Source organism: Psammomys obesus, unplaced genomic scaffold (assembly GCF_907164565.1).
Source record: "Psammomys obesus unplaced genomic scaffold, mPsaObe1.curated_primary_1811, whole genome shotgun sequence".
Classification (NCBI taxonomy): domain Eukaryota; kingdom Metazoa; phylum Chordata; class Mammalia; order Rodentia; family Muridae; genus Psammomys; species Psammomys obesus.
In genome coordinates this window covers 6,955,318-7,099,496 of record NW_026595981.1, presented here as the reverse complement: position 1 = coordinate 7,099,496, position 144,179 = coordinate 6,955,318, and positions in this window count along the sequence as shown.

The window sequence follows — 144,179 nt, the reverse complement described above, 5'->3', positions numbered from 1 at the left end:
CTAGTCTCTGCACATAGGTTTTCTCATCCACAAAGTGAGGCATGAGGTGACACGGCTGTATCTTCTGGTTCTGGTGCCAGCCAGAGGCAGGACCAGATTTATCCTCATGATTACCAGAGCCATAGCAACAACGATGTTATTTATATTCATTCTAAAACTCTCTAGTTTGTTAAACTTGCTTATGCTCGTTATCCCACTTGGTTCTTATGGAGAAGACAAAGGCAGGCGGGACTCCAGAAGGGCGGGGCCGTTTCACAGAGCAGGGATATGTGCTCTGTTTAGGGGATCAGAACAGCCCATGTGTTCAGGTGATTAGTCCCAAACACCTGTTGGGGGCTTGAAGCATATGAGCTAACATGGTTTGGGGCTTTCGGAGTAAATGCAGTAAATAACACAAACTCTTGGGCAACCCATAGAGGTGTTTTCCTAAACCAGCCTGGAAGTTTCCAGAGTTCATCCTGGATCTTCTATAGACTTTGATTATGCTCCTTTGAACTTTATTTCTTTGTCTGTCAAATGGGCTGGCCCTGGAGGGAACTGTACACTCCTCTGAGATGATCTCTGGCTATAAAGACTCCCAAGAGCATAACCCCTCTATTCACATAAAAGATGACTCATGACTGTGTATTTCATGTGGATATTGAGGAGAAGGAAGAGAAGAGGAAGAAAAAGGGATGAAGTGGAGGAGGGAGAAAAAAAGAAAATGGGAAGGAGAGCTACTATCTAGCTCTTTAACATCTACTCCCTTGAGTCTAGGAGTGTACTAATTGTCTGAGGAAGACACTGCAGGGGACTTTGGAGCTTTTGCATTGTACATGACAATGATGGAGGTTCCTGACTGAATGAATACAAATCAGGAAGGAAGGGCAGGTACCTCAGAGGGAGTGGATCATAAAAACAGAAAGCAAATCTCTGTGCTCACATTCCCACCTGCTTTCCTTTCCACTTCCCCCTCCCATGTTATTTTGAATTACTGTTTTCTCTGTGCAGTTTCCAGAAACCAACAGGCATCTGTGCGTGTAAATGAATCCCCCCTTTAATCCTCTCCCATCGATTCCCTGAAATTTTAAATAAGAAAAAAAAAATGTTTCCTAACTGAATCCAAACCTGCACTATGCAAACAAAATAAATCATGTCAACAAATCGTTTCTTGCCTCCATCTTGATGATTAGGTGAAGAAAGAAGAGCAGAATGGAGGGAGAGGGATGAGAAGGCACCCCCCCCCCCAATTAAAAACACAACCATTCAATCAGACTCATGGCTGGCTTAAAGTGGGCGGGGGGGGGGGCGGGACTCAGAGCTCCAAGGTTCGGTGCTTGGGTCTAAATTTAGAACCTATTTGTAGACAAGTTGGAGGGAGTTCAGAGAAAAGCCACCAAAACAATTAGAGGAATGCAGCTTAATTGGCCCAGCTTGGCTAAGCAACTGCTGAGCAGGGAGCCTCACAGAGTCTGGAGCCAGAGGGAAGACAGGCAGGGAGAAAGCAATGGCTTAGTTTGCAGCAGAAGGGGGCCCAGAACATAAACTGATCTCACAATAAATTGATGGACACCAATGCAGGCCAGACCCAGACCCCTACAGGAGCCGCTTGGGCTTGTAGAGCCACATAATCCTTTTGTTAGGGTCCAGAAGACACTGAAAGAGCAGCATGCTGAGGTCCAGCATGCTGGGGCTGCCACCTTCACAACATGGTGGTGGCCCCGAGGGGAGTTGAAGGTCCCTTTTAAAGCCACAGAGGTGAATTCCTACTGTGGCTATGTAACCTCGGCTGGTGCCCATGGAGGATTCGTGAGTGACTTACACCAGGGTTTGGCCTGTGCCTTTGAAGGCTACATGACTCTGATCAGGGCTTCTCAGACCAGTAGCTAATCAACCTTATCTCACTAGGCCAATTATCCTGGCCAAGCTGGTTTCTGGTTTTGTTTTGTTTGTTTGTTTGTTTTGTTTATTAGTTTGTTTGTTTTTGGTGTGTGTGTGTGTGTGTGTGTGTATGTGTATGTATGTGTGTGAGATTCCTGCAACTGAAGTTTCTTTTTCTGAGGAATGGAAAACTCAGGCCTGTTCTATCTCAGCAAGAAAATGAAGCCTGTTGTGAAGTTGGTTTGGTCAGGCTTATTTAACCAGGCTCTCTCATTATCCATAGGCTATTACTCCATTACTGTTATCAGTATTACTGATAACAATAGAGTCTCATTTAATTTAATATTTGCAACTACCCTACAAGGTGGGTATACTTACTATGATTTTTTTCAGGTAAATAAATGGAGACTTGGGGATGGTATGGAATTTGCCTACTCTCTCTCTCTCTCTCTCTCTCTCTCTCTCTCAATCTCTCTCTCTCTCTCTCTCTCTCTCTCTCAGAAATAAAGATTTTTAACTTGGATCTGGTTGGTTGATTTCAGAGTTCAGTCACCTCTCTGGGACATCTCACCTCCTGGCAGCTGTGGAAGGAAAGGAGAGAGATAGGGAGGGAGGAAGAGAGGGAGAGAGAGAGAAAGAGATAGAGGGAGAGAGAAAGAGAGCCCCTGGTAAGAAGCCTAAGGCTCCTGTACAGCTGTATGTTATTGAAAAGCCAAAGAAGGCCAAACCCTCCCTGTGAGCACTAACCCTAGCTGTGTCTGGAAACAGCCTGGGTTCCCATCCTCAGTCTTTGTCTGCTGGGTCCTGAGTCTGACTTACCTCTTTATATTTTCTCTGGACCCCAAGATCCTCTGATGTCCTAGCTGTGACACAGCTACAAAAGAATTGACTGCAGGTCAGAAAGACCTGGTTTTTTATTTTATTTTTATCATATTTTCGTGTGTGTGTGTGTGTGTGTGTGTGTGTGTGTGCTCGTGCACGTGTGTAGGTCAGAGAACAACTTGCAGGGAGTTGAGGAGTTGATTCTCTCCTGCCACCATGTGGATTTCTTGGATTAAACTCCGACTTGGTGGCAGATGCCTTTACCCTCTGAGACATCTCACCGGCTTTTAATTTTTACATTTTTTCAAAGAATGGTGTGGCCTCCAGCAAGATACTTAATTTCTCTAGACCTGATCTCCTTCATCGCTTAGACACAGTGAAGGCTGCCTTGCAAGATCGTTGTGGAAATAAGTGGGCTGTATACCAAGTCCAATTGACTTCGTCAATTTCAGGGTGCTCAGTAGAAGAGAATATTGTTAGTAATGGTGCTTTGAATTGTATTTTAATTCAATACAGACGATGCTGAACATCTCTGAGTTTCTCTCACTTCAGCCTTTCACGTGACTTGTCCATTCCCAAGGCCACTGGTGTGTTTGTTGTAGGAGCTGGTCTGCAGTGAGAGCAGGCTGGATTGTGAGGACCAGTCTGCCTTTGGAATCTGAGCACAGTGTCCCATGTCTGGATGTGACAGACAGCCAGAACTGTGTGCACATGGATGGCAACCCACAGCCCAGGAACAGCAGCACAGGGAACAGATCCTACAAACTAGGTAGGCACCCAAGATTCAGCAAGATGCCTGGCATCCAAGGTGAAGTCGCACCTTCCCGATGGAGCAAAAGCCTAGGACAGGGTATTGGGAATTGACTGGGTGAGAGTGATAACAGGAACAGAAAATAACAAGTGTAGGGCTAGTGGCACAGCTGGGTAATAGGACAGTGCCTAACATGTGGGACGTTCCAGATTCAACCCCCAGCTCAGGGAGGAGGGGGAAAAAATGGAGACAGGTGTGGTCAGCACCTAGAGAGACCCAGAAATCTCCTCAGTCTGGGGCATGAGAGCAGAGGCCACTGTGGATGAACCCACGAAGTTTCTGAGGAAGCTGGCAGTTCTGAGAATCATGGAGATTGCTGATGGACACAGAGGTGAATGGGTGCAGGGGAGTGAGCTTAGTGTCCAAAGTTTCTCGGTTCATTCTGCCTCACTGTACTGACCTTCTCCCTTGTGATTTTCAGCCCTATTTGCTGATTAAACAAGAGCCAATACTTACCAAGTGTCTGAATGTGGCCTGCCACTTTACAAGGCCAACCTTCTGTTCCTCATGGCAGACAAGATGGGAGACACTGTGATCCCTGTCACTGTTTCACTATGACTCAGAGGACAAAACTGAACTACCAACCCAGCTTACTAGTTCTGGGGGATGCCCCACCCCTCAGCCAATGAATTCTGCAGCATTTTCAACACCTCCTCGGTAACAGTTTCTGGGGCCCTTTACAAAAATCACAGAAAATGCATGATGAGCTACTCTTCACATATAACTTGGAAAAAACAAGTTCGTGCTACCCAGGAAACACAGAGACAATCAAGTGCCCAGCAGTGAGCAGGCATCCGGCTCTTGAATGCAGTCCTTGCATGATTCAAAGTCACTGAAAAGAGGGAAATTCATTTCTCGGCCAGCTGTTCCCTGACATCACAGCTGTGCGTCTGCACACAATTGCTGCATCTGTAGTGGATGTTTGGATATTACCAAAAGTGTCTCTCTACCCACCTCTCAAGAGTTTTGCATATATGAGCCATGCAATCTAAGCAGGCACACTTGACTTTTGCGGTTCATAGGGAGATGCCTCCTGGACTCTCATGAAAGGTAGGGTTCACTTTGCAAACCAATTTGGAGGAAAGAGAATTGTGAACCTCTGGAGGCTCTTGCATGAATCTCTTTGTGCCTATGGTCCACACAGTATGTAACTTCTTCTCTTGCCTGTGAGGAAACTGGAGAAGAAGGGAATGCAGAGAGGAGACTGGATTTGATTTGGAAGACCCCCTCAGAGACAGGTGGTCTCAGTGAAAGGAGACCACCTGCTGCCCCTTGTATTTCCTTCTCTGTCTTCTTAGGTCTTTGACTATTTAATTGACCTTCTGTCCCTTAGAAGATTCTTTGCAAACTTTTTTCTTTTTATTTTGTATTCCCCTGATCCTGTTGCATGGCTGGAAGAATCACACTCCCAGTTAAGTCATATATCTGCCCACACCCATGAAAGTTCCATGAGGTCAAGGTCTTCTTGGTCTTAAATGCCAGTAGTCATGCTCAGTGCAGTACCTGATATTCACCCAGGCTCAACAAGCATGCAGTGGCTGTCTACTGACTGCAGTGCAGCAATAGAAAACCTTGCATATTAGTTCATGTTACCCTCCATTTTTATTTTTCCTCAGGGGTAGGGGTGCAGTGGGATGGGAAAACAAGCTGGTGTGAACCTTGAGATGAAGACTTCTACGTGAGTGGCTTCTGCTGGGTCTGGTCACAGACAAACCACATAAGGACACAAGAGAAGCAGACTACAGTTTGATGATGTGCGCAGCAAAGCTAGGGTCTTGTCTCAGCTTGGCCCTGGGTGTTTGAATATGCATAAATAGCACTGCAAAGTTTTCCCCACTTTGAGACAAAGACAGTAGGCTTTTCTTCCCCCATGTCTGTAACCTCTGCAGCACTGCCTGGTGAACTGACTCCTGTTGGGACTCCAGAGAGCAATTCCCAGCAGACAGGAAAGACTGTGAACTGCAGAACCTCAAACTCTAAGGCCTGAGTGCCCAACTCAGATGGCTCAGATGGGAAGACAATCATACAGACATTTTCTGTTCCAGACTTTGGTGGCTCACAGTTAGACCAATCTTTGGAGGGTATCTAGAGCATTGCACCAGACAAGGGTAAAAGCCAATATACTTTTGCTTGGCCAAAAAGCCACCAAGATGAAGAAGTTCTGCCTACTGGAGATGGATCAGCCCAAGGGGTCTCTTTTGTGTAATTATTTTCCAGGGAAGGTTTGAAAAAAAATCTGTTCACCCTAGGTAGAGAACTAAAGATAGACCAAAGAAATTATTGCACACAAGTCTAGCTTGGTGAAGCGTTGAATTTACTGGGACTACTTACAGCCTGGGTGACTCAAAAGCAGTCCCCATCACCAAAAAGCCTACCCTAGACTGGGTGATCACTCACAAAGTTTGCAGGCCTGAGCTCCCTGCCCAATTTGCAGGTAGCATCACTCAGAGTCTTTCTGTCCAAATACACACACACACACACACACACACACACACACACACCTTAGGAAGTGTGCCTATGACCATCCTGTAACTTCCATGACCCATCTTAACTTCACCAGTTTCCTCCTTTTTCAGAGTGTGGTGACCCTTCTTCTTCCCTCCAAGAGGGAAAAATCTCAGTTCAGAAGAAACAGCTACAGAGCATCAATTCTTTGCCACGTAGAACAGAAGGGACAACCAGAGGCTTGTCCATCGCCATAGACCTAAAATGGTCATGGGAACTTGAGGCAAGTTGATGTGTCTTACAATTTAATCTTAACATATACCATGCCATGTCTATTGACTGTAGACAGAAACTAGATGTGTAGCCTATAGCTAAAAGACAGCATTCCCAAATGAAAACAATGCAGTTTCTTTTACACATCATTGATCAAAGAGATTAGGCAAATGAAGTCCAAAAGGAGAGAGTGAACATACCTAGAGTGGATATGCAGAAAGGGGTCCCAGTGTACTGGCTTCTGGTCCTGTACAAGTCCCTTTCTAGCACTGCTCTCTGCCTGAGGTCAAGATTTCTGCTGTTCAATATACCTCCGAGACTGAGCCAGAAAGCTCACATCATGCATGGCCTTTGGAAAGCATCGTCCATATTCGCAGAGGTGTTCTAGAGAACAACACATTAAATTAAAATGCTACTTGTGTGTACTTGGAATTTAAAACATAAGACTTGGATGTTGGGAATGGAACTAAGGACATTAAAAAAATATATTTTGATCATTTTCCAGCCCCTGGTCTTTCTTACTTCCCTACCCACCCAACCTCATCCCCCTCCCTCTCTCTCATCTCTAACTTTCTCTCTCTCTCTCTCTCTCTCTCTCTCTCTCTCTCTCATCAAAACAAACAAAAATCAGTAAGACAAATACTCAAACAAATAAAAATCTCACAAAAAATACCGTGGAATCTATTCTCCCTCTGCCAGCTAGTATCAGTTGCAAATAACTTTTTGTTTAGGGGTGGGACCCCTTGTCTACTCCCCTCTCTCAATGCTGAGGTCCCATCTACCTCGAACCTATGCAGGTCCTAAGCATGCTGTCACAATATCTGTGACTTCATATGTGCATCAGTCCTATTGTGTCCGTGGAGTCATTCACCACCTATGGCTCTTACAATCTTTCTCCCTCCTCTTCTGCATAGACCCCTGAGCTTTGAGGGGAGAGTTTTGATAAAGACATCCCATTTAGGACTGAGTATTCTAATGTCTCTCACTTTCCATATGTTGTCTAGTTGTGGGTCTCTGTATTATTTCCCATCTAGTGAAAAAGCTAAGCTTCTCTGATGAGGGCTGAGTGACACTCTTAGCTGTTGGTACAGCAATATGTCACTAGAAGTCATTTACTGTCCTTTAGCAGAATAATCTTAACAGCAGGTTTTCCCCTGGGTGTATGATATGTTACCCCCAGGTTCTTGGCCACTTTGGCACTATCAGGTATGGGTTTCATCTGATCAAGTGAGTCTTAAATCCAACCAGAGGAAACTCGGGGCATTTTGCAGTTAGTGTCAATGGTTGATCTTTTAGGAAAATCTAAGTAAGAAGCTAATGTAATGAGTTCAGCTGGGATCTATGTGCTTGAACTTATGTCCTATAGTCTAAGTTGGGGAGAAAATATCAAAGTATAAAAGATCAGAGAGACAGTCACCTGAAATCCAGAAAAGGGAAAAAAGTAATTATATGCCCATATGTTCTTAATTCTATCAAGATGAGAGAGTGTCAGTGGACATGTATTAGTCTTTAATGGCTGTCTCAAGTGGGAAGACACAGTGTGTTTTATTCACACTCACTGGCAAACAAACCTCCTTCTCTGTCCTAGATTTAATGTCAGTCTTGGAAGTCAGGGGAAGACAGTGCTCATTTGCAGCAGTCCCTCCCCCACCAATGATTGGCCTTGCAGTGAGCACACGATCCTGTTCTCGCCAATAAACACAAGGGGAGCCCATCTGGCATCTTTAGCTGGGAGGATTTTCTTCCCAAGTAAGACGAAAGCCAGAGTTTGTTCTCCCCCAGTTATGCTCCTTCTTCCTTAGAACTCCGATTTGCAAGGGCATCAGGCCATAGCTATGGCTGCCATCATGGCACACAGAACAAGGCAGAATAACCGAACCCTGAGTCCTTGAGGGGATACTGAGCTGCTTCCTGCCTTGTCTTCATTCGTATGGATTAAGACATTGGTAGGCCTGTGGGTTTAAACCAAGGGTCGACAAGAATTTTCTGTGAAGAAGGAGATAGTGAATGTCTTCAGCACCATGAACCCTGTGATCTACTCATGTTGTTAACCTTCCACAGACAGCAGGGAAGGGAACAGTTATCTACACCAAAAACAGCAAACCAGCTTGGTTCATGGGCCACAATTTTCTAAAGTCTGGTTCAAGTCACAACACATTCATTTTCCAACTGTTTATTAAGAATGTACTCTATGGTAGCCACAGTCTAGGTGATGGGTAAAGCAGAGATAAAAACAGATCAGATCTGCCCTCTGAAGCTTAGACACTGCTCAGAGAGCCATGAAATACACAAATGAATAAATAAAGAAGATAATTACAGATTGTAATAGATGCTGGGTGGAGGCGGAATGATGAGATGGAGGCCTCAGAGGCTGCCCAGTGCAGTGGAAAGAGAAACACTCTGTTAGTTAGAAAAAGCCATTGGAGCCTAAGGGATAAGAAGGACATTGTGAAGACTGGAATCCATTTCACCTCCTCACTCAAATACTGTTTTACCAAAAAGGCACATGGAGACAAGCAACACTTCTGCTAAGGGTGGGGATACCGCATGGATGGCCCTGATGGCCCAAATTTGGTTAAATATTGGAAGCTGCATAGTTGGGATGGGAAACAGAAACACTGGCATCCAGAGACAGGTATGGAGAGTAGAGCCACTAAGGCAGGAATCCTTCTTGAGCAAGGGAGAGAGACACAGACAGGGGGCATGTGATGTCCGAGCACAGGAGTCATACAGGTTCCACAGAGGAGAGGGTCCCAGCAGTGATGTGTGCATTTAAAATCATCAATGTGGCTGTCATGTAGACAATGGAGGAGAAGGAATTAAGCAGAGGTCACATGACACACTACGGGGTATGATGATCCTTACAAATCAAGGCTCTTGGGAGGAAGTAGCTACTGCAATAGGTGATCATGCCTTTACAAGGGTTTTGGTTCAGCCAGGTTATGATTCCAACTGTTTCCTTTGGAATAGAAGACACAGACAGAGAGAGGAAATCCTGCAAGCCAGAAGATCAAAGAAGAAGACTAAGGCAGGGTAGGCTGGCTTCCCTTCAGAGATTGTCACAAAGCTCCCATCCAATATGCTTCAGAAAGGTATTGCCTGGCATCCTGATCCAAGAGCTAAGATGGATTCTCTCTATTCTATCTTATGTCTGTCACCTCTGTTTCTTCTGTCTAGTCAGGGGGCCGTGGGATCGTGTTGGTAGGCCAGTAGAGGTAAGAGGGGTTGGAAAGGCATGCATTTACCACTCTCCTCTTCTGTTCCCTTGTTACACAATCTTTCACAGCACCAACAACAATGTAAATGTGTGGAGCAGGATGGGGGATGCTTGGATTAAATGTACATCCCTCAATTTTTTTCCACAAAGGATTTCAGGTCATTTTTAGGAGATGTATGTAACAAGACTGAAAGATATGAATTAAATATAACAAGACGAAAGAACATCTAAATCAGATAAAAGATCAAGACCAGAGGGTAGAAGAGGGAAAAGTAAAGAGCAAGTGATTACATCCTTCCTGGCTGTATCACAAAGAAGTAGATTGAAAGGCCCATGTGTTTACCAATCCGCCTTGTCTTTCTCACATCCCATCTAGCTTCCAATATTTAACCAAATTTGGGCCATCAGGGCCATCTATGTGGTATCCCCACCCCTAGCAGAAGTGCTGCTTGTCTTCATGTGCCTTTTTGGTGAAACAGTATTTGAGTGAGGAGGCGAACAGAGTCCAGTCTTCACAATGCCCTACTCATTGCTTTGCTGTCATCTCAATTTAACTGAATGATTTCCCAATCAGGTCTGAACTCTTACACATTAATAAAGTCAAAATGCTAATGACCAGGGCAAGTAGGGCCAAGAGCTAAAGAGACGAGGGAGGCTGGCTAAGGTCCTGGGGCCAGACATTCTGAGATGAATCAGAACCCCAATGAAGCCAAGGGCATATCAATGAAAACCAGTCAATGGTGATGTGCCAGGCTCTTCCCTCCATCCCAAACTGAATGCCCATTAACTCTTAGTGGAGAATCACACCTAAACTCAGGCTCTAGCCATTTTGATTCCCATCCCCTTTGCCCTCCACATCACAATGATGTTGGCTGAGTGGTTGGGAAGGCTCCTTGAGCTCTGGGCTGAATTGAGGGAGTGTGTAACCCTCACAGCTGGCTCAGAAGTGTCCAAGACAGCTCTGACAGATACAAAACACCTTTATATCTGAGCTTTCTGATTTGTACTGTGATCCAGACACTTTCTATGACCTTGTCCTCCCTTTTTTAATCTCCATCTTCAACCATCAGCCCACACCATTCTCTTATGCCCTGTCTCAACTTTATAAGTATGTTTGGGAAATAAATTATCCCCAAAAATTCGTGTGTTGAAAGTCTTGGCCCTCAGCTGACATATCCAATCACTAAAAGTTGATTGGATCATGACAGATCTGCCATCATCAATGGATTAATCCATTGGTAAACTCAGCCCGACAGCTGGTAGGTAGTGCCAGGTAGTGGAAGGTGAGACATGGCAGGAGAAAGTAGTTCACTAGAAGGGGACCTTTGAAAAACACCACTTCCTGTCTCTGTGTCTGTGTATTATCCATATGGGGTGAGCAGCTCTGCTACACTATAGTCTCCCTACTGTGACATTTAGGCTCATTGCAGGCCTATAGCAATGGGGCCTATCTACTACGACCCAACATCTATGAAACCGTGAGCCAACTAAACACTTCCTCCATTTAAGTTGTCCTCTCAGGTATTTGCCACCATAATGAGACATCTCCCTAACACATTGTCTTTGTGGGCCCATGTTGTCTCCATAACAAGGAAGGTGGAGGATGGGGGTGTCACTCTATCTGTAGGAACTACCTCCTATCTGCCCACAACTGCCCCTATTGAAAAACGATGCCAGGACCAACAACCCACCGATCCTTGATGATCACAGGATCCTGCTGGCTTTTTGTCATCTACCAACTCTGACTGACAGGTCCAGGGAGAACATCCATTGCACCTGTGTCAGTCTCACCTCCCTCCTTTGAAGTTGCTGGGGTAGGAAGAGATGAGGCACTTCCACAGTCCATAGTTAGGCCTTCTAGAGTCAGGGGAGGTGAACGTTCCAAGTTTACCTGGAACTACCCCAGTCTTGAGGCTAAAAGCTCTACTTCCTGAGATCTTTTTCAGTTCTTAGTTCAACCCACAAGAGAATTGGACTTGGAACATAAAAACCAGTTTCCCGCCCCAGCCCTTCTTGGTATGGTCTGTAACCTTTGACAAAATACAACTCTCTGTCTGTAAATTTAAGCACACAATCCCATTCTGGCTGCTTCTCAGGGCTATTTCTAAGGGTCACATCAGATAATGGATGTGAAAGGACCTAACAGACACTAAAGCGCTGGGCAGATATAGAGGGGGTTTTATTACCCAGTGTTTATGACCCAGAGTCCACAGTATTAGCAATTTCAATTAATCAAATAAATGGAAAAATAAATTGGTTTTATGGAAACCGATTCCCACACCTTTCCAACAGTTCAAGGCTGGGACATACAAAGGGGAATAATCAAAGTGTTTATGGCTCTGGCTGGTGTAAATCCAAGGAGGAGCTTGCTTACACACATACTCAGTTTCAGGAACCCAGGCTATGCTTCATGGCACACTCCACCCCAACCCATGGTCCTCATTAACCTTTCTTTTATACTTCATGCTCCATTTGGGGGCTAAGACAACACCTGCCCACTGAGCAACATTTGTGTGAGGCTTTCCAAGCTACCTGTGTGATTAGTTAGAGACATCAGTATGTGTATGACAGAGAAGTTCCCAAAATCCCAGGCATAGTCTAAGACACCCTAAATGAATTCTCTTTTCTGTAGATTTTACTGTAGCCATCGTTCCTGGGCTCTGATGCAAAACCCTGGTCTCAACAGGAAACACTTGTTGAAAAATGTGAATCAGGGCTCTTAGAATACAGACTCAGCTAATGGTCATCCAGCTGCCTGGTTGGGATGTAATAGATGCGAAGTTTTGAGGATACCTACGGAAGTTCCCAGAAATGTAGCAAGGATGTCTAGTAATAGAAATAGAGGTGCTTTATTAAGAATGAAAAAGACACTTGATGCAGTGGAGTGGGCCAGTGAGCTAAAAAGCGTGTGTGCTCAGAAGCACTGGGCCAGGAGGCTCATGGCCCTTTGTAAGTCACTTTTGCAGCACTCACCTCTCCTGATTTTGTGTCTCTCAGGCTTTTTTTGAGCATGCTCTATCCAGAGCCCAGTCGCAGAGGTGTTTCCAATTCTCTGCCAGTTGGCTTCTTCCATGTGTTAACCGTGACTCAGCTTTCATCCTACTCTCCTCCCATCACAGGGACATAGTTCAAACTCAGTTTGACCTATAGATAGCAGAGCATCCCCTGAAGGAACTTTTGTAGGTGGGTAGGCAGGTGGAGAGACAACCATGAAGAAATGGTTCTTATGTAATGTCTTGTAGTCAACAGTAAGAAATGGGACCAGTCATGCCAACATGTGATTTGGGCAGGGTGAGGGCCAAACTGTGAATAGTCTGTGAGCTAGGGACCATTTGTGCCGCAGATCATCTTTCCCTGTATAATTAGGAATAGACTGTATGCAGCTCTGCTTTATGAGTTTGTGGAATGAGGCACGAGGAGGCCAATAAAGACAGACAACAACAGCAACAATAAATGAAGCGGCAGCTCTCCCAGCTCAGCTAATCAATGGAAACATCAGAAAGACAGCTTTGTCTTAGCCTAAGCCTCTGGTGGGATGCAGCGCTACAGCCAGCCTTTGTGGAAGCCACCATTGTCCCTACGCGCTTTCCGCCTGGGTGACAGGTGAGAGCCAGCCAGGTCCCATCTCCGTAGCCAGCATTGTTAATGATATTTGCTCGAGATTCTGCTTTGAAAAGCTAGCAGTATAGAGAGCTATGGGAATTGGTTTCCACTAAAATCATAGAGCCGGCTGCTGTTCAGCCAGGTACAAGTCTGAAAAATCAGAGAAGCTTCCTAAAGTGCATCTCTTTACTAAAGAAATTATATTTATTTACTTTTTGTGTGTCAGCATGTTGCCTGTGTGTGTCTAACGTGTGCCGTGTGCATGTCTGGTGCCGGTGGAGGTCAGAAGAGGACAGCAGACTCCCTGGAATTAGAGGTGTAGATGGTTGTGAGCCACCATGTGGGTGCTGGGAACAGAACCCAGGTCCTCTGCAGGAATAACACATGCTTTTAACCACTGAGCCATCTCTCCAGTCCGGCATCTCTTTGTTTTATGGGGGAGAAAAGCAAACTTGGAATGAGGGAACGAGCTGGGAGACTGGTCAGGAGCAATGTTGAGGAAACTCAGATTAGAAGAAAAGCCTTTGAATTCCATATGTGAAATATTAGCCCGAGCCTTTTGAATACTTAACGCCAGGCAAGCCACTGTTCTTAACGGCTTAGCGCCCATCCCCTCACTTATATTTTGTGGCTGCTATCATTATTTTCATTGTCTTAGTTTTCTTTCTGTTGCTATGATAAATACAAAAGCAAAAGCAACTTGGGAGAGAAAAGTGTTTATTTGGCTTACGATTTATAGTCCATCACTGAGGAAATCCAGGGCAGGAGCTCCAGCAGGAACCCTGAGGCAGGAAGTGAAGCAGAGTGTGAAAGAATGCCACTTACTGGCTCTCTTCCCCGTCTTACTTGGTTTGCTTTCTTATACAACCCAAAGTGACCTCCCAGAAACAGGACTGACACAGTGCCAGCTGCTCAGTGGGTTGAGCTCTTTCATACCCTAGGTCTGATCTTGAACCTCAAGCCAAAGAGGGTTCATGGTCCATTCTGGAAGACTTGGGCTCCTAACTCAAGCATAGCTTGGGGGGGGGGTCCCTCCTCATCAGCACCCACAGGAGATGTCCCAGGGAATTGTACAGAAAACACATCATTCGACAGCAATGGAAAAGTGGCAAGGTTCTCACTGTCGTTCTCTGAAGCCTTACCTTCTGACATGGTTACCCTGGCCAGGGTGGGTATGAGAGAAGAGGAAATAGGGAGAAGGTAAATGAAGAGGCTTAAGGTCAACTCAGATGTCACAGAAACATGATCAAACAATACGTAGTGAGCATGTGCTATCTGCCAACCATATGCCAACTCCCATCTCCCTCAGCACCATGCCAGTGAGTTTCTGTTGGTATCCTGGGTCTATGGAGGGTGTATGTGTCTTCCCCAGGATACCCCTGTTGGAAATGGTGTGATCCTTGCTCAATTCTGTTCCATTAAAGACAGGGAATCTGCCTTTTCTTCTCATATTCCAGGGACAATGTTCCTGGGCAAGGAGTCCAGTGAATACCCCACCCCACTAAGCCACCCATACTACCAGCACCAAGAGCCCTCCCTCATTTCTACTCGCACCAGGTTTTCTCTGAGAGGAATCCCACCATCACCCCACTTCTTCCCTGGAGAAATCAAGTAACCTAAGGCCAAGGATGTCACTGAAATCGGTCCAGCTTGTGAGAGGTGGAGCAGTATTGCAAGACAGGTGGACTGCCTCTGTGACCCCTGTAAGGCAGGCTGTTCCAGGCTCTTCTGCTTCTCTTTTAATTTCCTGTAGTAGTTAATAAAGAATGGAAAGAAAGATGCACACTTCATCCAAGGGGGACGGCAGAGCCTGCTGTGTGTGACCTACTGCAGTTCCCTGTGGTTCCCCACAGCTCGTGACTCCGGTCACCAGCCTAGCCTGAGACCATGTGACCTCAACATGCTAGAGTCAGGGTTGGAACTGGGGTCCCTCTGAAGCAGTGGTTCTCAGCCTGTGGGTCGCAACTCCCTTTGGGGTCCCACATCAGATATCCTGCATGTCAGGTGTTTACATTGTGGTTCATCTCTGTGCCAAAATGTAAAGTTATGAAGCACTAACAAAATAATTTTATGGCTGGGAGTCACCATAACATGAGGGACTGTATTAAAGGGCAGCAGCACCAGGAAGGCCAAGAACCAGTGCTCTGCAGCCTCCACTCTTCCCATTTGCGGATAACATGTTTGAGGCAAATGTCTTAGAGGAGAAGACATGAGCCTGTAAGCGTGCTTCATGCACCACACAGTCTGGGGCAGAACAAGAGCCTGGATAGTGAAAGATGCAGGGCCCAGGCAGGGTGGCATCGTCTAGGTGGGCTTCTTGGAGGAAGCAAGTGAAGTGTGGTGAGCATGTGAAGGGAGCGGGGAGTGTGTACCTACTCAAGCGCTTTGGTTACTACGTCCATTTTAAAGTCCTTGCATTGTATCTCTATAAATAAATGATGGGCTCTGTTTCCAAATTAGTGTTTGTTTCCAATTGTTAGCGGCTAATTGCTGGCATGCTCGGCAGGCGGCCCCACTCCGACTGTGAAGAGCCATCAGCCATGGTGGCTCCGGCTCCCTCAGCATGCATGTTTAAAGAGCCCCTTGGCTCTCTGCCCTCCTCTTTGAAGAGGCCCTCCTCACCCACAGTCTTCTCCCTTCCCCTTGAGTCCACTGAGTCCATAGCAGCTCTGCAACTCACTTCCAACCCAGATTTCGGGGAGAGGAAAGCGAGAGGCTGGTACAGGCATAGAGCTCACTCAGACCTTAATTCTGGGGACGCATATAGCTAAAAATCTCTCTTTGCGGAGACCTTTTTTTTCAAATAGCATTGCATTGCACAGCAACCAAGGGCTGCCCACAGATGAGGGCAAGGATATGGAGTTCGCCTGGGAGGGAAGCCAGTCACAGGTGAGCTTGACTAGTACATGAAGCAGAACATCCTGAGAGTAACAGCAAAACACAGAACACCTGCCTCTATTTTCACTGAGAAAGGTTGCCTACTGAAAAACTCTCTGCATGTTTGCCTCCTGAAGGTGGCAAAATGGTCTCTCTCTACTGTATAGTACACATTTCGTGGTGCTCCCCAATCCAAACCAATTTTTCTACCCATGGCCTTGTAATGATGTTCTACAGAGCTGCCCATGTGTGTAGAGTACTTTCCACAGATTGTCTTATGTAAGCCTTTCGTGAGCCCCTTGAGTGGGATGCTCACACTTGAATCCACCTCTTGCTCCTGGGTCCCCATTCTCAGCCATCCTCCAGATTCACACCAGAAGGGACCACGCTCTCACAGAAAATATTCTGCCTTTCCTCTGGGGAGCATGTTGACCCTTGAACCTGGAATCAGGCAGGGCTCATGAAAAATAAGGCAGGAGAGAGAGAGAGAGAGAAAGGGAGAGAGAGAGAACTCACTTGGTAGTAATAGAGTCAAACACTTGGTTCTGTTGGTAGAATTAACAAGAAAACGTGAGGTAGAGTACCCAGCCTCTTTGTCCTCATTTGGGAAGCAGGCTGCTTGAAGAACAGCCCAAACTCAATCCCTGGTGCCACATTCTTTCCACTTAACTGAGGCAGTCAGGCAGACCTGACTTCGTAACACCCATCCACTGACTTTGTCTGAGTGCCCTTGGACAAATGACCAGCAACTCTCCTCATCTGTCAAGTGACCCACAGCAAAGATAGAGAGAGCAACCAAGGTGTCACTTTGGACATAGCAAACTCATTGTTCTTTCTTTCTCTATCCAAAGAAAACTACCGAGACACAGGAGAACACAGGGTGAGTGATTATTTCCAAAGATAGCAGCCATGTGCTTCCAGCCAGACCAGACCACAGAGCAGGGTGGTGCTAGTGCCAGCCAGGAATGCCTACGTAAAGATTTTTAGAGACTGAAGCCCAGCATGGTAGGGTACACCTGTAATTCCAGCATTTGGGAGGCTGAGGCAGGAGGATTATGAGCATGAGATCTACATAGCTAGTCTCTGATTGGAGCTAGTCATTCTTCAATAGGACATCGAATAGATAATTTTAGTCTCAAAGGGCCATTTGGCAATTTCTGGAGACATACTTTTAGCTTGGCACAGCCAGGAGTGTTGAGGATTTGCTGTCAGCATTATGTGAGTAGAGAGGGGCTCTGAAATCATGGGATAGTGCCCCCCTTGAGTTCTCTAGTTCAAAGTTTCAATAGCATTTCGCTTCAGAAGCCCTGCTATAAATCAATAAGAAAGAGATCAATAATTCAATAGAAAATGGACAAAAGATGGGCAAAGATGAGATAAAGAAGTAAAAGCAGAACCTGTCCATGAAGATAAAATACGATGTCCTGCCTCACTGACCATGAGAGATTATGCAAATTGAAGCGAGGAAAGGCACGTTTCTCACCATCAAAAGGACAGGAATTTCTAAGTCTTAATGTGCTATGTGCTGGCTGGGTGCAAACTTTTGCTAGTAGATATAAGCCCTTTGAACATCAATTTAGTGGTATTCAAGTCATCCAAAGCTGAGTATAGCCAAAAGCAGCAATTTTTACCTGGAGTAGCCTTCTTTGGCTGCAGAGAGAAAGTGAGAGAACAAGAAAGGCTAGATTCTAGTAGGGCTGCTTTGAAAACAACCTAAAAACCCATCCAACGGGGAGCAGATGGCTCAACTATTAAATAAGCAGCAAATATCAACATGATTACACATCAAAAACTTGATGCTGAAGAGAGAAGGTTAAAATAAAGCCTGTAGGTAGCTTGTACTCTTACACAGGCTTGGTCCATCCCTTAGTCATCTCCTCGATCTCATAGGCACATGCTTGCGACAGCCCTGAAGGTGATGGGGGACTGGACTTACCAAGGGGCACAGGCTATTTGGATAGCTCAAGTCAGAAAAAAGGCAGGGTGAGTGATTATTTCCAAAGACAGTAGCCATGTACTTCCAGCCAGACCAGACCACAGAGTAGGGTAGTACTAGTACCAGCTAGTACTCACAGACAGCGCCTGTCCAGCTTGGTGTACTGTCTGGTCCTCAATATTGGTTCTGTTCCCTCACCCTGGCTCAACTTTGAGCCGGGTGAGTTCAGGGGCTGGTATCTGAAATGCAAATAACCCTCAGGTTCTGAATGCAGCTACTAGCCTGGGGTCATCACATGGATCTGGAGCCCCACTTCATTATAGCCAGAAGTGGGGGGCTGTGCTAAAGGCACTTTCCCACTTCCTCCCCGTAGAACCTATGCGTGTGGCTAATCATCCTAAGGCAGAGCAATTGCTGCCCTAGTACGATCTGTAATGGGACACATTGCTCAGGTAATTGCCATGGACTTCACTGTTAATTTCCTGGGGTCCTGGCAGCGGGCCTGGAATGCCTGGGCAGGATCCACAGAGGCCTCTGCTCCCAGGTAAATATGTTTGCCCATAAAGCTTGGATCTGTCTATTAGGTTGATTGTGTAGGTCTTCTCGGAAGTCTTCTAGGCACTGAGCCAAGAGAAACAAGTGGTCTTGTGCAAGCTCCTGGTGAGGGGGCTATGTTAAGGAGAAGTTGTGAGGAGCCACCAATCAAGATCTGCTCATGTCCATGGACAGGTTAGCCCATCATCTTTGGTACTCAATGTGAGCTGAACACAGTGCTCAGTGTGGTCAGGGAGACATGGAGCACTGATTGCCCGGCCCCAGAGAAAGAACTGAGCAGGCCTCTGCCTTGCCAGAGGAAGAACACTTATCATATGATGCCTCCTGTAACCAGTGCCTCAAATAATCAGGAATAACATTCCAGTGTTTCCCATAACCAGAAACGCGGCCCTAATGCCTCCGTAACCAGAAACACCACCTCAGTGCTTCACAGAACCAGGAGCACCACCTCTCTGTCCATCTGAATGAACGCAGGGAAGTCCTACCTCTCATCGAAAGCTCACCATGAGGGCAGAGGTTTTACACTTAAAAAAAAAAAGTCCATCTGGCAAACATAGCTATGGCTTGAGTGAGTTTGTTCTAAGAAATTTGATTGAACTAGACAATGTCCTCTTCTCTTTCCAGATGTTCAAGCTTTCTCTTGCCAAATAGATTATACATTCCCAGGGATGAGAACCCTCTCAGGATGCATAAGAAACAACCTTAGAAATAATAACCAAATGGACAGAAAGAGGTTCCCTGCCACCTTCATGCTTTTTACACTATGCGGTAGATGTATGGATTATTCTCAGATAAAAGATGCTTATGAATCCCATCTACCAGGAGGACAATAAAAAGGAACGATAAATGGGCTCAAGGTCTGATTACAGTCTTTAGGAATATTTTATTCAAGTCTTTCTGAATGTACCTCTGGGTGTTGGTGGCTTGTTAATGGACAATACAAAGTCCCCTTGTAGAACAGGATGGTGGTGGAAGACACACAATGGACAGGGAAATAGAATAAGTCACAAGAGGCACATTCTAGATATAATCACCAATGTGCCATGGAGTCCTTGGAGAGACTGACTTCAGGGGACCTGACACAGCCTGTGTCCTTGCAGAGTGTGCTCTATAGCCTGTGAGGTAATAAGATAATCTTCATGTCAGAGCCTGGGATGTCTAGTATTGTCTTCAAAAGTATGAAGTTAGGTTATCTGGAGCGTGTAATCTCCAGGGAAGATCAGTCTGGTGTTGGGAGCAGGTGATGCAGTTAGATTAAAAAATGACCCTGGTAGTTTTGAGTTCCTTTCAGTAGAAGCTGAAATCATCTTCTTCATCCCTTGAACTCAGGCTGTTCTTGTGACTTGCTTTGACAAGGTAAAACAGAAATGGGCTATGAGCCCATTTCTTTGAGAGGGTGCTGGCACCTCTATTTTCACATCTCTGGGACCTTGAGATGGCTATACCCTGAAGAAGCCCAGCTTGACTTCGCTGAGGTGCAGAGGTCACAAATGGAGAGAAGCAAGGTCATGCTGGCCATGCTACCTAAGACCACAAGCATATGAATAAAGCCACTTAGGGCCCCTCAACGCTGATGGCAGTAACCTGAATAAACCTGGAAACCAGCAGCAGAGCCTCAGGCCAACCCATAAAAGGGTAAAAAGTAATAATCTTTGAAATGACTGGGCAACAACAGATAGCGCAGACATCTGGCACACGGAGAAATGCATGCTTATCTGCGACCAGCCGGTTCACAAAAGTGCCCATCAGAATTGCCAAGAGAGGTGTTCCGCTGTGTGCAACTGGGGCTTAGAAGAGGGACCCAGAATCAAAGCCACTGTGGCTTCTAGGTGAGCCTATCTACACTCTTCCTGCACACACTGGGAGATGGAAGATGGAAGCCCGGAGCCTTACAAGTGTCGGGAGTTATAAGCACAAACCTGAAGGGCCAAGAGTCTCTCCTCACTCCTCTCTTTGAAGGGCTCATGGCTGAGTAAGACAGAGTCAAAAGAAAGACTTTTTAGCAAGATTGAAGAAAATGAAAAATGACCGTGGAAGGAAGAATGTATCAATAGAAAGCTCAATACGTGAGCATATAATTCAGGGGTAATAGGACACGAGAGGCTCAGGGTTCAGAGAAAGGATAAATCATCCAGGCAGGCTAAGGCATGAAAGCGGATGTTACATGAGGGTTCGAAGGCCACAGTGAACAAAGAGTGAGAGTGTTCTGGGCACGAAGTGGACAGGAGTGGCAAGGAGGATGCTTACATTGAGCATAAGAAAAGAAGAGAAAGGCAAGATCTAGCTTGCCAGGCAGATGAAGAGGTATCGTTTGGCTAAGAGAGTGTTCGAATGGCTGGTCAAAAAGGACCAGCTAATCATGAATTTTAAGATAAGCAGCTTTGCTGTTAGTTTGTGGCACTCAAGAGTCACTTAAGAATTTTGATTGAGTAAAGATATGTGATTTAAGTAAAGATATGGTCTGAGGAGATGGCTCTGTGAATAAAATGTTTGCTGTGCAGGCAAAAGTCAGTGAGTTCAAGTCTCAGTAATCACATTTAAAAAATGCAGTACACATCTATAATCCAAGTATTGGGAAAAAGAGACAAGAAGATATCAGGGACTCACTGGTTAGGCGGCTTAGACAATCACTGAGCTCCAGTTTTAGAGAGAAACCCTGGCTTGAAAAATAAGATGTAGAAGCATGAAAGCAGGTTCCTGACATTGATCTCTGGCCGTGCATGCATACCCTAACACCAAAGCAATAATAATAATAATAATAATAATAATAATAATAATAATAATAATAATGACGGTGCTGATGATGACGATGATGATGATATGGAAGAATGAACATGTGAACCCATGAGCGAAAGTGGATGGATAGATGAATATGTAGCAATGAGGACACAGATGTATGCATTAAAGATAAAATGAGTGAATTAAAAAAATAGGTGAATGGTTGCATAACACAGATGAATGGATGGATGAATGAATGGATGAATACATGGCAGAAAGAAGCTCTGAGGAAGTCCATTAAGTCTGTTGGTGAGCGCTTCTGACATGTCCATCCATCATTGCCGCTGCCCTCTTGGCCCACTCTGTGGGTTCAGCCCATTAGCCCAGCATTTCAAGCTTACCTGAATGCTTACAGAAGACTGCATCCTGAAGATGAAGCAGACTTCTGATCACAGCCCAGGATTCAGCTCCCAGGCAATCACAGACATTTGCACATTCCTGGAAGCCAATTGGAGTACCACAGGATGAAGGCTGTGAGATACATCCCACTTCTGCACACCCACAGGCCCACCTCTAGGGTTTTCAAAAAGGACTTTTTCAACTATTTTAACTTACTGTCACACATTGAGCACACAGTCAGGCTCACAGTAGCTACTCAGTGAAAGTTTGTTGGATTGACCTAAAATTTCCCGCACTTCCTTGCTGTATATAACTGATACCTTCACCAATATCCTATCCTATTCCATGGAAGTTCTTGTTATAAAGACTAGGTGGAAAAAAAAAAAGACTGGGTGAGTTGAAAAGTCCACATCCTGACCTTCAAGGAAAGAAATAAATCAAACCTCATCAGTTTTCAGGGAAATAAATTTTGTGAAATGAGCCTGCCATCTGCCTTTTATGCTATAAATCAAACTCCTATTGGCTCATTTATGCCTACAGGCTGAGATCCACATTCCTTAGCAAAATATGCAGTTCCCTACCATATGACCTCAGGCTTTAAAAGAAGAGCCATATGGCCCTTCAATCATTGATTGCTAACTGTGTGGGAATAAATCAATCAGGTCCTGGGATTCTGAGATTCCCTTCAAGGAAAATATTATCTATTGTGCAGGAAGATGCTTACATATGTAATGTATATTTTATACCTATCTCTAGCCTAGAAAGGCAGCATAGTCATCCAGCCTTAGGTAACATAGGGGTAGGGAGATGAGTGATGAACTCTGCCTGGGGATCAGAGGTGGTATGATTTCATATAAGATGATTCCAGATGGTTCAGCTGGAGTTTTCCAAGCCGTCGAGAGAAACAAGGACAGTTTAGGTGAAGGAGGAGTCTTAGTTAAGACACTTGATTGCAAGTTATGGAAGTTGAGAAGGGCATTTACTAGGTCCAGAGACCTGCCACATCAATTCAGAGGTTGGCTGTACAAAGACAATATGAGATTATCAAAAACTGCTTTGTAAGCTCCAAAGTGCAAGGCAAAGGTGAGGGCTTATTACCAAGCTGGTAGCTTGGTAGCTGGGTAGTGATTGATTAGCCTATTTGGTACAACCCCATGGGATCAGAATATAGCATGGCCCTAGATTGCGGAACGCCTACCACAATGGGTGCTAAGCTCAGAGCTTCCCTGGTATCCATCTGGTTTTAACAGCAAAAGGGATGATGGAGGAGATGAGGAACAGGGAGGGCAAGCTGACCTGTGACTAACGGGCAATGTCTATAGCTACTTTAAGAGTCATCCAAAAAGCAAAAGCAGAGTGGCTTGGTGAGACGGTATTTTCAATCTCTGCTGTCACTTATTGTCTCAAGACATAAGCAAAGCAATGGGAATGGAAGAGGTTCTCTGCTCAAGGAGAATTCTGGTTTCTCCAGAGAGGAGGATGGTAATATTAATCTAGAGAGAAAAGGTCCAGCACAAAGTCAGGATAAAAACTCAAGGTAGCTTGATTGCATCTCACGGTACAAATGACAGTACTTTGACACTGCACCCATGGGGTGTAACGTCCGTAGCAGCAAGGGAATATTCCTGTTTGCCAAAAGACAGCATGCAATAAGCTTAATTAACGTGTGAGCCGATAGCAGAGTTTTATACTTTGCGTGGCTCCATACTGATTTGGGGTCTGCGCTAGGCTGCTCGCCAGTATCTGAATCTAGGATCGTCTACCTGCAACGTGATACAATGCCAGGTGGATTAACGAGCCAGGGCAGGCCTCCCTAACTTGGACATTTGTTTTTCAATTCTGGAGCTTCCTTCAGCAATCTTTGCTTAATTGGATAGCTGTCTTAGAGATGGGAGCGCAGGCTTTTTAAAATGAGAGAAAAGAGACAGAGATGAGGCGGCTGCCTGCCTGTCTCAGGGCAGTACACCTTTATCACGTTCAGCTCGGCAATTTGTGGCAGAGAGACGCATGTGCTAGGCCTGGCTTCTTCAGGGAAAAGCTGGCGCAACCTTCCTCCAGGTAAGCCATGACCTTCTGAAGGGATCTTGAGGTTCCAGCATTGCGCTCGTATCTCCACCTGAGACTTTATCTGCTAGTCTCTTAAAGAAAGGACCAGAGTTAGGGCTCCATGTCCGCTGCCACTTAACGAGGCTTAGCTCTCCGAACGGACACAGCAGAACAAAGTTCTAGGTTCCTGCTGGTCACAGCATCCAAGGATTAAGACAGTTGTTCAGGGATCAGGAGTCCAAGTCCTGTGCCGTACCCACCTCCTTCACACTACGTGGCGTTCATCCAATCAGCCATTTTACCAATCAGCCCAGCTCTTCCTAACCCCAGCTCCCACGCAGAGAGCATGGGAAAGTCCCCCTGTAAGCTTCAAAAGAGACAGGTGCTATATACAGGCCTAAATCAGCTTCTCACTAAATACAGAAGACATACTTGGGTATCCTGAATAGTTAGGGTCAAGCAGGAAAACCTCCCTTGGAAAAAAATGCCTCTGTTGGACTGACTGTAGAGAATTCTGTGGGGCATTTTTTTTTATTGTTAATTGATAGAGGAGGGCCCACCCCACTGGGGGCAGTGCCTCTGCTGGCCAGGTGGTCCTGGGTTCTATAAGAAGACAGGTTGAACAAACCTTGAAGAGCAAGCCAGTAAGCAGCACTACTCCATGGCCTCTGCATCAGCTCCTGTCCCCGGATTCCTGCCCTGCTTGTGTGCCTGCTTTGGCTTCCCTCAATGATAGATTGTGATTGGGAACTATAGCCTAAGAAACCCTTTCCTCTCAATTTTCCTCTGTTCATAGTCTTTACCATAGCAATAAAAGGGAAACTAAGATGGTGGAAAACTAGGGACCTTCTTCTTCTTCTGCCATACCCCAGGTCCTCCGTTTCTCCATGTTCAAAGTGGTGGGGCTGGGAGAGTGTCTCTGACACGTTTTTTAGCTTGTTCTCTGTGATGGCTGAGATGAGAAATGCTCCCCTCTAGGCCTGGGTATCCAAAGAGTTGTTCCCCAGTCAATGATGCTATCTGAGGAGGTTTGGGTAGCCCAGGCTTGCTGGAGGAAGGACGTTGCTGGGGGGACGCTGAGATTATGTAGCTATCCCTACTTTCTGTTTGCTCTCTCTGCGTCTTGCATGTGGTTGAGATGTGATCTCTCAGGCTTGTTGCCCCTGCTGCCTGCCTGCTGTGTGCTGCCATGCCTCCCTGCTGTGATGGACTCTTATCCCTCTGGAAGCAGAGCCAAAATAAACTCTTTCTGCCCCAATTCACTTTTGTTATGTATTTTATCACAGCAACGGTGAAGTAGCTACTATGGCCCCTCACGAGTTCTGGGATGGAAGCACAGGCTGCAAGCAGGGACCCAGCTTCCACTCTGAGAAGCCACTTCTGCCTGGGTTTCAGTTTCATTCACCAGGAAAAGGGAGAGGCCTGTCTACATCAGCAGGCTCCTGGACAGGTTGCCGTAGACAGCTACCTTAAGTGCTGGTTCAGGAGGCAAGCTGAGGAAATGTCATTTCCTTTCTTTGCCCGTGTTAATTGAAGCATCACTCTCTGCCAGCTTCCCACAAGGCCTGATTCTGGGAAGCAGAGAAATCTTGTTAGCAGTCAACCTTTGGAAGGAAGTATCCTAGATAAGAGGTCAGCTGGCCAGGGAATGGTGGGTCTGTCTGGATCCAGAAGTACCAATCCTGTGGGCAACCTTGCTGGGATAGCCCTTCCTGGAGGCCAACCCAGTGCATTCTATTGTTTCCCCAGGAACTACCTGGCACCTGGCACCGGCTGCTGTATGGGAGTTGACTCAGTATAAAGGCCACACAGAGAATGAACAGATATGGTACCCAGACTGAGTTCCCTCCCGCCCCGCCTGGCCTCAGGGGAAAATTACATGACATAAGAGGACCCTCCCACTTACTCCCTTGTCCATCCTTGCTTCTATTGCACTTGTAGGAGTTAGTGCCTAGTATGATTCAAGCTTCTAGAGACCAAAGCTTGAGGAGTCCCCATCCCTGCAGGCAGCCCTCAGGCCTCAAGGATGCCAGCTCAGTCTGAGAAGCTACTTTTGCACAGTGGTTGGTGGCAGGAGTGGCCTCCTTTTCGGACAAGACCCCTCAGGGACAAGAGTGTGGCTCACCTCTCTTGGGGGTTGCACTCCAGGACAGGAGTTTCCCTACAACAATGTGGTAGTGTCCTCCAGCAGCCCTATAAAGGAGGCCTGGGAGGGGACACGGGGAATCTCTGCTGCTCTTGTGCTTGTTCAGTCATTTAACAAGTGTGGCTAAGATTCTAGCGCCATCTGGGTCTATGTCAGATACCTGAATGTGTCACAGATAAATCAGACAAATTTAAGGAATTCCAGATCTATAGGAAGGGTAAAATATGCACTGAAAATGATTAATACGGAAAAAAAAAAACAGCGAAAAAAAACCCAAAAGACTGTGCTAGAAGAGCAGGTCAAAGGGCTAGAGATATAGCTCAGTCAGCAGAGTGCTTGCCAGCATACATGAAGTCTTGGGCTCAATCTCCAGTTCAATCAGTGGTACATGCTTGTAATCCCAGCCAGTTGGGATTTAGAGGCAGGACTATATCAGAACTCTAAGGTCATTCTAAGCTACATAGAGAGTTAAAAGCCATCCTGGATTGCATGAATTTCTGGCCATCCCACAAAACAAAGAGAGCAAGTCAAGTTTGGGAGTGCAGGGGCAGATGGGAAGAGCATTTGGTCCAAGCAGACTAGAGGAAGTTTCTCAAAGGAAACTTTGAAGAAAATTTGGAGGAGGGTTTTTACTGTCTTAAGAGTGATAATGTCCACTGTCCAACTCCTGCGGACTTAGACACTACCCTAAGGTAAAACCCAAAGAGACCAGAAAACCATTTTGTAGCAGTCCTCCACAACACTGGGCTCTTACAATATTTCTGTCCCTTCGTCCAGATGGCACCAGAGTCTTCAGGGAGGAGGTATGATACAGTTGTCACTTTGGGGGCTGAAGACACAGTCTCCTTTTCTCTGTACTTTGACCAGTCATGAGTCTCTGTGTTAATCTCTATCTCATGAAGAAAGTCACTTCTGAGATGAGGGTTGAGAGGGGCACTAATCTATGCATAAACTCTCAAACAAATAATAAAAAATAAAAACAACCAAACCAAACAACAACAAACAAACACAGATGACGCGATGAGCTGGTGAGCGGGGACCAGATTCCCAAGATGACTCTCACGGCTGTGACGCTCCCAAAACCACCAAACGTTTTTAAGATCTCAGCAGAGGGATACTTATACACACAGCCTTGGGTAGGGCAATGTCAATAACTGAACCAAGGCATGAAGCTATTTTTAAAATGTTTTGTACTTCTGGGAAGAGCTCCAAAGGGACATTGGTCATTGATTGCTAGGAAACCAGCCGTCCCCACTGGGCTTTCTGTTCCCTGATACATTTGCACATGTTTTCTCCAGGTTCCTGTCTGCTTTTGTCCCCACGCAGACATCCAGGCTCACAGCGGTGTGCATTTCAACCCAAGTCCCCTGTGTCTTCCTGAATAACTACGCCGGCATGTACAATAAGCAAAGACACGAGGTCCTGTAAACCACAGCAGGCCAGATGATGCAGACAGTGAGAAAGCCCCCGGGCTTCTGCATTCTGCTTCTGCTTACTCTTTCATTTCTGCTGTTGACCCTCTGAGCAAATCTTTTATCTTGCTGAGGATCCTCGGCAAATGAGAAGTGGCCTTACCTTGCCACAGGTGAGAGGGGATTTTATAAATGGTGCACCGTACAGAAAGGAACACAGCTTAGAAAGCATCTTCTAGAGTTAGAGATTCTGTGTCAGATCCAAGCCTTTTGTTAACTGATCTTTAAAACTTAGGTGGATAAAGCCAGCCACACATGGCTGGATGAGATAGGCGTAGGCTTAGCACTCCAGGATAAAGACAGAGTTGATCTACTGACTATGACATGTATTTGCAATACACGGACTGTAGTGACAGGAGGCATGGGTGGAGACATAAGAGTATTCTTAACAGCCATGGGTAAGGCCAGCATTGCCAACTCAACAATTGCTATAACCCTTCTCCCTAGTCAGTAGTGAGGACCGAGTGTCACATGACCCAGAGGCCTGCTGGCCTGACCTCTGACATTGCAGAGGTCTCAGAAACGTGCACCCCTGTATGTAGAACACCACAGCAGGAATGCACTGAGGTGTTCGGGAAGTACTGTGTGCGTCATTGAAACTCTGCTACGTGTTCATTGTGTTACTCTTGACAGATGTTCAGCTTGGGAGCCTCGGCTTCCTTGATGCCTAGATGTGAATAATAGAACCTGACTTGCCCTGTGAGTTGCTCTTCTTCCGACCTCCTTGTTACACCCATTCTTTCATTCACCTTGAGCGTGTTTGCCGGAGCACTGATGAAACTAGTTGCTGGCGAATTCTTATCTCATGTAATTCCTTCTAGAAGAGTTCTAGACATTCTTTCCTCAGCACACTGTGTGCGCTCACTTGGGGTGTGTGTGTGTGAGGCTCTAACTCATTTTGAGACCTGTAGACCACAGGTGTGAATGCCTGTACAGAGAGGTCAAGGTCGTGTGTCTTTCCCAGTCATTTCTCCATCTTATATGTGTTTGTGGGTTTTTGTTTTCTGGTTTTTGGTTTTGTTTTTGAGACACTGTCTCCCAGTGACCCCGAAGCTCATCACTTTGGCTAGACTGGGCAATGAACAAGCCCCACGGCTCTTCCTGTCCCTGCATCCCAGTGCTGGGGATACAGGTATATGCTAGTGTGACCCGCTTTTTATTCATGCTCTGGGGTGGAAGGCAGATCCTTCTGCTTGCAGAGCAAGCACTTTACCTATGGAGCTATCGCTCCAGTCTCTCGAACATTATTCAGACAGATCGTCACAAAGTCTTAAATAGTTTTTTTTTTCTTCAAAATCCAGTTTTCTCTTACTCAAACACAACGGATGCTAATTTTCTTTATTGGACATTTCCTGGCAAGTTTATTTAATCAACTCATGAGTGCTTCATGTCCTTATGTGGTTCCAGAGTAACAGTCCCCTTAGTCACTTCCTCTGCTGGCTGGGAGCTAACTTGGTCTCCAAGGTGACGTTCTTCTCTCTGATCTTGGTGAACATCAACATCACACGGATGGCATGTCTGCTATCGACCTGTTTTTTTGCAGGGCTTCCGTGATAAACTGGTTGAAGGGTTATTTTTAGCAAATTGATGGCTCTTCTCCCAATACACATGTCCATTTGTCTGTCTGTGGCACAGCTAACCCAGCTCCAAGAAAGCTTTCTCTACCTTTCCCAGACAGCTCCATCCATCTTAAGAGCCTCATGGTGAGCAAATGGTCTAAGTTCTTTAGTAATTGGGAAGAAACAAGGTAAGCTGGTGCTATGATTTTCAATTGTGGTATTTTGAGCAAAGAAGCCTTTAAATCATTTGCAGTCAGGATCCTGAGGTGAGATTGTCTTGAATAATTTACTCTTCCTGATGTTGTCTTATGTTCCCTCCTGCTTATGTTGTTTACTCTGACAAAGCTGTCATTCCTCATTCATTTATTTTCCCAGAAATATTTCTTTCATCTCTATCTGAGGACAGGCACCATGCTGTATGTTAGGAACTCACTAAGAGACAAAAACAAATAATGCCTCTTAAGTGTCATCTTAAGAGCAATGGCAACCACTCTAGAAGGGCAGTGGATATGGTCAAATGATTAGATGGAGCTCATTCTGGCTGCCAAGGAGACTGAAGAGGAAGGTAGAAACATGGAGGTTCCTGCTTCTGACCATATACCAGAAAAACTGGCATGACATTAGCCATCCAGTGCAGATAAGGACTCAAAACCTTATACAGATACAAAAGCAAAGTGTTTCATGGCAGTATGATGGTTGATATAGATCAATAATATCAGGAAAGAAAGAGAGGAAGAGCTACAGAGAGATGCCAAGAGAGAGAAAACATGTCATTAGGCAGGCTCTCCTGTTTTGTAGTTCTCCTTTCAGGGACCATTTCCTAACCATACTCTCTGGAGAGACAGAGCCCAAATTTGCAGCCTGGCTCTTCCATGTACCCAAAGCAATAGGAATCTGATTTGGGGAATTTTAAAAGTAAGTCTCATCTGTGAGACAGGCTGTCTTCGAAGAGGGATCTGTGACAATGGGGTCTCCATTTGCCCGTGTGGCAGGAAGGGGGGGTGGCACTTATGGGACAAGAGTGCACACAGTTTACTAGGAAGAACTATTTTGAGGTGAGATGTAGACCCAGCATAAAACAGCAGCACCAGGAGTTATCGAAGTCCTGGCTCAGCCAGAGTTTTACAGACCTTGCCAACGACCTGGTGCAGGGCTGAAACATCAACAAGAACAAGCCTTAGGAGTAAGGACCGTGGCCTACAGAAGGGGACAGCAAACTACAGTTCTTGGTCCCACCACCAACGTTGATGAAAAAGAAAACAAAGAATGTGCCTACCCACTCACTAGTGGTGCTGGGGACTTGCTGCTCAAATCACATTTCCCAGGAACCTAAAATGTTTATTATCTTGCTGCCAAGACAATTCTCAACAAAGGTCTTTCTGCTGGACCAGTAATGAAAACCTCCTAGTCCCATGCCTTGGCTCTGCCAAACCTACGTGTATGGTGTGAGCACAGAATTGTGGGTTAGCAGGGTTAAGTCAGTGCTGGTTTACCAAAGATTGAAAAATTTCTGATGCTGCCAGAAGAGGGCTCTGCCTAATCTTCTGTTCTTAAACGTATTGAGAGTTCACATACATGAGGATATGCCCATTGGTACCTAGGTACCACTCAGCCAAGATACAAAAAAGAGAGAGAGATTTATTTCAACTCATCCCAACCAACCCCACCTTCTCATAGGCTGTCTGTGAGAATGGAGATTCAGCCCTGAAGCGCCCTGGCAGTGCCCTTGGCCTCCCTTGCTTAAAATACCTCCACCCTAGTGGAGCTGAAGATCAAACAACAGAGGGTCTGTGGATGTCAGGCAACTGACTTACCAACCTAGCCCTTTTTTAAATTCTATTTTGAGACAGTCACCAAGGTTGGCCTTGACATCACTGTGCAATCAAGGTTAGCCTTGAATCCTCCTGCCTCAGTTTCCTGAGTATTGAACGTGTCTGGTCCCCAGTGGAAGCCCTGGTAAGCCAGGGCTGAGTCTCGGCAGTAATCATCCTTCAAAGGTGTCTTTGCTAGATGTTTTGGTTCTGTGGCCAGACCTCTTCTTGTCAGCCTTCATGATGTGCCTAGAACCTTAGAGCCCTACAGACTTCCCCAAAAAAAAGGCCAGCTGGGAGCCCAGAATCTTCATTGTTATCTCCGTAGGTTCTTGACAGCTGACAACCTTCTGGGCTTCCTATCTCTCTTGCTGACACACACATCTGAGGTCGGATTACTGCCCCACCCACGCTAACCCCAGCATAAGCTTAGTTGTAACAGTGCCGTTCAGACCAAAACTTTCATGAGTTTTGTAAATAGGCCAAGAGTCTGAGCAGTCATGTCTTGTACACCTTGGCTTTTTATTTCTTCCCAACCACTGCTCCACACTGCCTCTTGTTTTCTCCCTTTATTTCCTCTCCAGCCAGAGTACAAAGAAAAATTTTGTCTGCCTTCAAAGCCCAGTGCCGCACATATACATGCCCCAGGCAGTCTTGTATCCACCCCGGGAGTCTCTTAAGAAGGAGAGTGTTTGTTTGGAATAGACCATGAAGGTAGGACTATTTGATATGGGATGGTTCAAACAATAGCAGTGTTTGGTATGGTGGCCCCCACTTTCATGGTCTGTTCCCCTCCCCTTCCTAAGAAACTATCCCATTCTTGATAGGAAATGTGGTACAGCTGTCAGCATAAAAATAGAGATTGTTTTATTTCATCAGGTTGTGTAGTGCTCCTTCCAACCTGGAGAACAAGCTCCCACCTTTTTCTACTTAAAAACAGACCTAAAGATGGATAGACTCCCCTGCCCTTGGGAAGAGTCCCAGGTGCAGTTTGACCTATTGAATTCCATCGCTGTTTCCCCACTTTTTCAACTTCAAATCCCTTCAGATGGAGATCCAGTGTCACCTTTATGTAGACTCAAACTATATCCAACTCAACTATATAACACTGATCCCACTAAAGCCACTCAGCAGTTCTGGAAAGCTCTTCAATTCGATTGAAAACACCAGCCTGCACTTTAGGGCGTGTTTCCTTAAGCTTTATCTCATGGGATCTCCACGCCCATCCTTTGCCATTGGCCCATTACTATGTGCCAGTACCACCACCCAACTTATCCATTCTAGACACTTCCTGTCCTTCTATCTGTTTCAAACTGTGTCTAGCAAGGTCTATTGCAGAGATAAAAATGACTCCAACCTGCCCCTTACAGACCAGAAAGCCTTCTTTTGGGGGGGTCCTCCTACTCTTCAGAGTTTTTTTCAGTCACTTCCCAACAATTACAAGTACGTAGGAGAGGAGACAATAAGCATTTTACCTCTTAGCCAGAATTTCTCCATCGCCATAAAAGATAGGCTGTCAATAATAATCCATCTCCTGCTTGTGGCTGTAAGAACCGACTGAGTCTAAGATGCTGCATAGAAAGAATGCAGTGAACGTTAACTGGAATCAAAGGAGCTTCCTTCCCAATAAATCCCCTTCATGGGTCTGCAGAGGGGAAGAGGCAGGAAGGATGTTTCCTAGCAGCCCGTGTAAGTCTTGCATGGTAGGCTAGTTTCCAGTTTAAATTGTCATATCTGCTGTCTTGGGGCCTCTCCGTGCTCTGATACTTGAGGAGCTGATTGATATTATGATAATTAGCCTAATAATTAAAGAAGCCTTTATGGCTTTTACAATAATTATTAAAACCCTGTATTGACTTATCATGATTACCGTGTGTGTGTGTGTGTGTGTGTGTGTGTGTGTGTGTGTGTGTGTGCGCGCGCACGCGTGCATGTTTTTGTGGGTATGCTTCTGTGTGCAGCTGTATGTGCAGGCCAGCAGTCAACACTGAGTGTGTTTTCTTCAGACACTGTTGACCTTATTTTTTTTCTTGACAGGATCTCTCACTGCTCCCTAAGTAGATAAATCTGGCTTCCCAGTAAGCTCTGAGGATCTCTCTGTCTCTGTTTCCCCAGTGCTACGATGGCAAGAATGTGCCATGATGCTTGGATTTTTCACATTGAAGGTAGAGATCAAACTTAGGTCCTCACATTAGTGGAGCGAGCATTGTATGGGCTTAGCTATCTCCCCACTTCTTCTATGCTCTGTTCTTATAGTGTCCTCAACTGCTCATTCAGTTACCATCAGCTTCATGACCCTCTGAGCAGTAATGTTATTGTCTCAGGAGGTGACCCTTAATATTTGAGTCATCTGCAATCCTCCCCTGGAAGACCCTAGCTGCACCCTGGGGTTTCCATAAATTCCACAATCCCTTTCTCTTAAACAATCTCAAGCTCCCCAGACGAGTGGTTTGAATGTTCCTACTGCCCAGAGCCCTCATGGAGACATTGCCCAGGGCCTCAAGCTGCAAAACTGGGAAGGCATAAATGACCTCTGACCTCCTGCTCCAGCTCTGAGGGAGGGGGTCCAGCTCTGCAATTGAGAGTCGTGCTGTCTTACTAACAGAACACCTCAGCTTCTGCTTTGCCAAGAACTCACTAACTTTTGACAATTCAGGGCCATAAAGATTTTGCCTGGAAAAAAAAAAAGACTTGATTATCTTACTCTGGGGATCCTCTCCTGAAGACTATTGAAGGGATCAAGGATGGGCAAGAAAGAGAGGATGTGGCAAGCCTACATGGACTTCACACGAGTGAGTGTCTAATTCCTTTTGCGGCAGCCTTCTTGGGCAGGGTCCTACCCTTCCTCTTATAATATGGAAAACCATAGGTCAAGTACGTCAGTGTAGGCTAGGACTGAGACACGTGTAGGTGCATGGGAAGTTCAGGTTGTTACTCATACAGTGCACTCCTTCCCATGGCATGGTTTTAGGGAAGAAAATCAGTGCAGAACTGGTAGTTGGTGAGAGACTTTCTGTGTTATTAAAGGGAGTTAGAGTTCATCCTTTTGAAGCCTTCCTCTCCTCAGCAACCTTCTGGTCCATCCCAAGTTCCCCTTTTCAGCAGGCAAGTCTTCCATCCCAGCTTGGCAGGAGGCAAATCTTCCCAATTCTTAGTAATAATAGGCTTTGGAAACTGGGTTACAAGGAAAACCATCTCTCATTTCCTCTGGTAAGTGAAAAGCTATTCACCAAAGGCCCTTTCTTTTTCAGGGCCCCTCCAGATTTGTTAACTCTCCGAAAACACTGCTTATAAAATAGCACTTAAAGTAGGCAGTGCAGGCAACTGGGAAGCAGTGGAGGATGCGATTTTAATACTATCCACGCTGTGAGGCAATCCCGGCCGTCTGCAGAGTCTGGTTCTAAGGCCCTGAATTATCTAGTCTCTCAATCTTCTCAATCGACAGCAGCACATCTTATTCCTTAGACCAGCCCCAGGCTCTTCCATGATAACCTTCATTTTCTGGGCACAGCTGGGTGGCAGCAGATGCTGGTGATAGGAGAGGGTGGGAGAAAGAATAGCAATGGCTGCCTTCCCTTGGCCGAAGCCAGGAAGACATTGGCTGTGGCATTTCAAATCAACAGCCTGCAAAAGGCACATAGGTCTCTAGGGGGGAGGAGAGGACACTAGCAGGAGGAGCCCCACAATCTAATGACTCCCCAGGAGTAGACTTCCCAGGGAGGGAGGATCATGCTGTGCCTATATGGCTAGGAAGTTGTCCCGGGGTCTGGGAAATCTTCAAGGCCATTGATAGGTAATCGATTGCACAGTTCACTTCGGGGTTAACTTAACCAGGTAGCAGTTTTCTCTCTTGGAGGAGTTCTGTTTCTGATGGTGTGTATGCTCCTTCTTCCAAGGCTCAGCTGGTGCTCCTAACCTCGGCAGGATCTTCAGAGTAGTGTCCAGCAGCCCTCCCCCCAACAGCTGCCACAGGGTCTTCCTGGAGTGTCCAATTGAACATGATATTCTCTAGTTCATGTACTTCCCTTGGATAACAAGTTACGACACTAGAGCATGCGCACACACTGCAATATGGGGCCTAACCAAATATTAACTGAAATTATTTTATGGAGAGTGTTTGCCTATATTTTTTTTAAACTTTCTTGGCATTCAAGTTTTCTTCACCGGATTTAAGATAAATATCATGATTATCACTTAGAAAACAATTGAAAGCAATCTTCCTGTACAAACTGAAATCCAAATTCTTTAGCTTTGGATTAAACTCGCATTGGCTTAAATCTATTTTTAAACTCTTGTTTTACTGTAATTTACAACCTAGACCGCATTTGCACATAGTGCGTTTAATCTGTCCTTCACTACAGTGAAATAAGAGACTAGCCTAGTTCCCAGACTAGTCTGTTTGTGATATGTACTTTAGACTGTTCCCTGACTAAAACACGCCCCCTCTCTTACCACCAGCTTATGTGGTAAGGTAAACATGACCACTTCTTTCTACTGTCTGTAGAACAGCATTGTTTGCCTATAGAGTTCCTAGCCAGCCACTGAAGCCTAACTTCAATGTAGTTAAGAAACTCCACCTCTTTTTCTCAGCAGTTTTTGTGTCCTCCACTGGGCTCATAGCCCTTTTTCTATTTTAATCCCTCCAGATGATGAGATAAACGTTTACCCCTCTCCTAGACAAGAAACACAGAGCATAAAGCCTGTACCAAATCCAGGCTGTCTGGCTCAGGAACGCTCTGCCATTTAGCTAGCACACCGTGAAGCTTTATAGTCATTACTGTTTGTCTTAGAGTGGGAATAACTGTTCCACTGTGTATGTTGGCTGTGATGGTCCCTGGATGTCACAGAGGTCAGTGTCACGCATATTGGCTCTTCTTCCCCTGACATTTTTGTTTGTTTGTTACTTGCAGTCCCACAGGTCCCAGTAGCAAACCGAAGGGCTGACTGTGGTATTTGATGGGATTGCAAACCTGAACAGAAATGATTCAGTACACAATTACCTCAGGATAGTGGTCCTCCATTCTTCCAGGATTTGGACTCCTTCATAAACCATCTCTCCAGTAACATACCTACAGAGACAAAGGGGTGCAGGGAGTGGGATGAAACCCTGTGCCCAGGGCACTGCAGAGATCTTCTGGGCTACACCACCCTCTAACAGGGGCCTGATTCAGCCCTCTCTGACACCTCTGAAATGAGAATTTCCACTCTGCTGGAGTAATGTGCTGCATCAAGACAGAAAGCCAGTAACAGAGGCCAAGGAAGCACCCTGCCCAATGCTGGGATGCAACTGGCTGCTAGCTTAGGGTTCTCAGTGTCCCAGAAGATAAAGGTGGTTCACACATGAAAGGGGGCCGGCATATCCAAGTTACTGAGACGTGGAAGGAAACGGTAACCAAAGGCGGGATAAGAGAGAGGCAGAAGCATGGTAGGAGAGGATGGCCACTTCCTTTGAGAAAGCAGAGTTAGAACCTGCTATGCCTTCACCATCAGTGGTGTCCCTACAGGATGAACATGGAATGGTAGTCTTGGGACTCGGGAAAATGCTGTCACAGTATCAAGTTGCCAGACTCTTCAAACACTGAAGAACTTGCTCAAAACTCATACGTCTCAGCCTTGCTCCAGATTTGGCAGAGTCAAGGGAGGGTCCTGGTCTCACTAAAACCCTGTGAAGCAGGTTGATGGAGCAGATAGCAAACGATCAGAAGAGGGGATTAATCTTCAAACAGGTGGACCCTGAAAGTGCCCCGTGCATCTACTGATGCATGAAGGCTCTGGAATTATGGGAACTGTGGACTCTTCCTGAAGGAGCAGTGTGAGTTCCTGCTGAGAGCAAGCAGGGGGAAACCACAAAGAAGCCAGACTCAACTCCTGCAGCCTTCTGGACTCTTGTGAGTCTCTGCAAGTTGGAAAGTTTTTAAGCACTACATGTGCCCGATCCCCCGTAGATCCTGCTCCATTCTCATAATCATCCATTGACCCATCCAGTGTTTGCTGAATGCCTCTGACCCCAGGCCCTCTTCTAGGAGCTGGAACTGAAGTATCAGGGACACAGCTACAGTTCTAACTCTCGTAGCAAATATCGCAAAGTAAACAAATTCTCTGGAGAGAATTCCACAGTGCTGCATCTGAAAATTAAAAAAAAAAAGTTGTACTTTAATGGAGAACAAAAACACCAGATTGGGTGGTCAGGCAGGGGATTTGAGAAGCATCTGGGCTGAGATGTAAAAGATAAGTCCCATATGGAATTTCAAAGAAAAGATTCCAGGTGGAAGAAATAATACGTGCAAAGACACTGTGGCGGTGACACACTTGACTTGTGCTTCAAAAGAGCCCTGAGCATGACTGAAGAGGAATGAGCAAGGAAGGAAATCTCAGTAAGCCAGTCTCAGACAAACATCAAGACTATCCAAATAGTGGAGATGTGGTGCTTAGGGAATGACAAGGGCAGATGTGAAAAGCTTGCCGGAGAAGAGACAGAGTAAATTAAGAGAAAAGCAAGCAAGACTGATCACCACACAGGATACAGACTCCCAGGCCCCCTCATTGCCCCCTACCCAGGCCTTCAGTTTGCCAGTCCCACCCACTGGCATCTCCCTTACACTGCACACCCAGTGTAGAGTGACTTCCCTTGGCTTGCTCCTTCTAGCTTCCAACCCAGTTTTCTAGACTTTCAGAGTGAAAAGCTCCATCCTCACTTGTAATTAAACACCTAGCTGAACACTCCGAGATAGGCTGTGGTGTAGAACAATGTTCCCCTGAGCTCATCTTTAGCCCTTAAAGGAAAGCGAAATATGATAATTAGTAACCTATTATGTTCATTTCAACAAACTATATTTTAATTATTCTGTCATAGGTTGTCTGCCTGTGAAATATTCCATGCTAATTAAATCCTCTTAATAATTCAATGAAAGGGCATTTTTTTCCCCTCTTATATGGCTCGGAGAAGGACAGCAATGGCGGACTTATTGCTCATGTAATTTGAGTTAATGGCATGGATCCTGCTTTGAGCTTTCCAATGCTTATTGAACCAGCAATTCCCCCAATGCTTTCTGGACATCCCTTACATATAATTATCATACAAAATGGCCTTGTTATGTCTGAGATACCACATTCTGACAAGAGAGGGGCTCAGGAACTTTGCTGGGAGTACTTGACATGTGTCTTATGCATGTCTGTGATTGGTGATATGGCCCAGAGACACTTACATGTCCCTGTTCAGCTGTCAGTGGCACTCTGAAACTTGTCTTAAAATCTTCTTCACACTCCAACCCTGTGGTTTTGATTTTAGGCCTTGGTAGGGTGGCGGAACCACAATTGAAGACTTTAAAAGAAGTCAAGGATTTGAGATAAGTCAGATCTATCATACCACATTCCCTTATGCTAGGTCCTCAGACAGGAGAAGCATGGGCAAAAGATGTCCACAGCAGCAACCAAGAATGATGAATCAGACAGAGGGGAAGAGCTGCCTTAGCCAGGAAGAGGCCATGGATTACTACCACATGTAAAGGATGGAGGCGGCTCCAGGTTGCTATAGGACAGAAAGGTTTCTAAGGCGAATAATAGGGAAGAGGAAAGTTTGGAGGTGATGAGGAATCTCAGTCTGTGAGTAGTGTGGTCCAGGGATCATATAATAATAGAGCATTACAATAGGAATTACAATGCTAGGTCCAGATAAGGAGAGGCGCAGCTCTGAACATAAACCCCAGCCCCGTGAGGATGTGGCTAGTACTCCAAATGATTCGCTTGCTGTTCTATACAGAGACTTAGCAAAATACACTGATTCTCAAAACTATGTCTTGATTATTAAATAGTGCTATGTGGTTGCACTTGATTGAGAGAGCTTCTCTACCTTCTGACTATGGTCATTAAAACATCTGGCCATTTCCATGTTGAAGCTCTACCATCTCTTAGGACAGTATTTTCTCCCTAAAGAGTAGTCCCCACACCAACAGAGCTAAAGTCACCCTGGAACTTGTTAGAAACATATGTGCTTTGCTCCCTCTCTAGGACCATGGGGTTGGAAACACTGCAGGAAGAGCCCAACAAATGTATTTAAAACAAGTTTTCTTTGCAGTTGTGATATATACTCAGGAGAACCCCCTAGTCAAGGGCCCTGTTGTCATCTGCATCCAGTCAGCAAAGAATGGAAGAATGCTTGGAGGGGCATTTGCAGATGAAGGAACCTGTCCCTAGCGTGGCTACTGCCCCTTCTACTCCCAGCATTGCTATATTGAGAACAGGTCCCCTGACCATGGTCAGCTTCAATAAGAGCTGAGGAGGAGTCCTGTGCTGGCTGGATGCTTCATGGCCATACATACATGATGTAAGGAACTGAGAAAAACAAAGAACAGTTTCCTCAGGATCTTTCTCTTTAAGCAGGCATTCTACTGGGTCCCTGGAAGTTTACATTGCTTTTGAGCATTTAAGAAACACAAATCACCCCTCATCCCAAGGCTCAGGGATCATTGTAGAAGATAAAGCACAAAGAGTATAAGAACCACAGCAGTGGATGGGAATGGCAGGGCAGCTGCACATGTGAACTCACATATGCCGTATGCTTGAGACAGCATGCACAAGACCTGTGAAAGCCCAAGACAGATCAAAGCCCTGCATGCAGTTGGGAGTTGGGCATGAAATCCACAGAGCCACTGACAACTATTACCTGATGGGAGAGAAAGAGACAGTTTTCTCTAAGAGTACAGACCCTCATAAGTCCACCATGCTTCAGTGGGAAACCACAATATCTAAGTGTATTTGGGCAATAACAATTGTTCTTGATGGAAAAAAAAGCACAAACTTTGTTGTACAGGGAAGGGGAGACAGATCTGCAAAGAGATGGGGGTAGGCAATGGGATACTTTTTCATTACTATTTCTTTTAAAGAAACACAAATAAGAGAGATTATATTATGTGAGCAGTTTTGTTGAGGTGAAAAATGACAGAACCACGGTTTGCCTTAGGATTGCCAAGTTCTAGATCTATTTCATTATGCCCAGGTGACTCCAAAATGATGACATGAAATTGTGCAGTTAACGGGGAGGGGGGATGTCTTTTTGTCAAACTGGAGGCCTGTGACATGGTAGGCTTCTGGGAGTATGTGGATGTGACTCTAGCTGAGACTCCTAACAGGAGTGGGGGAACATGAAGATTGAAGTGACCTTCTAGCTAGGCAGGACTAGTGGAAGGAGGGGAACAACAACCCACGGACAAAACCTGTGATCCAAAAATTACCCTGCCTACAAGAAGTGCAAGGATAATGAGGGAAAAAAGATTGAGAGATAGTCCAAACAATAATAATTGGCCCAACCTGAGACCCACCCCATGGCAGAGAGCCAGCCCCTAACACGAATAATGACACTCAGCTATGCTTTTAGACAGGAGCCTAACTTTACTATCATCTGGGAGGCTCCAGCCAGCAGAGGATCAAGACAGATGCTGAAACTTGCAGCCAAGCATGGGGCAGAACTCTGGGGGTCCTGTGGAAGTGTTGGGGGAAAGATGGAAGGACATGGAGGGGACAGGAACCTCACAAGAAGACCAACAGAGACAACAAACCCATTCCTATGGGAGCTTTCAGAGACTGAGATCTCTTCAACTGAGGAGCATGCATGATCTGGACTGAGGGCTCCATGTGGGCAACAGATGACCTGGTCTTCAAATGGGGCACCTGGCCGCTGGGGAGGGGGCTGTTTCTAACATGGACTCTGTTGCCTGCTTTTGGATCACTTTTCCCTGGCAGTGCTACCTTGGCTGGCTTCAGGGAATAAAGATATCTTCAGTCCTGATGTGACCTGATATGCTGGGGAAGGTTAATAAGCAGTGGCTCCCCTCTTCTGGGTGGGGGGGGGGCGAGGAAAAGGGAAGGTGGAAGGAGGGAAAGTGGGGAGGGCTGAGAGGAGGGAAGGAAGGACCCTCGGGATGTAAACTAACACATTAAAAAAGAAAGAAATTGTGCACTTAAAGTTAATTACCAAAATAGGCCTGGGCTAGTTCTGTCATGGAGTGGTTAGCACTCTAGACTTTGAAATAAGCCTGGATTGCCCTCCAGTCACCATTCACAGCAAAAGACAGCATGGTTGAAGGATAAGCAGGCACTGAGGAAGCATGAAGAAGGAAGGAATTCGGTCAGTGAACACACACACAAAACACACAGTGGGAGTGGTGATTAAGAAAGTCTGAGATAGGTGTATGTATCTATGTGTATGCATACACATGTAACTGTATTTTAGGTATGTGTATACACATAATGTATGTGTGGATGAATATACACATTAAACTATTACAAGCTATTTAGAAAGCGGGGAAGACTCTGCTCATAAATGCACCTTCTGTATAACCAGAATTAGCACTAACAGCAGGACCAAATACAAAGACTTCTGGACAAACAAGCAGATTCCCACAATAGGAAAATCCCAAGGGGTGTGTGTGTGTGTAACTAAGTCCCCTTGGAGGACATAAGCAATTGAATGCTCCTGGAGGGAGAACAGTGAACAGTGACAGCAGGATGATAGGCAGGACCCAGAAGACAGAGAAATAGAACGCTAGGCTAAAGGATGTGCACTTTATTCTTCTGATAATGGGGATGCAGGAAGAAGGTTTGAGGAGGAGAATGACAGGTGTGGATTTGTGGAGTAGAAAGATTATTCTGGGGGTAATGAATAGGACTGACTAAAGAAGAAATATCCAGAAGGCAAGAGATGAGTGAGAAGATATTTGCAGTAGCTTCTGAGAGAGGGAGAGGAAGAACAGGGCATTGAAGGAGAGAGATAGAAACGCTTAATAAAGGAAGAAGCATTGTGACTGGAGAGGGCTCTGGAAGAAGGAGGTATCCAAGACAAAGTGAATGCATTTATGGGCTGTGTCAGTGGTTGGGGCCATTAAAAAGACCGAGCGCTACAGAAACCCGCATTCTGGGGCAACATGAGCCACAGTTCATCTCCTCTAAGATGCACGACCCTTTTGCACTTGTAACAGCCCCAGGTCAGGTTGTTTCTCTATGTGATGATGCCTTTCAGTCACAGTCATGAGGCACTCACCCCTCTGTGCACATGTGCGGACCTGGTGCCTCCCTGTTCCGTTGTTCATACCTCATTTGGGTTATATGTATCTCTTACATGTAGAACCAGTATCTGCTAAAGGCTGGAGCTAGGGTCATCCCAGAGCAAGACAAACAACACAACTTAAACAAAATAGGTATGACCGATTCCTCTACCGAGCAGAGCTGCCTTTAAGGCTTACAACATCAAGTGACAAAACACACTCTTTTTTTTTTTTAACCAAAGCTTCTTACCTTCTTCTTCCTCCTCCTCCTCTTCTTCTTTTGCCATTTAGTATTTATTTATTCATTTATCTTAATTTATTCATTTTACATCCCTATTGTAGCCCTCTCCCTACTCTCCTCCCAGTCCCACTCTCCCATCCTCTTTCTCCTCTTCTCCCTCCCCTACTCCTCAGAAAATAGGAGCCCCTCCACCACCACAGCCCACTCCAGCACTAGGACTGAGCACATCCTCTTCCACGGAGGATGTGGAAGAGGGCAAGGCAGCCCCACCAGGGGGAAGTAATTGAAATGCAAGCAACAGAGTCCATGTCAGAGACAGTCCCTGCTCCCCTTGCTAGGGAACCGACATGAAGACTAAGCTGCCCATTGACTACATATGTGTAGGGAGCCTAGGCCCAGTCCATACATGGTCCTTGGTTGGTGCTTCAGTCTCCATTAAGGGAAATAGAATAGTGAAAGTGGATGAAGAGAGGAAGAGAGAGAGGGTAGGAGAGAGAAGGTAGGAGAGGGAGTGGGGAGGGAAACAAAGGTGGGGAGCAGATGTGGAGAGAATGGGGGTGTCAGGCCAGAAAGCTTGGAAACAGAAGGGAAATCGAGGGCGGAGCATTTTCTGAGACAAGCTGGAGACCTACTGCAGGGTCAGCTCCTGGGAGGATGTGGGGGTGACTCTAGCTAAGACTCCAAGTAGCAGGAGTCATGGAGACTAAAGAGGCCACCTGCTAGCCAGACAGGACTGCTAGTGGAGGGATGGGAAAACCAACCTACCCACAAAAGCTTAGATTTAAAATTTACCTTGCCTACAAGATATGCAGGGGTAAAGATGGAGCAGAAATTGAGGAAATGTCCAACCAATGCCTGGCCCAACCTGAGGCCCACCCCATGGGAGAGAGAGAACCCCTGACATGATTAATGATACTCTGCTATGCTTGCGGATGGGAGCCTAGCAGACCTGTTCCCTGAGAGGCTCCACCCAGGAGATGACAGAAATAGATGCTGAGACTCTCAGGCAAACATTAGGCTGAGTCCAGGGAGCCCTGTGGAAGAGTGGGGGCAGGGAGGGTTAGAAGGACCTGGAGGGGATAAGAACTACACAAGAAGACCAACAGAGTCAGCACAATCCAGCTGAGTAGAGAGAGAACAATGTGAGTGAGGTAAACGGAGGAAGTCCCCAGCTTTGAGTTGTACTTGAAAGAACATTCTGGAGACAGAGCTTACTTGTCAAAACAGGGTCTCAAGCTGATGGGGTGGTTCGGTCAGTAAATCAAATCTCTTGCTGTGCAAACAAGGGGAACTGAGTTTGATACTTTATAGCCCAGGTTTAAAAAAATATATAGGCAGATATAGTGGCTTATGCGTGTAACCCCCATGCTGGGAAGGAAGGACAGGGAGAGCACTGGCCAGCGGTAGCCAGCCTAGTTTACATGGCATGTCACAAAGCAAGGACAGACTCCATCCCAAAGAAGACGGATAGTACCTGAAGAGTATAACACCCGGGGCTGTCCTCTAGATTAAGCACACACTGGCGCCCACGCACTCACACTACGCCTCGACGGGTTGCCGGCACAGGGGGTGATGCTGTGTGCAACAAACAGGTACCCGGAAGACTCGGAACACACGAGAGATGATGGGGACCCCAATGTGGGTCTGTTTTAAGTACACCCTTTCTCATCGTGTGTGTTCGTGCGACAAGGAATGCCGCACGGGCTATTTTAACATGAATTGGATGTTTTTATTCTAAGTGATGGGAAGCCAGTGGGTCATTGTTTGCCAGACTTTTTCTTCCTTAATGGCATATAAAGTGAGCGGTACATCTTAAAAACGATGTCATCTCGGATTTGATGGTGCATGGTGTTCATTATTCTCCCGGCCCCCTCTCAGAGCAGCTCAGAAGAAGGTAGATGTCAGGCCTGAAATTTCTTAAATGGGACAGAAACAAAGCAAAAACAAAATATCATGTAACGCTAATCAAAATTCAAAAAGATGCGGAGTGTTTTGTAAATGGGTTTGTTGGTTCCTTTATGATGTTAAACATACTCCTAACCCAAGACTCAGAGAATCTCAGTCACAGATATTTGCCCACCAGAGAGCGATGGAATACATCCTTGTGAAAAGACCTGTGCTTGAGTGTTTGCAGCCATTGTCTTTCTAATTGCCACAACCTGGAAACACTTCAGTGTCCGCTCTTAACATACAGAGGTGACAACAGTCGCATTCAGCAACAGTAAGCACTGAGAAATGACACAGGAGACAGTGCAGGGGAGCCTTGGGCATTCTGAGAAGTGAAACAAGTCAGATGCTAAGGGTGACAAGACTGTCCATGTGGCAGTCTCCAAGATGGTGGTTCTCAGCCTGTGGGTCACGACCGCCGGAGGGATCATGTAGGAGATATCCTGCATACCAGATGTTTACATACTGATTCCTAACAGTAGCAAAGCTACAAAGTAGAAACGACATAATTTTGTGTTTGGGGGTCACCACCACACGAGGAACTGTGCTACAGGGTCCCAGCATTAGGAAGGTTGAGAAGCACTGCTCTAAGAGGTGAAGCTATAGGGACAGAAGGACTGGCGTTGCAGCAAGGAGGAAGACGGACCACAGGGGCCAGCTGAGACACAGCGGGGATTAGCAAAAAGTTGTATCGCTTGACCGTAGAGCAGTTTCCCATCAGAGTACGTTTGTCTAAACTCATTGAGCTATTCACTTAAATAACGGAAACCTGGGACTGGGGAGGTGAGCAGGTAAATTGCTTGCCGCCTAAGTCTGAGGGCTTTAAGTTTGAGCCCCAGGACCCATATTAAAAAGTTCCTGTATTCTCAACAGAGGAAGGAAGGTCCCCACGGCTCTCTGGCCAGCCAGCCAAGCCAAAACAATAAGCTCTACTAAGCAAGTGCGTCACACAAAATAAGGCAGAGGGCAACTGAGAATCGAGGAAGACGCCTGAAGTCAACCTCTGCTTTCCACATGTGTAGTTATGTGTGCATGGGCAGTCCGCTCCACACACAGACATGCACACGCATACCACACATACAGACACACTTATACAAGCTTTACTATAAGTAAATTACACCTTAGTGATGCTGGGTTTTGTTTGTTTGTTTGTTTGTTTGTTTTTAATGTAGCTGAAAGATTAAAACAGGCCTGGGTTCAAATCCCTGCTCTTCCTCCCGGTGTCTGTGTGCTATGGGTACTTTCCTTAACCTCTTTACCTAGATCCTGAGTTCCTCAAATGTGGATGGAGACAACAAGCCCACAAAATAGGGCTCGGTAAAGAAATGTACACAAATACTCAGAGCTGGACAAGAAATGAACACTCAATTATGGTTGGCCACATGCTTCCAGGGACTGCAGGACCTTTCATTACTGGGGAACTAATCAGTTGTTGGGATGACAAAATTGTACAGGCCAATCAATTGTTTGTGGCTGAAACCATTATTCTAATCAAAACAGTGTTGAAAAGAGGCTCCAGGGAGATTCAGCCTGAGCCCTTTGCAGCCTGTGCATCCATCCTTCATTCTGCTGGTTCACATGATCCATCTCACAGAAGCTTCTGGAAAGGCAGAGAATTTGGGGTGAAGCTTACTTCGAGCAGGGTCTCTGAGATGCCCAGGAGGCTGAACATAGTCCCTGGCATATAGATGGAAGATTGATTTGAGGAGACTTTTGCTTTCCACGCATTTAAAATCTAGACACACGGCAAAAATAAATGGAGGACTTAGCGCACCGCGGGGAATGTTAGGTGCTTTATATGAATTGGCCTCATTTAGACTTTATGAAGAGTCCTCTGAGGACCTGAGTCCAGATCTCAGGACCCACATAAAATCTGGGCTTGACAGTGTGCGTCTGTAACCTCTGTGCTGGCAGAGGGAAGGAACAGACAGCTGGGTCCCTGGGGATTACTGGCCAGTCTGTCCAGCTGAACCTTTGAACTCTAGCATTACTGGGAAACCCTGTCTCAAAAAATTGAGGTAGAAATTGACAGAGGAAGACACCTGATATTGATCACTGGCCTTGGCACATGTGCACATATCTGTACACACACACACACACACACACACACACACACACACAAGCACACACATGTACGCAGTTTGGGGACAGGGGAAAAAAAAAACCTCTTCTAGAACAAATTCTTATGAGGGAAAAGATAAACGAGAGAGAAGAAGGGAGAGAGATTTCACTTGGGCAAATCTTAAATTCTGGAAGCACACCGTTAAACTTTACAATGTCTAACAAGGTTGAAGCTGCATAGATCTCATTTCAAGTGTTAAATTTGTCACCATGTAGATAGCAAAACCAATACTATTACTTCCATATTAAGGACGCACAATTCCTTGTCAATCATTCCCCTCAAGAAAAAGCAACAAACCCCACAGTCACATCTATTTCATAAAGCATATATTGTAAGATTCAGAAGTAGGGGAGAACACAATGAAGGAGTCGGGTTTAGAGAGGATGAAATAAACATTTCTTCTAAGGAGTCAAGTCAGCATATAAAGACATGCAAAGGGGATTGCGTGTACTGCAATAATGGTGGGGAATTTACGAATAGCAGAAATGAAGAGGCAACTCTGCTTAGCTACAGCAGTCACTGAACTCCGTGCGATCTGGTGATAAACATTTCTTGAGCGAGGCCTGTGCTGGAGATCTAAGGGATAGCTAAGACTGGTCGCTGGCCTCAGCAGATACACCATACAGCAGGAACCCACTTTTCTCCAGTCTCCCCTGGGAATATGCCTTTGGGAAACTGTGTGGGTCCGTGAGGGTTTAAAAGAGGGCCTTCATGGTGAGGGAGATAAAGATGTTCTCCCCAACCGTTTAATAAATTTCACAGTCTTCCCTCTGGGTTCAGAGCCTTCTCTGAACAGGTCCTGGCATAGCAGCTAACCTCCCCACTGCTCATCACCCTCCCCTTCAATTCTTAAACAGTGCTGTTCTAAGTTGAATTATGTCCTCCAAAAAGAAGCTGAGGTCCCAGTACCTGCTCCTGTAAACAAGACCTTGTTGGGGACCAGGGTCTTGGCACATGATCAAAGTAAGATGAGGTCACTCAAGTAGTTATTCATCTGCTGTGACTGATGTCCTCAGAGAAGGCAGGGCTTCTGAACAAAGAGACTTCTGTGCAGAAGGGCAGTGATGTGAAGACATAGGAGAATAGCAAGGAACACTTGGGAATACCAGGAGCAACCTGGGGGTGAGCCTGGCCAATGCCTTGACTGGGACTCTAAGCTCTAAGGACTGTGACAACTGTGATTGGCAGCAATCAGTCCATGGCATTTTTATAAATCATTCTACCTGCTGAGCTCTTTTGGTCCTTAGCCTTGTTCCCCGGCCAGGCCTACACTGGGCTGGCTCCCCCTAAGCCTACATTCGATCTCCTCAGGGGAAGTCCCTTCTTTTACCACTCCCTGTGGCACTTCATAAACGCCATGTTGTGCAGTATAATTCCCTGCTACATGCCAGTCTTTCTGGTTGGTCCATGAGATCCCTGGCAGGCCTAGCCTTTGGCACCGTTAGGATCGAGAAGATATATCTGCTAGCCTAGGTTTGTGCCAGCTTCCTGTGAGAACCAAGCAGCAGGGCAATTGGAAATATGTTTTGAGGGCCATGAAGCTGGGTTTTCAGCCCTTTGTCTCTACTGTACATATTATGTGCACAGTGATCTGGCAGTGTAACATTTTTCAAGGCACCTTTTATTAAAGTTCTCTGTGTTTTTGTTATTTGTTTGTTTTGAGACAGTCTTATGTATCCCAGGCTAGACTCAACCATCTATATTAGTAGGGTGATCTCCTGATCCTGATGCCTCCATCAACCCAGCACTGGGATTGAAACACCACCCCCAGACCTCTCTGTGTTCTCTTGGAAGACAGAAATGAATTTTCTCTCGGATCTGTCTTGTTATTGCTTCTAGCCTCTCTGGCCTCCACTTTGGAAGCCCGCCCGAGAGCCACAAGCAGGACCCAGGAAAAGTGAGCTATTATCATGGAAGGCACTGGAACTATGCTAAGGTGAGAGAATCAGGAGCTAATGGGTAGGAGATGCTTTGCCTGGCCCCAGGGAAAGTCCAGAAGGACTCTCCATCTGGCTGTCCACTTTGAAACTTGACCTCTTTGCAAGCAGTGAGCAACTGGGGCCCATTAAAATGCAAGGCACTTGCTGGGTTTGAGCAGGAAGCTGCTCATGAGAAATTAACCTTTTTTTGTGTGTGTGTGGTATCGCAGAACGCATTGCCAGTTGACTAGAGTGTGTGTGTGTGTGTGTGTGTGTGTGTGTGTGTGTGTGTGTGTGTGTGTGTGTGTGTGTGTGTAACAGTGACCAATGGTCATCTCCTCACAGATCCTTCCTGAAAGGGGAGGTTACCCTCTCTCTGAGCACCTCAGTGTTTGCCTTCATCTGCAAGCAGATACAAGAGCCTCTTCAGTGTCCACCAATAGCCTCATTTGGTGGCTGTGGGGGTTAAGTGGCAAAAGGGGTTTAGACGTGCTTTGTAAGCCAAAAGATACTTTATAGATTTTTTTTTTTAAAGTGTGAATTCCGGAGTTGCAGGATGGTTCAGTCAGCAAAGTGCTTACTGCACAAGAGTGAGGCCCTGAGTTTGGAGCCATAACACATACATCATGAGAGCTGGCCATGGCAGCACACCGCTGTAATCCCAGCACTGGTGAGGTGGAGGCAGAGGATCCGGGTCTGGCCAAGTCAAAGAATCTAGATTCAACAAGAGACCCTATCTCAAGAAATAATATGAAGAGCAATTGAGGGAAACATCCAATACTGATCTCTGATCTCTACACACATGTACATATAATGTACACAAACAGAGATACACACACACACACACACACACACACACACACACAATTATGCATGCATCCTCCGGGAAGAAGGTTTGCCATTCCTTGTCCCAATAAATATTAATTATTAAACATGGATTCTACAATTCTATTTATAAATCGACTCACACCTCTCAGTATCTCCACCCATGCCCATTCATCTTCTAAAATTTTTATGGGATCTTCCTCCTGTAAAAATTCTGCTCCAGGTATTTTGGCTCTGTTGTTTTTCCTTGTGGAGTTCTGTCCCCTCCAGGTCTTCCTATTTTTCTCTTCTTCTATAGGAATTCTGGCACTGTGCCCAAAGTTTGGCTATGAGTCTCAGTATCTCCTTTGAAACCCTGGTGGGTAGAGGTTTTCAGAGGTCCTCTGTGGAAGGCTCCTGTCCTGCAGAATAATACATGAAGAGGACTTAGACCCCCTGTTCAAAGGAAGCCAGTTGGCTGCTCAGTTTCCAAGTGGGTTCCCTAGTAAGGGGTACAAGGGCTGTCTCTGACATGAACTCAGTGGCTGTCTCTTTGATCACCTCCCCCTGGAGGGTGCAGACTTGCTAGGCCATAGAGAAAGATGATGCAACCAGTCCTGATGAGACCTGATAGGCGAGGGTCAGATAGAAAGGGAGGAGGACCTCTCCTATCAGGGGACTAGGGAAAGGGAATAGGGGGAGAAGAAAGCGGGTGGGTGGGACTGGAAAGAGATGAGGGAGGGTGCTTCAGCAGGGATACAAAGTGACTAAATTTTAATAAATACATATATAAATAAGATTAAATTTAAAAAAACTTCTGCTCCAGGATATGATTCCCGTCCATCAGGTCTTGATTGGTCAACTACTGTCTAGATAGACGAAGGGGTGAGGACGTTACGCTGAGAAGCAACAGATGCCCCCTCTAGGAAGGAACTGTTTGTTGTACATGACATGACAGAGAGTAGAAGATGAATAGAGTGTACAAGCCGGTGAGTCACAGGAACTAGGTTCTTCTCCAGGTACAGGCTGCATTATCTTAATGAGTCATCCCATCTCTTTCAATCTCGCTTTTCTCCTTTCTGTAAGTCTCGAATGAAAAGAAAAGTGTTCCGGGTAACTGGCTAATTGGGAATCCCATTTTGAACACTGTGGGTAATGAGGGCAATTCATAGTTTCTTCCTAAGGCCACATCTGTATAGGGGTTTGTGTACCTCCTGGCTTCCCCTCATTATCCAACACAGCTCTACCCATTGGGTCATGCAGGGAGACCTGCACACCCGCGATTTTCATCGCTAACAACCTTTTAGATTCCACACCTGCAGTTTCTCATTCTGAAATCCGACCAAAGAATGTAGAACAGTGAGAGGAGTGATCATTGCAGGCAGCGAGGCTGGAAGGGCATGGAAATTGGCCGTTACTCAGCATCTATTCAACATTTGCGGCATGCATGCATTGCAATGGATGCTTTGGTACATCTACCCTTTTGATGCTCATACCAACTGTAGGAGGATATCATTAATCCTCATCCCAGAAAAGGAATATGTACGTTCAGAGTTGTTAAGGACTTACCCAAGCTAGCAAGTTGGGAATAGGGACTGGTTCTCTCCCCTTCCCTGACAGCCTAACAAGGGGGCTTTAGGCAAATCTTAGTCTGCTCCTATTGTACTTTTGTGAACCTCTTGCCTCAGCCCTCCATTAATGGGTATTCATTTGAAATCAGGTTTTCACATTTCTTCCTTTCAGCTTCTTAGAACTTTCTGCAATGCTTGCATTCTGTCCTCCATTTGCTTCTTTATTCTTTGGGCATAGTCAGTACTTCTATTGTCCAGCTGGCCTGCCAGTCCCTCTAACTTTAAGCCCATATTGTGACCTAGCACCTTCTGTCCTGATTTGTCTACCTTGGGGAATATCAGACTGGGGATGAAGTATGTGTTTGCCCTCTTATCAGATGTAGGTTGAGCACCTGCTGCTGGGGTTGAGCCCTGGTCTATTCACAGAAAGAACAATAAGCCAAGAAAGTGTCTCCTCTCCACAGGTTTAGTTGGCAGGCACTACTTGCAAATGAGCAAACGAATTCATAACATAACTTCACGAAAGAGTCTGGGTCAGTGGTCCTGTTAGATAGCTGGAGGAGGGCCTCTGCGAAGAGAGGATACTTCAGCAGAAATGGAGACGGTATGAAACAGAGAATCATGTTAAGATGAGGAGGATGAGCATTCTGAGTGGAGGGATCTGGCAACACAGATGACCTGAAGCCAGAACAAGCCCACTATAGAAAGCAGAAAATAGAACCACCACTGTAGATGCGGAAGAGGGGGTGAAGTGAAAGGGTAGTGGAGTCAGGAAGGGAGGAGGGTCTCACATTATGTGAACTACAGTAAGACATTTTACTTTTATGCTAACAGGAAAAGGAAGCTGCAGAGAAGTTGGGGTGAGTGAATGATGTGGTCTTACATTTAAAAAAAAATCACAGTGGTTATTCTGTGGGACCTCCAGTAGGCAATAAAAGGAAATTAACATAATCGCTTGCCTGGAGACCACTGCTGTATTATTGCCATTGCAGGGTGAGCTGCCTGTGGCTTCTACTTGGATGTGGCTGGTGGGAGCAGAAGTGGTGGTGGTGGTGGTGGAATGTGGAATGTATCAAATGGATGTCTGGGGCGTATAACGCCAGCTGTAGAGGAATATTTGAGCCCTGGCTAGTTAGTTAGAACACGCTAATTTCTATGGTATAAATATGGTACGAACGTCCTCAGGCTCCCGCCATGAAATCAACTGGTTTGCAGGATTCCTGACAATTTGTAGAAGGCCCTGAGTGGTTGGCATGAGTCGGTTCCAGTACACTTTGGATTTAGTTTTAAGGTGCACTCTTCAGAAGGTGTTGAAAGTTGGGATGTGAGGAAGAAAAGATGAAGTCCGGAAAGGCTGCCAAGCCATCAAGTACAAGCTAATGTCATTTGCTGTGATGGGAAGACTGAAGAAGGTAGCCAGCTCTGGATGCAGTTCAGAATTATGGATGCTGAACCCATCCACTCCCCAGACTTATGAGGGAGAATATGCACTTCTTTTTTTTTTTTTTTTTTTGGCCTGGGTTTGGGAGTTGGGAGAAACATGTCTAAAATCTGCACAAATCTTAATCCCAGGGCCACTCCATGGCATACTAGCCAAGAAAAAGCACATTTGAAAGAAGATATTGTTTTTGTTTGTTTGTTTTTTGTTTTTGTAACTCAGGGAAATGCTAGCTGCTGTGACAAATGAGCCCTGAAATCTCCATGACTTGATCTAACTAGAGTTGATAGTGTGTGAGGAGGCTAGAAAAGAGGTGCAGCTCTCCATTAGTTACTCTTCTTATTGTTGTGACAAAATACCCAGCAAGAGCAGTTTTTTGTTTGTTTGTTTTTTTTTTTTTTTTTTTTTTTTTTTTTTTTTTTTTTTTAAAAAAAAGAGCTCATTTGGGCTCACAGTTTGAGGATACTGCCCACCCTGGCAGGGAAGGCATGTGTCAGGACTGTCACATCCACAATCAGGAAACAGAGAGATGAGTGCTTTCTCCTTTTCCTCCTTCCCAGATCCTCAGACCACAGAACGGTGCCTCCCTCTTCAGTTAGACCTTCGGAAACACCATCACAGACACCCAAGAGTATGTCCACTGTGTAGCTGGTCTTGACTGGTCTTTGTGGGTTTTTCTACACTCTTTTATTCTACCTATCACCCCCAGTTTTACCCCTAACAGTAGATAGGTGAGAAACAATAATAGAGAAGAAAGAGATCAAAACAAAGATAGAGGGGAAAGAGAGCCTTGAATCTAATTTCTTTCCTTTTGTTTTTTCTTTGACCACAGCTACTAACATGCCACAACCAACCTCCCTAAATGACCAACAACCACCATCTCACCTCTAGGGGCCTTAGCATTTATGTACCCTCTGAAAAGTTCCCAAAATTCCAAATGTCACACAATCACAGAATTTGTCTGCAGCTGGAAAAACCACTCTCCTGCTAGAGCACAAAGCAAATCATAATCAGCTGCTGCGGACAGTCGGAAGTAGCCACACATCCCTCTCTGTGGGATTAAAACAGAAGTACATTCCTGTAATATTCCTGTGAGTTTATTTTAAAGAAACTAAAATTCCACAATTCTCAAAAATGTCACCACACCACTAGGTGATTCTAAATCCAGTCAAGATGACACTCAATATTAACCGTCACATATTCTGATCTACACAGTTATGCCGGGCTCCAGGATGATGGGCACTCTGTCATCACATGGCTTCTGAAGTCAGCCTAGGGATGAGTGCCTACAGCTAGGAGCACAAAGAGAGAGAGAGAGAGAGAAGGTGCATTGGCTTCAGAGTCATTTCTACTAAGTGACTTTTTATTCCCACTATATCCATTGTAAGTACTGGTGAGTATGGACACACTGGTGCAGAAAGATCTGAAGTCAGCAATTCCCATTTCTCAGAAATAGCTTCACTCTTTAAAAGGGAATGTTAATTCTTGATGGACAGTCATTCATCTCTGCCCCAGTCCAGGATGATAACTATGCCTTGGGCCAGTGGTTTACACAGAGTGTCAGTTCCCTCTACACAAAGTGGGAGTAATATTAATATTTCATGGTGTTCTTATGCTCCCAAGGAAGGTAAAGAAAAGGAAGAGATGTAAAGGGAAGGGAAGGGAAGGGAAGGGAAGGGAAGGGAAGGGAAGGGAAGCGTGTTTTGAAAGCACCTTGGGTTGATGTCTACCATGTTTAGCACATTTGAACCAGGAGTAGTATTTTGATTCCCATCCCAACACCCATCATTTTCCAGACAAGCTTATCTTCTATCAATACTTTGCTTCATTTCTCAACTCTAAGTTATTGTCTAGTATCTACAGAGAATGAGGCCTGATCTAAAAATAACAAAAACAAAAAAATTAAAAATAAAATACTTTGAGACATCTTTATGACCTGAAGAGGCCCTTCACTTCTCAGCATGGGCTTTGGGGCCAAGGGACCTTCATTATAGACCTATATCATAGTAAAATGTTAGATTGTTGGGCAAAGCCAATGCAGTTATTCAGGTCTTCCATTTTTTCTCTATCAAGAAGGGATAGCAATGAAGGCTTATTGGTGAATGAGTTAGATGCCCTGTGCAAAGCTGCCTCAACTGTAAGCTTGCCACTTGGGAATGTCTGTTGCCTTGCCAGTATCTTCAAACACTATGAAGCCCACTCAGTGTGTCCTGAGATGAGATGCACACCCATGCAATCCCCTACAGATTTGTCTCATTGAAAAACAGATCTGTTTAGCAATCAGCACACATGCTATTGCATTGTGAGCAGAGGGCCCTCATCAGCAAGAAGTCGAAGCCGTTCATTTTCTAAGACTTCTCCTGCTTGTCTTGATGCTGCCTGCTCAGGGTTGTCCAGGGTCTGGAGCAATCAGAAATGATTTGTGTCAAAGAGCACATTACAAGAATCATTTGTCGCTTCTGGTTCGTGTTTGAATTTGAAGAATGATGCTGGGGAGTGATCTGAAGGCATGATGTACCGCGCAGCAAGGATGCAAGGCAAATCATTATGTTAACCTTCTGGAAAGTTATGCTTTGGGTTCAATTTTGACAGCATGTATTTCAGGCCTCACAGTGGGATGGATAGGGAGTCATAATGAGAATATTTTGTATTTGAATGATTATCTTTTCTGGTAGAGAGGTGCTTTTCTAAAAGCACCGTATTTTTGTGACACAGAGAAGTTTAGACTGGCCCTTTATGGAGTGTTTGCCTAACGCCCTACCCCCCAAGTTCCACAGAGAATAATCCTGAGGTGGAAATAAGTTTTGTGACCCGATGGCAACACAAGCTGACTTTCCCAAGGGTGACAAAGTACCTTACCATAAGAGGCTGCCTAGAGTATTAACCTAGAAAGTCTGTGCCCCAGGTTTTAGGTTCAGCTCTTTCTCCATCTGACTGTGGGATTCCAGCAAGACACATTGTGCCTCAGCCCTTCCATCTGCATTCCTTGAAGAAGATATCAAATTTCACAATTGATGAAATGCAAATCATGGGGTGGCTTTATTTTTTGCACTTGGCAATAAGGAGCATTGGAAACCACAGGTCTAAAAAAAAACTCTTTGGGGAGGCTTTTGGTGAGAATCTGGTGGAAAGGGGGATTTTTGCTTCAGAGGAGGAGAAAGGACATCCTAAGCAGGGAGAACAGCAGGGGTGATGTCAAGGTGAAAAGCTGGGCTCTGTCAGGAAGTCACGGTCATGGTTATCCAACAGATGGGGAAGGACAGAGGAAGAATGCACGAAAAGGCAGTTTGGAATTAGACCAGGAAGAGCATGAAATGGCAAGCTCAAGGGCATAGCATCCCTGGGCTGATGGTGATATTGCTTCTCAAGGACATTAGGCAATTTTTGGACCACACGTTTTGGTTGTTGTTTCTGCTAAATATCCAAGCAGTAAATTCAGAACCAAGTGACATAGGCAGTAAAGTTCTCTACTGACCTTGATGGAGGTGGCATGGAGGTGGATGGAGGCAAAGCTGGAGAGTAAACTGGACACAGTAATCCAGGGGAAACATAGTGAACGTCAAGGGGACCAATTTCAGAGACATGGAAGAGATGGAGCTGGCACCGTGCCCTACCCATCCTCTACAATCAAACCCATAAGCTTCATGCACTTGTTGTTTTAAAAAGAGCATCTTCTCCTTCTGTTCTTATTCACTTGCTCAGATGTCCAAAGAGCCAGAGTGTGAGAGAAGATTTGGGGTCACATTTCACTTCTAAGATCCTCCACTGGATTCACTTCTTCTCAGGCCCCATCCCAGAAGAGGAGAACAGGCCAGGAGCCAGCCCACACAGCACCTTCTACAATTTGATTTAGTAATTATTGTGTCCTTAATAGTTCAATATCTTCTAGGAGCAGATTATAAATTCTACATGCGGTGAGCATGTGGGTCATATTTTTGCCGCAGTACTCAGGGCAGAGAGCAGTAGTGGCAGCCAGTGCTTGAAATGAATGTATTGCATAGAAGCTGGAGATGTGGCTCAGCATCAAAGCATTTCCATAGCATGCATGATACTTTGGGTCCAGTTCCTGGTACGACAGAACATTAAACACACACAGAAAGAAACAAAGGAATGAATAAAAGATAGAAAAATCCTCAAATTTATTATATTACCATCATTATTGTTATTATTATTGCTTAGGGTGACATATGCCTATAATCCCAGAATTCTAGAATTTAAGGAGGAAGTATCATGAGTTTAAGATAAGCCTGGATTACATATCAAGACTGTGTTTTAAAATAGGCAAGCAAAAAAGGCCTAGCTCAACTGCCTAGGCATTGTGTGCCATTATGCAAGGTTTAAAAAAAAAAAAGCTCCCAAAGGGCCCAAATGAGTTTAAGACCACTCTAGACTACATGGAAAGACCCTAAAACATAATATATAGGTGAGTAAATGAGTTTCACTTGGTTTTATAGGATAGGCTAATTGGTTGTCATGTACTAACTTGGAGAATATGGAGGTTCCTGCTGAGACTCTGTCTCATTCCCTGGGCTGAAGGACAGGCTGTGGGTTGGCTCAGGCTGCCTTCACAGCATCCAGCAATATGCAAAAAAACCCATTTCCTCTTTATCAAGAAGAGAGTGTAGAGAAACAACAGCAGCTTGTGAAAGAAACACCTGAATGTGGCCTGTCTGATCACATCCCTCTACTGACCATCCTGTTCATCAATATATCTCGCCCTACCATATGATCCTCGCTGTTACCTGGAAAACTGAGGGCTTGTGAGGAAAGGACAAAGACTGCCCGTACCCTATGCTCCTTCCCATCTTTGGACGGTTGGGGAAAACCTATCCCTACTTTGAGCCCTGGAGCCTCAAGGGAGCTTATCAGCACTTCAGGGTACAGGAAAAGAAGCGAGAGTTGGGGGATACCAGAGGCTGAAGGAATGAGGGACTCTCCTTCTATGGCAGTGGGACAAGCCTGCAGATGTCATGGGGAGTATATCTATGTGCACAGGCCGCCATGAGTGCAAAGGCCGTGATTTTGATTAGTAATTCCAGGAACAGGAAGACAATAACCCTGTGTGTCAGGGCATCTGGCCAGGCCAGTTCTCAGCCATCTGAGGGTAAGAGCCCATATGGTAAGAGCTGATGCCTCTGCAAGGTCAAACGCCTCTTAAGCAGGGAGTACCAGGTGGTACGTGCCTTGAATCCCCAGTGTGTTTTCTGCCAGGAGACTGGTCTGCTTTAGATGTTGTGTTGGCACACACACACACACACACACACACACACACACACACACACACAATGGCAACTCATATTTGAGGACTCCGCCCCTTGTTCCCCTGTCTAGTTAATATATTCAAGTACCACCTGAAACCACACCTCTCCCTTCTCAGTTGGACCCTGTCCTCCTGAACAGTCCACCACCTCTACCCAGGCTGATCTAGAAGGACCAGGATGTCAGGCTACAAACAGCTTTCATCAGTCAAGGCCAGACATCAACAGTCATGATTCGAACTTTACCAAATTCTTGTGTGATTTGGGGCTGAATTATTTAACATCTCTTGGCTTCTATTTTTAGGTACAAATGGGAAGTCAGAACTCATAGGGTTCAGGGTTTGGGTGTGGCTCGGTGGTAGAACACTTGGATAGGATAGTCCATGCCAGGCCCCAAGCACAGGCTCAGAACAGTGAATACAAACACCAGAAAACTCAAAAAGTTCTCATCCAGTTAAAAGAAATTAGAACTAATGTTTTGTGTATTTTGAAAAATCATTGAGTGGCCACGGGCATCAACAGAAAGATCTGACTGCTGGCAGAACTCCAATATGCCCCAGCTCCATGTAAGGTAGGTCCTGGTGCCCTGAGGGAACTGGTTTTCCTCTGTTGACCCAACGAGCAATATCTAGTTTTTCACCTTCTCCCTCTCCCTCTTCCTCACTCCTTCCTACACCATCTTTCCCCTCTCTCCTTTCCCTCTTCCTTACTCTTCCTTCTCTTAGTAAATAAGAACAGAAACATAGGCCTTGGAGCCCCAGTGTCCCCACCGAGCACCCACTCCTGATGAGGGTGACCCTTACACTCACCCGTATTCTCACCAGTAAAGAGATCTCATTAAAAGGGCTGACACTGTCTGTGGGCAGTCTCACAGTGACCCCCAAATTAAGAGGGCATCACTGCCATCTGCCCAGTCTTCCTCTCCCCCGCCCCAGGGCCTTTCAACAGAAGGGTGCTGACCCTTTTATTACCCTCATCAGAAGATACTAAGAATAAAGTCTAGAAACAATATCAAGCTTGGTTTTATTTTTCTAGACACTCACAGCCTAATTAGGTCTACAAAGCACTTAGCTTTATGTGTGGAAATTAATCAAACACTGGAATATTCTGTGATATGTTAGTTCCTTTCAACTCAAGATACTGAAAGGGTCCATACCTCCTTCTTCACAGTGGATGGAATTTTTCCAAGAGCCAAAAAACAGTAGCCAGGGACCAACAAGCCCTAGGTGTGTGACCTCCCGGCCTCTGTGTTCTCTAGGTAAGGGTTCCTTTGTGGTATCCACAGTTATTTTATACAAATTTCCTGGTCTGTTTTTTTTCTTGGTTCAGGAGGTGAACAAGGATCTAGCAGTCAGGCAGACAGATACAGAAACATCATTCTGAACTGGAAAGGCTACTGAGAAGAGCCAGGAAGTGAAAGCAGGAGTCTCTTTGACTGTCCACTAATGTTAGGGATATAGACTCAAGTGCTTCTTTGATGGATCTGACTTCATCTTCTTTGAGAAGGAAAAGAGGAAAACCTCCCCCCACCCACAAGAAACTACTGTATGCTTAGTTTCTCTGGTAGGCACCCTACAACCGCTCTGCATGAGGATAAGACCTAGCCTCGAGGAAGCTAAGAACAAACCTGTGGCACCTGTCTGTAGTCCCAGCCCTTGCTGGAGGAAAGGAGCAGGTGAGTCACCAAGATGACAAGGCCAAACCTGAGCTCCACAGTGAGTTCTAGCCAAGCCTGGGTAATGATAACTTACCTTGGAAATAAATATGTAAGAGTTTGGAAGACATCACAATTGGTTAAGATGCTTGCTGCGAAAACATGGGGCCTGAGCTTCCGCTCCCAGAACCCATGTTTAAAAGCTAGGCATGGTGACTCATGATGGTTATCCCGGTTCTGGGGAGGAAGAGACAGGTAGCCAGCCAGCCTATCCTGCTTGGTAAGTTCCAAGTCAGTGAGAGACCCTGTCTCAAAAAAAAAAAAAACGACGTGCATGGTAAGTAAGGATTGATACCTGAGGTTGACTTTTGCCGTCCACAGGGATGTGTACTGTGCACCTGCAGACACATTCACACACACCCAGACAAGTGCACATCTAAGTGAGAAGTACTGTTGATCCCTACTGTTGGTGTGTGTAGAATTGTACGGCCTCTCCATACAGGCAGCACAATCCAAGGATGCTCATGTCCCTTATACAAAATGATGCTGCATTTGCATAGAGCTTCATCATCTCGGTTATTTTAAGCCGTCTGTAGATTGCTTTCGATGCCTAATACAAAGTAAATTCGGTTTAAGAAGTCAGTATTTTTTGTTGCTCAGGAAATATGGATGGGGAAATGCTCATTGGTGGTAAAAATGAGAATTTTTTCCCAATTGTTTTCTTTTCAGAGCTGTAGTTAGTTGTACATCCCTGTTGAAATGTATGGATACACACAGCCAAGAGCAGTCTGCCTCAATTCTGAAGCCAGAAAAGCCAGAACAATGTGAAGCCTGCAGCAGCCTGTCTCAGGGCTGGTCATCTCAGCCATTCTCCTTCTCTAGCTATGGGCAGGGGCTGGCTGAGGTCCTTTGTTTCTAAGGATCTACTGGTGAAGCTGCTGCTCTGTGGATCAAGCCTGAGGAGGAAACAGGCTCTGGCCCATCCTTGGGCAGCAGCCCTAGGCACTTTTAAAACACTTCACAGTGTTTGAAAGCTATGGACACAGGAGCTTTTAAAACACTTCATCATTCAGTTCTTGCTCCTTAGGGATTCTAATTAGTTGGCCTGGAGTGCAAGTTCCCTCTGCTTTAGTGCTGGGGATCAAACCTATGACCTCCTGCATGCTAGGCAAGTACTCCACCACTAAACTACACCCCCACATCTGTACATCCCTGCATCTTAAAAGCCCCCCAAGTGACTCCCTTGATGTAAAAGTTAAAATCAACTGCCATGCTTTGTTCATTCTTCTTCAATCTGAACCTTGAAAGTTGAGCCCAACTCCAAAATGGCTCCCAAGCTTTCTCCCTCCACCCTCCGAGCACCCTCCCTCCACCTCTACTCTTACCCTCACCCCCACTCCATTTCCAGATTCAGCCCTGAAGCCTAAATCCTTTCTTTGGTCATGGTCTCTCTGCATGATTCATCCCCCTTGGTGGTCCCTGGGTAGCTGAGTTTCCCTGCTGTTCCAATGTTTTAGTCCCATTGATTCTGTCCCCTGTCATTGCCTCTGTCGCCTTGTCATTGCCATCCCCTATGAGACAGGTGGAGACTTCCTCGGGGGTTATCGATCCCCAGGGAACTCACAAGGTAGCAGTTCCTTTCTTAATTAAGACCTTCAGCACCAGACACAAGAACAGACCAATTAAGCAAGCTCTCTCGGAAGATCCAGTATCGAAGCTGAAGGGAGCAATTCACATAGTGACTCCTGATAGTCAAAAGGGCTGCCCCCTAGCCAGCCGGACATGAGTTTGCGCAAGGCTTTTTCTTTTCCTCTCCCCTTTTCTCTTCTCCTTTGAGTCAGGTGCATAATGATATATTTTAAAGGCTGTCTCCACCAAGCTTTAGTCTCTCCCTGGTCAATCCTTTTCACTGCTTGACATTATCTGTCATTGGAGACAAGACAAAAGAAGATAATCAGACTCTCCCATACAGGCTTCTCCCTTCTATCCCCAGGGAAATTATGTCGAACATCTTTTTTATTGGCTTATTTATAAATATGGAAAAACGAATTGCCCAAAGGTTTGTGTTAGAGAGACTCAGATGCTATCAAAGCTGCTGACACTCTGGCCCCAGAAGGATTCCAGGGGGCCTGGTAGGGTGTTAATTAACTGGATTGGCTTCTCTTCTTTCATGGGAAGCCCAGGTGATGGCTTAAGCTTCATCTTGATTTAAAAGAGAAACAGTGAGTCGGGCCCCATGGCTGCTTCCTGTTTCTTCTTTCTTGTAGGTTGGCTGGGAGAAATCACTATGAATGCAGATGCTCATGTATATGCACGCATTTATGAGCAGAACTGAGCATCAGTGAGGTGTCCTCACCCCTGCTACTATCTGGCCATGACTCAGCAGAGAGCTCACTGGCCCTTCTCACCTTGTGTGCATCAAGTAATTGCTTGTCTGTCACCTTTTACATCTGGGGAGCTGCAGAACCCTCTGTTCCCTTGGAGAATACCCAGGCATTGTGAGCAGTCAGTACCTGGAACACGTGAACCATCAATGAATGTCAGTCATCCTTGCTCCTTTCCCGGCAGAAATATCTAAGCTACAAGTGCCTCCAATAACCATAAACCATCCTTTCCTTCCAGCAGGCGGGAGCCAGGGAGCTAGAGGTCAGGAGGGACAAGAAGGTCAGGAGCCTCCTGGGCCCTCCTTGATGATCCACTTCATTTAATGTATATGCAAATGTGCATAAAATGAGCATGTAAATCCAACTCTATTGAATGCACAGATAGGCGACACAGGCACACACGTGCAGTACTCTTGAAAGAGACCCTAGTAAAGTGTCAGGGAACAACCCCACCCCTCCCCCCACCTCTGGATCCCTTTTACACACAGGAGTGCTTCCCTCTGCTGCTGTAGCTTGGATCTCCACCTGGGGCCCAGTGTGCTTCTAGATGGCAAACCAATCCAAAGTCAAATCTGAATAAGAGTTACTGTACTCCTGGCTACTTTGGACTGTCCAGTTAGGATCCTAGAGGCTTCACTGGTGCCTATCCTTGGAAGGATTGGAGCCTCCAGTTCTGGCCATTCTTCAAGATTCAAGAGAGACTCTCTCTCTCTCCTTGGTTCTGCACCATAGACAGCCAACCCAATTGTATCTTCTTCTTGAAGCAGTATCTATTGCAAAGCTTGACTCTTCTTCCTTCCTAAGTGAGATTCCGGTATAAATCCTCAGAATGGTACCCTGGAAGAAGGCAGAGTTAGGGGTTGCTCAGTCCTTCTACATGGGAAATAGCACTGTGGATCCCAATCAGCAATAGCATCAGGCAGCACAGCTCCACCCCATCAAGGGTGAGTGACAGCCTTCTAGCTGGAGAGCAGATCATTTGTCCCCACTGTGCTTGAACTCCATAAATGAGAGCTCTAGCAAAAGCCTGGGTTGTGGGTGGTGGGCCCGATCTTTGGATGTTTTGATAATGTGGGAGCTAGCTGACTGAGTCACAGACACCAGGCTTGCCAGTCATGGACACTGGGCTATCCCCGACTCAGAGCACACCCGGAGCTGGTCCAATAGCATCCCATTCACTGATGCTATCAGGCCACAGGCAGGACAGACGTGACCCTGACCAAAGGACAGTCAGCCCCTAGTTACGCTGGTGATAGGAAAGACTCAGAGTGCTGAAGAAATCAGTGGAAGGAAAGCTGGGAAAAGTCTGGATCTGTCAGGCTTCGTTACGGGGTAACCTGAGGTAGGAGATGGAGAAGGGGCACTGAGGACTATCTTCTAGTTAGAGGTACAGGGTAGAGGGAGATGTGACTATTGAATGTTAACCCGCCCCTGTCCCCAGGACCTGAGCTCTCGGGATTTCAAACCCTGCTTCCCTGCAAGAACAAAGAAATGAGTCTGGAGTCTGAGTGCTTAGACATTCTGAGCCAGGTTGTTTCCCCTCCCTCCGCCTACTGCTGCCATCACTGGCCAGAGGAGTGACTGTCCCCTGAATTGATTACATGGCTCCTATGCTCTTAGAGCTCACTGCTTGGTCAGGGCTAAGTGTCTCAAGCATCTCATTCATCAGATGGCTCACAGAATCAAAGCCTTTTGGGACATGCAAAGGACTGAGAATTGTACCATCTATAAAGCATAGGAAGCTTTGACCTAAACACTGAGACATACACTAGGGAACAGACAACAACACTTATAGGCAATAAGGGTTTCAAGGGCTCAGATCAAGCAAGCTGACGGCTGGTGAGATCTGGGAAGGCTTCCAGGATGGGGCAGAAATGGCAGTTGAGCTCTAAAGGATGGAGAGTAGTCGTAGGTCATCATTAATCATCATACATAAGGAATGAAACATCAATAGAGTGAAAATGAAAGAAAAAGCCATTAGTGTGTATAAACAATAAGAGGGCAATTAAAGAACTGTCCTGTGTGTGTAAGCCGGCCCATCAGCCTCCAAAAGGCTGTGATCTCTGTCTGTGACACTGGACCTCAGTGGCCTCAAGAGAGTGTTCAGGGAACAGAAGGTGGAGGGAGTGTGAGAGAAAGGAAGACTCCGAACTCAAGATCCTAAGCTTGAAACACCAGGACCAATAAAGATGCCGCTAGTGTGGCTGTTCTGTCTGCTGTGGCAAGGGTTGCAGTAAATTTGGGTTGTTTTATTATAGAGCTGGATTCCACACGTGGCTGCAGTCATGGAAGCTGTAGGTGCTTCCAGAGCATGGTAATCCAATGGCAGGATGTGTGCCATCTCCCAGAAGCAGGAATTTCACCAGCCACACCAGGAGGTATGGGAACTATAAAGCCTGTCTTCGGTCTTTGAGCCTCCCAGCAAACCTTATCCATGGCCTCCCTAAGGAGTCATGGTGAGTGGTGCCATAGGTTATAACTAAGCCTGGTCCAACTGGTATGTGATTCAGTGGCCATGTACTCTCCTTAGATGCCCATTAATGAGGCCACAGTAAGACAGAAAAGAGAAAGTACTGCAGAGAGAAGCAGTACAGGGAAAAGGCCATGTAGACGCGACAAGATGTGGGACATATGTCACATATCGGGAGGGCAGCTGAAATGAGTTGATATTGTCTGCACAGTGAAGGCTATATTCGTTTTAGCAGTGGGTTCCAGCATGGCAAAGCTGCCACACCAAACCTGCCCTCTACGTGTTCCTCTCTTAGCCTTTAGAGCAGTTGCTTGATCCTCTGAGGTGCATAACGCATGTTTCACTCTGAACGACCTTTCTCTCTGGAGCATGCCTGCTAGCTCCTTCTCATGTTCTTCTGAACATGCATAAGTAATATGGCAAAATACCACTGATCTTGGGTTGCAAAAATTCTCAATTCCATCATGCCTGTGTGGAGAGAACTCATTCTGTCATCTCTAATCAAACAGTCCAGACTTCTCCTCCCAGTTCACAGTGAGCTGACACATGACCTTGGGCAAGTCCTAAAACCTCTTTGAGGCATCATATGCTCTTTATAGACAGGGATAAAAACACTCGCCCTGAAGCTAAGCTGGGAGGAGTCATCAGATCACACGTGTCTCTACTAGCAACCTAACAACTGTGTTTCGATACATTCTCAAGAGAGGGTAGAGTTGTCGGAGGAAGGAATAAGCAAGACTGGTCGGAAGCTCAGAGGCTGAGCCCAGAGCGGCACTAGGAAGCCTGAGCCATTCCTGATGTTTCTGAGCTCACAGAGACTTGGGCTGCAGAGGTCAGCATTGGCTGGGGACTCGTAAAGCTGGTGCAGAAGGAGGCAGGGAGGGGTGAGTTTCAAACTGAAGGAGGTGGCAAAGGTTGAGGAGGATCCATGGGAGGATTTGGTTGATGGAGAAAAGAAGGCTCAGGTGATCCAATGCAATGGTGCACGCTTTTAATCCCAGCACTCTGGAGGCAGGGGCAGGCACAGAGGAATCTCTGAGTTTTTGGCCAGTCTGGTCTACAGAATGGCTTCTAGGGCTATACAGAGAAATCCAGTCTCCAAAAAATGAAACAAAGAAGAAGGCTCATGTGAACATTTAAATCAAGAAGGAGTTGACAAGTTTCCTGGGCTCCTCACTGGTGCGTGAGATTTGTAGGAACAGATTTTGTCATTACATTGGGGTCTTGTTCCCTCCATGAGACATCCAGAGCTTGCAGACCGAATAATAACACTGCCATCCACTGCAGGCAAAGGGAGAGCTCCCTGTCCTTAGAATAATGTGATCGGAGGGCTGACACCCATTTGGCAGACTTCACCCAGAGGAGCTGAGTGACTCTGAGATGCTTCAAGGAGGCTGAACGTCTTGCTTGTGCTTTTGCATAGGAAAGGGTGTGTGCCTGGGCTCAAGTGCACTCCCGGGTGTGGGTGTTGCAGCCCTTGAAATGTCTTACCCCAGAAGGTCCACGGCAGTCTCCTGGTGACTGGTGTGACTTTTCCCTGTGATCTCTCATGTGGAGTTGGGTAGGCAGCGGCTCCTCTGGCTTTTGTCATGAACAGGTCCAAGGCTATGGGCCCTGGAGAACAGCAGCCAGCATTTGGGATCTTAGCCCCAATGCTCAGTGGATGTTTTCATGTCACGTGTCTGATCCTTGGCATGAATATTTATAATGGATGCACTGTTCTCCCCTGGGTCTGCTGGTGAAGGTTTTGCAAACAATTCCATTCAAGTCTAGTTTAACGAACCAATGACATTCAAGTCTAGCTTAATGAGCCAATGAGTTTATTAGGTGAGTCGCAGACATGTAGGTAAGGAGATGATCACAGGAGCACCGCTAAAAAGCCGCCCCAGTGCAGTGATGACTCTTGAAAGCTGCATCAGGGAGTTGCCTTCCAGTTGTGAAAGTAGATCAGCTGTCGGAGGCTTCTGTTCCCATCAGCCATCATTTCGTGTGTAACCCTGGGGAGGGGCCTTGCCGATCTTCTAAGTCTTGGGAACTTCCTCAGACTTTTTATTTCCAGGGCAATAAAAAAGAATGCCTCCCTCTGGGATGGGAGGTTCCAGTAACTGAAATAGCTGTACAGTGGTAGGTTACAGCACTTGGGGAACTAGAAAGCTGGGATCCTGCCCAGGGGTGCCCTCCCAAGCTGTGTGACTTGAACGGTCCCTTCCCACTTGCGGCGCAAGTCTCTGCTGTAATATTACAGTGAGTGTCCTCTGGTCCCATCTCTGCTGCCTTCCATCGCCTAGCTCCTCCCAGATCTCCGTGCTTGTCCACTTGGAAAGGGTAACTCCCTGGGCATGTGGCTGCTCCAGCTTGAAGATGGCAGTGTTCCTTAGCCACAAGCAGATGGGGCTCTCCTGCCCTTGCAGTCACCATGGCTACCACTTCTCCTGTGTCCCTGGGGAATGCACCATTCTCAACAAGTGTTTCATCATCCAGGGCCTCCCTTCCCTCCTGCCCCTCCATATAGGCCAGCCATGGCCAGGAATAAAGCCTTTAAAAGAGTCCTTAGCAAGTCAGAATGTGGGGCTCAGAGCCCAGGTCTATCCTTTATCTATTCCCCACCCGGGAAGCAAAGTGTTGCATGACTTGGCCCGGCCTATGGCCCCAGACTCGGGCTACCACAGAGGAGCCACAGCACTGTGCTAAGGTCATCAAGTCCCGTATCTCATATGAACAATACTTGCCTGGAGTTTAATGTGCTCCCACATTAAACATGGTAAATGCCATCTGCCCATACGAAATTCCTGCAGCTGGACTCCAGGCTGCCAAAAGCCAGTGTGTCAGTACCAGCACCCTGTCTTGACTCTTCTTCTTCAAGCTGAAGTTTCTTCTCCTTAAAGCTGACATCAACCCAGCACTCATGTGCCCCCAAAGGGTGAAGCAAGAACCATCCAGCTGGGGTCCAGTCCAGAGTCTGAAAGCCAACCCCAAAACACCCCTTGCAATTTCTCTCTGGACACAACTTTTAAAGTAATTCTAGTAATTCCAAAGCAAGAATGCAGGTGGGGCCCTGGGACAGGTAAGAATTTAAGCTTTAGAGCCCAGAGCTCACTGACTGGGGAGAGGAATCAGCTGGAAAATGGACTCGCTGCCTCCCTCTAGTGACTATTCACAAAACTGCTCCTCCAGGAAGGTGGATGGACTTCCTGTAAGCTGGACACAGTGCATTCCTGATAAGGCAAGCCTGCTCAGGTAACCAGGGGACAGGAGTCCCCTCCAGAGAACATTCTACAATATGATGAAATTAAAGTCACAAAATATCCTCCTGGTCAGGACTCAAGTTGAACGTGAGGGGCTCGCAATACTTTCTCACCCCTTCCCCTGTCTTGCTGCCCCACATTCTAGTCCTGTTAGGGCTGTGTTTCTTTCAGATGAAAAGTCTCTAATTCAGAAGCACAAGCCCCGCACAATTCCCCCTGTGGCCACAATGCATTTATTAATGTCGTTCCCCTAAATCCGAATAGCCCGAGACTGAGGGGAAGCCACATTACCCTCAGTTTCTGGTGTAAAGATGCATCTGTAGCAGGTTCCTAATCCGCCCCTGAGTGGTGACAACCTCAAGGGACAACAATAATTAACATGAGAACGTTTACTCCGTTTGTTCGTCAGACTCCTGGGCCACGCTGAACAGCAATGAAAGCTGTTTTCTCTGCAAACCATGAAACTGTTCTGTGGTCACCTGTGTGTTCACAGATGTGTTGATTCATTTTGGTCCAGAATGTCACAGTGACCAAGGGCCAGGCTTTGCTCTTGGGCAGTTGAAGTCTTGCTCACTCTGGGTCACCAAGACCTGGGTCAGTAGGACTGAGGTGAGGTCAAATCTGACAGGTAGTCCGGAAGTGGTCCTCAGACACAGAGACTCAATCAGGTGAGAGCCTCAAGTGGGGGAGCAGACTCCCCTCTTCCCTCCTTAATGAAATGGCTAGCTCCAGATCTTTCCAAGCCACAGGGCTTTGACTAAACACAAACTCCTGGTGCTGGAGTTCCTCTCTCCTCCACACCAGCACCTGCACTTAGATTCCAGGCTCCACCCAGATGCCTGGACCATGGCTGGGCTGGAGAGCTGGGCTTTTTCCAAAGCTTCCCAGATGGTTTGAGGGTGTTCACAGAGCCCACACATAGAAAAGCAACCATAGGTCACGTGTCAGAGCATAAAACAAAACACTTCAGAGGCTCGGGAGTTCCAAGCTGTACTTACAGGGGTGCACAGTAAAAAAAGAGAGAAGGAATAAGTGGGGAACCTTCTAATACCCCCCTCCTTTCAGCTATCACCTCCATTTAAGCAGAGAAGTCAAGATCAAGGCCCTGGGGCCTCCCTGCATGAGTTCAGTCACGAACTATGTGACCTTAGACAAAATACTTTGCCTCTCTGTGCTTTGGCTTCTTCCACTGTAAAATAAGATGATTAAAAAGTTGTCACCTTCAAGGCCACCGTAGAGATTCTGTTTGGCTTGTGTGCAAAAACATTTAAGAATAGGGGAGCTAAAAGTGCCAAGAAAATGACTTTGTATAAGAACCTGAGTTCAAATCCTTAGAGCCCACATAAAGCCTGGATAAGTTGTGTGAGCACCTGCAATCCCAGTGTCTCCTATGGGCAGATGGAAGGCAGATACAGGGGTGTCTCCAGGAGTTAGCCTGGTACACCTACAGGCAGCAGAACCATGACACCCTGTCTCAAACAAGATGAAAGGCTAGGGCCAACACCCGAGGTCGCCCTTTGACCACCTCATGCACACTATAGCACACAAGCTCCCACATTCATACACCCAGATACACACACATGAGTGTTCACACACATACACACTGTATACACAGAAAAGAACAGTACACACACATGCTGTATGTATGTATACACACATACACATAAGAACAGTAGTAAGAACGTAGTAAACAAGTTGAATGTGGTGGTGCACACCGGAAATCTCAGTACTGGGGAGGCTGAGGTAGGAGAATCAAGAGTTCAAGGCCAGATGGAGCTACACAGTGAGACCCTGTCTCCCCTCCACAACCAGTATCATGAAGGCACAGGGAAAACATCCAATGCGTGTTAGCTATTTAACAGTGAAATAAAGTTGCAACACTGTATCCACTTCATTAAATGCAGGATTTAATTTGGAAGATGTTTTTAAGTATTCTGATATGTTACTTCAACCAACTCTTTAGAGATGGGGAGACTGAAGCCTCAGGAAATGAACAACTGGCGGATAGATGGACTGTACATGAAAATAGAAAGGAAACACTCTCCTGACTGAGCTTGATGGTCACTGACCCCCCCAGCCCACAAAAGCCACCCCACCACCTTGGAGCCCTTTCCACCTCCATGGACAGTCACCTTGTGTTAGCAGCAGGATTGCCCTTCTCTTCTGTTTTGAGCCTTTGAGACAGACACAAGGGTAATGCCTCCACCAATCAGCCTCTTTCCTTTCAGAGCCAGCATAGCCAGCTTCCCTCATAGCTCTTCCATCCCTGCTCCTGCAAACCTCACATGCGCAGCCATAAAATCAAGTTCACTCTTTAGAGGTCCTTGAAGGGGCTGGCTGGCTCTACGGTGTCCATTTGTAACTTTCCACAGAGAACTCAAGCATGATTAAGGACAACTAGCTAGGGCATGATTCTATTAGCCCCTCCCAAAGCATTAAAAAAAAATGCCAGAAGGAAACCCACCTATCACTCTGAGCCTAGTGTCAGTAGGTAAAGAGGGTGGTGGTGACAAGGGGCCTAGCAAGGCAGCAGAGTGTCCTCCCTGCGTCTAAGGCCAGCCTCCAGGCTGAGGCAAGACACCTGAAACTTTCTTCTTTCCTCTGTAGCGCTCACTCACATTGCACAGGTTCGCCTCTATGACCCACCAGTGAGGGAGATGTTCTATGTTTAGCAAGACAGTGGCCTCAGGTTTGATGGCTCTGCCCATGCTTTTGGTCTTGACACCTCCTAAGTAGATTATCCTGCTCCAGCCAAGGCTGCAAAGCCCACCACCTCCATGGCCATCCTGGCTGCAACCTCACCTCACAAGAGCCCTGAGCCTGGATCACGGAGCTGAGCTCCCCAGGTTGCCGACCTGCTGAACCCATGCAGTAATAGATGTTTATTGTTTCAAGCTGCTAAGTTACAGGGTGATTGATTGATCCAGGAAATGACTAATACACAGGAGGAGAGGGCGGCGTGAGGACAGTGCCCAGAAGCTGGGGAAGGTGGGGGGAGCTGTCTAGAAGGAAGGAGGGGCTTCATTTATACTCAGGGAAGCTAAAAAGAAGGGATGTGATATATGTCCTCAGATCCGTTGGCCTCATGAGCTCCGATGTGAGAAGCCTTTGTCAGAGGATCTTAAGAGGAGAGTCTGGATGCCACCCCAGGGTGGCCCATTGTCTAGCAACAGGAAATCAAACCCAGTTTAATAAGAAGGACGCTCAGCACCTAGAGCAGGCTGGGAAGGCGGCCAAGTGTGGTGACCTCTGATTGGTTTGTGTACATGCAGCCCTAGGCGGAGGGGATGAAAATAAAGCTGTGTCCCCGATGCTGTGTCCCTAAATTAGGCCACTCCTAATTTAGTCAGTCATTCCCAGCACCAGCCACAGGTTAGATTTTCCTGGAGGTGTGGAATTCACTCTTGACCAAGGAAGTCAGTCTTGAGGAATGGCCTGTATATTAGCATCTCTAACACTCTTTCAGGAGATCATCGTGTGCAGTCAGCTTGAGAATCACAACTATAATGGGAGGAAGAAAGACAGACAGCAACACACACATACGCACGCGTGCACTGTTGTTAATAACCTTGGCCATTCTCAGTTGAGTAATGTAAGATGTAAGTGCTGGCTGGGTGGAGAAGAGGAAGGGCCCCTCACAGCACAGCTCCAGACTCCAGCTGGACCTTGCAGGGATTCTGCAGTGCACGGTGGACGGCAAAAGCAGAGAGCAGTACAACATCAGGAAGTCAGATCTCAGAGCAGAGTCCAGGTTTGTTTCAGCCTCAGCATGGGTCTGTGGAGAGATGGCCAGGCAGGGTGTGCAGGTGAGGACTGGTGGGCTCTCAGAGCAGGCGCTGAAGATCAGACAAAGCCTGAAACAGGAGAGGTGAGATTGAATATGAGCAGAGGAAGACAGGAGTGGGAAGCTCCTATAAACTAGATAATGATCTTGCCACATTTGTGTCCCCAGCTATTCCTGCAAAATCACGTGGCATCATTACCTACATTTTGTAGATGAGAAAACAGAACCAAACAGAGCTTGTTTAACTGACAGGCCTTTAGATACCACAGGCCATGGAATACATTTGATTGCTGGGCTGGGCCTAGTAAACCAGGCCATGAGCATCTTGGTTTCTGGAGCCTCCAAGACACTTTGCAGCTCCTACCAGATGATTAAACTAACCCATGCAGAGCTGGGGCAGATTGATCTGTTCTGGGTGTCCAAAGAGACTGAGGACAAGAAGTCCCCTTCTCTCCCACCCTGACCCCACTCCAAAGCTGTGGAAACTGTGATGTAGTAATTTCTCAGTCCTGTGTGCCTCCTTCTACAAAATACCAACTAAGGCAGCCAAAATTCCTTAATTTATTCATGGTTGGGCACACAGCCACAAACATAGTAGCAAAGAAAGCATGACCCTTAAGGCTGTGGTATTCAGGGTTTGCCACTCGGGTTACAAAGAAACAAGAAAGAATGGAAGAAAGGTGTAAAGACCTGCTTCAGAGAAGCTGATGGTGAGACTCCAACTGGGTAATGAGGGGAGCTGTTTCCCATAGCCAAGGAGCCTGTGGTCTCAGAGTCCATGACCCCAAGAGCCTGAAAAACTGCAGGTCAGAGAACAGGAGGTAAGGGAAAGTGAGGTAGCCTTTCAAAGAACACGTGACCTTTCTTGGCTTTAAAATCCCAGTTCCCGGCAGCATAATCGTAAAACTCCACAAATGACCTATTACAGTGCTACAGGATCATGGTCCAAAAGAAAAGTCCATAATTCTTGGCCATTAGGGAAATGCCCTGGAAGAATCAATAGGGCAGTACAAACATCCGAGGGGATGGCTCAGAAATACTCCACACTTAAAAGTCCCTTTGTCTCGTCAATCCGCAGTCTAAAAGCAGCATTTGCTTCTGGAGCCCCTCCCCCACTCTAATTCTTTCCATACTTCTCAGATCACCCAGTTAAGAACCCAGAGACTGGGATGAAAGCTGAAGGAGATATAAAGTTGAGAGACCCAGGAAGACAGGGCAGATGAACACATTTTCTCCACTGATTTTAAATCCAATTTGTCTTGGCCAGTGCTATCATGTGCACAGCCAAGTCCCTTGGGACTCAGGCCCAAGTTCCTTTATCTGAAAGTCCTTTGCAAGAAACATTGGAGGGTGGGGTCAAAGTTGACAAGAGTTTGCCCCTGAGCTCAAAAGGGCTCAGAAGGCAAAGACAATGGTATTTGTGTTTAGCTCCCATTTATGTGACCCAAGGAAATTGCTTACAGCTGGTATCCAGTTTCTGCTTCTGCCGATGCTAGTGACAACCATCCATTGGGCACACAAGGCTCCATCAGCCAAGAACTCAGCCGTATGTCTGTCACAGAGGTTATCAGTTTCACTTGCTCTTGTTATTTGATATCAAGGTTTCTTGCTGCACCTGTGACAGGCTCTAAGGCATCTCCTGAAATTGGAGCTGGCAGGCACACAGGTCATCCTGGTCCCATCTCTCCTGGAGACAAGAGTATTGGTCTCAGACAGTCTCATAGCAAGCAGAATGCATGCTCAGCTGAAGACACACTGGGGCTCTTCTCCTCAACTTCCTTATCATTCTACAGCTCCAAACCTGTGAAAAGAGAATTAAAATGCCCAGTTCAGCTGGTGTCAGAGAAACTTGGCATTTGTTTATTTTGTTTTATTTTACTCATTGTGTTTGAGGGTGAGGATGTTCACATGTGTGCAGTGTGCGGACAAGGCAAAGGTTATCCTCATGTGTTGTTTCAATCACCATTCACTTTTGTGTAAAGATATGGTATAATCTGGGGGGCCCTTTTCTAATCACCCATTATAGCTCCCAAATGATGAGACAGAGACCTGTGGATTTATTCAACAAGCTTTAGGCACTAGAGCTGGGCAGATATTAATCTGTTTTAACTAGTCTATACTAGTCTTGCTCTTTCCCTGCCACAAGCCCCGAATTACTTGCCACGATAGTCCTGCCTGGGCTGTTTCTGCTCCATCTGGTCAGTCCTCATGGTCCCTACCTGAGACCTCGAGAGTGGGAATAGAAGTCCTGTCTCCTGTCCTTTCTCACCTAGCTATAGGCTGAAAAGCTTCTTTATTAACCAATCAGAGATAATTGGGAGCAATGTTTACACAACATTGATCAGTGATCATGACAAGGCCCACTTCCGGACTGCAATCAGATTTCCAGGCACGGAAATCACCATTTGAATGTACAGTCCAGCAGACCAACACCCAACACTTGTATGTTCTGTGTATCACTTTTCTTTTGAGGCAAGGCCATTGCTGGATCTCACCAACTAGTGTAGACTGACAGTTTGGCAAGCTCCAGGATTGTCTTGTTCCCAGTTTCCTGGCACAGGATGGCAAGCATGCACCATCATGCTCTGATTTCTTAATGTGGGTTCTGGAAATTGAACTCAGGTCCTAGTGCACTTTACCCATGCAGCCATCTCCCAGGTTCCAGAAGCTTTTCTTTAAATGTTCATCTTTAAAAGTTCATCTTCTTCTTGGAGCTTCTTCATTCTGTCTCCAGGCAGCAATATCGATAGCTGTTTCACCACAGAAATAAGAAAAAAAAAGTTAAATCTCAACTATTTTGGAAGTAAGAAAGGCTTTCCTAAATAAACATTCATTAAAAGAAATACAGATCTCACAGATTACCTAGAAAAGAACTACAAGGAGAACACCACAGGAGCCCAAGGGACCAGCCAATGCTGTGCTGTGTGGGCCTTCAATAGCCTTCAGTGTTTTTATTACTTTTAAGGAAAGCTGAAATTAGTTAAAGAACTATAAACTAAATTAACAACAGCACAGGAGATGTGATTTAATGAAAATGAAAGCTGAAATTAATGCAATAGGAAACAATAAAATCCATCTACATTAATTCTTACTAGATTTTTTTTAATTTCCCGCAGCAAACCCTCCACGCCAGCATCTTTACTTCCATGCTCCTCCGCACTCTTGTTCTCACCTCTAGCTAAACACCCGTGTCCATGAGATGCAACCCATGTCTTTGAAGAACTGACTGAGAAAACCATTCGGTTCCTTGCACAGGGCACCAGACTGAGCCACAGGGTATCTAGTTTGGAAACTAAGTACCCCAATGGTTGTATCCAAGTCACTTTCTCTTCCTGGTGTCCAGGTTCCAACCTGCACATCAGGGGCTGAGGCTGCCTGCGGGCACTGACGGCTCTCAACAGGACTCTGTTTATGGTAGTTACCTGCCTCAGTTGGCTAAATCATTAAAGGCTGATATAGAAGGTGATGGCAAATTTGCAAGGACCAGCTCAGAAAATGACAGTGGTCTCCGGGCAGCTTGGAACTTGGGCCTGGGCTGGAGTAGTATAATGCAGCTTTCCGTACTACTTGGATCTTTGTTATTGAGACAAAATCCTGGGTAAGGCAACTTAAGGGCATGCAGATTTATTTTGGCTCACGTTTTCAGGCATTGAAGTTCATAGTTCGTGGCTCTACTGATTCTGGGCCTATGATGAAGCCTGTGACACTTAGAACAGGGGAATAGAGTAATATGTTCATGTTCAAGAACAGAGAATTGTGTTAGTAAGGTCTTCTACAGGGATTACAAGCCCAGATGCTTCCAGGAGCAGGTGTTATAGATGCATTGAGTGTGCTGAATGACCATAGCAGCATAGAATGGACCCGGGCTGCCTATCTGCCAGTTTCTAGCATGTAATTCTAGAAGGATGAAATGTTTGAATTTCCAAACATTTCAAGAATGTTCGTAAAACATTCCAGAACTGTATGTAAAAATCTTTCAATTGCTGAATATTGCTTTTTCAAAAAGAGGTAGAGATTAATTGGAAAAATAAATCTGAGAAGCTACAGAGACTGCTCAGTGGCTAAGAGTGCTTGCTGTTCTTGCAAAAGGTCTGAGTTTGTTTCCCAGCACCCACTTGGGCAGCTCACAATCACCAGTAACTCCAGCTCCACAGGATCAGATACTTTCTTCTGGCTTCTGTGGCATTTTTACACAGACACACACACAGGTATACATATATACACGCACATATGCATATAAATTAAAAAATAAATATTTTAAAAAGAAAGAAGAGTAAATCTGTCCAGGGCACAAATAAAATCTCTACCAGTTAATTTTTATCCATGGGTCCTCAGTAAGGAATCGCTGCTGTAGCCCAACACACCTTCATATGGGCAGAAAAATAAATAAATAAATAAATAAATAAATAAATAAATAAATAAATAAATAAATAAATAGACAAACCCTTGACTTTCACAGATACAGCTGGAAACTTAAAGACACACAGAAAGTTTGGGGCAAAGTCCAGACCAGGACTCCCTAGCTTCTGCTCTCTTTCCTGTTCTGTAATCCTACCACCCTCAGATGCCCACTGGAAGAGAAAGGACCTGAACTTTCCCATAACCTCACTATAAGAATACGTGCCATTTAGTTACACATCCTCAGAGTTTTCCTTTTCCACAGAAGGAGCGTGAGACCTAGGACATAAAACAAGATATGCCTTCCCCTTGCACCACGGCAAGGCTGGTACATGACCCCACCCCCAGCCTTGCCCTCCTCAGTTCTTTAACTGTGCGAAGAGCTCCCTGGGTGAGGGCTATATTCAGCTTTTGGTGAACTGCTGAAATATTCTGTCCCTAAGTGCATGAGACGATCCTCATTACACAGTTCCCAGAACGAGGCTTCCAGACCGCATCACCTTAACTCTTCTCTCCATGGGGGGCTGACTCACAAGCCAGACACTCCACTTACCCTCTCTGATGAATGATAAACATGTCTGCAGCAGGCACAGAGCCCGCCAGCCAGTTCTGATTTGTCTGCTAATTGGACCCGGGGCTAGACTGGCATGATGCCCTAAGTCTGTTGGTGGATTAGCAAAAGGGCAGGAGGGAAGAAGCCTGAGACTGGATTCCTGGAAGTCCCATTGACCCTAGGGAAGAGGTTGTTCATATTCTCTGGGCACCCTTTACTTATCTGTGCAGTGGGCATCATGCAACCCGCCCCACAGATTCTACCAGAGTCCACGTCAGAGAGCGGATTGGAACCTACGATGAATGAAATCTGATGCCCTCATTTGAAATTTGTATAAGCCCCTCGTGGTGAACAAGTTGAAGCCTGAAGTCAGTTGGTTGGAGGTCAACATGACACAGCTCCAGCCACCCTCACCACCCTCCTTCTATGCAAGCTTTCTCTTCTGTCTGGATGGAATCAGCTGGCTTTGGTGGAACTCCTCCTCTGTGGCCAGGCAATGAGTTCAGACATTCACTCTCTTACACGATCCTCTCAACATTCCTTCTGCTAATGTGACTAACTAGACAGGGAAGCCCAGGGGCTTCAGAAAACAGGCCCAAAGACTTCCCTACTAGTGAGAGAGTCGACATAGCAACCAATTATAGAGAGAGGCTGTGTTCTTATAGTTCCTTCATCCCCCCCACACACACACACACTAAGAGGACTCTAAGCATGATGTAAGTTTTCGGGGGCCCTTCTTGCCTTTCCCCTTTGCTTGGAAGTCCCTCCTGCTTGCAATCATACCAATGTAAAGTTGTGCTTGAGATTCAGTTCCCTGCCTACACCCCCAGGCTGCACCTCAAGGGCAGGCAAGCCTTCTTAGCTCCCCTCTGCAGGTTTCCAGTGCCTGGTTGCCAGCTGTCAGTCCTAGAGGTGCTTATCACGCTGAAGTCCTGCCACACATCACTGTCAAGCAGACCACAATTGTGTTAGTGTACTTTGTCATCTGCTATTACATTCTGATCATCTCAGACTCTAGAGGCACTTTGCCAGATAGGGCTCTTCCTTTATTCGTCGTTCCATCTGTGGGCCATCACACACCAACACACAGAGGTGAGAATGCTATGCCAATGAAAGAGAAAGATGGGGGAAACACTGGAAAAGAGAAAGGGATGGAGAAACATGAATAAAGAGGAGGAGAAATAAAGGATGGATAAATAGGGAGCGAGAGAAGATAGATTGAGGCAGAAAAGGCAGGGATAGAAAGAAGAGTGATGAAGGAGAAGTGGGAGAGCTAGGGAGGGGAGTGAGGAAGAGCCCATTTCTGAGTGCATTCATTCAGTAAACAGTGTTGAGAATGCTCACTAAATGATGTGGGTTTTTTTTTTTGTTTTTTTTGTTTTTTTTGTTTTTTTTTTTTTTTTCATTTAGGGACCTGTCTGGACCATGGCCTACTTTTGTATAGTCTTGGGCTAAAAATGGCTTTTACATTTATTTTCAAAGGCCACAAAAGAAAGAAAGAAAGAATATCTGGAAGAGACCACAGACTAAAATATCTATTATCCATGTTTTTGTTGGAGATGTTTGTTGAACCCCGTAGCACAGGAAGAGGAAGATGCCAAATGTAAGGAAATTGAGATTCAGTTAGAAATCGGTATGCACCCACCTTGGTGATGTAAACCCAAGAAAAGAGAGTGGTCACTTCCCTGGAATGTAAAGCACCAGAGTGTTGGCTTGTTATGTGGCGTTGACAAGGGTAGGCTGCCCACTTCTGTCACAGCACAGTATTCGTGCAGTGTGAGTGCAGCTGAGTGCAAACGTTTACAAAGCAGCTAATGGGAGCTAAATGGAAATTCCGGCCACCTTTCATGAAGCAGCATGGTTAAAGCAGCCAGTTTTAGACACTAGTACAGAGAGACTCCAGCTTCCTTGGAAAAAGTCAAAAAAAATTCCAAGCCCTTGGACTATTACTCTCAGTGAGGATGACAGGACATGCGTTCGATAGTCTAGCCATTGAGATGGGTCTCCAATTTTAACTTACTAAAACCCTTTTCTTAAACATTTTCAGTTTTTTTATTTTAATACATGTATGTATATGTCTAAGTGTTCATGCACATGAGTGTACTGTCCACAGAAGCCAGCAGAGAGCGCTGGATTCCCCTAGAACTGGAGTTACACTTGGCTGTTAGCTACCTGATGTGCTGAAGACTGAACTTGCCCTCTGCAAGAATAATAAACACCCTTAATCACTGAGATATCTCTCCAACCCTAGAACTCTTTGATAATGATGAGACTTTCTCAAAAACAAAACAAAACAAAACAAAAACAACAACCACAAAAGCCCATGCTCTGCTCAGCCGGTGTACCGAGCATGCATTGCCTTGGCGAACAGTTACTATGACCAAGTGTATGTTATTTATTGAGTATTTGCTGCATGTGAGGCAATAGGTACTGTGTTTTTCTGTATCTACATTATCTCAGAGCTGAAGATCAATATCCCCATTTTACATCTGAGAAAATGAGGGCTGGAGAAGTCAATGAGAATGTAACTACCAATGGCAGAAACAAGGCCTGGTAAATTTGCCCCAAAGCCTGATTCCTTCTATACAGCTCAATTCTAGGTTTTGTGCATGCACACACATGCGCATATACAATTAGTGCCAACCAAGAGAATTTATATGTATTTATTGATTGATGTCTGGGACAGATTTTAGGACAGGTTTCTCTCTCTCTCTCTCTCTCTCTCTCTCTCTTTCTCATCCAGTCTCTTCTCTAACCTTTATCTCTAGTCTAATCCCAGAATTGCATTACTGAAGACCCTCGTGTTTATTTCCATTTCATCAAGAACATGTTTAGCACTCATTTCATAAAGAGATAAATAGGGGAAAAAATCCCTTTTCCAAGATGCTTGGTTTCTAATGGAGAGGTAGACAAATATTCACTCTAAAAGAAAAATGCAAGCCAGCAAACCATTGGCTGTCATGGCCATTAGCTTCAGTATTGGAGCAGCTTTAGGTCTGGACATTGCTCTCCAGGAGTTCCTTTTATACCCCAGGGTAGGCCATCCAAAGCAACAAGAGTTTTCAGATGAAGGAAAAGAGACTGTATGACCTGCACAGTCATCAGGATACTGGGAGGCTGAATGGTCTATATGGCTGGAGCTTCAGCTACATCCAAGGAGGACACAGAAGCCAGATCCCTGAGGCCATCTTTACAATAAGCAGAGGAATTATAATTCGTAGGAACAATGATGAGAGTCATGAAAGGGTTTACTTAAAAAATGATATAGCCTTACTGGAAAGTAAACAGTCCTAGTTGTCATATGAAGCTAGATTAAGCATTCAAGGGGATCGATCAGCTTTAGCTGGGGGGGGGGGGGCACAAAGGTATGGAAAAGCTCATTTCAAGATTGGTGGAACCAGAATGTCTTGGTGACTTACTGGGTGAGACAGAGAAAGGAGGGAGTGGTCCCCTAGACCTCAGCTGCATTCCTCCTTCAGAGAGTTTTGTGTTGAAAGCCCCTGGCTGGGACATATTCTCAACGCTTGAACCCACTGAAACGTCAGCTGTTCTGGCATCACACCTGTGCAAGCCCACTGTGGGCACCCCCTACCTATCACATCAAATGACTCTCCAATCTGTCAGCATCTGGGCCAGACCCTTCCTCTACATCCCATCTTCCCCAAACCAAACCTAACCTTGCAGCAGCACCCACCCACCTCAGCTCCAACACAGCTAACTCTACCCTCCGCCCCCAAGTCCCCACACAAAGCTGGCGAAGAAGGCTAATGTGGTAGATTCCAGCTCTCTTGACAGCTAGGAACAATGGACCTGAACCAACAAGATGAAATTTAGCAGAGATAAATGTCAAGTTCTACACAGTGAGCCCAGAAATCAATCACAGGGACAGGATGAGGAGAGCTGATTTGCAGTAATGATAAGGAAACATCTAGGGGGCGTGGCAGAGGAGCTGGACAGGAGCCCAGCTGTCACTAGGAGCATGAGGCAATGGCTCGATTCAAAATAGCGCTAACAAAGTTCAAGGCTGAATCAACAGCGGTGCCTAGGCAGAGAAAAGCAGCCACCTGGCATTTGGTTAGGGCTGTCCAGATCCCAGCTAAAACATATGGGTACTGCCAGACAAGTATGCCCAGGAGAGCAGAAAGGGGGGGGGAAGCAATCCTGAGAACTTAGAGGGGGGTGCAGCAATGGCTCACAGAACCCAGTACTCAGCTAATGCAAGTGCCCACCATTATTTTCTGGTTTCCTTGGTTGCCCAGTGCCTCAGGGATTATCCCACAGCTGTAGGTCTGCCACTGAAAAGCTCAAAATGCCCTCCCCGGTTCCATTAGTGCTTCCTTAACTGCCCCTCTTCCTGTGATGAGGATCGGGGAAGGGATGAGGTCGAGGGGCTGGCATTTCTCTAATGTCATCTTTTTATCTCAGGTTCTTTGAGCTCAGAGATCAGTGTAGCCGGTCTGCTGTGAATTCTCCCCTCATCATGTATCCTCCTGGAGTGTGGAGTAGATAGTGTATTTAGGGATCAACTCTGCTAACGGATGAAGAAACTCGGGCTCAGGAAAGGCTTGTGGCTTTCTCAAAGGTACAGAGGTGTTGGTGGCTAAGAAAGGGTTAGAGCTGAGATTGGTCAGATGCCCTTTCTGAAGTGAGTCCCGGTTACTTTCATCTTCACCCAACTGCTCACTGCTTCCAGGAGCTGTGATAGAAGAATAGGGAAACAGGGAGGAGAGCGAAGGGGGAGAAAAAGCAAAAGGAGTAGGAGGAAAAGCAGGAAAAATAGAAAGAGGAGGTGGAGAAGGAAGGCAAGGGATGTAAATAGGAAGAGGAGGAGAAGGCAATGGCTGTGACCAATAGCTGTAATGGTTCATAGGCCAAAAACTGAGTGCTCATGATAAGAAGGCTGTGCTCAAGTTATCTGCTTCATGTTTGCTGTCCCAGAGCTCCTCTTGTTGTCTCAGTTAAGGGAGTCAATTTCTTGCGTAGTTTCCCTGGATGACCCTGTATTCTGGGCCATCCTGGGCCATCCTGCCCATCTGCTGCCGCCTAAGGAAAGAGGTGGGGTAGGCTGAGTCCTCTGCTGGAGGCAGGCTCTGATGATTTGATTGCCAGCAGCTTCAGCTGCTACCCCAGGTCTTGCTTTTAATGGCCCCAGTTCTCATCACAATTTTAAATTTCAATTTTATTATCATCATCACCACCATTTTCTTGGCCCCAGCCCCTTTATGACCATTTTCTGTGCCCATAGTCTTTCCTGCTTCTTCAGATTAATTTCTGAGGTTTCCTGTGGGAAGCTGAGGCCTAGGAAGGCCCTGTGACTTGCAAGGCTCCGGCTCCAGCTGACTCATGCGACTTTATTGGCGGTGCTTCCCCAGGAAAGCTATGTCTCTCGAGTGCATCTTCCTAGGGTCATAAAGGAAGTATGCCACAGTATTGCAATTTTCCATCTTTACAGTTCTACGGTGAGAGACTCACTTTAGATTTATGAAATAACAAGGAAGAGTGATGTGTAGAGTCCAGAACCCCGGCAGGCAAGAAGCCAATCAAGGGTTGCTCTACTCAGATAGCCAGAGAACTGAGAAGTCTTGGGAGGAAAACACAATACAAAGCCTATTCTACAAGATGAGAACATCTAGACCCTAAAATAAGTTGACTTCAGGGGTGTGGTTGGGATTATAACTTGTATCCCTGAGTGTTTGGAAATTTGTAGCTAGAGTCCGACGGGAGCCTGGAGGTCTGGGTGATTGTCCTTGCCCTCTGTCTGGAGTTAGAAAGCCATTTCCAAGTGCTCCAGTGCTCCAAGACGCCGGTTGCTGTGCTGGGCCCTCAGGTTGATACGTGATATAGAGAAGTACTATGGAGAGCAAGGTCAGTGAAGAGCTCCCTGAATCTATGCCTGCCCAGGTCTGAAGGCTGCCTGGAATGCCTGTGTCACCTCCTCACTGCCCCCTCTGCCTCTGTAGAATGAACTCCACTTGTTCATCCAGTGTTCAGATTAAGTCCCGAATCCTCTACCGAACTTTTCGTAGGACATCTGTGTATAAAATGTCACCCCACCCCACCCCACCCGTCCCTTAAACTCATAGCAATATAAAACCACCTTTTTGGATAGATACATCCACCCATTTCATCTCCAAGGCCAGTCTCTTCCCTAAAGACACCATCTCTGGCCTCCCACACAACACTCATCAGTCTGCAGAGAGGTAAAGCCAGGAGGGGGGAAGACCTCAGGTCAGCCTTCCCCAGCATTGACCTCCCTGTCATTCACCCTGAAGATCTTCCAATTCCTGCCTTGCCTCTCTCCACTCCTCAGTGCCACAGCTGTGCAAGGGAACCCAGAGTCTGCCCCTTCAGATAACCTTCAGTCATACCCTTCAGATATGGGTTCTGAGGTGACTGTTCTTCAGGCCTTTTACCAAAAGAGAGGCAACAGTTGCCGGTGGATAGGCTTCAAATGCAATGGCAGGAAGTTGCAATGATATTGTTGACTGCAGGACTCTTCGAAGCCTCTGCTTGCTCACCCACAGCATTCTCACCTACAAGTAACACTACGCTCCTTGTCTCCGATACAGCCTTGCCAGTCTCAAAGGACTGAAGCTTGCTAGAAGTACCTTTTAGAAAGCACTTAACTAGCTCTTCCCTGGACCAGTTTCGATGTTGCCATTTATTTGCTTTGGGGCTTCAGGCAAGTCACTTTCTTTTTCTGGTGTCAGCTTCTTTGTGGGCAAAAAAGAAATCAAAGCAAGGTAGGAGCCAGGGAAGATGGTCCCTGAAGCTACCCTCTGGCACTGATATTTTCTAATTCGTTTCTCCGTGTTTTCTAATGGCTGTGCTTTCCAGAGCAGGGAGGGCAAAATGCGATAGATGAAGAACAGCACCATGGTAGCAAGATTCCAGGACAATGATCCTCGAGGAGACAGCTTTGGAAGTTTTGGGATACTTTTAAGGTGTGGTAAATTATTTTTGGTTAGTGAGCATCATGCACCGTTACAACACCCTGATTGCCCAGACTAACAGTAAAGGTGGCCTGTAGCTCAAAGAATGTGAACCCCACTCGAATTGTGAGGTTCAGGGATTGCCCTGGATATGCAGGTGGTTCATGCACTGCTGGGGGTAGAGTTCAGACCCATAGGCTTCTTCTATCCAAACACTGGATAAACAAAGGGACCATGTGGACTCTAAGATACCAAAGACTCTGAAGCAACTAAATTAGAGTCACTGCAAGAATGTCACAAGGAGCTGAAGGGTGAGAGCAGGGCTCTACGCAGACTTACACAGCAACCTGGACCAATGAACGAGCCCAGCATGCCTGCTGCCCTCCTCTCACAGCTAGCTACCAGGACTCTTTTCACTGTCTCCTGGGTGTGGGGTCTCCTAGGCACAGGGTAGAAAATAAATGCAAAGAAAACATGTTCCTTACCACTGAGAGCTAGAATGTTTCCTAAATTATATTCTAAGGAAGATGGGTTCTTCAGGTGTCTCTGTTGATAAAGGTAGTTCATCATTAGCTATGTTCTAGAAACATTACCTACCTTTTCCCTACCTCCCAGAAAGTCCCCACCACCATCGGCACACTGATGTTCTTGTAAACCTACTAATTCATTAGTACAAAGTTACCTACATTTATTTGGCCATGAAACCCTTTTTTTCTGAACAATTTTTTTAAAGACCTATTTCTGTTGTTTTCAAGTGTGTGTGTACACAAGAGTACAGGTACCTTCCAAGGTTAGAGGCATCCGATCTCCAGCCCCCCGGAGTTGGAATAACAGGCTGTTGTGAGCCACTTCAAGTGGGTGTGAGAACTGAACTCAAGTCCCGTGGGAAAAGCAAGAAGTGCCCCACCCGCTGAGCCATCTCTCCAGACCTTGCTTTTTTTTGGCCAGGTCTCCTACCCCACAAAGGTGAAGCCAGCTATGGGCTGCTGGATTGTTCTAGAGGAGGCCAATCAAAATTTTTCTTTGGAACACTTTGAACCAGCTGTAGATTCTTAATTAGGACTCTAAGGGTGTGTCCCCCAGAGTTGGCAGCTTCCATGGAGGACTGACATGTCACTTTGGCATGTTATCAGTCTGCTGTCTTGGGGGGGGGGGAAGGACTACCTCTCAGTAGAGTATATTTCTAGCTACTGTTCTCAGGACTCCGGTGCTGCTGTGATTCTTGCAGTTCTTCCCTCTGTGTTTTTTCGTGTCGCCTCAGGCTTCTTCAAAGTTATCTCTTTTTTCCCTTTCTTCTTTTTAAAATTAAACCACCCAAGTCAAAACTGTTTCTGTCACAAATTAAGTTAAAATGCTCTCTTAACTTGGAGTGAATTTGTTTGTTCCTGGTGTTGTTTTCATTGCCTAGCTCTGGCATCCATGTACTGGTGCAAAGAAGATGGCGAGGGTGTGTGCTATGCCCCGGAGTGAGGGTTACATGGGAGGAAGCTTTGGACAAGGCACCAGAGCATGTATGTAGAGTTTGTTAGTCTGTGCTGTGGTTCCTGGCTGGAGTTTCCCTCAAATGCTGGGTGTTTAAAAAGCTCACTCTCCAGTTTGGTGCTACAGGAAAACAGTGGATAGGATGGGGTCTGCAGGGGGCATTGGAGCATACCCTTGATGGAGAATCTCATTCACAATGAACAGGTTCATCCAGCAGGTACACCTACCATGACGTTCAACTTTCCAAAGCGATGCAGCCGACTGACCATATGCCAAAGCCTCCAAAACCTTCCCTTCCCTGAAAGTTAGTTACCTCAGGCATTTTATGCTGTCATATTACTGTTACATACTCCGTGTGGTGTCTCTTTCTAGCTTGTTCTGAACTGTTGGAGATATTGCTCTTTGGGGTTCTCACAGCCTGCTGCTTGAGTTACTTCAGAGTCAAAACATTTGGCTTCCTGTAGAGCACCAGTTCTCCAGAAGAGCGACCTCAACAGAGGTCAACAGAGGGATGATCACGGACATGAGATATATGACTGTGAATGTATTACTTAGTGTTCGTGCCTCAGTTTTTTTTTTAAATCTGAAAATATTAGGGTGCTTTATTTCCCTCAAATGCCAAAATACTTTGGGACCGAAGGTACATATTTCCCTTTGCTTGATCTTGTGTTCCCTGGTCTACACAAAGGTCCTTACGCACCTATCCTTGGCTGCAAACTCCCCCATGTCACCCCTAATTCAGCAGGCTAGCTTCTCTTGTCCCTTGGGTTCAGAGACTGGGAGGCTCCTGTGGAGAATAGCAGTCTATGTCTGGTCTTGTTAGTGGTTTTCTGCATCTAGCTATGAGGCTTGGAGCAAGTGACTTAATCCCCTGATCCTCTGAACTTTTATCTGGAAAATGGAGTTGAAGATTCTTTGCTGGGTTCTTCCACTGGGCTGAGGAAAGTGTGGCTTCAGAGGTGGCTCATAGACAATCTAAAGCGAGCACTTTCTGCCCTCTTTTTTTACTCAAAGCCCAGAAACCAGACAGACTTCTCAGAAGAGAAATAGAGAGCATTTCAGGGAAGAGTCAGGCTTCCTGAGAGGTTCTGGGTACTTCAGGGCACTAATGAATCTGATGAAGTCTGTTTGCACTGATTGTTTACGAGGCCAGTCCTTTGAGGTCCTTCAAACTGCCCCCCAGGGCCCCTTCTCTGGCCTCCTATTCTTATAAAATGAGAAAACCCAGTTTCATCCAGAAAATTGCTTGCTATTTATGTGCCTCAAGGTGACCTCCACATGGAATAAGATAAAGGGGACAGCTGGTTGGAAACAGCCCTCTGGGCTCCTCCTCCCAGTGCCCATCTGTGGTCCACAGGGGTGAGGGCCTTCTTGATTCTTCACCAAGAATCAGAGGCAGGCGGTACTTTAGGGAAGGCTGAGAGACATGATTCAATTGTTCATCCACTTGTTCACCATGTATTGATGAAGTGTTCGTGTAGGACAGGCAGAGCGGTGAGTGCTGGAGATGCAGTGATTATGGGTCTGTAAGCTCCGCTCATGAAGTCCATCTTTTGGAAGAAACAGTTTTAAAATCCACGCACCTATAGCCTCACCATCTCCCGATTTCTATCCTAAACTCATGGGCTGAAAGCTCTTTAGATGGTGAGCTCATCTGATTTATTAAGGGCTGTTTGGAAATTGCTAGTTTGCAAATCTCCGGTCTGTGACATTGGTTATGAATGGTGCTCTGCTACCTCCATGGAAGGGTCAGGTTTCAAGTACAGCATGCTTCCTGGTGTCCTGCACAGCCAGTTTACTAAGCAGGGTGGATTGCGTATGAGTGGGGCTCTGATTTCAGGAAGTAGGAGGCACAGTGGGTAGAGAGGACAAGCCCCACAGCCTGACTTTTCCTGAAGAAATGGACTCTGGGTATTCAACACACTGTAGTCTAAACCATCCTTTCCTTCCGTTCCTGAACTCTACCTGCAGCTTTCTATCTTTCTACCTCTCCCTTTGGTTGGGTCCTCATAATGCTGCCGGTGATTTCCTTGTGTTATATTTGTATATGTCTTAAGTTTAGGGATAGCCCTGTCTGGGCATCTTTAAGATGCTCTCACATTGCTTCTAACCTGATGTGACCTGTTGTCTCAACCCAGTGGCCTCACAGATATCACCACAGTGTACATACCAGAGATGCCACCCAACCCAAGGATTTTCTGGATAGCATCAACTGCTATTCTTTGTTCACTTGCTGTGACTCTGGCCCTGAGAAAAGCCCAGTGCATTTCATTTCAATCACTCATCCCAATATCTTTATAAGAAAGTCTTATAATATTCCTTTCACAATAGAGAAAAATGACACTAAAAAAACAAAAGTTGCCATAGTCTGTAAGCTTGCATGATCATCACACAATCCCCAACATGGCTCTTCGTCTCCATGACAACATGCCGAACATCATGAAGCAGCCAGTGATTTACAGTTCCCTATCAGAAGTCGCTGTGTCTCCAAGGATCAAAGAAAAATTAAGTATGAGGACAGGGCCAAGACCTTCCTCCTGATCCCAGACAGGGCAAGTGCTCAGAGGCCACAGCTGCCATTTCTCAGGTCTCCAAGGCCATTGGCTTGGTCTCTGCTCTCCAAGGCAAGCTCGGGAAAGAAGCAGGTGTCTAGTGTACGAAGAGTGCTGGGGAAGGAACAGAGAACTAGTTTCTGCCCCCAGCTCTCTGCATCCTAGCCTGCCTATGGGATCTAAGCAGTTGTTTCTCTCTAGACTCTCAACCAAACCACAAGAGCAAGCAGAAATGGGCAGGTCATGGGAGCACCTCACCTGTACAGATGATGACACTTCCTGCAGTGAAGAATGAGTGGGTGAAAGCAGAGCTAAAGTGTACTAGTCAGATGGGTGTGTGCCAGTCCTGGAGCCATTGGTCCCACTGGACTCTGAAAGCTCTGAATACAGCTGTCCTGAGAGTCCCTAGCGAAGACTCCACCCACAGCAGAGGATGATGGTGGACAACAGCATCTTAGGGTCTGGTGGCAGGCTCCTGACCAGGCAGATGCAGCTGTGTCACTGGCCTTTCCCAGACAGTGATGTGAAACGGAAGCTTTATCAGAACATGGAGTCTAGTGAGCCTCAAGGAACACATGGTAAGAGAAAGGACTTTTAAAATGGCCACACATGGTAGTACACGTTGTGATTTCAGCAACTTGAGAGGCTGAGGCAGGAGGATAGTCCATCTGAGACCATCCTGAGGTGACAGCTATAAAAAAAAAATCTTAAATAAAAAAGAAGAGAGGAGGAAAACTGGGAGAAGAAAGAGTAGAGAAATGAGAACATAAAAGAGCTGGTGAGAGAAAGCCAGGCTGAAAAACACAAGACAGAATGAGAGAAAAGAAGCTAAAAAAGAAAAAAAAAAAAAAAAAGCTAAGGCGGCTGCAGGTGATTAAAAAGCACCGGAAAGAGTGGGCAAAGTATTTGCAATACAAGCCCAAGGAACCGAGTTCCAATCCACAGAACCAATGTAAAGGCCAAGCACAAAAGAGCATGGGTGTAATCCCAGCATTCCTGCCGCGAGCTGAGAAGCAGAGACTCTCTGGAAGCTCATGGAACAGTGAAAGAGAGCTTGTCCCAGATGAAGGTAGGTGGTGAAGACGGATGCCTGGGTTTGTCCTCTGACCTCCACACATTCACCGAAGCATGCGCCTATCTACCCCAGCAGATAAGAAGGTGCACAGACACACATTCTCATGCAGCCTACATACACCCATACACAGTCACACACTCGCCCTGATACATTATTTTAAAGTACCCATCAATCAAATCTGCTCTGTGGTTGTGAGATTTTTACTGTGCTTATGCAAGGTGGGGGGTACATCCATACATCCAGTGTGAGACCTGGATGAAAGATCCCCACCCCCGCCATTTTTCTCTTTTTTTTTTCTCATTTTTCTCTCTCATTTTTTACAACAGTGTTATTTCAAAATAAGATACTTAAAAGTAAATGTCACCACGGAGTCATCAGTTTAGATGCACGGCAAGGACAAGCAGTTCACAGAAGGCTCCGCTGCCGTTTGTTCTTTGAGTGTGTATAGCTCATGGGCAAGGATAAAGCCATGGATAATAAGCCCAGCCACTGATGAGCACCCTAGGCTGGGAGAAACTGGATTCCGCCTTTTCTTCTTATACTCAGTGATTATGTATCTTCCCAAATGCTCTCCTGTGTACTGGTGCCTTTAAAGGGTTGGTTTCAAGAAGGCAATGTCTACTAAATTAGCAGCTTGGTTTGTGTTCCTGAACCTACTTGCTCTGGAGAACTGTGTCTATTATAGCACTGACATTTAAGCATCGCCTAAGCTGCCTGTGACTAGGAACCCATGCCACTGTGATGACATCCACCCATTCTACAAGCCAACAACCTCTCCTGAAAGAGAGCAAAGGAGCCAGGGCAATTCACCGCCTTACGTGTGGCGTTGCAGTCAGTGCTGATGTACTCCTGAGCAACAGGCCCATGTCTACCTCAGCAGCACCTCTGTTAAAAGCAAACCAAAGTCCTAGACCCTCCCCCGCCCTCCAAAAAACTTCCTTCTCCAGAAAGGACTGAAGGAAGCCTTCTGCTGGCTTTATACAGTCTCCCTCTTAGAATCCCTCACACTCCTGTAGCCCGACACTCCTCATTCCCAGGTCATAGATGAGGTAATTGTTAAGACCCACGTGCATCCATCACAGCCAGGAAGCAGCTGTACCTGTCCTCGAGTCAACTGCCTTGCTCTGTGCTCGGTTTTCTTGTCAAATGGAGCAAGGTAGCACTCCTTCATGGAACCGCTGTGAAGAGTAACCGAGCTCACCATGTAAAGCTCTTATAGCCTGCTATACACACACACACACACACACACACACACACACACACACACACACCTATCCTAACTGCTATCCACTGTCAGTACTGCAGCTTCTCAAAGGCCCTTTTATCGGGGAGGGAGACAGCCTATGGTTTGTGTATGCATGCGTGCGTGCATGTGTGTGTGTAGAGGTAAAAGGACAACCTTGGTTGCTGGTCCTCCTCACCTTCAACTTCGCGTGACATAAGGCTTCTTTGTCGTTCGATGCTGTGTATACCACAAGCTCCCAGGGATTCTCCCATCTCTCCTTAGGAGCACTAGTGTTAGAGTCTCACAATGTCACAACAATCTCTGCAGTAGTTCCAGAGATTCAAACTCAGAACCACACACTCTCTTCAGCCCAGGAAGGCTCTCTTGAGTCAAGAGACCTAAGACTAATGACACTTGTAAATTGGCTGAAAGAACTGGAAATAACTGAATTGCAAGGAGAAGATTACAGGGAGGCAAGATCTTAATCCTTAAGTATCCAAAAAGCTGCTACAAAAATACTGATCAAACTGGCTCGGCCTTTTCCTGCAAGGCAAAATTAGAGCCAATACAAGATTAAAAGGTCTGAGACGTAAGCTCCTCCTAATGGAAGTGTTTCAAGTGAACAAATGTCTACACTCAGGCTCATGTGTCCCCATTCCCCCTTAGGAGAGCAGGCAGACTGCCATAGAGACACAGGACATGGAGTGCTAGGCAGGGACCCTCCAGATTCTACTGTCTGCTCTCACTTCCCAGGGAACTGTCCATCAGTCAATGGAAGCAATGAGACCTTTGGACCAGTACTCCAAGCTTCTGGAGCCTGGACTCCCAGAATAATTTGGCTTCTTCAGGGGTTCAAATAACTACGTCAATGAAAGTAATTGCCTATGTTCCTAATGCCACAATTAAAGAAACTCATTGGCAAGCAGTGTTCAGCAAAAAATCCATTTTTAGAGTTTTTCCTTTTTTATTAGCTGCTTTCCCATAGAAATAGTCTACACATGCAGTAAATCAGAAGCCAATATGTAGAGAGTTTCCGAGGAGCCAGAGGATGTAGAATGCTTGGAAATGAATTGCAGGCAGGGGTAATAGTGGGGCCTGAGGCAAAGATGCGTATATTCTTTTGACAAGTGGCCCTTAGGCCTGGGTACCCAGGGGAGAAATCCTGAAATGGATTGTTCTGCTGTCCATTATCTGCGTGTTTGCTCCAATCAGAACCCCTCTTTATTGTTCACAGAGAGATCTATTCCGGCTGCTTGATGCCTCTAAGGGTGTAGGAGTTGCAAATAAGAGATGCTTAGGAAACAGGGGGCTTAAAACCACACATCGGAGTGGAATTGGCAGAGTAGGATTGGAGGGATAGATTGGGTGTCAGAGGCAGACAGGAGGAATGGACCAGGAGCAGAAGAGGACTACAGAAATGGATGTGGAGCAGAGGAAGAATGGATAGGGTACGCGGGGGGAGGGGCATAGGAGGGGAGGTGGCTAAGCCAGCAGTAAAGGACAACCCTCAGCCAACTGAGCAGGACGGGTCCCTGGAGCAGAGCTTTCTGGAGAGCACAGATCCAAGCAGAGCTGTCAGTCAACCAAGATTCAGGAATTCACTTCCTGACTGGAGCTGTGTAAGAAATCTCAACAAGAACAGAGTTGTGGCCCTCCCTGGGGGAACTTACAAGGTGATTTGATTAAAGACTCCACATGGGAATTTTTCCTAAGAAAATAATTCAGCGCCAAAATCTTCCTCATAGATTTTTCAGGCCAGCAAATGAGTCTGCCTGGTGGGAAACACTGAGTTAGAAAGCACAGGTCACCCTGTGGAGGGTTGTATAACCATTAATTATTATAACCAGGGAGACTCTACAATAACATCGAAATACTTTACCAACACTTTTAATCAAGGGCTAGCAATTTTTTTTTTGTACAAAAGTCTAAGTAATTGTAGTTTGAGCTTTATAAGTCAAGCTATACAATCTCTCTGTGAAAGCAGCCACAGATTGGATACAAATGAAGGGGCATGCATGTGTTCCAATGAAGTTTTATTTACAAATGAAGCAGAGGTCGTTGGTAGCGGTGGCTGTCAGATAGGGTCAGGAACAGAGATCAGAGAAGGAGTATGCTCATGTCCAGAGGTCAGGCAGGGTCAGATAAGACAGGCTTCTCCAAGCCTCCTATCTCAGAATTATCAGTCATCGGGCATAGCATGGGTTCTCTGCTCTGAAGCAGGAAGAGTAGACTGGCAGGTGGGTGAGGGTGTAATAGTCAAGGGAGAGCTGGGGCCTGTGGAGAGGAATCTGGGTTATTCCGTGTGGAGGAGTTACCCAGGAAGCACAGTAGGGAGCAGCCGCAGGTTCGAGGAGACTCCACATCAGAAAAAACAGCTCTGCAGTAACACACTCTGGGGAACAGACTACCATCAGGACTGAGAAAATTCAAGGGTGTGGGGCACAGAACATTCCATCTGAGGAGGACTGGTGGTTTAGGACTCTTTCTACTGTGGGTAGATGTGGCTGGTCTGAGCTCAGGGTCCGAATGAGTCTCAAGATATTGTGCAGTTATGGAAGAATTCTTCACAGAAGACTCTTCTACCAAACACACACACACACACACACACACACAAAAGAGTTAAGACAGTCAGCTTCATATTATGTTTTTTGCTACAGCAAGAAAATAAAAAAACTCACTATAGGTAGGCAAGGAGTATAAGTACTCCAGATAACACAGGTGAAGGTTTGCAAACAAACTTCACAGAAAGGGAATATATTTTTGCTCTTGGAAAGAGAAGAATCTCTTATTAAAGCTGATAGAAGTGACCCTGCTGCGAACAATAATAAAAAGATATTTACATTGAGCTTCTCGAGATGTTTTGATGGCGCGAGTAAACTGAGAGAGATGAAATGAGCTTCGGACGAATAGGGGACAGTGTGAGAAAAGATGTGCTGGGCTCAAGTCCACAATTAAACCATTCTCTACAGAATGAGGTGGGGAGTCGGCAAGCAAGACAATACCAGCAGAGGCAAACAAGGTGGGTCACTGAGATTTTCCTATTGCTCTGGCTCTCATTTTGAAAAAAAAAAAAAAAACCCTGAGCCTTAGCTTTCTCTCAGCTCTGCTTTCCTCCCCGAGGCTCTTTAGGAGCTCCTATGACTCTCCTTGAGTTTCGACAAGGAAGCCAAAGCTTAGAGGCGCTGAATCACTTCTATCGTGTCATACGGCTCCTGAGTGGAGAAGCCATGACTGCAGGTTGTTCCTCTGACTCCTAAGCCAATATGACCCTGAACAGATTGCTAAGCCACTCTGAGCCCAGTATCAGTTGCAGGTCCCCGCTGGGTCCAGCCTGATCACCTTGCTGAGACACATCAGGAGATGGTGATGGCGACGTGATTAGTAGAGGACTTGGGATGACCAGTAGAGGGCCTCGAACTTGACCAAATCAGCCAAAACAAATCGCTGCAGGTCCCTTCACAACCCCAGATCAAAATCAATTCTGCTTTGCCTGGAGTCCTTGTTAGGCGATGGCTACTGAAGAAAGCTTTGGGGAAATCACAAAAACTCCCAGGAAGAAGAAAAGTGCTTGCTTCATTAGTGGGGATGGGTTTTGGAAGAGAACCTTTCTATAGGCAGCTCTGCAGTGTCACTTCGCTTCCCAGGACGAGGGTGGCCTTTCCTTACCCTCACCCACCCCAGAACAGTGGGCCTCCTCCTCAGCTCAGAGAAAGGTAACAGGGCCTCACTGTAGAAAATGGTTCCTATGGGAAGGAAATAGAAGAGATATAGGTAGCCCTTTCGGCTCCACGGTCACAGTTCAGCACACAGAAGTTGCTGTTCACGCCTACAGGTTAGCCATGGAGTCCTTCAGGCTATCTGGGTCTCGTTAGCCCCTGTGCCATGTATTGGGCCTCTCTACAAGGCTGAAATCTAATGAGATGTAAACTGTCATCTTAGAACAGTGGTTCTCAATATGTGAGTCGTGACCCCTCTGGGGGTTGCATATCAAATATCCAGCATATCAGATATTTATATTTTGATTCATAACAGCATCAAAATTACAGTTATGAAGTATCAATGAAAATAATTTTATGGTTGGGAGTCACCACAACAAGAGGGATTGTGTTAATAGGCCTCAGCATTAGGAAGCTTGAGAACCACTGTCTAGAGAGTAAAGACAGGCATAGAGTCAACCCTCCACCTCCCTACCCCCCCACCCCCACGTGCCATTGCCATCACTTCAGATGGATTCCCACCAAAGAGTGATAAAGCCTCTTTAATGAAATGTTGGTGAATATTGAACTTTGGAGACAAGCCCTAAAAATGGAGTCAAGCCGTAAAAATGGCTTGCTCGTTTCTTCCTTTGCCCACCTCCCGTAAAGATCAAACCATGATGGGAATGCAGGATGCCAGATCCTAGGGAATGCAATGAGGAAAGGCAGTTCAATGCCAGAAGGTCATGAACTTCTGTGTCAGTCTGCCTGGAGCCAGAACTTTGTCTCCCACTATGGCTGTGTGGCCTTGTACATGTTACTTAATTTCTCTATATTCAGTCACCATTTTGTCACCAAAATGCAGGTCATGAAAATAGTTCACAGCATGGTTCCTACTGGAAAAGCCATTCAAACCTCTGATTGGCAGGTTTGAGCACTGGTTAGGTATTGCCTATATTACATCTAGGGATTTATGTATCAAGGTGAGAGACCAAGATGATGAGAGTGATTTGGAGAAGCTTGGACAGGGTGTCAGAGTTAGAGGGAGCTACGGCAAGTCTGTAAGGGTCTTTCCAGTGCAAAGGCATCTTGGCTGTCAGGAGCTAAGGAACAACACAAAGTCATACCATGCAACAAACCTCACACAATTTATCTTGAAGAAACCCAGAATGGCTGCCAATGACAGGAAACAGAGAGAGCAATGGGCTGGGCAGAGGGAAAGCTTTTACAGGGTCTTTGTGGCATACACGGTGAGCTAGTGAAAAAGTACTTTGCCCCTGGAAGCATTGCTTATCGGTAAACTCTGAAACATTGTTTGGTGACTAAAGCTGAGTCACTGGGGCAGGCATTTCCAAGTCTCCCAGCTCAGGTTTAAGATAGGAGCAGGGTATTTTTCCACTGGCCTTTTACCCTACAAAGTCCAGAAAAGACAGCCAAGAAAGGGGCTCTGGAATGGCAGGTGAGGCAGTGGCCATCCTATAGCAGGGTAGCAGCAAAGGAGCAGGAAGATGTTATGATCAGACCTTTCCTGGGAAGACATGTTTACTCGCCCTAAACAGTGAGCCTATGACAAACCTAAGTACAGATACCAAAGACCAACTTGGTGATCCACGAGTTGTATTGGGGTAACATAAAAGTATATGGGCGAGGGGTTACTAAGAAGAGCAAAAATGACTCGAGGACAAATGCATCATCAAAGCCCACCCCAGTACAGGTGACAGCTCACAAAAGCTGGGAACCTGGAGCACAGTGCACAGTCCGCAGGCAGCTCAAAAATTACTCTGGTTTAAACATCTTCCAGGCAGCTGGTCTAGTCTCAGAGTCTCTGAGTCTCTTTCGCAGTTTCGTTTGTCTCTGAGTAACTCTCAGCATCTCAGCTTGTTAACTTGGGGAGGAAGTGAATCTGATCTGTTTCAGGGACTTCCTGAAGCTGTTTTGAGTTATTTACCTTCCTGCTTAGGAAGCTGTTTTGAGTTATTTACCTTCCTGCAAGATGGAATGTTGCAGGGGGAACTGTTATAAAACAGTGGAAGACACACCTGGGCACTCCTGGATGTAGCCCACTGGACAGAGCAGGCCTCTAGAGCTTAACCCAATGACCTTCTATGCTCCTCTATGGATCAAGCATTTCCCATTGAATGCTTCATATAAAATTCAAAATGATCTCCAGTTCCATTGCTTCTCATCTGTTTTCCAGGATGCATCAGGAGCAAATTTCCCAAATTGACAACCCTTGAGAGGCATCAGATGCAAGCAGACATATGCTTTCACGGAGACTCTAAATCCACCTGATTGACAAAGAAGATGAACCACCATGAGGAATCTCACCCTCTGCTTCATGTGTCAGATCTCAGCCTTGTGTGACTTTTTGAGCAGAAATAGTATATAAAAGTAAAATATGCTCAAGCTCAAATACTTGGTCCAAGAACAAATTGTACAGTATCGCAGCAGATTTTTTTAGAATGATAAGTAGTGATGATAACGATAAGTAGTTCTAGTGCTGATAACATTTAGATGTCCTGAACTGACCAAAACACTGACCATTAATGTTGATCTCACCTGCATCTAGTCTTTCCAGTGTGGCTACTAAAAAAATCTAAAAAAGATTCTGTGGCCTCTGCTATGTATCTAGTGGCCAATGCAGGGTGTGAGGCATTTCTGTGAGGACATTACCAATGTGGTCCAGAGGAGTGTCTCTAATGGACACATCTCCCGGAGTATGGCTTTTGGAAAGGACAGCCTTTCTGCAATGCCTTGAATTGGAACACATAATCTATTACTCCTTTTGCTTATGGATAAAATCAGTCTTGCTATATTAGTTTCTTATTGGTGCTGTAAAAAGTTACCATAAACTTAATGACTTACAACAACACAGATCCATCCTCTTATAGCTCTGGTGTTCAGAGGCTGAAAATCAGGTTCATTAAGCTGATGTCAAGATGGTGGCAGGGCTGGCTTTTCCTGGCATCATGAGGAGGAAATGCAATTCCTTGCCTTTATTGACCTTACTGGAGTTTTTAACCATCTGGCTGGATTCCTTGATCTCTGGTCTCAAACCTTATAGGTTTCTCATCCCTTCCTTCCTCATCACATCCACTTCTTCTCTATGACCTTGTGCTCCCCCGCCCCTTACAGGCATCCCCACTGTGGTTATAAGAGCTTTCTATTTATCACACTTTCAACATTTTCTTTGTCCTATAAAGGATACGGGACAGGTTAAGGGAGTTAGGATGCAGACATCTTGGGAATTGTAGCCTACCACACCTGCCTATTTCATGGCATCTTCCAATTTATAGGTTCTAAGATAAAGCATGCATAGTCAGCAAACCATACATAGCACGTGACTTAGAGCCTTGAAACTGGAAATGAACCAATTATCTAGCCTTCCTCCTGACTGCAGCATCGTAAAGTTCCACAACCACAGGCCTTTTGCAAATGAGGCAATAGGCCCAAATCTGAGATTTCTTTGACCTCACCTAGCCGGAAAGAGCCCATGATGGGCAGATGCCCCAGCTTGCTTGGTGGTGATCCACTCACTGGGTCAGAGGAGGTTGTACTCTTCTGGTTTGCAAACACAGCTGTGCTTTGTAATCTTTCTGAGAACATAGCCCACTGTCACAGACCACCTTCAGGATATGGTCTTTTTTGGAGCAGGCCAGATGTGGAGCTGCACCAAGGGACCCATCAGGACAGGACATGAGCAAAATTGCAATCAAAGGGCAGTGAAAAATGGATTTAAAACAGATGGTGGGCTTGATGGAGCTCATGCTGAGGTTCACACCATAGCAGGGCAGGTGATGCCAACTTTATTAATAAGGGACAGAAGGAAGTAGATTGTTCTGGAGGCAGCAGGAGGCTGGGCAGGTCTCTGTGATGTGGGGGATGTAGAAGGACAGACTCAGCAGCAGTTTTTTCTTCCCTGACAGGTCTTTCTTCAGCCTAAAGGCTCCAAGCCTGCTCCTGCCTCTTTGCCATCCCTCTGCACTCTCCCTCCTCATTCATCTCTGTCCTTCCTAGTCACTTATTTTTAGGCATGTTGGCAGATGATCCACTGTTCTCTGTGGAAGTGGAGTCAAACAAGGGAAAACACTTCATCCTCAAGACAGAGGTGATGTTGCTGAGGTGTATTCCTACCACCTGTTTACTCAAGATGTTTACCAGGCACATTCAGAATAGATATGCCATGGGGAGCTGGTCTCAGGGTTTTGGGTCTTGTAACTCAAGACTACCTAATGTTGGATGATAGAAAACTGGGTTTCAGTCCACAGGGTGACAGTGATGTGGTGAGAGAGTATGGAAATGGGATATAGATAAGGACACAATTGGCTTCAAGTGCTAGATCCAGTAGTTTCAGTGTAACTGTGGGCAAGTCACTAAAACTCTACCCCTCAGACTCTTTGTCTGTGAAATGGAACTAACCTTAGATAGTCTTGCCTCAAGGTCATTGAGATGATCAGAAAGAATGAGCAAGAACGCTGTTTGCCTCCTAGAAAATCCTTGTCAAGCAGCTGAGGTGTTGACACAAACTAGCCCAACATAAGGTCCAGCCTGGGACAACAGAAGATGTGGGGAGTTTCTGGTCAAGTTACAGTTATGGTTCTCCACAAACCAAGTGAGATGCTAGGAACAAGGTCTAGCAGTAAGAGAGTGAAGCATGCTGGTCAGCAGATGTCACACAGGATGTAGGAGATGAGACCAAAGAATTCATTTTGAACAGTACCCCAGGCAGAGACTCAATAGCCACATGGAAAGTATTTAGATGTCACTCAGAGGACAATGCAGACACTGCGGAGAACCCAAAGGGTGACATGATCCAGTTTGCATTTAAGAAATGTGGTTTGGTCAGCCAGGCGTGGTGTCATACATCTTTAATTTAAACACTCAAGGAGGCAGAGGCAGGTGGATCTCTGTGAGTTCAAAGCCAGCCTGATCTACAGAGTAAGTTCCAGGAAAGAGAAGGCTACACAGAGAAACCCTATGTCAGAGAGAGGGGAGAAAGTTGGGTGAAGCATCAAATAAACTGGAGGCAGGAAGCAGAGAGCAGGTGTGTAGAGAAGCCAGAGTAGCTGAGAGGTGATGTGTCCATGCCAATCAAGAGTAGATTGTTTTGCCAGAGGGCCAACCACTGAGAAAGCAGGTACTCAGAGGCATACAGAGGGATGCACTGTGTCTGGCATAAGTGAGAGGGAAGGGTGGAGCAAGAGGCAGAGGTAGAAGGGTGAATGCCACATATAGGGGTGCTGATAGAACTAAAGAAGTTCCTCCAAGTGCTCTCCAAATAAGAGAGATGAGACAGAGGAAAGGGCACTGGGCCAAGGGGTTTCCGTTGTGATCTTGTTTTTGTTTCAGGTGGTGGAAACCTTGAGTGGATTCAAGAGCTCGCTCAGTCAATCAATAGAGAAGCAGAGGTGGAGGGCGGAGAAGGGAAAATTCATTCTGCAGATATTTCTCATACACCTATAATGTGCTCAGTACTGTTTTAGGAAGTGGAAACTCAGCAAGGGACAAAGATTTGTGGACTCTCTTCTTGTGAATGGATAATCAATGGAGCAGCCTTCTTACAGAGAGGGGAGACTATGTTAGAATTCAGAACACAGGTGACAAAGAGAAAGGGAAAGAACACACAGGTTAATTTGTAGATGCTGGGCCAGGCCATGGAGTGAGCATCTGTCTGATAGTTTATTGTCATTGAGTAGTAGGAAATGAAGTCATCCTTTGAGGCACACATAGGAGGATAGGAGGGACACTTAGAGAAGAATTACAAAGATTTGAAATAAGCCACTATGAAAGATAAAAAGTGTTAGAAAAAGAGATGACTGAGGTAGCCCCTAATAGGCATCACATGAGGCTTATTAGGCTGTAGAATTCAGGTGGTCACCCCTTTTGTGTTTCTTCTTGGTGACTCCAGGGGAGAAAGGAAAGGACTCTGTCCATACAAAGCTGGCAATCTTCAGAACAGACTGACCCAAGACAGATGAAAATGTCAGAAAGGAAGGGCTGTGGCTAATGAGATGGTCCAGTGAAGTCAAGGCTAAAGAGGGGAGAAATTTAAAACTATATGATGGGGATCAGTAACCAATGGTCTGGAAGAGGTCTGAGAGCAAAGAGAGAAGGAGAAGCAGTGCGATGGTTTGGATGAGAATGGTTCCTGAAGACTCACACATTTAAATACTTGGTCCCTAGTTGGTGGCGCTGTTTATGAAGGATTGGGAGGTATAGTATTGTTGGAGAAGGTGTGTTACTAGAGGTACTATTCCTAGTGCTCTGTCTGTCTGTCTGTCTGTCTCTCTCTGTCTCTCTCTCTGCCTTCTGACTGTGAGCTCTCAGTTACTGCCCCAGCTGCCTGTCATCATGCCTTCACTCTGCCACTTCAACCCTCTGGAACCGTAATACGAACTAAAGTGGTGTTTCATCACGACACTAGAAAAGCAAGTAAGATAAACAGTGAGAGGCCAGCAGAGAGTAAAGTACACCACAGCAGAGAATTGGATGTTGTGAGTGTTGGATGTTGCAGGGAGAGCCTTTTGTGGTGATAGACAAACCCCGTATGTGGTCTAGAGTGGAGGCCATAGTGAGGCTGGGGGGTGGTTTTGGACTTGGTGATTACTAGAGACCTTCAGGAAGATGGGTGGGTAGAAGATGGAGATGTCTAAGTTCACTTATGACACATCCAGGTGGCTTTACAGGAAGAATAAGAGAAGGAAAGAGAAAAGAAAGAGGAAAAGGACGAAAGCAGAGAAAGGAAGAAAGATGAAAGGCAGCAAAAAAAAAAAAAAAAAAAAGGAAGAAAGGCAAGGCAAGAAGAAGTCCCTCAGTGATCCATCCTTCCTCTTACCCTGAGGAAGAGCCCAGCCCAGTTCCAAGATGGTGTGGCCAGCACCCACCTCCCTCTCTAATACTAGCATTTGCTTCCTGGCTCTTCTCTTATTATAGTCCACCATCTCCCAGGAGTTCTTCAGTTCCTGGTTCGTATGGATGTCTGCCTCTGCGCTCCACATTTGTCCCTCTGTGTGATTTCACAACACTCCTTTCCACATGCAACTCTTTCCGCCCTTCAAGTCCCCACGGTAACTGTTACCTCTTCGTTAGCCACACCCCATCAAAGCCTCCCCCATTGCTATTTATGTTTCCCACTAGCCACAAAAAATCTCCATGAGGTAGGAGCCATAGCATTTTGTTATACTCATCCTTAGCTCCCAGCCAAGTGCCTGGCACCTGGTAAAATATTTGTGGAAGTGGTTTACAATGGCTTAGGAAAATGATATGAACCTCCAAAGACAGATATTTATCTTCAGCATGGATGACTTCATGGTCTGGAGGTAGCTCAGGGAATGGGGAGAATATGTGCTGAGTCCTGAGATGCCTGGAGCATGAAAGCAAAGATACTCTCTGTGACAAACAGGGGCATTGAGAGAGAGATTGTCTCCATTATCAAACATGGGAAAGCAAAGGACATACTGAGATGAGGAGAGTGCCATAGAGATGCTGACCAGGTTCTAAGAGGTCACAATTACAAAGACTGGAAGGGAGGCCCACAGGAAGAGACTGTGCTGAGCAGTGGAAGCACAGGGCCCTGTGAGCATCAAAGGTCAGGAGAGAAGACTCTGTTCTGAGAGGTTATGATGGAGCATAGTCTTCAGGGGCCATTGTCTAAGCCGAAGGACACCAACCACATAATGTTTGGTATTTTATTTATGACGACATAGAAAGTGTCTAGCCCTTAAGAAGAATATCAGAGGACCCCTATACAAAGGAACTGTTCCTCCCAGTCTGAGGTCACAATAGATAAACTTTAGCTGATCAATTTCAACTTTAAGACAAATAATACCTTTCTAATCAAGTCCAAACAAGGGCAGGGAAACCTTCCTAGAGACTAGAACCCACAGGACCAGAAAAATAAATCCAGAACATGATTCTAAATAAGGCCAAATCCCTTCACAAATTCCTTTTTGTCTCTTTGTAGTTCTCTTCTTCCTTTTAGCAAACATTAAAAGAAAAAAAAACTCAAAATATGGTCTTAAAATCTAGTCAGTTGCTGTGAGCACATCCGCATATTTCTTAACAATGTTATGTTGAAGTGAAAACTGAACTGAATCAATGGCTATCCCTCCCTGAAGGCATCCCATCTCCTCTGAAAGGCAAACTGAACTTAAAATGTTCTTTCGAGGGAAATGGTGGAGAAGTGGATTTGGGGGAGAGGGGAGATGGGGACTACTGGGAGAAGGGGAGAGAGGGACAACTTTGGTTGGGATATATTGTGTCAAAGAATAAAGAAAAAGAAACAATGTAAAGGAAAAAGAGAAAAATACAGACATCACCATCCTTCTTGAATTCAATCTCACTGGAGCAGAGATATCCATTAATCCCAAAGAGGGGTATTATTTACCTTTGGGGGTGTTTAATAAAAAGTGGTAACTCTGCCTGGGGAAAAATACTCTTTCTAGGGAAAAAAGAAAGAAAATAATGCTTTGCTAATGAGTGAGAGCGACTTTCAGAAAATCTCTGTTTAGCAAAGACAGCTATGGACACAGGTGGGAACACAAGAGTTTTGCAACGATAACCCTGCCATCACTACAGTCACCAACTTGTCAACTCACTGTGAGCTTGGGCCACCCTTGTCTCCTCTCTGGACCAGTTTCCCTAGGAGAAATTTAAGTGGTAAGGCTTTCAGGTGCTCCAAGGATTCTTTTGGGTCTTATCTTGGGATTCTCTGGCCTCCTGTAAAATAGCCCTCCTGGGAAGACCTCCAGTCAATCTAGCTTTAGAAACAACCGGTCTTTATGACAGATTCCACTTCCTCCCCTGGAGCGGGGATAGAAACAGCGGTAAGAGAGGCGACTCTGACCCCCTCCCACCTGAGGAGAGCCTTCTTCTAGTGTTGCCACTGGCTGGCCCAGTGGGGCATCAAGGCAGGAATGATTTGTATCAACCCCTTCAGCCTCAGAGGTGGGACAGGTCTCAGTGTTATTCCTGGAGACCAAGAATGCTAGTATGATGCTCTACCCAAGTGAGATGGAGGGATACAAACTGAACCTGGGAGCTGGAGAGATAACTCACTGGCTAAGGGTGTATATTGTTCTTGTGGAATACCCAAAATGCAATTCCTAGCACCCACATCAGATGGCTTACAATGACCAACCTTCCAGACACAAATGACTTTAAGCCCCATGGGCTTCTGGGTCCCACAGGAAAATGAAAATAGCATGTGCCCAGCAGTGATTCTCAACTTGTGGGTCGTGACCCCCGAACATCAAATGACCCTTTCACAAGGGTCCAGATGCCCTACATATCAGATGTTTACATTAAAATTCGTAACAGTAGCAAAGTTAAAGTCATGAAATAGCAACAAAAGTAATTTATATATAATGACAACTGTATTATAAGGGTCGCAGCATTAGGAAAGTTGAGAAACGCTGGGAGAGGTCAGTGAGTTCCCACCTGCCATTCAGCCAGCGCCCAGTTGGGCTCACTGTATATTTCTTCGGGTCCCAGAATGGGAAAATACATGGCCCATGTCCATGGAGCCCAGACCTAAGCGCCTCTCCCTTGATGATGGCTCTCCTCCGTTCACGTAATCTGTCAGAGACAGACATGTTGCCCAGGTTGGCAAGTTGGCATTGCCGAATCGCTGCTTTCATTTTAGCCACCTTGTCCCCCTGTGCCCACAGACATCTAGTCAAAGAGTCTGGTTGGTGAGAAAAAGCTTCAAAATTGAAATCACCAGGTGATGGGTGGCCTGCTCTATGCCACCATCAGGTCGCCCTGACACACATGAAGCTAGCACCAGTCTTGACTTCCTTCACGTATCTTTAGATGCCTTGTGCTTACCTCTGTGCCTTTCTCTGCCTGTAATGAGCTTTCCTGTGGTTTTCCTGGCTGCCTGCACTCACCCCTAAGACAAAGAGTAGCTTCTACCAGGAAACTTCCTCACCATTTGGGCTGTTGCATGCACTGGTCTCTCCAGTCCAGGTGTGAGAAACTTGAGGACAAGCACACATTCATGTTGACCTGTATACCCAGTGGCTAGTATGCAGTGAGAGAATGGCAGGAAGAGTGGAGAAGCCAAGAATGAATGAATGAATGAATGAATGAACGAATGAATGAATGAAGTCCCTCCTTCTATGTCCACTACTTTTTAGATAAGATTGTCATGTTCAGAATGCTGTGGCCACGGGTGTTAATATCCAGTCTGCAGAAGGTCAAGGCTGGAAGGAACTTGAGAGACATTTTAGCACCATACCTACCTTTAAGCATAAGGACACTGTGGTCCAGAGAGAGGGGTGTGTTTGTATGAACCCTGTCTCAAGGCATGAACAGAGCACCAGAGCCATGGAGGCTAAACTATCCTCTCTGCTCCAGGCTGTTTCTACCATTCCATAGCCTCCCAACACATTTGCACTGTCCCGAAATTTGGAGAACCAAAGCGCTGAAAGACGAAGTTCCAAAAGAAACACTCAGTTGCTACCGGGAGGAGTGTGAGGACACGTCAGTTTGGAAAGCAATTTGGCAATCTTTCATGTACATAAACACACAGCGCATAGCACGTGCCCCAGCAATTCTCAGTACAGTTACGTACCATGCCTCGAGGGGGACCTATTCAGAGGGATGTGACATGGGTAATTTGTCATTGTGTGACAATTACACAGACTTACACGGCATGGCCCACTACACACCTAGCCTGTGGGATCAGGCCTAGAGACCCCAAGATCCAAAGCAGGTGACTGCCTAGGATCACGGTGGGTGGCAAGTGTTGGCACCTCTAACTTACAAAAACTACAGAAAAAAAAAAAAACAATATGGTATAAAAGGTAAATATAAGAAATGTTCTGTGAGGGCAGTTCCCAAGAACAGAGTGTGCAGGCCTGGAGGTTGGCCTGCATCAGCCCCTGGGTTACTCACTTGTAAATGAATACCAAGGCCCCAGACCCTCCTCTGGCACACTACTGTAGACTTTGCAAACACTGTTCGTAAGCTGCACTGAGAGTATTCAGGTTCTTTTTCTTTCCTCAATAATAAGTGGATTCGGCTTACCATCACAGTTCTTAACCCACTGGTTTTCATCTCTTGTAACACTTTGCTTCCAATACAAACGGAGCAGGCGCATTTTCCCTCCTTTATCCTGCAAATTTTTCTCTGCTGTCTTTTTCTTTCACTTGTCACATTTTTAAACTTTTTGTCAAAACCAGAAACGCAATGATGTTACAATGGCTACGGTGTCACTAGGCACTAGTAATTTTTCCTCTTTGTTGTTATCTGATGGGACCAATGTTACATACGTGGTCCACCGTTGGCCAAGGCGGCATTTTGTGATGTGTGTGTCGCGCGCAGCCTTCGCCGATAAGGATGACGCGGCAACCGAGGAGTGTCCAGCAACAACTTTATTGTTACAGCTCTTTTAGCAGATGGTGAAGGAAGGACTCAGACCCCGGGTTGTGTTCTGCTTAAATAGCCAGTCAAGGCGACGTGTTCGTCTGTGATTGGTGCTCCACACAAAACCTGATTAGCATATGATCCCTAATTGGAGGACCACATAAGCCTACATTAGCATAAGGTGGCACATGCGCAGATCGCAAAGCCTTTGGCGGGAACCGCTCCCGCCAAAGCAATGCTGGCAAGAAGAACCAGGAAGCAGGAGACCGGCGCCACCTTGTAGTGGCGGGAGCGGCTCCCGACATGTGTGAACCAGCATATGCACACAGTTTCACAGAAGGGGCTTTATTTGAGCTCGAGGACATTTTATGACTGCACTGTTGACAATAGCAGAAGTCTGAGCCCTTCAAATGGTCGTCGACGGGAAGCTCAATACATGTTGTGATATCATCATACAATGGAAAAAGAGTCAGAAGCTAGAAGCTTGGTGTGGGGCTGGGCTCCTCTAGCTCCAACTGCTCAGGAAGCTGAGTCAGGAAGATCACTGAGTTCAGGGGTTCAAGACAAGCTTGGACCACACAGCCAAACCTCTCATAAATAAAACTAAGACAGGGACAGAAAATGTTTAGAGACTAAAATAAGTGAAACAGACATTTCAGCGCAGGCAGGGTTCAGAAAACATAATGTTGGTTACAACTGTGGTGGTATCCTCTCTGGACTTCTGCGGCTGGCAATGGGAGCTGTCGTCCCTGCGTGGTGTACCTTCGGCCCTCCGGTCAGGTCCTTATTAGATGGCTACTGTAGAACCAGCAGAATGTTCTGGGCCAGAGACCTAAGCATGTCAAGTGTAGACTCTGAAGTCAAAGATGCTCTAGGGTCTGGTGGTGTTTGTTGAGGGATCCATGCATCCCTTTATTTAGTGAACAAAGACCAAATCATACCCTCTGGAGATTTCCATCTTTCTTCCCTTTGAGAGGGAGTGCCTACATAACTCTGGAACTTTAATAAATATTCTAATGGTGGTACACACAAGAAATGGCTCAAAACTAGAAGGAAATTGCTAATGTTGAGGGCTAGAGAGATGTCTCCATAGGTAGGAATGTTGTCTGTGCAAGAATGAAGATCTGAGTTTGAATCCCGGCACCCATGTAAAAAGCTGTGTGTGTTAACAGACATCTTTAATCCCAGCACTGGGACAGGGGAAGGCAGAGACAAAAAGACACTCTGGGGCTTACAGACTGCTGGCATAGCTCCAGGGTCTGTGGGAGACCCTGTCTCAAAAGAATAAGGCAGATTAAGATAGAGCAGAATATCTGATATAATTTGTTCTCTATGCACCAGGCACACACACACACACCCATACACTACATATATACCCTGTCTGTCTATTTATCTCAGTCACACACACACACACACACACACACACACACACACACACACGGCACACAGAATTGGTGTTTATGGACACTGCTGGAGATCATTCAGTGCTAAACTCTTACGCAAGAAAGATGAGGGGCCTGTAGAGTAAAGGCGCAAAGGCTGGAGCAGCAGCAGCCGTTTCCATCTCCTTTCTTCTGATCAGGTTATGTCCCCACCCATAAAATCACAGGGATATGAGTGGTCAAGTGCTCTTACGCCAGGAAGGTGAAGAATTGCAATGAGCCTTGGTAGTTATGGTAGCATTCGGTCTTGTGAAATCTCCCGGAAAGCTACTCTTGCTGATGTCAGAACTGGGGCACATGTCATTTCTTGACCCCCATGATTACAAAGAAGCCCAAGGAGAGTTCCCAAGACTGCGTCCAACAAAGAAAGACAAAAGAGCAAAACACCCACTTAATGCTGAGGGCAAAAAGTGAGCTAAAAAAGGATATCTAGTCTAATGGTAATTATGTACATTTTACAACAAAGCTAGCTATTGGGCAAAAGTGTAAAAACGTGGAGGGGTGAACACTCATTAACTCCAGAATACTGTTCTAAAGACAGGAAGAAGTATAGCAGATGCCCCTATTGTATCTTTGGTACTTCTTTTTCTTTTTTAAGATCTGAAGCAAATACAGAGAAAAATAAGTAAAGTGTGAGAACGTGGGAGTTTGACTTCTACTCTCCACGCCTTCCTTAATGTTTAAACTGGCTCATTATATATATTTTAAAGGTGAGCTGGATGTTATCCAGATGAAGAGGATCTGGGAAGAGCTTCTCAGAGGTGAGAATTAGCAGGTTCAAAGCTCAGAAAAACTGTGGTGGGTCTCTAGGAAAGAGTACGTTCAAGAATTGGCAGGAGATAAAAAGGACAGGGAGGATGGGAGGTGGAGCCCCCTAGAGGCAGGGAGGTCAGTGGCACCTCTGAGAATCGGAATGGGTGCTGTGTAGGAGTGACCTCTCCCTAAGTTCCAAGGCTCTCTATATTTATCATTAACTGCACTGGAGTCACAGTTTATTAAAATTAGCTGTACACGTGTTTGCTGGTTCTGCAGAACCACTCTCTGCACCCCACCTTGCCTTCTGCCCTGGCTGGACTCTAGTGACAAAATTAACAAACCCAATAGCCTGAGCCTCGAGCTTCCGGTCAGGTCATGCAGCAGGGATCATCCAAGAGAGTCCAAAGTCAGGATCCCTTCGTGTGAGCACCAGTGGAGCAGGCAGCTATGACCCTAGGCAGAAGCTGAGTACCTTTCTCCAAGGGCCTGCTGCACACAAATCCCCTGTTGCTGCATTCGTTAGTCTGTCTTCTTCTTTGGCGCTGGGGCATGGGGACGGAATTGATGCTGCTGTTTCCACCCATTTCGTCTTAACTAATCTCTGTAGAAAAGAGCATCTTGAAGCCCGTCAAGCTGTGCATCAATCAGGAACCTGTCGAGAGCCACTGGTACAGTGCAGCTGCAGCTATCTCCCACAAGCCTCTGACCGACCCCAGAACAGGGCAAAGGTCTGATCAGTCTCCGAATCCAGGTAGCTGCCTAAGGCCTTGGTCCATCCGGGGGTGGCTAAAACATACTAATAAGGGAATTAAGAAGTGGGATCAGTGAATGTGTGCCTTCTTGAGTCTGTGTCCAGAGTGTCTGTGGGTTGTGGGTTTCTGGAACAAAACAAAAGGTCATCCTGGAGAAAACCTAGAGAAAGGAAAAGTATGCTGGGAGGAAAGACTCGATATTTCTAGAACATTAGATGTTCAGCAAAAACAGGACCAGGATGATCATTTCTTTCTTTTGTGTCAAATCTCAAACAACACAAAGAGCTCATCGTGCAGGCGGGAACCCGAGGTCCCAGGAGGGTCTGCAACTTATCCCGAACGGTGACTTGGTGTTTATTCCACGTCTTATTGATATGGCCAGATCTGTACTGCCTTCCATTATCAACCATGAGTTCTTCATTAAATGTCTGAAGGTCCTGCTGGTGTTTGTTCCTGCCTGCTGAAATCCCTGATGGTGCCCACCTCAGCGACCAACGTGTCTAGGCTCAGAGAGTGCCTTGTATGTGCTATGGTCATGATGGTGCCGAGGAACCTGGCTTCCGATCTCCATTCGTTTCTGTGCCTGTGATCTCAGTCCCAAGTGTCACCAGTGTTATTTTCATTGGGCTGAGCTGAGGAGAAGTTTATTCACCTGGCGCTTTTCAAACTGCTTAGGTAGATTCGGTGCATGGATGAAAGCGCCTGAAGCCAGCATTCTGGCCCGAGAAAGAACCAAGCATATGGTTATTATGCCACAGTCTCCCACACCAGCCCACGCCCCAGGGTCTCCCTGCCAGAACCACTTTTTTTTTCCTGCTCAAGAAATTAGCTTCTTTCTCTCTATGGCCTGATAAAAGCCGGCAGGAGCCAGAGCAAGCAGGCAGCGTGAAGGTGCTCACTGATTATTGCAGGCCCGTAGTCCGCCACTGGGCTCCCAGCTGGCCCATGCTGTCTTTACAGTATGACCCTTCAGGGAAGGGCTCAGCATTCCCATTCCACAGTTGAGAAAACTGAGCTCAGAGAAGCTTTCTAAAGCAGGCCAGTGTTACACAGGTCTAAAGCCATGATCACAAGTCAAGATTAGGACTCAGAATCCCAGATTCCAACCCCCCAGCTCAGCTCCCCCGTCTATCCCTTCCCCTTTTATTAAACATAGATTCTTTTCTCATACAATATAATCTGAATACAGTTTCCCTTCCCTCTACTCTTCCCAGTTGCTCCCTACCTCCTCCACCACCCAGACTCACCACCCTTTCTGTCTCTCACTAGAAAAGAACAAGCTTCTAGGAGATAACCACCAAACATGCCAAAATAAAATATAATAAAATAAAATAAAAACCATCATATCGAAGTTGGACAACACAAGGCCACAGTAAAACAAAAGGGCCCCAAGAGATGTGCAGTAATCCGAGACCCATTGCTTCACATATTCAGGAATCCCATAAAAGTACTAACTAAAAGCTATGGTATACAAGTGGAGGGCCTGGTGCAGGCCCGTGCAGGCCCTGTGACTGCTGCTTCAGTCTCTGTGAGTCTGTAGGAGCCTTTGTCACCGACTCTCCATCTTACAAAATGTCTTGTCAGTTGTCAATATGGCCTCAGGATTTCATCTCTTTCCAGGCCTCTGTGTGTCCATCCCCTGTTTCCTTCTCTCTCTTCTTCTCTGAGTAAGCACCTTCTGCTCTAAACAAAAGGATTCATCCTAGACTGTTGGGGAGGCTGAATGGGGCCATGATGAGCCCTCCGGGCTAGGATATTCAAGGATCCAATTTACAAGCAAGATTCTGTCAAGGTCAAAAGAAGAGAGGTTTATGCAATCCTACAGAGCAGCAGTCTATCCCCAGTCCCCTCACTTAATAACTGTATAATGTACAAAATTTACATCTTGAGGTGTGCACTTTCACCTGTGAAATGATGTTGCAATGTCTATTGTATAGAGTCACATTAAAAATTAGAAAAATTAGCTGGGCAGTGGAGATGCATGCTTTTAATCCTAGCACTTGGGTGGCAGAGGCTTGTGAGTTCGAGGCCAGCCTGGTCTACAGAGTGGGTTCCAGGTAAGCCAGGGCTACACAGAGAAACCCTGTCTCAATACCACTCCTCCCCCAAAACTAGAAAGATTACTTAATTAGGTACCCAGTAGGGTGTGGAACAATTCATACCCCTGAAAAATGATTAGTTTACATTTCAGAGGAAGGGATTTAAGGCCCGGAGAAAGTGGCTTAATCTAAGCTTTCATTTCCTTACCCCTAAGGCAGAAGAAATACTCTCACCTCACAGGCTTTTCCTGAGGATTTTATTCATCAGGGTGTGTAAATTATTTCACAAAGTGCTTGGCATATGGAAAGTGTTTAATGGGGCATTTGTGGTGAATAGAATTAGTATTGTCAAATCTTCCTTGTAGGGGCTGGAGTGGTCGTCCTACTTTGCTTCTCTGTTGCTGTTATTAAACATTTACTGAAAGTAACTTGGGGAGGAAAGAGTTTATTAAAGCTTATGGGTTAGAGTACACCATCATGGGAAGTCCAGGCAGGACCTCAAGGCAGGACCTAAAGCGTAGCTGGGTGCTGGCCTTTTGCTTAGCTTTCTTTCTTATACAACCCAGGACTACCTGCCTGTAGGTGGCGCTGCCTCCGGAACCTTCAACATTCGTGATGACTCAAGAAAATGACCCCAGGGACCTGTTCGCAAGCCAATCTGATGGAGGCAAGTATCTCAGAAAAGGGTGATATAGCTGAGCGCAGTGTTTGTGCCTCATCTACCAGTGGCCCAGGCACAGTCTGAGGATAGAGGATCAAATCCAATTCATCACTTCATTTGCAGCATCTCATCCAAGGCTTTTCTTAGCACAAAAGACTTGATTTGGAGGGGGAAAAAAATGAGAGAATTTTTTAAAAGTCTGTGCCATGTCATTGAAATGCACATGAATGTTGCTTCTAAAAAAGTAAGCTTGTGAGGGGAAGGTCGAAAGGAGAAGAGCCAGGCAGGAGTCGTACAATTCTAAGGACATGTGATCCGAGGTCAAAAGGCTGAGGGTCTTGAAACTCAGGTGTCCTCTGTCAAGAGGTAAAGTGTTCCAATGGCCAAATCCCAGGATGGGTCAGCCATTCCAATGATCCCATCCAAGCAATTTCTTCAAACCAAAAAAGAAAGGAGGGGGTAGGCATTTGAAGGGTTACCTCACACAGCCACTCAGAAATTGCTCCTGCGAGCAGTACTTTCTCCAGAAATGAAGGTTATTAGAAACAGCCAAAGGACAAATGTGAGCCAAAGTCTCTGTACAAACCTTTCTGGAGTGAGTACTGGAGAGAAGCCATTCAAAGCACAATTGGGGCTTACCAGTCTGGAGTAACAATACCACCTCTCTGCTAAGTATTAGGGAAACTGCCTGGAAGTTGGACCCTGAGGGACAAGACAAAAGATCCAGAATATTTTTCTTTAAAATCTCTGGGCCGGGAGAAAGATGCTCCAATTCAGGGGAGCTCACAGACCAGATGGGTAAACTGTAACATAACGAAGGTGCGGGTACCAGCGGGAACTAAAGTCAGTGAGGACAAGCTCAGTGGCCTCGGGTGGCTCTGTGACACTCTCCTGGGAGTCTTTCCGGTGACTGGGCATATGTGACCTCATTGCGGTTATGATTGGAAAAATATTCTCATTTGCTTTCAAAAATGGTGTGTGTATGTATGTGTGTGATATGTTTGTAAGATTTGGTGTGTGTAATTCACATGTATGAACATGTATGTGGAAGCCAGAGGCCAACACTAGTGGCAGTTCCCACAGTTATGAACTTATTTTTGAGACAGGATCTCTCAGTGAGACCTGGGCTCACCAATTAGGCTAGGCTAGCTGGCCAGCCAGCCCCAGGGAGCTTTCTATCTCTACCTTGCCAACACTGGGATTACATGTATGTACCACCACACCTAGCTTTATTTTTTTCTCCCCAATCTGGGGTAAGCAGATCAATCCCAGGTCTCCATGCTTGAAAGGCAAGAGCTTGACCAACAGCTATCTCTCCAAGCTCACAACCATTTTACCATCTCCCCTGCCTCAAAAGCATGTTCTAATTAGGGACACCTCTTAACTCTACGTCTTACTATGCCAGTAGGAGTCCAAGAGTGAACGGTATTCAGTTTAGTGCTCCTGCTAGGAGTGTGACCACCGCATCAGCATTCTCCTAACATGTCTCCATGGGGACATGTTAGAAACACACAATCTCAAGCCTCACCCTGGAATCTGCATTTAAGCAGAACCTACACCAAAGCCTGGGTGCGGTTCTAGTGTGCTAATTTTTCAGGACAGCCGCTCAACAGAATAAACCAGGAAATGGGGGTCACTGTGAAGGAAGACTTTGTCAGGTCCATCGAAGGTCTGGTCATTGACAAATTAACCAAACATCCCTTTGGTGCTTCAGCCAAATGGGTGATCATTTACTCTCAGTCCTCTAGAGCCATATCCAGGGGTTTGAGATGCAAACCCACGAGTTGATGGTTTCCTGGTGAGGATATGCTATTATTCTCAATTACAGTCAGCATGCAGTTCAGATGCCCGCTTACCTGTGAGCCCCTTCCTGGCCTTTCCCTTCTAGGAGAATCATTCCCAGCTCTGGGCCGTGTGCTTAGCATTAAACTTCCCATGCTTTTGAGTCCCTCAGTACAAGCTTCTAGTCATATTTGCTTATCTAGAGTACTTAGCACAGTGCCCGGCCCATTGTAGGTACCCATTGTCTTCTTTAGCTGCATTGAGAGTATTAAGAAGTTCAGGCTGGCTACTCTCCATTCTTAAACAAACCATGTGTAACTGTCCACTTTTCTCTCTGGGAATGAAATATGAGGTTCTTTGAGTGCTTTTAAATAAAACATCACACCAGATCCTTCACCTCACCCTGAATGGCAGCTATAACTCTCGGCGTGCTGTCCAGTGAGAGTAGGAGCCTCAGCAAGCTAAAGTACGGGACCCAGTTAAACTGTAGAGTCCACAGCCATGAGTCCATACCACACCACCTGCAGACAACGCCCTTGTGGCCTCTGATTCCTCTGCTGCCTCTAAACAAAGCAATGGGGGATGATGCTTTTTTTTTTCTTGCCACAATTCCTGCCAGCCCCTTGTGTCTCTCTTCTTGATGTTCTGGGGGTCAGTAGGAGCTCAGACTGTTTATTTCTAGGTACAATTGAGCTAAAGAGCCCTGTGGATAAAGGTATAAAGGAAAATCCTTGACAACTGCCCCAGATCCAGATAGGCCCTGTCCTATGCTTGGTCTGGCTCCCAACATTGAATCACAGCTCACCTGGTCTGGACCCCTACATCACTCTGTCTACACCAGTCCATGCCGTTGGGATTGGTCTCTGCTCCTTGCACTGCAGGTCAGTCTATCTGGAGTCTGGTTCTAAAACACAGGGTTTTTGCAGGGCATCTATCTTCATCAGTAGGGCCATTCTACTTGTTTCTGCCCACTGTTTAGGCCTTCCTGTCCTAGCGGTGCTAAGAGGCGTTCTGCCAAGTTTTCATACCTATTTGGACATGGAGATTTACTGTTGGGATACAGGCTCTTTTCCTGTATTACCCTTGCCTCCCTCCCTTATTCTATCATTTGTCACCCCAACACATCATTGTACAGTTTTCAGAGCTCACATGTCTAGTAGGTTTTTCCACCTGCTGTTAGATACATCCCTGTGAAGTTAAGAGCCTCTTGAAGATTTGCAGTCAGAACAGCTGATAGTCAACTGTGTATGCTTGTATTCCCAACAGTCAGGAAGATGAGACAGGGGGATTGCAAGTTCTAAGTCACCTGGACTCTCTCTCGAAAAGAACAAGGGGAGGGGAGTGAATTCAAGTTTGGGTTAGGGAAATGGTTTATCCAGTAAGGTGATTCTCTTTGCAAGCACGTGGACCTGAGTTTGATACCCAGAGTCCACGTAAAAAAATGGGGGTAATGCTGGGCAGTGGTGGCACATGCCTTTAATTCCAGCACTCAGGAGACAGAGGCAGGCAGCTCTCTGTGAGTTCCAGGACAGCCAAGGCTAAGAGAACCAAAATTAAAAAAAAAAAATGGGACAACTAGGAAGGAAGGGTTAAGTGAATCCCTGAGACTTGCTGACCAGATGACTTAGCCTTTTCAGAGCTCCAGGCCAATGAGTGATCCTTCTCTCAAAAGTCGAGTTGCATGGCTCCTCAGAAATGATGCCCAAGTCATGCATGCACACACATGTGTATATGCACGTGCATTCATACCTCTACCCACATGAGCACATAAACCCACACCCACGCCCACAGACAAAAATGTTGCACTTTTAAAAATCCTTATGTTCTGTATCTGTTTAAATGAGAAACACACACACACACATATACATGTGCACACAGATAATTATTTTACAAAATAATTGTAAGAATCAAAACAGTTAACATGTAGGAAAGTTAACATTGTTATTCAATGCTTAGCATTGAATATATTTTATAATTGCTCTGAAGCAGCAAGACAACGATTCTGTTAATAAACCTTGTTGTAGAAATATATAATATAGTTAATGGGTTTGAAAATCAGAACAAAAGCAAAGTGTTTTGTGCGTGAAGGAGCTCATTTTGTTTCACCTGGAAGATTAATCCACCTTGAATCCTCATTCTGGGGAAAAGTTAGTTGGTATTGTGTTTTGCAATCTGTGGGGTCTTTGCCTTGTCAACCACCGCCACCCTCCCCTGCTGCACCCGTGTATTGGTTGTGGATTTGTTCATTTAGCCTGGGAGGGAATGGAGCAGGTATTGATTTCTGCTGCTGGCTCTCTCTAGACAGCCTCTTTTTCCCTAAAAAGGTTTGATAGGGACCTTTGAGACATCAGAAAAGGAAAGGGGGCAAGCCACTTGATAAGTGTCAAAGGATGCAGGCTGACTGGAGAGGCCTGCTAAGACTGGCCATTTGTCCACCTCTGAGGACATTAAACCTACTTAACGATAGCTCATGATCTCATCTTTAACAACTTCTGGGAAAGTAAACTTCAGGCTATCTACTCTTTGTCTTGCCACATTGGTAATTTTCTAGGAGCTTATTCTATTTTTTAATTTATTTTTTGTTTATTACAATTTATTCACTTTGTATTAACATTCTTTCAAAAATATGATCCAGTTCATGAGCACAATCCATAGTTGATAGAAGTCTCTCATTTCAGAAACATGGTGTCTTCATCTTCAAGATCTTACATTAAACCTGACTATAGTCTCTGTGACTTTAGCTTTGGATATTTTCTTAGGCTGAAGCACTTTCTCACTCTGGCCTTCCGGCCTTTAACACTTGAACCTAACAGCAGTCAAGGATATTCTGACTTAGAACCATTTGTCCATTCCACATCAGTTGGGGATAAAGAAGGGAAGCAGGAACCACACTTTATCAGTGTGATCTGTGTTCACTTCTTTCCTTCTTTGGGTTTCAGAGCAATCATATTTCAAGGGAATTGGGGCAGATCTTTCCAACTCTGGAATTTATAAATTGACTTATCTTCCAAGCCCACACTGGCAGATCCCATGTTTCCTCATTCGCTTACCTTCCCTGAAGAGCCTTCAGGATGTGCTATGGAAGCCTAGGAACAATCTTCTTGTTGAGCAATTAGAAAATTCCATATTTAGGAAAGGTGCTAGAATCTAACTGCTTGCTGTATTTATGGCTCTAACAGTTTCTGTTGGGCCTAACAAAAACAGCCAGGAGACTGGACACCAGCGTGAAAAATGGCCCACTTGTTTTCTCAACAGCCTGCTTCCCCATTTATCTAAGATCTGTCAGTTCTCCATGAAACTCAAAGCTCCAAGCTTGGCATAAAGAATGGGGCAATTTTTTGTCTTTTATCCTGGTGTCCCCAAGGCCCAGACATTATTTTAATGGAATTCCATTGTATCTTCGAATTCAAATGGACTTGAAAGCAAACAAAATATTTAAAGGGAGAAGTTTCTTCCAAAGGCAGTTGGGGGGGGGGAGCCTTGTTGGGACTTGTGAATTTTGAAAAGTTCTGAGTCAGGGGAATAAAGGGTCTCCTAGCATTTTCTCCTAAGGAGGAAGAGTTAGTTGTCTGAAGGTCCAGTTCCAAGTAATTCTCCCAGTTGAAGAGTTAATTTCCAGGCACTTTCCTGATAATGGTATAAAAATATTTAACAGAGAAGAAAAGGGAAGAAAAGACGGACAGACAGAAGACAGAGGGGTAGAGACAGAGATAGAAGAGAGGAGAACAGAGAGATGAAGAGAGAGGGAGGAAAGAGAAAGAAAGAGGGATAGAAGGAAGGGAAGGAGAAAGAAGGAAAGAAAGAAGGAGAAAGGTTGAGTAGGAAAGAAGGGGAGGACAAGAAAGGAAGAGAGCAAGGGATGGAGGAAGGGAGAGAAGCAGGAAAGGAAGAGCATAAGCAGAACCGTCTAGTTACCTTGCAGTCTGGAACCCATCATGAGTATCTTTTAACAGAAACCCCCCTTTCTGATGTGCTCACCATACATCAGTAATGAGTGATCGCTGCCTCCAATTAGGCTCAACTGCTACATAAAATCCAAATCCAGGGACTTCCTGTATTATAGCTAGAAACAGTATCTCACAGAAAATATCAGTAGTCACTGAGAAAGCAGAGTCAAGAGACCTATCCCAGTCCAAAGGCTATGGAGAGGGAAGCCTTGTCGTACTGCATGGAAAGCAGGCTTCCAAATCAGGACAATGGAGGCTCTGATAATCAGCAGCACCAAGGGATAGGACAGCAGGCTGTAGCCAGCTCGAAATAGTGGCAGGCAGACGTAAAGGATCAAAGGTCACTCGTGTCTAGAATGAGACCTGCAGTGTTTGGGTATATGATACTCACATACTTCTCAATAAGCTCTTCCTATGTAAAAGTAGTCACTCAACTTCCAGGAGAGACACTTTCTCAAGCTGTGACTGGGGCTGAATGTCACAGAGATAAATGGCCTGCAGATCCAAGAGAGCCAGGCTTTGGGATAAAGGTCACAGGAAAGGAAGTGTCTAAGAAATGTACCTTTCATCCTTCAGAGGATCTCCAAAGATCCTGCAGGTTCTTTTTTTTTTCTTCTGTTCTTTTGTTTCATAAAGATCAGAGAAGGCTTTATTAAATGAAGAATCTGTGCAGTTGTTAAGTCTGCCTGCTCTGTTACCTTGCCTACGTAGATTCTGGGGTGAGAAAGCTGACTACCTTCTTGTCGTTCTCTGGCTGACAGACATGTGAGAAATACTGGAGAAGAGGGAAGGTTTCTCTTTGTCCTTGGCATTTTTTTCTTTGGTAATATTTAGTCCAAAAAGGAGTTTTGGATCTGTTCTTGGTCACATGACTTGGAAGAAGAAGCTGAGGATGAGACAGCAACAGAGAAAAAGAAGCTCATGATACATTCTGGCAGGTACACAGCTCTGACTCTACAGCTGGCCCCGAAGCACCTCAGGGGTTGAAGGCAATAGGGCAGTAAGAACTGGAATGGATGGGTAGATGCTGGAACAAGGGAGCTGCAAGCAACACCATAGGCTGGGCCAATGACAGGGTCATTACTATGAACGAACTGCAGACACAATTAGGAAAGACCTAGAATCTGGGGTTTCAGTACAAAAGGAGTCAACAGAACACAGCCTTAGGATGGCTTCCAAACTACCAGAAATAAAAACAGGAAGACATCTTTCAATCGGAGAAGGGGCATGATGCGTGACATCACAAGAGCAGCAGCAGGCCCAACAAGAAAAGGGTGGGAGGGATGGTATGTTCTCTCCAAACTGAAGTGAGGCTTACCAGCCTCAGGTGCAAACAACGGTGAATAGGTCACACGTGCAAGAAGATTCTTGAGGGCCTTTAGTAACGGTCTCAAAGGAAGTAAATAACAGCCGAGACTCAGAGCAGCCAAACTGCAGAAAGATATTTGGATTATGGAGTTGCTTAGAATCTTGCACCAGAGAGCACCAGGGTTTCAGCTTTAACAAGGGGTTCCCTCAGCTGGGGGAATCAGTAGTGGGATCCCTTTTTGGGTAGACTGTGTGTGAGTGTGTGAGTGTGTGTGTGTGTGTGTGTGTGTGTGTGTGTGTGTGCATGTGTTCTCCCCAGGAGAAGTCTGTAACAGAAGAGGTGAGCCCTGGATAATCAGTTATCTTGTAGAAACACAGGAAAAGGGCATCTACATGTGACGGTGGTAATGAGAGGCAGGTGGGCAGGCCCGCACCCTAGTACTACCCAAGCATCCCAGTTCTCCCCTCTGCCTCACAGCCCTGTCAGTTCTTGTGTCCTATTTTGTTCCTTATTGTGATAAACACTGTAGCCAAAAAGCAGATTAGAGAGAAAAGGCTTTGTTTCCATGTACACCTCACAATCTTACCGTGAAGGGAAGTCAGGATAGGAACCTGGATGCAGGAACTGGGGCCATTGAGAGACCGCATATAAGCTTATTCCCTCTAGCTGTTTAGCTTGATTTTTACACAACCCAGAACCACCTTCACAAAGGTGGTACCGCCCTAAGTGAGCTAACCATTAATCAAAGAAATTCCCCACAGACTTGACTAGAGGCCAGCATGATGGAGGTCTCTCGGTTGAGATTCCCTCTTTCTGGATGACCCTAGCTTCTGCCAGGCTGCCAAAAAGCTAACCCATGTTAGCTTTTGGTCCACACTCACGGAGCTAGGATCCCCTGTTTTATCAGCATCCCTACCTGAGGACAGTGGCGAAAAGAGAAGTCAAGACGCACTTGTCAGGCATGCCATTACACTGTGGACATCTCTTCTAGTCGTATCTTATTTTGACTAGAATTTAGGTCCCTGGGCTACACCTAGATGGAGGGGAGGTTGAGTCTCTGGCCAGTGTGCACAGCTAAAACCTGGTTGGCTCTATTAGCAGAGGAAAGAAAGAGAGCTCAGAAAATGAGAAGTGATTAGGAGGATCTGCTGCTGTGTCACCCTTGCTTAAGGAGCCTTTTCCGGCTTCTAAGTGTGGCCTCTCTTCTGTGTCCTTATGGCACTTGTGATTAAGTCTGTTAAGCTTCCCTGAACACACAGAAGTATTCTGTTTATTTGTCTCTCCTCCACTAAGGTATGAACTCTGAGGGCACAAAACACATATCTTTTATCTTTGGATCCTCAATGCCAGATACAGTGGCTCAACCAGGTCCTTAGGAAAGCTTTGTTCAATGAATGGCAAAGTGGCTGAATCAATATATCACTCGGTAGATAGATATCTGAAGGTTTTCTTGTGTGGTTTGTGACAGTAAGCTTTCCAATGCATAGTCACATGTGTGTGTTTATTCATACAGCTAAGACACTAGCTGGTTGATGCAGAAAGTATAGCTAGGATGGCATATGCACTAGCAGGAAAGGACATTCCTTTGCTGTGTGTCAAATGACAGATCCCACAGGATGTGAGCATTTGGAAAGCCTAGGTGTTACTCATCACTCAGAGCTTTGATGCTAAAGGACAGCTTGTCCACTGCTTGCCAACATGCACCCCTTTGCATTTTTCTTTGACTGACCCTCATTGCCATGGCCAGCACCCATCTCAGATAGTTTCCTCCTTGTCATACAATGTGGCAGGTGAGAGCAAGGAGAGCTTGGATAGCATCAAAAGGAATCACACTGGGTCTATCAAAGATTGGGGAGACTGGCTGTGAACATTGAGCTGGGGAGTTGGGAAAATGGTGATTTCCGTGGCTAAAATCATGCCTGGAGTGGGTAAAATCGTGGCTTGGAGTGGGTAAAGAAAATCTGTGGAAAGCATTCCCTGACCCCATTCCTGAACCTAGAACTAGACAGAACTAGTATACTGTAGACTGACAAGTTTTGGGGATTTGCATCAAAACTTGTGGGAATGCTAAGTGTTCATTTCCAGGGAAATGAATCTAGTCCCTAGTCCAATCTGCACTAATCCAAACGCTGAGCACTTTCTCTGGCTATAAACCTTGCGTTTGGGACTCTTCTGGAACAGCAGGTGCTGAACAGCAGGTGGACATGGTTGGCTACAACTTAATATAGTGCTGTGGAGCTATGTCACAGACACCGAAGTGCCAGACTTAGAAGAGGATCCAAGATGATTTAAGAATGGAGCTGACTATTAGGGAGATAGAATTGGGAAAAGCTGAGAATGCTCTAGGCAGGGAAATTTGCTGGATGGCTGAGAGTTCCCTGTGGGAACAGGCACAGGCTTTGTTTCTGGAAATTGCAGTGGAAGGACACTAGGATTTCAGGAGACCTGAGGAATTTGCTGTCAGATTTGATTCAAGACACTGACTATTCTCTGGCTGAGGGAGAACTACCTCTGTGTGCCTCTGTTTCCCCATGTCAAGTGAACTAAATAACAGTGTGCATTTCATCGAGTCTCACAGAACCTGTAATTCTGGAACAGAAAGAAACAGAGTTCACTGAGAGCAAAAGAAACGGCCCTTTGGCTGTAGCTTTCCCAGTGCTTTGCCCCATAGGATTATCTATTCCAAAATGACTCTTTCCAGCTTAGAGGAAGATAACTGAATTGACTTAGGACACTGAAGACTACAGAAGGGGTTCTGCTCACCTGTATCTTTTCCTAGAGAGTGGGGCTGTTTTCAGGACCGGTGGTGATCATCATCGTCAGCCTGGTGGGATTTAGAATCACCATGGAAACATGTTCTGTGGGTGTATCTCAGAGGGTGTTTTCAGGAAGTTTAAACTGAGGAAGGAGGACCCATTTTGAGCATGGAAGGCTCTACCCTGTGGATTGGAGTTTCAGACTTAATAAAAAGAAGAAAGCAAGCCAAGTTAAAAACCAGCTTCTTATCTATCTATCTACCTACCTACCTACCTACCTATTGATCAATATACTTATTGATCAATCATCTATCAATTTATATCTCTATCTGTGCCAATTTCTATCTCTATCTCTCCACCATCTCACATATAGCTGCATTGTGACCAACTTTCTAATGTTTCTGTCACCATAACTTTCCCATCACAATGGACTGCACTCTCAAACTATGATCCAAAATGAACATTTTCTTCCTTATATTGTTTTAATCTGGTATTTTTCCACAGCAATGAGAAAAGTAATCAACACAAGACCCAGGCCTGATCCCTCCCTGCTTTCTGATCTCCTTTGTGTGTCAATACTATCTCTCCTCACCATGGTGCCAAGAGGACATCAGCAGCTTCAAACTCATAGCCTCATAGCACATCATCCTAGACAAGGAAGAGAGAGGGCTTCCCTTTGCCATTATGATACATAATGCTATGGTCTACCACCCCCAACCCCAATGAACACCTCGTACACCATTTGCCCAAATCATGTCTCCTTCCCACTGATAGGACATACTGGTCAAATAAACCAGCTCTGCCCATCCACAGAGTTAAGACTGGCAACACTGAGGACTGCTTCTAAGAAAAGGTGAGCCCTTGAATCAAATCTGAGCATTGAGGACTGAATAAGGACAGAAACAGATGTGTGGTCAACAAGGAAAGGAAGACTACAGTTCGCTATTTACTAAACTCTCAAACATACACGTGTGAGTAAAATTTTGAAATACAGTGAAAAGCCTGGATTTATTGATTTATTTGGATGCTTATGTGTATGGCTTGCAAGTGTGTATGTGTATATTCACACGTGTGTGGGCTCATGTGCTGGTACACGTGCATATGTGGAAAAAGGTCCCAGGCTGACTTTGGAAGTCTTCCTCTATAAATTACCATTGAGACAGGTTCTCTTACTGAATCTGATGCTGCTGATTCCAGCCAGTCTAGCTAGGCAGCTTGCTCTAGGGATCCCTTGTCTGTGCCTGCTGTGGCTACATTGGCCTGACATTGAAGGGAGTTCTGAGGATCCACACTCCAAGCCTTATGATTGCATGACAAGTGTTTTATTCACTGAGCCATCTCCCCAGCCCAGTCTAAGATTTAGTTTAACCATGTTCCAGCCCCCAGAAGATCTGTTGTGTCTTGAAGAATCTAACTATAAGCCAAGGACTGCATGAGCTTGGTTTCACCTGACATAGTTATCTCTCTAAGGAAGAGAGGCATTCACCAAGCAAAGTCATTTCCCAGCAAGCAGTTCACATGGTAGCCTCAGCTTAAGCTGAAAGGGCAAAGGACATCATCTGGAAGGACCCAGTTGGTGGTCAGTTGCCTTCATGACGGGGATGCACAGAAACTTCCTCCCAGGGGCACAGCCAGCTCTGTGACACTCTCCTGTCCTCATAAAGACACTGGAGCCTCCACCAAACAGCTTATTATGTAGAAATATGGATTCAGTGGGGCTCACTTCCTGCAAGGAGAGATATTGCTGGAGCCATTCTCCTTTTATCTCTCTTTGCCTCGTTGCATTCAGTTTCTTGCCCCCTTTCCCACGATGAGGCACTCATTATGCAGAGCTGTTCACATTTCCCTCTTGAAGATAAAGCTAAGACAAAGGAAGGGAACATATTTAGCGCTAATGATGGGCACAGTTTCATTTTTTCTGTGTGAATCTATTGCTGTTTAATGAGCTAAATATCATCGGATGGATTAGACACACTGATCCAGCTTGTGCCTCATGGGAGGTGGCTTTTTCATGGTGACACGGGCCTCAGACAAAGTACAAGGGGAATTCAACGCCTGCCTGGCCAAGACGGCAGATAGTAACTGAGAGCACAGAGTGGCGGCGCATGGACAGGTAACAAACAATGAGTTGCTGGCTATCCACCCCCTCAGCAGACAACAGACTTAGTGGTGGAAAACTGGGGAGTAATCAAAATACGTGAGTGAGGGCAGGCCCAGGGATGCTAAAAGAACTCCCACACAGACAAAAAGCCAAGACAGTGTGGGCGCTGAACATTGAGGGCTGTTTAAGTTGACCAATTAAAAAAGCCAGTTATCTATACTGGCAACATGGAAGCTGTCCAAGGATGGGTCAACCCACCCGAGAGAGCGTCATTGGCTCCAAAATGGTGCCAAGTAGGCAGAGCCCCCAAGTGTCCCCAACTTAGTCTAGTTGACTTTTTCAGGAAAGGAAAATTGTTATTTCTTAAATATCTTTACCAAAGAAGCCATTTGCAAAAGCAATGGCTTCTCCTGGGAGGAGTCACAGCTGTTACTGAACACTCCATTTATGGATCTTGAAGCTCAGATAGGACAGTCCTGTAGCCAATCTGTAACTGAATCGTGACCAGTAGCTCACTGTTTACTGGAGCTTGCGGCGTGCCAGGCACTGTTCTAAATGTCGAAATACACTAAGCTATTCCAGATTCCTTCAAAATTATTTTGAGGCATGGTCTCTCACTGCTCTGGAACTCCCTCTCTCCAGGACCCTGTTTGAAATTCTCAACAACTCCATGTGTGGAAGCGGTTGCCTGAGGTTCAGAGACATTAACTCCCATTGTCAATTTCTCATGGTAAAGAAATAGCAATGGGGTGCAATCTCAGGGATGGAGCTGCAGAGCCCAGTTTGTGACCCATTAATAAGACTACCTTTCCTGGTTCCTGACCCAACATGGCTCCAACGGCTTCCAAAGTCAAAGTGGAAAGCATGCCCTTTTATTCTGTTAAATCTAGGATACATTTCTTAAACTGATTGAAGCGAAACTAGTGCCACACAACCCTATGCCCTCATGCTGCAACCTAGGGACACCCCGACTGACTCATCTCTCAACTCCAGGGCTTTCACCAAGAATCTCTCCCTCACACCTCTTATAGCTCTCTAGCTATACCTAGAACATCTGGCCTCTTTGTATTCACCAAGCTGCTCTTTCCTGTTGGAACTCACCCCCTCTCTATCACCTCATGTCACTCTCCAACCTATCTTGTGAAGCCCAGCCACAGAGAATGAAGAGATGGCTCAGAGGTTAAGACCAGTGTCTACTCTTCCCGAGGGTCTGGATTCGAGTCCCAGCACCCACATGGAGGCTCACAACTATCCGTAATTCCAATTCCAGGGGAAGGTACTTCATGTGGTACACAAAGATATCATGCAGACAAAATGCCCATACACATAAAATAGCAGTTTTTAGAAAGTCCAACGATGCCACAGAAGTGAAACTTCAATAATCTCCCAATTCTGTATCAAGATGAGCCCTCCCTTCCCCCATGGCTTGATCCCTCTGCACAGCATTCATCTGACATTTACCCTCATAGTAATCAGAAATAGAAGGACAGTTCAGTGTAGTGGTCAGATACAATGTCTTTGACCACAGACTTGATACCTGACTCTCACCAGGTATGATGTGTGCACTAGTGATCCCAGCCCTGGGGAGAATGAGAAGGGAGCATCAGTGAGATCCTGTTGTTTGTCATTGAGAAAATTTCCCAATGCTCTTAGTGTCCTTTTCCCCATTCACAAAATAAATACAAAGCTCTCCAAGCCTTCCTTTGGGAATTAGAGACGCCGATGCATATGCGCCTTAGATCCTCCTCGTGTCTATGTTCCAGTGAGCAGTGATGTGAGGCCCCTACTCATCTTCTTAAAACCCAGCCCAGGAGGGTTAGGATGGAACATGGTATCTTAGCTGTGAGTATTGTGGCCTCGCCACTGCCACTGAATCCAGCACTGTCTCCACTGTCACCATACTGATAACAGCGACTTCTCAGTTGTGACTTATAGGAAGGTAGGGACTTGGCCTCATTCATCTTCACGCCTAGCCTTTAAGAAGTGATTAATAAACGAGCATAGAATTGGATTGTTCAAGCAACTGTCCACTGGAAATCTTTTATTATTTGGGCTCTGGTGATAAATTGTTTTAAAACTATTTGCCTAGATATTTGCCACCCAATTAAGCTTTGGGTTCCATACATAGAGCTGAGTATTTTTTTTCTTTTTGAGACAGGGTTTCTCTGTGTAGCCTTGGATGTTCTGGACTCACTTTGTAGAGCAGGCTGCCCTTGAACTCACAGAGATTTGTTTGCCTCTGCCTCCCAGTGTGCTAGGATTACAGGTGTGTGCCACCATGCAGGCCAAGCTGAGTATTTTTAACTGCAGAATATACACATTAGTAAACACAAACACATTAATAAAGATACTCTCTACATAAAACTATTTCATTAAATTTATAAGCTCCAAGTTTTTAGAATCCCCAGGATGTGCACATGCTTTTACTTGGGAAAGGAGGTAAATTTTCAAAGAAAATGAGAGCAACATTTTAGAACACTTTAAAATAGTCAACATTAGGGCAAGAAAGATAGATCAGTGGTTAAGAACACTTGAAAAGGACCAGAGCTCAGTACCCAGCACCCACAACTGCCTGTAACTCCAGCTCCAGAGCATTTGACACTCTCTGAAGGCACCTGCACTCATATACACACGTATACACATGGGCAACACACAAAAACAAATCTAAAGGTAAAACTAAATCCCTAAAAATACTGAAATGGCCAGCATTCATCAACACTGGACGCCGTGCCAGGCCCGGTGGTGAGGACTCACATACTTTGTGTGTAACTCTCGGAGCATAGTACCTTCCTTACAGACAGAGAGAACAAAGTTGCAAGAGGTTTATGAACTTGAGCAGGACTACACTTTGGTACCAGCTCAGGATTTGAGTGTATCCACTTTTGACTACCGGGGAGACTATGCCGACAAGGCTCTGAAAGTCATTCACTAAAATCTGGAAGTTGTTGAGTAGTATTCCCAAGTTACAGCTGAGGCTTGCCTGTAACTCAATGCCACAGCTAGACTTTCTGGCCTTTTCTAAAGTCATCCCAAACCTGTCCACCTTACTCCAGCACCAGTCATCTGCCATGAACCTGGCAGATGACCCACCACCCCGAGGGAGCCACATCTCCACACAATGAAAACCCAGGGGGAAAAGTAAACACCATCAGGAAGATGTATCCAGAGCCACTACCAGTAGCTGGTGCAGTGCTGACTCATATTGGAAGGCTGTGCTCTGAAGGTTATCCGAGGAGCAGCTTTTTCTGTCTGGGAATACAGAGAAGTGGCTTGGGGTAGCATGTGATGGGAGAGAGCAGCATCTTGGGACCTGGGGTGTGGAGAGGAAGTGGGCCTAAGGGGTCGTAGGGGTTAGCTAGATTTATAGACCTTAGGAAGACAGCAAAAACGAAACAAAACACTAATGAAGCCAAAGACCCTGGGGTAGAGAATGCCGCCAACCTCAGCAAAGCTTGGGAAATCAGTCTGCAAAATGAAAGAGACAGAGAAGAGCACCAAAAATAACCTTGAAAGTAATGGATGAGGCAGAGGAGAAAAAATCAATTCAGGAAAACATATTAAGTGCAGAAAAACTAAATGAGAGCTGAGGGTTGCGGGGCGTAGGGATGGGGAGACACACAGCCTGAAGGGCCAAGGTCCTCATTCAGTTCTTCCTTATCCAACTCTACCTTCAGCAGGCTCTGGGGCTTGAGGTGGGGCACCTCCCTTCTCTCAGCTGCCACCGACTTCTTTTAAAAATGGCACAGTTGGTAGACGTGGCCTCTGAAGCCCTTTTCAATTCTGGTAGTCTGTGCTAAAGAACTGTGCAAAAGCTGAGCTTTCTATGGACTCCTACGTAGCGAGAGGAAGAAAACATAATTAGTTACTCAGCTATTGTGAGATATACAGGTGTTTGTGGGGTGTAAATGAAACCCCCATTGGCTTGTGTTCTTTAGCCTTTGGGAGGGGATCTGACAAAGGAAACTCAAGGGCATAAGTCAGCAACCTATAAAGAGGCTCTTTGCAGGGGTGCTGATAAGCCATTGGAAAGAAGAGGTGGTGCTTGTCCTAGAAGAGAAATCACAGGAAACATGCTCCCCCTAGGGAAGACTCCTGAGTCACAGAGTCACCCAGGGACATCTCAGACTCAAGATCTGTATGTAGCATTGCTATTGTTTAAAGGGACATTTCTCTCTGAAATTTATACCCAATTAGATAGGAGAATGAGGCAAGGCCTTTAGAAAGTGATTAAGTCTTGAGCACTCTGCACTCATAAACAGGATTAATGCTTTCATGAAAGAGATGGAAGAGAGTACAAGAGCCCCATTTTGCACAGCTGCTTTCTTCAGCCATATGAGATTGCAGCTACATAGGAGCCATCTTGGCAGAAAAGGAGCAAGCCTCAGCAGATGTAGAGTTTTCTGGGAGCCTTGATCTTGGGATTTGCAGCTTGCAAAGCAGTTATATCTCAACAAAACTGTAAATATCCTAGAATGGTGTAATGGTTCGTTTCAATCCTCAACTTGACACAGTCTAGGATGACCTGAGAAGAGAGTCTCAACAGGAATTATGTGGATCATGTTGCCCTGGGCAGGTCTGTGGGGGGTTGTCTTGATTGCATATTAATTGGGTACCCACTGTAGGAAGCATCATGCCTTAGACAGGGGATATGAGAGGGTGTAAGAGTAGAGAAAGGGGCTGAGTGAGACACATGTGTGCATTCACTTCTCTCTGTCCTTATCTGTAATTATGATGTAACCAGGTGTCTTAAGTTTCTGCCAATGTGACATTCTCTCAGTGATGGACTGTTAACCTGGAATTGTGGGCTAAAATAAGACCTCTCTCTCTAAATTGCTTTTTATAAGGGTATTTTATCACAGAAACAAAAATAAAACAACGACAGATGGTCTCATTTTTAATGTTTATAAACTACACAGTCCAAAAATTTTGGTGTAGATTCAGAAAAGGATTGATATAATTATTATGTTAATGTTTAACCTAGATTTTAAATAGTAACAGACTAATGCCATTCTCTAAACTCTAAGGATCAAGGCAGCACTTAGAACTTACTAGCAAATCAATTGAGAAAAAAATTAGATGGAAATTTAGAAGCACTGCGGTCTATAGGGGAGCTGGTGTCTGTTCCATGCATCTAAATTCTTAGCCTTCCCCAGAGAGAATTTCTGAGCCAAAAAGGCCTTTGTCTTGTGCTTTATCTCAATCAGTCCTTCATGCTTCTCTGGGCCATTCCTGATTCTGTGATGATCACTGGTCACAGAATCTATGCTACTGGCCACTTAAAAGGTCATCACAGTGGACTGTAAACATGGGCCAAGCCACACCACCTCCTCCCCCTTTTTTTTGTCCTCTTGTTTTTTACAAAACCAGCATTGAAGACTAGATGGCCTATGCTCGGTTTTATAGGTAGACACTGGGGACAACTAAAAGAATGTCACCCGAAGAAGGAAGAAATGTTTTAGACTGTGTATTTCAGCATATTTGCACTTGTTTGCAAATGCTCCAGGCAAATTTATTTGTTAACAGTCAACAATTAGAAACAGTTCAAGTGTCCATCGATGAATAAACAAAGCATGCTGCATCTGCTGAATAATAAAAAAAAGCAACCCAAGCTTGAGCTACAGAAACAGGTAACAATGTAGATGGATTTCAAAAGTAATTACCTCCGTGAAAGAAGCCAGGCCAAGGGAAGCGCATGCTGTGTGACTTGTGACAGGGTTCATTCGCAGTTCTGAAAACTGCAGACTAGTGCAAGGGGACGGAAAGATGAACTGCAAAGGAACAAAGGACCGAAGCAACCTAAAGGGTTGATGGATACTGTTTTGATTGTGGTGACACACTCGTGGGACATCCAGAGGTCTAAACAAATTGAACTGTACTTTAAATATGTGTGTTTATTATAAATCACTTATGCCTCAACAAAACTGTTTTGGAAAAAATATGCATATCCTGGGAATATCTCATAGGCTACATTTAAATATCTATCTATCTATCTATCTATCTATCTATCTATCTATCTATCTATTCATCCATCCATCCATTCATCCATCCATTCATTCATTCATTCGTGTGTGTGTGTAGAAGCCATAGGTCCTGGTGTGTATGTAGAGGCCATAGGTCACTGTGTGCCTGCGGACGTCAGAGATCAACTTTCAGTAGTTGGTTCTTTCCTACCATGCTGCTTCTAGGGATGGAACCACCAACTAGAACGAGTCTATGAGATACATTTTACTCTCAAGCCATAACAGTATCTAAAATTTCCATTTCACACCAGATCAACAGTTGTTCCTTGGAGGTGATGTGTTAATTCACTCATCTAACCTGGTGCCGACTATGAAACTGAGCTGGACTAGGTTCTGGGGATCCAGAAGTAACAAAAGTCACCAGAGCCCTCATCATTGCGGGCTTGGAGAAAAGCAAGTCGGTGAATCTGGACACAAATGACTCCATGAGTATGATGATCAGGACAGAGGAGGGGCTTCCATGGAGTGCTGCAATGCTGTAGCACAGCCCTGCCCTTGACTGGGTGGGATGGAAGGAGACAGAGCCCAAAACTATCAAGCCATCGAGAAAGGCCACCTAGGACTTCACAGAACTGATACAATGGAAGGTCTTTCAAAGCTCTGATTCTAGGGGTTCTGAGTGAAAATAAAATAAGGAGAGGGCAAGCCAGATCTAGAAAACAATTATAACAGTTGACAACAGGAGGGAATTAACAGGTAGTAGCTTTATTGGGGGGTGGCAGAGGGCTACCTTGGTATCTGGAAGCACTCCCCAACAGCTGCTCTTTAAGAGCAAAGGCCTTCTAAACAATGCTGCATCAGTCCTGCTATGGGGGCTCAGTGTTATGTCTTCAAACACATAGTCCTAGGAGAAGGACCAATGGATGGGCCTTGAGTGGACTGAGCCTGCAATGACCCTTGTATCCCCAGGCCAGACACACTCCCACCATCTCTTGAATGCTCTATTCTTCTAGGAAACACTCCTCACTGAGTCTTCTGAAAGCTGGTCTGCTTTTGTAGATTGCTCTTGAGGAGGCTGGGAGCAAAGACCCAGAGAGAAAAACCACCCCTGGTATCCCTCTTCCTCCACAGAAATTCTCTTCTCTAAAGAGTTATCTTCTAGGATAACTGTTACTTCCTCAGCATCTCTTTTAACCACAGACTCAGATGCTCTTCTTTGTGACCAGATCAATGGTCATCCAATCAGAACAGGCCAATTAAAGTCCCAAGGTGTTGTACCGCTGGGAACAGGAATTCTTCCCATGGAGGCAGAGTGTGTATTCCTTAGTTTTTTGCCAAGTTGACCCAAGTGAACATCTGGGGAGAGAGAGAATCTCAGCTGACAAAATGTTTCCATCAGTTTGGCCTATAGACAAGCCTGTGGGGGAGGGGGGTGATTTTCATGATTAATGATTGATGTGGAAAGGCGCTGCCCATTGTGAGTGATGTCACCACTACCCCTGTAGTCCTGGGTGTGTAACAAAGCAGGTTGAGCTCCTCTCTCCTTGCTTCTCTCTCTCTTTTTCCTTCTCTCCTTCTCGCTCTACCTCCCTCCCTTCTTCCCTTCTCCCTTCCTCCAAAATGCTAATCTAATAAAATATAAGCTCAGCTCTCAGACAATGCTCTAGCAACAGGTCTGCCTGGCTGCTCTGGTCCCTGACATGAGTCCACAACCGAACTCACCCTCTGAAACTGTAAAGTGGACCCCCAATAAGGTTTTGTTTGTTTGCTTTCTATAAATTGCTTTGGTCGTGGTGTCTCTTTGTAGCAATAGAAAAGTAACTAATACAGTTTGCCTTGGTCACGGTGTTATCACAGCAAGAGAAAACAAACTAGAGCAGAAGATGTGGGAACTCCGGAATTATCAGAACCCTTTCCTCATCCTCACTAACCAAAAGTGTCCCTGGTGGTGACAAATAAACATAAACCAAACCCAAAGAGAAGCAGGAAGCAAGAGTCCCAGAGGACAGAGCCTGGTCTCTCCACAATAACACAACTCCCAATTCTAGTTTACACTTGGCAGGAACCTCAGTCTTTCAATTTTCCCAAATATCTCAATTATGCCTTCAATAGCCAATCTCTTGACTTCTTCATTTTCCCCTCTTAAAACTAGGCATAGTAAGTTTCTGGCATTTTCAGCAGAAAAGGAAGGAGCTAATGGCAGGCCGATATCCAGCCCTGCCTCTGAAAGGTCCAACCTTCTCCGTTCAGAGTGTCTCCTATAGATCACATCTTCCTTCTGCCTGGCCCCTCTAATGGTATCTGACCCCTTGCTCCTGCCTCTAGCTGATCTGTTGACTCCTCCATTTCTAGTTGTATTTCAACAAATAGTTGCATGACTGAGTACACCCCCTTTGGCAGGCCCCTTGACTTCTGTTCTTGGTTAATGGTGTCCCTAAGCTGCCTTCTCCCCAGCCCCCTGAGACAGATCTGCCACAGGGAGAACCTCTGACTCTGAGTTCCTTCAGATGCATTTAGCCTTAACCTTTGTGAGTCCATACTCATCCTGTGCCCAGCAGTCCCGACTCCCTGCATTCAACTGCGGACAATTATATACCATCATGAGGACACTCACCAGGGCAGGCAGAGAGGCAGCAGAAGTTATAGCTCAATGTGTAGGTAACACACTGTAAACATTAAAGTCAGGGAAAAGATGTGGCCTCTTGCCCTCCGGCTGGAGCCCATAAGCTCCTTCATTGAGATGGTTTACTGGAAGATTGCAGATCCCCTTGGCAGTACAATGGAGCGTTCACACAGATAATTCCCAATCATCAGGGGCCAGAGGCTGTCTCTAAAGCTGGAGGTTTCGTCTTTGGAAATTGGCCATGTGGGGATGAGCAGATAGCTCAGTTGGTAAAGTGTTTGCTGGACAAGACTAAGGAAATTATTTCAGTCGCTAACACCATGCTAGGCATGGTGGGACGCTTGTAATTCCAGCACTGGGGAGACAGAGGCAAGGTCCCAAGCAGGTCCCAAGAGCACTAATCAGTCCAGCCTGAGTGGTGAGTTCCAGGCCAGTGAGAAATCATAATCTGATACCTGATATAGATCTTTGGCCTAGCCTACAGACACACACACACATGCATGAATAGACACACACACACATACAAACACACATACACCACGAACATGCACAGTTGTTGTATGTGGTGATTAATATTTACTATGATATATCTTCTGGTAAAGCTTGCTGTTAATCCTAAACATCTGTATAACCAAATCACCACACAGAGACTGGGTTTATTTAAGTAACCTAGAACACAATGCTGGGCAATAGTTACTCCGTCTTAGACCTCCAAGTCCTCATAGTTTCCTAACATTTAGATTTCCCACATTATACTTGCTTTTAGTGCTATCTTAGGTCCAGTCCATCTCTCCACGTAGTTCCAACATCTCTCCTCCAGCTCTGCTCCTCACTCTCTCTCCTCCCTCTCATTTCCTGCCCTCTAGCTCCTCCCCTCTTTCCTGTCCTCTGGCTCCTCCCAGCTCAACATTGTGTCTAGTTGCTTTATTTTGGCCTGTTTACACAAGAGTTGAGACAGGATGCTTAGAATGAGTATCACAATGCAATATCCGGATTGAAACCAGAGAGGGGGAGGGAGAAATCAGCATTTGAATGAACAAGGGTAAGGAGTATACATTTTAAAAGAACATTATACCAACACACAGTGCACACATACACCACACAAATATGCACACATACATAAACATGCACACACATAAACATACACACCACACAAATATGCACACACACAAACCACAAACATCACACACACATACACAAAACATACTCATCTTAAATGCAAGAAATTAGCTCCAGAAGTTGCGAATTCTAGACTGCACAGAAGCACAGAATTAAAATGATTGATGATCTCTGTTCCAAATTTCACTTTCTGGTCCACTGATGCTCCATCCTTGCTGTTGAAATAGGTCTGGTGTGGAGTCGGATTCTTGGAGGAAGACAAAATAATTACTAAGACCAAGGCTCAAACAATGTTCTTGAACACAACAGTGGTTCTCCACACTTTTTTCCTCCTACTGGCTAACAGACCTCCTTACGTGGGGGAACACATTTTCTTAGAATCTGTACAACTGTCTTCTTCTGCTCAACAACAGCAATTGCATTCTCCTCCCATTCACTGGTCAGGGAGACATGTCAAAATAAAGAAACAAAAGAATAACAACAAAAAGGCTCACCACAGTCTCAGTCATGTAAGAGGTACACAGAGCAACATTCTGTCCACAGAACAGAACCATGCAGGTGACTCAGATCAGAGTGAGAGATCTGAACATCTACATGAGCAGTGCTTGCGTGTAACTGTATGGCTTCTAATGCAATTTCAAATACCAACGTTATCCCAAATGGCAGAATATGGCATCCAGTTGCCATTTTACAGTGGACCTGTGTCCAGAGGAAGCTTGCCTCCTGTGTCCTGTGCCACAGACTGAGTGTGGTGAGCCCAATTTTGAGCTCACATCCACAGAGCCTCTCTGTAGGACCTGGGACAAGAGGATTCAGCCAGGCCGGTCAGCCAACAAGCTCTGATCCTTCTGTCTCTGCCGCCTAAGGGCTGGAATTACAAGATTAGATCACACACTCAGCTTTTTGATGGGTTCTGTGGATCAAATTCAGGCCTTCACGCTTGCATCACACGCACTTCACTGACTGAAGCCATCTCCCCAGCTTCATATGCTCTTACTTTAAATGTCATTCTTTATCCACATTAGTTTGCAGCAAGAGTTTTACTGTTGTTTTAATGTAAAAGTGGAATTTAGTGGAAAAAATGGAATTTGGAAACTTTTTTTTAACTTTTTACTGAGTTTCGCATCATGCACCCAAACCCACTCATCTCCTCATCCCCTCCTATCTGCCCTCCACCCTTATGGTCTTCCCATGCACATGTACGTGTGCGTGCACACACACACACACACACACACACACACACACATCAAACAAAACAAAGCATAGAAAACATCTCGTCGTCGTGGAAGCTGTAGTGTGTCACAGTGTGTCCCACAGTATACCCTCTTTCTACACTTCTTCACTTGTGAATATTCATTGAATTGAGTCATTGGTCTGGCTCAAGGCTTCTGACTTCTGTGACACCATCAACATTGGCTCCTCACTGAGACTCTTCCCAGTTCTCCTGTCATTGCCCTGTGTCATGGAGATCCTGCAGGACTGGGCATTTCATGTGCCCAGACAGTGCATAGATGATGGAGATTTTGGGGTGGGCCAACTCAAAGTTCTGGAAGCTTTCCAATACTGCCCTGGCTAGGCCACCCAATGTCACCATTGGCAGGAGGGAGGGTCAGCTCTCCTGCTCTCATGCCCTTGGGGCTGGCTCATTCACACTCATGCCTCCAGAACCAGTTCCATTATGCTGCCCAGTCAAGGCTTGAGGTCCACTTTCCCAAGTGTAGCCAGTGAGGGTCTGGGCCAGCTCTCCCTCTCTCACAACCTCGGAGCTGGCTCACCCACATCTTTGCCATCAGGGACAGCTCCATTGTGTTACCAGGTGAGGCCCAGGGCCCATGGGAACTCTTTGTAAAGAACTGGATAGTAAATCTTTCAGACTTTGAAAACTATGTGGATGTGGTTTCTTTCACAACTACTCAGCTTAGTTCTTTTAGCCTGAAGACAACCATGGATGTGGAGAAAAATGGGTGTGGCTGAGTACCAGTGGAACTATAAGAGGAGAATTAGTGATGAGTTGGAAGCAGCCTGCATGCTGCAGCGAACCAACTCCTGTTTTAAAAGCTGAGAATAACGTCTTCCTCTGAAACTTACATCTGAGCTAAGGTCCAGCTAGATAAGAGTGGGGGCCTGAGAAGTTGCTTTCTGGCCAAGGGGGGCATGGAGGTCACTCCTGGTACTGTGTGATTGATGACACATTACCTTCTCTGTGACATGCCCAAAGCATTCACATTCATTCTCCAATCTGCCCCATCACTGTGCTACCCTAGCATCCTATCCACTCCAAACTGAAAGAAATCCTGGGACATATTCATGGAGACAGTGAGTGTTAGGATGGTGACATTAAAATACAAAAAGTAGACTTGTAATTTTTTTCTCTTTTCTAGTAGATCATGCATTTGGTCCTGGGGTATATCTGTGTTCCTGTCCTGCTCTGCCTCTTTATCACTTCTTGCTCTCCCAGCAACCCTCCACTTTTCTTTTGCCCCAAATTCACACCATTTTGGCATCATGTCAATTCCTGACTCATTCAAATGTTCAATGTCATCCTTCAAACATGGAGACACTTTCCTGACAGGTCACATGCCTAACACTTAAAAAAAAAAGACTGAGGCAACTTTATGGCTAGTGTGAATAAAACTCTGCAAAAATAACACTCTAAAACTAGACAAAACTGTCAAAAGCAATCATTTCACAGCTCTGAACACTGGCCAAAGGTATTGTGAGAGACTTCTGAACTTCAGGTTAGAACAGCCAGAGTCTGGGGGCATTCTTGTCAGCCACAAACCACATAGCCAGGGCAAACCTGACACGGTCAAAGGTAAGAGGTAAAATTCATGCCTGGCAATGAATGTGGAAAGCCATCGACCACAGGACCTGCCAAAAATGTAACCAGACTATGCAGAGAGCTGGGTAAGCCATTTACACATCTCTCCTGGACCAGGAGGCTCCTTGGGCAGGGAGAGCATGAAGGGCTCAGTGGGAAGTATCAACCAGTGCAGACCTGAAAACCACCACAGAGTGCATGAGCATAAGCTCTGCCCAGGCTGTGGGGGACCCATAGGCTGGAAGGAAAGGAGGAGCCCTTAGGAGGATAATCTGATGCATAAAAACAAGGCTATTTTAAGAAAATGGGCAGAGGCATAAGCCACTGCACATCAGGGTGACAGTCCCACAGGTTACATGCAGGCAGATGGACACTGATTCCCAATGCTGACACAAAAAGGAAAAAAATGGGAAAAGCTGAATAGGCCTCTCTTTGCCACATAGAGAAATTGAATCAATTATTAAAAATCGTAAATGCATGCACACACACAAAGCTCAGGCCCATATGCTTCCACTGATCAATTCTATTACATTTTAAGAACCAACATCAAAAAGAAGGAACTAACATCATTCACAGATAAAGAAGAAATAAAGAAAAAGTAAACATATCTATACATTCTTCCTATTTTTATTTTTTATTTATTACAATTAATTCGCTTTGTATCCCAGCTGTAGCCCCCTCCCTTGTACCCTTCCAACCCCACCCTCCCTCCCTCTTTTCCTCCCATGTCCCTACCCAAGTCCACTGGCAGGGGAGGTCCTCCTCCCATTTCATCTGACCCTAGCCTATCAGGTCTCATCAGGACTGGCTGTATTGTCTTCCTCTGTGGCCTCTTAAGGCTGCCCCCCCCCAATCAGGGGTTGGTGATCAAAGAGCCAGCCATCTACATTTTTTTGAGATCAGTAATAGTCTAAAATCAAAAATTAAGATATCACAAGAAAGGAAAACAAAAGTCCACCCACTATACTTCATAATTTAGCTGTAAAATTTGTTGAAATGTTAGCAAACTGAAATCATCAGTAGGTGAAGAATTCTACCCCTTAATGAACTGAGATCTGTACCCAGAATGCAAGAAAGATTAAGACCAGCATCAATAAAATGAAGAGCAAAATCTATAACGGGCATAGGAAAGCAATTTCATAACCATCTACACCACTCAAGGGAAAAGCTTCAAGAGTAACAATTGACAGGAGAGAACGTCTTCAGCTGGATAAAAAACATTTGTGTAAATCTGGAGTTCACAGGCTGGAGAGATGGCTCACTATTAAGAGCAGTGGTTCCTCTTGCAAGGATTAGGTTCCCAGAACCTATATGGTGCCGCATCACGGTCTGTATTGCCAGTTCCAGGGAACTGGCTTCTTCTAGCCTCTGTGGGAATTGCATGTACATTCATATATGCATTCACATAACATAATCTTTAAAAAAAAAAAAACAGAAAACCTAAGAATTGTACAATCCTGACCACTGAAAACTATTTAGAGAGAGAGAGAGAGAGAAATCCATGAAAGTGCATCTAAATCGATGAAAGGACAGTTGGTGTTCATGGACTGGAGTAGAGAATTCAATATTCTTTCCAAATGGATCTAGAGATTTAATTCAATCCCAGTAAAAAATTGCATCAGACATGTGAAGGAAATTGGGAACTGGATGTAATGTATTCAGAGGATATAAAATAGTCAAAATTAATTTGGTAAAATAAATACAAAGTTGGGGAATTTAAACTATTGAATTTCCAAGCTTACTATAAGTCTACAGACATCAAGGAAATGGGAAGTACAGCACTGACATAGAAGGATGGCTCAGCAGACAGAGCTGAGGAGGCAAAAACTAACCTCTTCCTTTGTCGTCAATGAAGTGTGTTATCACTGCCGGCGACCAAGCCTAGGGCTTGCACAGGCTAGGCAAGCATTGTACTCTTTCTCGAGGAACACCCTCAGTCCCACCAATTGGCTTTTGTCAAAGGTGAATTTGATTTGTTTAACAAATGGTGCTGGGACCACCAGATATAAATACACCTTAGGGACCAAAAAGAAGTAACTTTTCTCACCTGCTTTAGATTCATGGCTGGGGCATATATTATAGATTAATAAGAGAAAGCATATATAGATTTGCTTACTGTGAATTTTACGCGACACGGAAATCTTCCAAAGGAAATCGATTCCAAGGATAAAGGACAACCAGTGTGCTTTCCTCTTTCCTAAGAGTGTGCAGCCATGCAGAAGTAGGATTGTCAAACAGATCTGGTTGATGATAAGAAACTGGGGGTGGGGTGGGGGGAACTTAGCAAGGCCTGATTGTTCACATCCTTCTGTGTGTCCCTGTGCCTTCAGAGCTAAGGGTGTGCCTTTCCTTCGGGCTCTTCTGGAACGGTGGTGAGGTTAGTTAGACTGTATAGCGGCCTCCTGTGAGCAGGGTAAAGGGAAGTGATAGTGACCTTCATGACCATTCGTCAAAAGTAACTCAGGGTGGTTCACAGACCTGAGCAACAGAGAAAAGCCTAAATCTGAGGAAATTGGAAGCTGATGAAACATGTGCTTAAAGGACCTAAAGTACTCAAAATGAATTTGAGAAAATGAATACGGAAGCTGAATCTCAAAACTTATTATAAGCCTACATTTTGTTTATAGCAGAACATCTTTCTGACTTTGTACTAGATAATGATTTCTTTGCTTAACGTTTTCTTCAAAAGGCACCACAAATAAAATGAAAAGAAGGCTAAGTTTCGGTGTGTGCCTGTAATCCCAGAACCTTTGAGAGACTGAAGCAGAGGGATGGTGAGTTTATATAGCTGGCCCAGGTTACATTGAGAGATTTTGGTCTTTAAAAAAAAGAAGAGAAAAGGGAAGTGAGAAAAGAAGAAAGGAAGAAGAAAAAGGAAAAGAAAAGATAAATCATAGAATAGGAAGAATATTTGAAATACAAACATTGTAAGGAATGTCAATATTAACTAGTAATATAAAAGGCTTTAAATTCAGAGTATGTGAAGAACTATAGATCAATTATAAGAAAATAAATGACGTACTTTTCAAAGTGGGTAAGAGATTAGAATAGACATTTGAGCAAAGTTAGAGAAAGAAACAGGTGCATGAAAACGCATTCCACGTTATTAGTCCTCAGCTAAATTTATTTTGAAAACACACGAATTATCCAAACGCATCCACGAAGATGGCTCTCTTCAGAAACACCAAGGTTATCTGGTAAGATAACAAAGAAACTAGAATTTCCATTCACTGCTAGTGGGGAGGTGGGAGAGCAGCCTCTTTAGAGCATATAGCTTGTCGCAGCTGCAGAAAATTAAACATAGGATTGTCATGTGACCCAGCAATTCCCAGGTTTCTTGCCAAGAGAGATGCAAATGTATGTCCACACAAAGGCTTGTATGCAAACGTTTGTTGCAGTATTATTTATAACAGTCAAACTTTAGGAGAAATCCAAGTTCCCATTAACTAGCCAATGAAAAAGCAAAGCGTGGCATGTACAGGCAATGAAATACTACCCAAGGCTAGGGAAAACACTCTGGTAGATAAAATGCTAGCTGCACTCTCATGAGGACCTATGTTCAGATTTCCAGAACCCAGAACTTAAAAAAAAAAAAATCCAGATATAATGGTTACATGCACCCATGAGCTGGGCAGAGACAAAAGGATTACCAGGGCTCACTGGTCAGCCAGTTTAGCCAAAAAAATGACAAGCCCCAGATTAAGTGAGAACACCTGTGCTGTGGTTTGACTAGGAAAGGCCCCCATAGGTCCATGTATTTGAATGTTTGGCCCATGGGTAGTGTCACTAGGAGGAGGTGTGGCCTTGTTGGGGTAGGAATGGCCCTGTTGGAGGAAGTGTGTCACTGTGGGGGTGGGCTTTGAGGTCTCTTATGCTCAAGCTCTACCCAGTATGGCACACAGTCTCCTTCTGCTGCCTGAGGATCAAGAGGCAGAAATCTCGGCTCCTTCTCCACATCCAACTCCACACTCTTGCTTCCCACCATGATGATAATGGAGTAACCCCCTGACACTGTAAGCCAGCCCCATTTAAATGTTGTCTTTTGTTTGAATTGCTTTGGTCATGGTGCCTCTGCACAACAATAAAACCTTAATTAAGGCACCTTGTCTTGAGATGCTAAGGTGGAACATGGCAGAAAGGGACACCCAATAATAACCACTAGCATCCATACATGTACACAAGTGCTCACAAGTATACATACATGTATTCTTCTTGTGGGCACGCACACACACACACACACACACACACACACACACTATCAGCAATAAAAACAAAACAGTCAATTACTAATACAAGCCACATACTGGAAGAATGACAAAACATCATGCTTAGAAAAGGAACTAGAACCAAATACTATATACTGTGTTATTCCAGTAGTATGTCAATTCCAGAGAAGGTGAATTTATAGAGACAGCAAGCAGATACGCATTTACCTGAGGCTGGGGACTGGAAATGGTTTCGAGGACTCCTGAGACCATGGTAATGTTCTAGAGCTGGATGGTGATGCTGTTTGTACACTGTGAACACAGTTGATGCTTAGAGGGGCATGAATTCCATAGCATGTAAACTACACCTCGGAAATCTGCTTAAAAATAAAGATGAAATGTAGTTCTCCTGCTCCTGAATGCTTTTCCTGTGGATCATCTGCCTTCGTCATCTCCTCTGACTTTTGACCCTCATCTGCGCTTCCATCTCTAGATTTCATTACTCTCTGCCTTCCTGGAGAATCCTGAGGCCAGCAGAGATATTGCTGCAGCCTGGATCCCATTCAGTATTCTTCAGAGCTCCTCCCAAGATGTGTAAAATGCCCTCCAAACTACAATTCTCTTTATTTCTCCCTGGATCTTCATTTGACTTCATATGACTACAAAGTGAGACACAGTAGCTTCTTGATTTCACCAAGTGGCCACACCACCCACATAGAGCTGACGTACTTTAGACCCTTTATGGAGTTGAAGGGGTGAGGGGAAAGCAATTCCAGCTTGCACCCACCTGGCAGGGCACGCTGGGTGACCCACTCCTAGAATGTCTCTAAGCTTTTCCTGGAATTTTCAGTGGCCCTTTCCCCACGTGACTTCCATTCTACATCCTCATCTTTTCTCCATCCTTCTCTCTCTTTGCTTAGTCTCCTCCCCACAAGTCCTTTCCCATATACACCTATATATACACATAGAAAATATTCATACATGCATGGACTTTAATCTTTAATTAAATCTTTAATCTACACATACATACATATGTTTGTGACTTTAATCTACACATACATATATATGTTTGTGACTGTCTATATTTCCATCTCTTTATCTTGTAAAAATCAATTTAGCAGTCTTCTTTGAAGTCTTATGCCTTTTGGTTCCATGTGGCTTGCCTTAATATTGTCTCAGCTCCTGTCATCCATTAAGGTTCTAAGTTAAAAGGTACAAGAGAGAGACAGAGTCAGAGACAGACAAGAGAGAGAAAGAGAGAGACAGAAAATTTAGATGATATAAGTGGGCACTGTCAGTTGAAAGAGAATGGGTAAGGAATTGTCAAGAAGACTACAGGCTTCGTTTTGGACAATAAGCAGAAGCACAGACTTCGTGGCATATCTTCCTCCAACCAGCTAAGAAAACCCTGCTTCTGTCGTCACTGAACCTAAAAAAAAAAAAATGGAATTTTTTTCATCAGTGCTGCAGCTGTCCCTAGAAACAGGCTGCTGTTGCTCTCTGCCATTACTACTGCAAGGAATTCCCACAGTCATGGCTTCTCTGCAATGTCTAGAGAGGTGTCTCTGATGATTGGACCCGAGTCATAGGTCACTTGCCTCAGAGAAATCTGGGGAAATGAAGGACTGGCCTTCTTAGCTTTTATAGTTCAAAGACAGTCTCTTCTCACCAGAAGTTGTGCCACGGAGGAAACAAATGGAGCAAATTCAGTTGATAAGGAGCCACAGATAATAAAAACTGCTCTATGACTAATCTGAATACATTAATGTAGGATGTGCTATGCAGATTTTGTTGTTGTTGTTGCAATCAAATACTGGCTAGAAAGAATTTAAAGGAGAAAGGATCTATTTCGGCTCACAGTTTCCAAGGCTTCAGTCCCTACGCAGGCATTTCTGTTGTTTCTGAGTCACCAAAAGGCACTTTTCTTTTTTTTTTTTTTTAATTTTATTTTTTTCTTATCAGTTACATTTTATTAACTCTATATCCCAGCCGTGTCCCGATCCCTCATTCCCTCCCAGTCCCTCCCTCCCTCCCTCATCTCCACCGTGCCCCTTGCCAAGTCTACTGATAGGGGGGACCTCCTCCCCATTCATCTGATCCTGTTTTATCAGGTATCTTCAGGACTGGCTGCAAAGCTCTCCTCTGTGGCCTAACAGGACTGCTCCTCCCTTGGGGGGTGGGGAGGCCAAAGAGCCAGTCATTGAGTTCCTGTTAGAAATAGTCCTTGTTCCCCTCACTATGGGAAACCAATTGGTTACTGAGCTACCACAGGCTACATCTGAGCAGAGGTTCTAGGTTACATTCATACACGGTCCTTGGTTGCATGTCAGTCTCAGAAAAGGCCCTGTGCCCAGATAAATTTGGTCCTTGTGAAGCTCCTATCCTTTCCTCATCAGACTAACTCCCCTTCTTTCTTATGATTCCCTGTACTCTGCCAAAGGTTTGGTCATGAGACTTTGCTTTGAAAACACTGCTAGTTAGAGTTTTTCAAATGCGCTCAGTAGACTCCTGTCAATGTTCAATGCGCATCCCCTCTGTCTTTCAAAACGAGGATTGATAATCTTACCCCATGTCCGCTCTCTTGATTATCTTTTTTAGGTATATAGATTTCATTATGTTTATCATATCTTATAGGTCTATATAAGTGAGTATATATCTTGTTTGTCTTTCTCCTTCTGGGATATTTCACTCAGGATGATCTTTTCTAGATCCCACCATTTGCCTGCAAATTTCATGATTTCCTCCTTTTTGATTGCTGAGTAGTATTCCATTGTGTAAAAATACCACAATTTCTGTACCTATTCCTCTGCTGATGGACATCTGGGTTGTTTCCAGGTTCTGGCTATTACAAATAATGCTGCTATAAACATGGTTGAGCAAATATCCCTTTTGTGTACTTGAGCAAACTTTGGGTATATACCTATCAGTGGTATAGCTGGGTCTTGAGGAAGCACTATTCCTTAGAAAGTGCCAGATAGATTTCCAGAGTGGTTGTACCAGTTTACATTCCCACCAGCAGTGGACGAGGGTTCCCCTTTCTCCACAACCCCTTCAGCATGTGTTGTCCCTTGAGTTTTTCATCTTGGCCATTCTGATGGGTGTAAGGTGATATCTCAGGGTTGTTTTGATATGCATTTCCCTGATGGCTAAAAAGGATGAGCATTTCTTTAAGTGTTTCTCTGCCATTCGATATTCTTCTGTCGAGAATTCTCTGTTTAGCTCTGTTCCCCATTTTTTAATTGGATTACTTGGTTTGCTGCTTTTCAGCTTCTTTAGTTCTTTGTATATACTCGATATTAGTCCTCTGTCAGATAAAGGGTTAGTGAAGATTCTTTCCCAATCTGTAGGCAGGCGTTTGTTTTGTTTTGATGACAGTGACCTTTGCTTTACAGAAGCTTTTCAGTTTCATGAGGTCCCATTTATTGATTGTTGCTCTTAGAGCCTGTGCTGTTGGTGTTCTGTTCAAGAAGTTGTCTCCAAAAGGCACTGTTCAAAGTGCCTTTGAATTGCTGGGTCACATGATAATAGGATAAAGACTACGAGGGAGCAGAGTGGGCCAGTTCATGGTGCTCAGAGAGGGGATGCCTGCGTGAGCTGCCCCTGACCCCCTTTGCCCCTCTATGCCTCCAGCCTAGGGGATGCTACTGCCCACATTTAGGATAAGTGATTTCCCTTTAGTTAATTCTTTCTGGAAATCCCCATAGACACAGCCCGAGGTGTCCCTCAGTAAACACTAATTTAATCAATCCGATTAAATTGTCAGCAGGAGCCATCACACCTGGGTGGTCAGATGGGCTCAATGAAATGATGCAGTTCCAAAGGAACTGGTTTCTTAACTCAGCCTGTCTGTTGTTACGCTGAGATTTGAGATTATGAAAAGGAAAAGCCGGGAGCTGTGTGGGGAAAGGAAGAAATGATTGATATTGCCCAGCTCTTAACTTTATTCAGAACGCCCTGACCCTCCCAACCAGGGCCTTCTTTGTGTAAGTCTGCGCTGTTTGCACAGTAGTGGCAGTAATCACTGGACAGCCCACACCGCCTCCACCCCAGGAAGCAATTACAGTTCAGTAAACAGTCACTCACCATATCCTGATAACTGCTATTTAAAGAAGCCTTGAAGCTGAGCTTTTCTTTAAAATGAACTGTGTGTGTGTGTGTGTGTGTGTGTGTGTGTGTGTGTGTGTGTGATGGAAATACCACAATTACTCTGAGATTTGTTGAATATGGTTAGAGAAGACTTTGCCTAAAATAATATGATAAATATACATTTGTCTGACATTTTGTGAGGCTCTGTGTGACCCCAGAAGGCTTCTGGTTTGAATAAAGCAGAAATGTCAAATGCAGAAAGCCCTCCATTCTGGGCCAAGTCACATTTTACTGCCCAGCTCATTCTTGGCTGCCTAATGAAAGACGGTAGTTTACCCTCATGATCCCGGCCTGTTCACTGGATAGTCTCTCTGGAAGTCCACAGGCTGGAAGGAACATGCAGTTTCATGTTAGATCCCAAACCCAGCTCCCCAAGGCAGAATTTAAACCTTCAAGTCCTCACAATCAAGTGGTTTGACAGATGTGCACTGCAAGTGTGTTTAAAAATAGGAGCTTTCTATTTTAGAATAAATATAGTAAGCCGCATAAAACCAATGAACAGCTAGGAAAAAAAATGCTGAAGAAAAATAGTCATTACTATCCAACCTAAGAAATTGAACTTTACCATGGACTCAAGAAGTCTTTTCCCCAATCCAACTAATAGCCTCTTCTTCCTCCACAAAATATCCCTGTTCTGACATTTGATGGTAGAAGCTACTTGTGTTTTTCCGTTTATGCTTTAAGTATAAGCTCTAGAGGTCATTGTTTAGGTCGTAACCGTTTGAAAGTATCGGTGCATGACTGAAGGTTTTGCAGGTTATTGTCACACTCTTTTAGGGTTTCCCTGATTAAGAATCTTCTTTCCCTGTCTGGGTCTCACTACCCTTTCACACAGAGGGCAGTGCAGCTCATTCCCTCCATGGCCCCAGGAGATCGCAGCAGCTGGGCCAGAGGGCTGCTGGACCCTCTGTGTGCAAACAGTACATCTGTGGATGTACAGCTGTGGATGCTGCCTACCTTAATCCAGTAACTTGTTAGATGGTATAAACGCTGACCTTGTAAACTTATATTTATGTGTCCTTCGCAGAAGTTGCAATGCTCCTCCTGCAAAGAGGCATTTCCCCTATAGTTCACCCAGAAAAGATAGAATAAATGTATTACATGTCCATTTTCTTTTCTAGATTTCAGAATGATGACCGTCTCCCTATCATCTTCTCCGAGCCGGCCAGTATAAATGCATTTATCAAAAAATGTAGTCATATGTTTTATAAGTATGGCTTAATAAAATATAAACATATAATATAATAATGCAAATCTCTGTACCATACATAATATATCTACGTGTATGTGTATGTATGTGTATGTGTATTGTATATGTATGTGGACTAGAGAGATGGCTCAGCAGTTAAAAGAATGCGCTGCTTTTTAGGAGGACCTAAGTTCCATTCTTAGCACCCACATCAGGCTGTTCACAGCTACCTGTCACTCCAGCTCTAAGGGACCCTGACACCTCTGGCCTCTGTGAGCATCTGCACGCATAGCCACACACATACACTTCGTTAAAAACGATAAAAATAAAAATTTGAAAGGCGACATATATTTGCATGTAAAAATAATTATGAACACATACTGAAATGCATGAGATCTGCTTTAATCTACATTAACTACTTCCAAAAGCCCAAATGCGCTAGGTTCTAGCCAGCGAAGTGGCCTCTCCGTGTGGGCACTCGCAGCCCTTGCTGTAATTCTGATAGCCCTTCGTAACTTCTGTGCTATTCAGTGCTATTCAGAGTAACCCGGCTTATCTTACACATTTAAATGGTTATCATCACGGCCAGATGTGAGTGGCATCTTAAGAAGCCCTGCCTGCTCCCGGTGAGACGTGCCTGGGCCGCAGTCTGTGAGTTGCGGTTTGCTACTATCTGATTACCCTGTTCCTGGGCTGTTAAACTGGCAGGTATAGAAATTCAGACACTGCCCTGACGCCGCTGCCTCCAGTGCCGATTCAGGACTCTGGGGTCTGAATTCTTCCCCATCCACCTCCACCCCTTGCTTTCCTTGCCTACGACATCACATCTGAATCTTCTTCCTTGCAGCTGTTTGTCCTGGCCT